The 144,179-nt window shown below is 39.6% G+C and overlaps 1 protein-coding gene and 2 long non-coding RNA genes across 4 annotated transcripts; 2 read left to right on the forward strand and 1 right to left on the reverse strand.

Annotated features, from left to right (window-relative positions):
- The first annotated feature begins 46,248 nt into the window (after positions 1–46,248).
- On the forward strand, positions 46,249–57,261 carry LOC115843367 (uncharacterized). Its single transcript, XM_070043989.1, has 7 exons — positions 46,249–47,023; positions 47,227–47,273; positions 48,208–48,395; positions 50,711–50,876; positions 53,546–53,833; positions 54,617–54,787; positions 55,067–57,261. Exons 1-2 carry the CDS (start codon positions 46,249–46,251, stop codon positions 47,235–47,237), a joined length of 786 nt encoding a protein of 261 aa, XP_069900090.1. The 3' UTR covers positions 47,238–47,273; positions 48,208–48,395; positions 50,711–50,876; positions 53,546–53,833; positions 54,617–54,787; positions 55,067–57,261.
- Positions 57,262–57,501: 240 nt separating this feature from the next.
- On the forward strand, positions 57,502–58,975 carry LOC138842404 (uncharacterized). Its single transcript, XR_011376883.1, has 2 exons — positions 57,502–57,674; positions 58,601–58,975. It is a non-coding gene; the product is annotated as an uncharacterized lncRNA (long non-coding RNA).
- A 13,789-nt stretch (positions 58,976–72,764) lies between these two features.
- Positions 72,765–97,815, reverse strand: LOC132593751 (uncharacterized). 2 transcript variants are annotated; one of them, XR_009559558.1, is made up of 4 exons: positions 97,603–97,815; positions 90,121–90,270; positions 83,505–83,613; positions 72,765–74,111 (listed from the first exon to the last, which is right to left on the reverse strand). It is a non-coding gene; the product is annotated as an uncharacterized lncRNA (long non-coding RNA). The 2 variants fall into 2 exon arrangements; XR_009559559.1 differs by lacking the exon at positions 72,765–74,111 and adding an exon at positions 75,901–76,554.
- Positions 97,816–144,179: the final 46,364 nt, after the last annotated feature.

Genomic DNA, 144,179 nt, shown 5'->3' on the forward strand with positions numbered 1-144,179 from the left:
AAAGAATCACTTCAAGACAGAGATGAACAAAAAACTTGGAGATAGGGGTAGAGAAGGAAAAGAGAGGCAGAAATTGAAAGGGAGAACATAAAAACAGAGAGACAAAAAAAAAAAAAAAAGCAGGGAGAAAGAGACACAAGGAGAGAGACACACAGGAAGAAAGAGAAACAAGAGAACCCATAGTCACGCAGACCCTGAAACTCAATTTCTTCATCCAGAAGCCATCCATCTATACCCAGGGCGGCACGGGAGCCGTGGGGCCGAGGCTGCGGGAGCAGGCCGTGAGAGAGCACTGCAGCACCGCCCACCGCTCAGCGGGCCCGATCCGCCGTCCTCGCATCTTCCGCCGTTGCCCGCCTGCACCCGGAGCTAGAGGACCGCCCGGCCTTGCGCAGCGCACCGTACTGCCTCCCTCCAGGCGCCTTCTTGTCTGGCTCTGAGAATCGTCCTCAAAACCCAGGACTGGGGTTGGGGGCTGCGTTAGGGAGGTCGTGGGAAAGGATGGGCACAGGGTGGGTGCAGAAAAAGCGACTGTGTCTCGCAGTTAGCATGAGCTCACCTCCGGGCTCTGAGCTGGCAGGAGTAGAAAGCTGATCGCCCGGCTCCTGCCAGTGGCCGGATCGCAAAGGCAGTTTAGACGGTGCAAACAACTGCCCAGAGCAAATCACCTGGGGGCACGTCTGCGGGTGGCTTCTCCCCGCTTGAGGACAGTCCCCACACCTTCCGCCCCATGCCCTCGCAGAGATAGGTGACAGGTCGGGAAATCCAACCCGAGCGAAATGGGCAATTCACGTCCAAATGTAGGTGAAGACCTAGCCTTCGGTTTAAGAACTGCCTCCCTAAGCTCTTCTCGAAATTTTCCAAGGCAGCTGCAGCTTGTCGGGCGGCTTGGGGCAGGGAAGCTGGGGAGTTGAGAAATGCCTAGTTTCTAGGCGTCTTCTCATCTTTCATATTCTTTGCGCCTAAGTGGCTCTCACAGGAGCCCGGCACTTTTACAAGCCTGTTTTGGAACCATATTTCACTCGAATGCAAACCCATTTAAATCATCGCCTTGTTTTTCGGAGACTGTTTCTTGTCAATGGGGCCATAAATCCAGAATGTCAAGCCGGATGGAGTGGAGCGCGGACAGGGGAGAGATGGAAGGGAAATGAATCAAGCAGGGCAAGTACCTCCTCGGGTGAGGTGGGAGGGATTCGGCAGGATCTCCAGGGTGGAAATGAGCGAAGGCTGCCCAGACCCCGCACCCCTGGAGTCCAAGCCAGCCTTCAGGATAAAGAGCGCGGGGAGCTACGGCGCGCTCTGCCCCGGAGGGAGCGCCCCCCTACCTGGAAAAGCCTCAGGATGTTGGCTACCATGATGGAGACCGAACTCCCCGAAGCCCCAATCACTCCAACTACTTTCTCGGGCTTGACGAAAACCGGAGGCTCGCCGTTGGTGCAGCGCACTTCGGAGGTGTCCTTCTGGATGAGCGCCTGGACGAAAGTGAGCGACTGTTCGAGCGCATAAGTGTCCCTGGAACAAGTGTCCAGGATCCGCGCTCCCAGCGTCACGTTGGGCAGCAGGTTGGGATCGCTGTTGATCTGGTCCAGGGCGTAGAGCATCGCTTCCAGCCTGTGGATCCCGTTCTCCCTCTTGATGTCGCCGCAGGGCACTCCGCTGGGACCCTTCGCGTGCACCGGGAACAGCCCCCCGAGGGTGACGTCCCCCTCGATCCGAATGGAGTGCGGGGCGTACATCTCCTGGCCGCGCGCCGCCGCCGCCAGCGCGCACAGAAGCACCTCCAGCACGCAGCAGGGAAACTTCATCAAAGTCAGGGCGCGGAGCAGCTTCCCCAACTGGACCATACTGCTCCCGCGGCTGCGGTGGTGGCGGCGGCACTCGAGGGGACGGTGGCGGGCTCGCCGGAGTCCTGGCCCCTTGGGGTGAGCTCCTCCGGGGAAGCCCAGGGTCTCCTGCGGGCGAGGAGGGTAGGGGCGCCCGGGGAAGGGCAGCCGGCGAGGGCTGGGGGTCCCGCGGCGCCTGCCAGCTTGGGGCGCCGTGCGCTCTTGGGTTCCCCGGCCAGCGCGCCGCGCTCGAGCTCGCGCTCGGTGGCTTGCAGCTCGAGCTCTCCAACAGCCCAGCACTGGGGAGAGAGCGAGGATGGCTATCGCTTTAAATGCGCGTTCGGCTCCCTCTCCTCCTCCGCCCACTCCCTCCCACCCTCGCTCGCTCTCAGGCTCTCCCCACCCTTCCCAGCGCCCACCCTCCCCACGGTTTTGCATCATCACGCAGGGAGGGGCTGCGTGCTGAGGTAAGGGGGGAAGGAATGGGTGGGCGGCTGTGGGGGGGGAGTACCTCCGATTCGGAGTTTCGAGGTCCCCAGGGAATCTGGGGATTGCAGGTCGCAGGCGAAGGCTGAGCTCCTGCTTCGGTCTCACTGTAGAAGCCGCTCGCTCGCCCGCCTGCACCCACACGCACATTCTAGGCACAGGGTGGCATCAGCCCCGGACAGGGCGGTTCTAGCTGGGGCTGACTGCTTCCAACCCTGAGGTCCGGAGCCGGGACTGTCAGCGCCGGGAGAATGCGAGGTAGTCGAAGGTGATGCCGCCAAGCATGAAGGGTAGTAGGGAGACCCCAGTCTGTACTGCTAATTCGTCTGTGCCAGTTTTTCCTAAGAAAAACACACATACACACAGGAGGCTGATTGATGACCTAAAGAACCTTTAGGCAGAGACTTCTCCGGGGCCAGGCACTGGGCTAGCCTGTAGGGAAAGACGCCAACAAGAAATGCTGGGAATGGAAATGCATCTTTGGTCTTCAGGGGTTACTGTGGCCGGAGCCGGATGAAGTAACCCTGGTCTCCAGTAAATCTGTGGCGGATTCGCTCCTTTTCTTCCTTTCATCGCAAGAGATGGAACAACTGAGAACTCTGCAGAGCGCACTTTCTTCTCTGGCGCTGACAGGTGTAAGGCTCCCTCCTGCCCATTTCCAGAGATGCTTTTGGGCTGATGTCAGGTTTCCTCGGGCAGGAAATAGCAAGAAAGAGGTGGCAGTAGGAGGAGCAGACAGAAATCTCCCCATCGATCCAGTGATCCAGTGATCCATTCTTCTTTTTTTTTCCTGGCTGAAGATTTGGGGGGTTTGGGGAGTGGAATCAGGATGCCAGAGCAGGTTGTAGTGCAGTTAGGAAACTGTTTTTCAAAGGTGTCCCCTCCTGCAGGTCCAGCCCAAACTTGGCCCATTAAAGCAACAAGTGGCCCTAGTTCCTACACAAGGAAGGGCAATGTATCTGCCCTTGGTGCCCACGTGTACTGCTTATGGTGGTCTCTACTCTTGCTGAGCCTTTCTGTTGGAGTGCAGCGAAACTGTCTTATACAGAATTGAGGGCGCAGAGAAAACCAAAACAAGACTATACTTTCTGTTGTAATGTTAGTGTACTAAAGAAAAATGTCCTTGCACATAAACAAAACAGCACACACACACACACCTAAAAAGTCAGAGGTTGGGAAGTTGGTTGTCTCTTCCACCAACCACCTGTCTGACCTTGGCACTTCTGTTCCTGTGCCTGAGTTTTACTTTGCCCATCTGTAAAATGATGACATTGAATTGAATGTTTTACACGTTAACTTTTAGCTTTCAAATCCTCTGTTGAAATAGGTCATGCACCTTTGGCCATGGTGTTCTTTTTAGACCAATATCCTTTGTTGCTTTATATGTAGGGCACCCATTTTTTGATACCCAAACAACACTTCAAACATTTCCTGGTACAGAGGATTTTATTTTTTTTCTTGTTGACCACCCATTTATCTTCCTTCTAGGGAGAGTCCTGTCCATCACTTTCTTTTCAGACATGCCCCTCCTCCAGGTTTCAATACTTAAGGTTTGAGGAGGAAAAAAACCTTCTGGCTACAGTGTTCAAGGAAGGGAATAGAGGCTAACAAGAGTTATGCAGGGCTAATCCCTGGACTTCTGCTGGAGTAACGAGGTTGATGACATAGGGTTACCACTGTCCAATAGACAATCCGTGCCGGAGTTAAAAGAAAAAGGAGCCTCCTTCCTCTAAATGCTTTATGTATATCTTTTGGACAATGTTACACTATTTGATTTTGTAAAAACATACCATTTTACTGCCATCTTCAAGAAAAGTGATGTAAAAACTATGAGAAGCTACCCCTGTATACAATGTGATCATCCATCACTCATAGATGTGATGCCCTGCTATATAAGTGCACACCTTGTGCAACCTTATGCTGTGATGCACCCGCCCCTTCCAGCCAGCCCTGGAGCTGCGAGCGTATAAGCCCGCAGCTGTGCCAGAAGCTCCCACATAAACAGGGAAATATTTGAATCCCATAATGAGAAATACCAGAGAGGAGAAAAGGCAGAGAGAAGAAGGGGTGGGGAAGAGAGAAAGGGACCTGGTTAGAACATGTGAACTCCTGGATCCACATGTGCCTGAAAGATTGCCTCTTTTTTTTCAATTATATAGTATTTGATTTCTGTTGTTTGAAGTCAAAATATCCTCTTGTAACTTACCTATTCTGCTATTCAATACATTGGATCAAAAAGGCTGGAACAAGTGAAATAGATATCCTGTTAAGGCAGCATTAGCTAATTTGGAAAGGGGGAAAGAAGCAAAGCAATAGAAAGGCATCCTTGGGAACACAAATACTGTGATCCTAGTATTTAGGCATCAGTACCTGAGGCTATATTTGATAGAGACTGTATCCTTATTTAGTTTTTAATTTAAGGCTATTTAGTAGGCATTTGGTGCCAAAAAATATATTTGAAGAGCTGTGTTACAAGTAATAACACTTGATTTTTCACCTGCCCATGTGAAGATCTATGTTCTCCTCTTCCATTTCCAGGTCACAGCTTGCAATTGCTCAACAAATAGTTCTTGGCTGACTGTTGAATGTTGCCTTATTCTGTGTTCTCTCTTTGCTCTCCTTATTCTCCCCAAACATCTGGCAGCAATCATTATCTTCTTTTTGTTGCAGTCATCTGTGTGCATGTTTTATTTCCCTTGCTAAGCTGGAAGATCCTTGAGGGTAAGGGGCTAGGTATTATAAGAGGCTAGGTATTATTTATCTTTTTACCTCGGACAATGTTCAGAATGGTGTTTTGTACCTAAGAAGCACTCATGTGTTGAATGAATCAGAATTGGTTTGCCATTCCCCACTGCCTTTATCTCACAATAACAGAAACATAAAGTGGGCAGAGCAGAAACGACGGCAAATAAATTGTCCTCTTAGTTGCAGAATGCAGTTTCTAGAACTTAAAGAATAATTAGTCGATTTTGAAATAATTTTGTTTTACAAAAATTTCGTAAGATTGAAATACTCTAACCTTAAAGCTCTCGATCAACTCTAAAGGAGGGCTTTAATTGGCTCTTCCTGAGTCGAGTGTTTATTCCTGGGCCGATAACTGGGGCCATTGTCATAATAGAAAGTGTGATTTGTTACCAGAGAAAGAGGAAAGTGACGCTGGGCTTGCAAGATATTTATATCTTCAGCCAGAGTGCATAGGATCTGGAACTTAATTGGTGACGCAGTATTTGTTTGAGATTATATGAATGAAAAATCTTTGTGTAAGAGTGATTAATCTAAAACTTGGCCAGTCATTGTCCTAGTGTCATATTAAATTGCAGGAGAATCTAGTTTTAGGCACAAAGATCATAAATATAAAATGTGTTTCCAGGCTTGGTTCTGTGTAGTCAGTAATCTATACTCACCCACTCATTAATAAAAATGAAAGTTAAGGACTCAGTCCTAACATATGTTTAGCATTGTATTTTGCTAACAATCTCAGTATTATTTTCTTTATTCTCCCCTGTCCATCATCTTCTGCAGAAAATAATGTCTCCACTTTCAATTCCCTGTCTATTTAAATCCAATTTGTAATTTATAAAGTTGTCCTCCTTAAGGGCTGCTGCTTCTGCCACAGTAATGTACTCTGGCCATTATTATACACTTCCATCTTTCATGGAGGTCTCCATCCATAGGTTTTGTTTTCATAGCATTTTTTGTTTTGGCGGTACGCGGGCCTCTCACTGTTGTGGCCCCTCCCAATGCGGAGCACAGGCTCCGGACGCGCAGGCTCAGCGGCCATGGCTCACGGGCCCAGCCGTTCTGCGGCATGTGGCATCTTCCCGGACTGGGGCACGAACCCGTGTCCCCTGCATTGGCAGGGGCACTTTCAACCACTGCACCACCAGGGAAGTCCTATACTTACGATTTTATATTTGCTTATTTACTTTTGTCTCCCCCCTCAGCTCAAGAGAGACTATATTCATCTGTGTTAATCACTGCTGTGTTTCCTGAACATGCCTATACATCATACTGAAGAATGGTGCCTGAACTTTGGTAAGGGATCAATCAATTTTCTTGGCTGGATGAAGAAATGTGTTCATAAATTAATGAACAGATCTTCGGGGCTTCTGACTTGAGGACTAATGGGAAGAGGATGGCAAACGGTTGGGACAGGGTACTGCAAGAAGTAGTATTTGGAGTACTCTGATAGCTATCCTAACAGATAAGATTGTGTTCATTTAAGTAGTTCTAATGAGAGAGCTGGGAACTAGGGACACACAGCATTAAGGTTTTTATAATGCATTCTGTAGAGTTATTTTTAAGTCTGTACAAATATCATTGAAAATATATGCATACATATACACCTCTGTTACTTTACTCAGTGCTTTACGAGAGCCCCTCAAGGAAGGGGTAGTAGCAACTCTCAGTATCCTTCCTTTATGATGAGCTTAATTTATTCAAAGTTACATCATAATTTATTTGTAACTGTGAAACTAGACTTAGTTATTGAATAGACCCTCCCTAGAAACGTATGACATTAATAAAACCAACAAAACTTTGTTCAGTTTCCAATGATAGACACACTACAGACTCAATTATGGGCCATCCAGTTTAATGAAGGGAAGAAGTGATTGAACAAATATAGAGCAAACAGAATATGAAGTTTTATCCTCCATTAACATTAGTAACGGATAGTGTGGGCTCCAATGCCTTCAAGATAGCTTGAGACCATCATCTCTGTGTCATGGGCAGGGGGATGTTCAGCCAGGATGTCTTTCACTGTCACTGAGAAAAATTTCCATAAGATATAATGATACCTACTGAAACTGATATGGGGCATTCGGGTAATAAGGAATCCATTAGCATATTTTTCCGGAAGCCTTGACTACAAAATGAAGACAGTAGATTTGGACACTTTCAGCCATGAAGAAGTTGTTTGGATATTCATCTTTATGCCTAATGAAATAAGCTTATTTCATCTCTGCAGCTTCCCATATACCATTTTCCCACCTCTGTTTTATGTTTGGAAAGACTTTTAGAAATTGAAAGTCAAGTTAAAAAGTGAGTGACAACTTAAATGATATATGGAATATTTTGCTGACTTACAAGAGCATGCAGAATTAAATATGACCCAGTTCAAATGTTTATTTTAACGTGTATGTTGAGGTGGCGTTTTCAAGGTGCCAGAAAATGAGAATTCACCTTCCAGTGTGTGTTACCAGTTCTGTTCATTGCACAGAATCATCTTCATAAAACATAGTGTTTTCTATGTACCTGGAATATATCTCAATTAGTTTGAAGAATTTCTCAGATACCTCTTAATATGTAGTGCTCCAATTCCAATCTTGCTGTGTCCTGTACCAGTGACACAGCACACAGGAGTTTTATTTCTCTGGGTTGTTCAGAACCCAATGAAAGAACAATGGAATGGGATCCAAGAGATCAGGGTTCTTGTCCCAGATTTACCATAAAATAATTGTGTCCTCTTGGGAAAATTATAGTCATTCTAGGTCCCTTTTCTTTACTTTGACAGAGCTGCACTAGATGACCCCAAATAATATAGCACTCTTTCAGTAGGCGCTTAGATGTTATTGGTATTCTGAAACAAATGAAGACAATGACACATGGAGCTGTGCGACATCGCTGTAACTCTGTTGTCTTAGAGTTGCCTCCATTTTACAGATGATAAGATGACTGTGCATAGAAGTAGATGTTTGGAACCAGCGGTTCCAAAGTAAGTGGAGGTAAACCGCAAATTTCCTTCCTTCCTGAAGCTCACTTAGCCAAAACATAGGCTTCTGAATATTAAGCTGTAAAGCATATTATCAGTACATTTTAAAAGAAGCTATTCTTCTAGGATTTCCAATTAATAGCAGGAGGTTTTGAAATTCTTAAAAGATCATCTAATTTTGTGAGATTTACAGTTCTATTTTCCTGTCAAGCAAGTTGTATTAGTGCCAGACAGTCATCTGAGCTTCTGGATGCTTCTCTGAACCTCTTGAAGTTTTCTTCTTGCTATCTGAAATTCATGCCAGATAAGCCTTTTTCTAGAGCGTATGTACAGACTTGTGTATTTTTATATAGGAAAGCGATGCAGTGAGTTCAGTCGGGGGTTAAGCCCTCATTCTCAGAGTGGTATTGAGCTCCTGGTGAAATATAATCATCATTTCCTCAGAATCGAAAAGCAGTTATCTCAGGTGTATAATCCCATTAACTATTTATACATTTACGTATGATACATGGATTTATTGTACCTACGAGGTGTGTTCTCTTTGGGAAGTACAAAGCTCTTAGAGACATAGGTTGTTCATTTTTTGCTTTCCCACAAATACTGTGACCCTTTGAGCAGGAAGGTCTATATTTTACTAACATCTAGAACCAGCAGTTAACACGGTGTCTAAGATGTAGTCAATAAATATGAAATAGATAAATGAACACATTTTTATGTAAGGGCCAGGACATGGACAAATAGAAATTTTTCATTTTCAGTCACAAAGCAACAACAGACATAAAAATGATACAGACAACAAGTGCTATGGTCATTCAAAGAAGGCATAGAATAGATAGAAGGATCTCCTCTATGGCACAGGGAACTATACTCAATATTTTGTAATAACATCTGTATGGGGCACCTGCTCCACACCAGGCCCTATGACAGGTGCTTACATACTTTCCCTCTCCCCCATCCTATGGGGAAAGTACCTCTGCTATAGATTTAACATTTGCCTCCCCCAAAATTCATATGTTGAAATCCTAACCCCCAAAGTGATGGTATCAGGAGGTGTGGCATTTGGGAGGTGATAAGGTCATGAGGGTAAAGCCCTCATGAACAAAATTAGTGCCCTCATAAAAGAGACCCCGCAGAGGTCCCTCGACCTTTCTGCCATGGGAGGTTACAGAGAAAACACGCCAACTGTGACCCAGGAAGAGGATACTCACCGGACTGTGAATCTGCTCGCACCCTGATCTTAGACTTCCAACCTCCAGAACTATAAATAAATTTCTGTTGTTCATAAGCTACCCAGGCTCTGGTATTTTGTTATAGCAGCCCAAATGGATTACGATCACCTCTGTCCTTAGGTTTCAGACCCAGAAACTCAACTTTGTAGAGGTTACGAGGACCCTAAAGCCACTCAACCAGGCAGAGGCAGATTTGAAATTGAAGTCTCCAATTCCACATGTAAGTCTATCAGACCCTGTCTCCAGACATGATGTCATGAACAAGAGCTAATGCAACAAAGAGTTTACATGCAGCAAAACAATTAGCAAACAAAGTAAGAATATAGTAGACCGACTGTTTTGGTCACCCAATAGCCATTCACCACTCTTCCAGTTGAACAGAAGCCATGCCCCGTGGGCACATTCAGCCCTGCTGTTTTCACTTCCCAGATTTGAGGGGTAGGAAATTATTATCCCTCCTGGCCATCAGCACCCTGACCTCTACCACCCACCGGGCCAGCTTCAAGAACAGCTGGATCCACCTGTTCAAATGAAACAGGTCTGCTCTCTGTGGTGTTGGCTTCTAGTTCAAGCAGCTCTCCCCACATGATAGCAAAGCTGGCTCCCAGCAGTTGCAAGCATGAATCCTACCAGCCTAGCAGTCCCAACAGATACCTTTTAAGTATTTGTTCCCCAAAGCTCCAGTTAAAAGTCCTAGGCTGATTCCAATTTGACCTGCTCTGGACAAACATTTTCTTTACAACCAAGAAGGCTGCCAGACAAAATACAGGATGCCCGCCTCGTTAAAGCTGAACTTCAGATAAACAGTAATTTTTTTAGTAGAAGTATGTTGCATGCAATGTTGAAGACACCCCAAAAAGTCGTGGTTTTCATCTGCGGTTCGGCTTTAACTGGGCGCCCCGTGTGGGCTTTGCCGGCTGTGGTGGGCGCCGCGCTGGGTCGGCGGGGACGGTGGGGGACTGTGGCCCGAGCCGGGTTGCACACCCAGCCCACAGCGTGCAGGGAGAGAGGGGCAGCCTCGTCTCCGCTGCAGGAGCTGAGACGGGGAGAAGGGGAGCGCCCCAAAAGGAAACCAGCTGCCCCTCCCAGGAGAGAGGAGATGGCTGTTCAGCAGCCAGAAACAGCAGAGGAGCCAGAGCACAGAAGCGGCGGCCTCTGAGGACGCGGCGCACATATTTCTGGTGGGCGAGGGGCACGCGGGCCGGTCCGTGGGAAAGAGGGAGCCCGCGCCGGCCCCTCCGCCTCCCGAGCCTGTGCGTTTCCCTAGAAGAGCAGCAGCTGTGCAGACTGACGGTTCACAGTTGTGATAAATCGCCTTAGGAAAGCACTTCGATTAAAGTCACATCTAACTAGAACGCAAGAAGTCATCCCTGAACAAATCAATTGCGAGAGGGGCAGCTCTGGGCGCGCACCCACCCCGCTGCTGTTTTGCTTTCCCCGCAGGACGAGGGCCGCTCACTGGGTCTCGGGGACAGCGCGCTGTCTCAGCTGGGGAAGAGGCGCTTGCTCAGGACACATGCAAAACCCAAAGTGTGAAAGGAGGCCTTTATTCCATTCCTTTGGGGGATTTCTTAATGACGTAAAGCCCAACTTGGTTTCAGATCTGCCTGTCGTTTCCGTGACAGAACCTTCCTGGGGGGGGTCCACCAGCAACGGGGTGGCCAGGCGCCACAGGGCTGTGCTCTCCTTCCCAAGCCAGTTCATCTCCATCTGTAGCATTTTCAGAGAAACTCTCGGATAGGTTTTCTCCAACAGGTTCTTTTTCCTTCACTTTATAAAGTCATTCTCCTGCACAAAATGAACGGCCTGAAGACATCACTGAGCCTCTTTTTCTCCCAGGGTCAGGGCCAGCACGGCCCCCAGACCACAGGGGCGCAGGACCTCACAATGGGCTTCAGGCCTTCCCTCCCCTCCCGCCCCTCCCACCCCGCCCTACCCCTCCCCTCTTCCCCTGCAGAAATCACATCCCTTTCTCCAGACTCCCCACTTCAGCTTGACTTCCAGCAGATCTTTACCCTGCCAGTTAGTAATTCAGGACTAATTCGGTGATTGCTTTCATTTATGGTAGCAGTTGTGGGGGGGTGGATGAAATGGCTTTGCCCCTATTCTTGTTGGAAAAATAAATCACACCCACTGTCACTTGAGATCTTATTTTCCCCCCAATCAAGCAAATTAGCAGCGTGGTTCATTTTCCCAGCATTCACTCCTGAACAGACGGCAGTGCCCTGGAACGTGGCTTAGAGCTGTGTGGTCAGTGCAATTGTTTGGGGCTGTTTGTGCCGACAATGAGAGGAGACGCCTGTCTCCGGAAAGAAAAGTGGCCCTTGTCTTGCTTAGGCCAAAGAGCTGCCCGGAGCGCTGCCCGCCTGGCTTCTGAGGAAGATGTACACCGCCATCTAGTGGATATGGGGGCTCACTGCAGTGTGCTCGTTCTCCCGCCTTTCCTTCTGGCCGGTAAGAAGAAGCAATAACGCTTCTTGTAAGTTCCTAAAAATAGGGGAGGCCTTATATCACCAGGAGTGAAATGTTTGCCTCAATGTCTGTAATGAAAGTGCAACCCCATGCTTGCACAACGTCTGTCTTGTCAGTAGCCCTCTGTCATCCCGATGTTTAGGTCCAAGACAGGATCGTCATTGTCTGAGCAATGGGTATCTCTCCGAAGCTGGGTAGTTCTCCCCTGTCCCAAGTAGTGTGGGAGGAGACAGTCAGCACCTTCACAGACGCCTTCATCTCTGCAGCCTCGCCATCACTCCTCATCTCGCCCACAGCAAGCCCGATTCCAAAGTGCACAGGGTAGAGGCGTTCGAAAGTTGGCTTGTTCAACCAGGGGCATTGCCACTTCCCAGAGGGAGCCAGAAACACACCCACATCCTAAGACTCTTTTCAGTCTTGGCGTTGAGGGGGTTCCCACTCTGTCCCCTGACTACACACAAGTCAGTGTCTTTTTCCTTTCCACTCATTCTACCTACATGAAGAGCACGTTGATCTCCCCAGTTTTAACACAGGAACCATGATTTTCTTGGGTTTTGTGTATGGGCGGGGGAGAGAATGGGAGAGAGAGCAAGTACATCCCAATATGGAAGGGCTTGGGGCCGTGGTTCTCCACCAGGGGCAATTTTGCACCCAGGAGACATTTGAAAGTGTCTTGGGACACTTTGGATGGTCACAGCTTACGCGAGGCTAAAAGTCCTTCCATCACAGGACAGGCCCACAGCAAAGAAGCATCCAACCCCACCCAGCAGTCGTGCTGAGGCTGAGAAAGCCTGGTTTAGGCTCACAGATATCGCCCTCCAGCAAGCCGGTTGGAACATTGATTGTCCTCAAATGGGCCACACTGCAGAGGCTGTGGATAGATAATGCATCCTCTCCCAAGTCAGTACTGACCGCCGTTTTTCTTCTTTTAGACGCTTCCATTTTAAACATAATTTAGCTGTCTCTTTTTTTTCCCTCTGCTCTGCTGAGAAGAGAAAGGATTGGAAAGGGGGAGGGGAAGGTGACAGAAAAGGAGGATTAGAGGCCTGACCTCTTTCTCCTGGAGAAGCTGGGCACATTCCTCTCTCACACGTGCTTTGTGACCCAGCAGGGTACAACTAAAAGCACAATAATTTGCTTGTTATTCAAGTCAGGCATTAGTCCGGGTAATGGCGTGCTTGGTGTAGACATGGATTTCCTTGTTCGGAGCTAAGCACAGGACTAGTTGAATTCTCCATGGAGAAATCTTGATTTGTTCAGGTCTTTCATGTTTTCTACAGAGAAGGGATTATGTCTTCCTAAAGAGGGGCGTTGCTTAAAAAGCTACAAAGTGTAAGAAAAGGATTTAGGGCAGAGGGGCCTGTGGTTACGTAGCTCAGGGGTACAGGGAATTTCAGAGCCAAGGATTATTTAAAGCCATAGAGTTAAAAAAATAATTGCTTTAGGGACTTCCCTGGTGGTGCAGTGGTTAAGAATCTTCCTGCCAGTGCAGGGAACACGGGTTCGAGCCCTGGTCCGGGAAGATCCCACATTCCGTGGAGCAACTAAGCCCCTGAGGATAGGTGCCAACTGGCACTCACCAGCCCGAGAGGTTTGTCTGCTCAGCCGCGGGGGCGGGCGGGGCTGCAAGCTGAGGATCGGGCTTTAGTCGGAGCGCAGGGAGAGGACTAGGGTTGGTGGCGTGAACATAGCGTGAAGGGGTTAGTGCACCACGGCTAGCGGGGGGGTGGGGTGGGGTGGGGTGGGGGGTTGGGGTGGGGGGGTGGGGTGGGGTGGGTGTAGTCCGGGAAAAGATCTGGAGCTCCCGAAGAGGCAAGAGACTTTTACTTCCCTCTTTGTTTCCTGCTGGGCGAGGAGAGGGGATTGAGAGCGCTGCTTAAAGGAGCTCCAGAGACGGGCGCGAGTCGTGGCTAAAAGCGCGGACCCCAGAGACGGGCATGAGACGCTAAGGCTGCTGCTGCCGCCGCCACCAAGAAGCCTGTGTGCGAGCACAGGTCACTATCCACACCCCGCCTCCGCGGAGCCTGTGCAGCCCGCCACTGCCAGGTTCCCGGGATCCAGGGACAACTTCCCCGGGAGAACGCATGGTGAGCCTCAGGCTGGTGCAAAGTCACGCCAGCCGCTCGCGCTGCAGGCTCGCCCCGCACTCCGTGCCCCTCCCTCCCCCCGGCCTGAGTGAGCCAGAGCCCCCGAATCAGTGGCTCCTTTAACCCCGTCTTGTCTGAGTGAAAAACAGACGCCCTCCAGCGACCTACACGCAGAGGCGTGGCCAAATCCAAACCTGAGCCCCTGGGAGCTGTGAAAACAAAGAAGAGAAAGGGAAATCTCTCCCAGCAGCCTCAGAAGCAGCGGATTAAAGCTCCACAATCAACTTGATGTACCCTGCATCTGTGGAATACGTGAATAGACAACGAATCATCCCAAATTGAGGAGGTGGACTTTGAGAGCAAGATTTATCATTTTTTCCCCTTTACCTCTTTTTCTGAGCGTGTATGTGTATGCTTCTCTGTGAGATTTTGCCTGTATAGCTTTGCTTCCACCATTTGCCCTAGGGTTCTATCCGTCTGTTTTTTTAAAAAAAATTTTTCTTAATAATTATTTTTATTTTAATAACTTTATTTTATATTACTTTATCTTCTTTCTTTCTTTCTTTCTTTCTTTCTTTCTTTCTTTCCTTCCTTCTTTCCTTCCCTCATTTAGACAAAGAATCATCCCAAATTGAGGAAGTGGACTTTGAGAGCAAGATTTATCATTTTTTCCCCTATTCCTCTTTTTGTGAGTTTCTAAGTGTATGTTTCTGTATGAGATTTTGTCTGTATAGCTTTGCTTCCACGATTTATCCAAAGGTTCTATCCGTTCGTTTTTTTCTTAATTTTTTTATAATAAGTATTTTTTAATTTAATAACTTTATTTTACTTTATCTTCTTTCTTTCTTTCCTTTTTCTTCCTTCCCTCCTCCCTTCCTTCCTTCCTTCCTCCCACCGTCCCTCCCTCCCTCCGTCCTTTCTTTCTTTCTTTCCTTCTTTTCTTCTTTCTTTCTTCCTTCCTTAAATTAAATTCAATATAGATATTTAAATTTAAGGTAAAATTAAATTATAATTTGAAATTATATGTGGAGTTTTATTTCCTAAAGAATATTTTGGAAATTTCAACTCCTATTTTAACTTATATTTTCAGAGAAGGTATTTGGTCCAAATGAAGAATATCTTCAATTATAGTTCTTCTATTGCAAGCAAAAAAGGATTTATACTTCTTTTCATGAAATACGGTTGTTTGACAACAGAAGGATAAATATTTTATATTTTTAGAAACAACAGTCAGGCTACTGATATTCTTAATGAGTTTTAATAAATCTGAATGCTTCTTATCATCTACTCTTTAGCTGGTACCTGAGGAGTTGTATACCTCCGGGAAGATATGTGCTCCAGACCCGTAAATATGCAGTTCACAGAGCCCACCACCAGAGGACAATAATGAAGTAAAATCTTGAAACCAAGTAGTGAAAATAGTGGGAGTTTAAATAAAAGCAACATTTCACAGTATGCTTTTCTGACCAATCTTATATCTAATAACCTAATGGATTATATGTACACGGATTCTGAAAAGTCAGCAGCACACTTCACTGGTCAATTTCTATGATAAGGGGAACGGAATTTGAGTGTAGAAAAACAGTATACTTACATCTTAAAATTCCACCCCTACAGAATCTACTCACTATTGAAAACTGGTAAGAATAATAGCTTTCTGTGTCTCAGTGACCAGATAACATTTTCAAGAGTAGAATTTATCTTCCTATGATGCTCAAAAACACAGGAAAAATGCATATCTAGGACAATGGATAAACTCTATATGACATGAGAAAATATTCAAATGGAAAAAGTATAAGATCTACAAGGCACAGTTTTATATGCATTAGTGTGGATATATACATAAAGAAGCTCTAAGAAACATAGAAATCACTTCCAGGAAGCAATTTTAGGTAGAAGAGAATTAACATGGATGAGGAAGAAAAGAGAGTTGGTTTTAAAATAGTTTCATTTACTTTTTGTTTGTTTATTTATTTGTTTTATTTATTTGGTCTTTGGAATATAAGAAAACAGTGGCTTTCAGATCAGTATCCCAGTGGAACAAAGGGACCGAGGTCTATCCTGGAGCCCAGCCATTGTTTGACTATCTTGTAATAATACTGGTGAAATACAACCAAATCATTTGAACTATAAGCATCCTCTCTGACAATAAATTTAAGACACCAACATATATTAAAGAAAGTAAAGAGAGAATACTGTTTTCTTTAGAGAGAAAATACAGATCCTGGACCAAATCAATAATGTCAGCAAACCTCATGGGTATAAAATATTCTGCTGCCTATCATTTAGAACATGCCTCTAGAAGAGGGAAACTGGGCGATAATTTCCCCAGATTTTATATTTAATTCAAATATTTTAGATAAGAGGCATCTCTAGTAAAACACTGTATTATTGATTCTTTCCAATATGATAGCTCAGAGGAGTTCCTCTTTCCTTCTCAAATACATATGGGGAAATGGAGGTGGGTGTGGGTTATAGGAAGTATCTAAATAGAGCATAATAATCAACAGTTTGTTTTTTAAAAATAGAAATTTCTATTCAAATTGTTTCCAGAGACAGAAACACACAGAGACAATTCCATGTGACAACAGTGAAAGAGACCAGATGCAGCTGCAAATCAAAAAACTGCCAACACCAGTGATTGATGGCCACCACCAGAATCTGGTTAAGACAAAGAAGGATCCTCCCCTTGAGGCGTCAGAAAGAACATGACCCTCTCAACACTTTGAGTTTGAACTTCTGGCCTCTAGAGCTGTGATAAAATAAATTTCTGTTCTTTTAAGCTAACAAGTTTGTGGTATCTTGTTATGGTAGCCCTAGAGATGACAGTATTTGATTCCTGAGCTGGCAACTGTATTTTGACTATGTAATGACTATTCCAAGATAATCAACAGACACAAAGATAAAGGCAAAACTGAGACTAAGCCCAGTTCTTTTTATTCCCAGAATAATAAATGATTTTTTAATTAATTTAGATCTCTTTGTCTAACCCCTCTGCTTTTCAGAAGAGTATGTGGGACCAATCAAGTATTCATATGTTATACTTTCATTTTAATTCATCTCAAATTATTTCTAATTCCCCTTATGAGTTCTTACTTGACCCATGAATTATTTAGGAATATATTCTTTAATTTCCATTTGTGATTTTCAACAAATTTCTTTCTGTTAACGATTTCTTATTGCATTCTGTTGTCATCTGAGAGCACTCTCTGTATTGTTTATGCCCTTTAAAATGTACTGAAATTTGTTTTATGGCCTAGCATATAGTATATCCATGTGCATTTGTAAAGAATGTATATTCTGATGCTGTTGGGTGGAATGTTTTATAGATGGCTGTTACGTCTACTTGATTGATAATGCTGTTCAAGGTTTTTATTTTCTTGTTGATTTTCTGTCTGTTCTGCTATTGAAAGAAGGGTATTAAAGTATCCAACTATTATTGTAAAACTGTCTGTTTCTCTTTTCTGTTGTGCCGATTTTGCTTCATTGTATTTTGAAGTCCTGTTGTTAGGTGCATATAAGTTTATAATTATTATGCATTCTAGATGGAATAATCATTGTATCATGTTAAAATGTCTTTGTCGCTAGTAAAAATTTTCGTCTTAAAATGTAATTTTTTTCTGATATTTTCTTAGCCACTCCAGTTTTGTTGTTGTTGTTTTGTTTTGTTTTTACTGTTATGGTATATCTATTCCAACCCTTTTACCCTTCAGCTATATATTTTCTTTTTTTTTTTTTGGTAACATCTTTATTGGGGTATAATTGCTTTACAAAGGTGTGTTAGTTTCCGCTTTATAACAAAGTGAATCAGTTACACACACACATATGTTCCCATATCTCTTCCCGCTTGCGTCTCCCTCTCTCCCACCCTCCCTATCCCACCCCTCTAGGCGGTCACAAAGCACCGAGCTGATATCCCTGTGCTATGCGGCTGCTTCCCACTAGCTATCTACCTTACATTTGTTAGTGTATATATGTCTATGCCTCTCTCCCGCTTTGTCACAGATCACCCTTCCCCCTCCCCATATCCTCAAGTCCGTTCACCAGTAGGTCTGTGTCTTTATTCCTGTCTTACCCCTAGGTTCTTCATGACATTTCTTTTTCTTAAATTCCATATATATGTGTTAGCATACGGTATTTGTCTTTCTCTTTCTGACTTACTTCACTCTGTATGACAGGCTCTAGGTCTATCCACCTCATTACAAATAGCTCAATTTCGTTTCTTTTTATGGCTGAGTAATATTCCATTGTATATATGTGCCACATCTTCTTTATCCATTCATCCGATGATGGGCACTTAGGTTGTTTCCATCTTCGGCCTATTGAAAATAGGCCTGCAATGAACATTTTGGTACATGATTCTTTTTGAATTTTGGTTTTCTCAGGGCATATGCCCAGTAGTGGGATTGCTGGGTCATATGGTAGTTCTATTTGTAGTTTTTTAAGGAAGCTCCATAGTGTTCTCCATAGTGGCTGAACCAATTCACATTCCCACCAGCAGTGCAAGAGTGTTCCCTTTTCTCCACACCCTCTCCAGCATTTATTGTTTCTAGATTTTTGATGATGGCCATTCTGACTGGTGTGAGATGATATCTCATTGTCGTTTTGATTTGCATTTCTCTAATGATTAATGATGTTGAGCATTCTTTCATGTGTTTGTTGGCAGTCTGTATATTTTCTTTGGAGAAATGTCTATTTAGATCTTCTGCCCATTTTTGGATTGGCTTGTTTTCTTTTTTTGTTATTGAGCTGCATGAGCTGCTTGTAAATTTTGGAAATTAATCCTTTGTCAGTTGCTTCATTTGCAAATATTTTCTCGCATTCTGAGGGTTGTCTTTTGGTCTTGTTTATGGTTTCCTTTGCTGTGCAAAAGCTTTGAAGTTTCATTAGGTCCCATTTGTTTATTTTTATTTCCATTTCTCTAGGAGGTGGGTCAAAAAGGATCTTGCTGTGATTTATGTCATAGAGTGTTCTGCCTATGTTTTCCTCTAAGAGTTTCATAGTTTCTGGGCTTACACGTAGGTCTTTAATCCATTTTGAGCTTATTTTTGTGTATGGTGTTAGGGAGTGATCTAATCTCATACTTTTACATGTACCTGTCCAGTTTTCCCAGCACCACTTACTGAAGAGGCTGTCCTTTCTCCACTGTACATTCCTGCCTCCTTTATCAAAGATAAGGTGACCATATGTGCGTGGGTTTATCTCTGGGCTTTCTATCCTGTTCCATTCATCTATCTTTCTGTTTTTGTGCCAGTACCATACTGTCTTGATTACTGTAGCTGTGTAGTATAGTCTGAAATCAGGGAGCCTGATTCCTCCAGCTCCGTGTTTCATTCTCAAGATTGCTTTGGGTATTCAGGGTCTTTTGTGTTTCCATACAAATTGTGAAATGTTTTGTTCTAGTTCTGTGAAAAATGCCAGTGGTAGTTTGATAGGGATTGCATTGAATCAGTAGATTGCTTTGGGTAGTAGAATCATTTTCACAATGTTGATTTTTCCAATCCAAGAACATGGTATATCTCTCCATCTATTTGTATCATCTCTAATTTCTTTCATCAGTGTCTTATAATTTTATGCATACAGGTCTTTTGTTTCTTTAGGTAGGTTTATTCCTAGATATTTTATTCTTTTTGTTGTAATGGTCAATGGGAGTGTTTTCTTGATTTCACTTTCAGATGTTTCTTCATTAGTGTATAGGAATGCCAGAGATTTCTGTGCATTAATTTTGTATCCTGCAACTTTACCAAATTCATTGATTAGTTCTAGTAGTTTTCTGGCAGCATCTTTAGGATTCTCTATGTATAGTATCATGTCCTCTGCAAACAGTGACAGCTTTACTTCTTCTTTTCCGATTTGGATTCCTTTTATTTCCTTTTCTTCTCTGATTGCTGTGGCTAAAACTTCCAAAACTATATTGAGTAAGAGTGGTGACAGTGCGCAACCTTGTCTTGTTCCTTATCTTAGTGGAAACGGTTTCAATTTTTCACCATTGAGGATGATGTTGGCTGTGGGTTTGTCATATATGGCCTTTATTATGTTGAGGCAAGTTCCCTCTATGCCTACTTTCTGCAGGGTTTTTATCATAAATGGGTGTTGAATTTTGTCAAAAGCTTTCTCTGCATGTATTGAAATGATCATATGGTTTATCTCCTTCAATTTTTTATTATGGTTTATCACATTGATAGATTTGTGTATATTGAAGAATCCTTGCATTCCTGGAATAAACCCCACTTGATCATGGTGTATGATCCTTTGAATGTGCTGTCGGATTGTGTTTGCTAGTATTTTGTTGAGGATTTGTGCATCTATGATCATCAGTGATATTGGCCTGTAGTTTTCTTTCTTTGTGACATCCTTGTCTGGTATTGGAATCAAGGTGATGGTGGCCTCGTAGAATGAATTTGGGAGTGTTCCTCCCTCTGCTATATTTTGGAAGAGTTTGAGAAGGATAGGTGTTAGCTCTTCTCTAAATGTTTGATAGAATTCGCCTGTGAAGCCATCTGGTCCTGGGCTTTGGTTTGTTGGAAGATTGTTAATCACAGTTTCAATTTCAGTGCTTGTGATTGGTCTGTTCATATTTTCTATTTCTTCCTGATTCACTCTTGGCAGGTTGTGCATTTCTAAGAATTTGTCCATGTCTTCCAGGTTGTCCATTTTATTGGCATAGAGTTGCTTGTAGGAATCTCTCATGATCTTTTGTATTGCTGCAGTGTCAGTTGTTACTTCTCCTTTTTCATTTCTAATTCTATTGATTTGAGTCTTCTCCCTTTTTTTCTTGATGAGTCTAGCTAATGGTTTATCAATTTTGTTTATCGTCTCAAAGGACCAGCTTTTAGTTTTATTGATCTTTGCTATCATTTCCTTCATTTCTTTATCATTTATTTCTGATCTGATCTTTATGATTTCTGTCCTTCTGCTAACTTTGGGGTATTTTTTGTCCTTCTTTCTCTAATTGCATTAGGTGCAAGGTTAGGTTGTTTATTCGAGATGTTTCCTGTTTCTTAAGGTAGGATTGTATTGCTATAAACTTCCCTCTCCCTCTTAAAACTGCTTTTGCTGCATCCCATAGGTTTTAGATCACAGTGTCTCCATTGTCATTTGTTTCCGGTATTTTTTGATTTCCTCTTTGATTTCTTCAGTGATCACTTCGTTATTAATTAGTGTATTGTTTAGCCTCCATGTGCTTGTATTTTCTACAGATCTTTTCCTGTAATTGATATCTATTCTCGTAGCGTTGTGGTCGGAAAAGATACTTGACACAATTTCAATTTCCTTAAATTTACCTAGGCTTGATTTGTGACCCAAGATATGATCTATCCTGGAGAACGTTCCATGAGCACTTGAGAAAAATGTGTATTCTGTTGTTTTGGATGGAATGTCCTATAAATATCAATTCAGTCCATCTTGTTTAATGTATCATTTAAAGCTTGTGTTTCCTTATTTATTTTCATTTTGGATGATCTGTCCATTAGTGAAACTGGGGTGTTGAAGTCCCCTACTATCAATGTGTTACTGTCGATTTCCCCTTTTATGGCTGTTAGTATTTGCCTTATGTATTGAGGTGCTCCTATGTTGGGTGCATAAATATTTACAATTGTTGTATCTTCTTCTTGGATCGATCCCTTGATCATTATGTAGTGTCCTTCTTTGTCTCTTCTAATAGTCTTTATTTTAAAGTCTATTTTGTCTGATATGACAATTGCTACTCCAGCTTTTTTTGGATTTCCATTTGCATGGAATATCTTTTTTCATCCGTTCACTTTCAGTCTGTGTGAGTCTCTAGGTCTGAAGCGGGTCTCTTGTAGACAGCATATATATGGGTCTTATTTTTGTATCCATTCATCCAGTCTGTGTCTTTTGGTTGGAGGATTTAATCCGTTTACATTTAAGGTAGTTATCGATATGTATGTTCCTATTCCCATTTACTTGTTTTGCGTTGGGTATTATAGGTGTTTTCCTTCTCTTGTGTTTCTTGTCTAGAGAAGTTCCTGTAGCATTTGCTGTAAAGCTGGTTTGGTAGTGCTGAACTCTCTCAGCTTTTGCTTGTCTGTAAATGTTTTCATTTCTCCATCAAACCTGAATGAAATCCTTGCAGGGTAGAGTAATCTTGGTTGCAGGTTTTTTTCCTTCATCACTTTAAATATGTCCTGCCAGTCCCTTCTGGCTTGCAAAGTTTCTGCTGAAAGATCAGCTGTTAACCTTATTGGGATCCCCTTGTATGTTATTTTTGCTTTTCCCTTGCTGCTTTCAATAATTTTTCTTTATATTTAATTTTTGGCAGTTTGATTAATACGTGTCTTGGCGTATTTCTCCTTGGATTTATCCTGTATGAGACTCTCTGTGCTTCCTAGAGTTGATTAACTATTTCCTTTCCCACATTAGGGAAGTTTTCAACTATAATCTCTTCAAATACTTTCTCAGTCCCTTTCTTTTTCTCTTCTACTTCTGGAACCCCTATAATTTGAATGTTAGTGAATTTAATGTTGTCCCAGAGGTCTCTGAGACTGTCCTAAGTTATTTTCATTGTTTTTTCTTTATTCTGCTCTGTAGTAGTTATTTCCACTACTTTATCTTCCAGGTCACTTATCCATTCTTCTGCCTCAGTTATTCTGCTATTCATCCATTCTAGTGTTTTTTGTTTTGTTTTTTTTTTTTTTGCAGTACGTGGGCCTCTCACTGTTGTGACCTCTCCCATTGTGGAGCACAGGCACCGAATGCGCAGGCTCAGTGGCCATGCCTCACAGGACCAGCCACTCCACGGCATGTGGGATCTACCCAGACCGGGGCACGAACCCGTGTCCCCTGCATCAGCAGGAGGACTCTCAGCCACTGCGCCAACAGGGAAGTCCCATTTTTTCCTTTTGTGTTCAACCGCAGTTGTCTTTTTCACTTTTAAAAGTTGCCAAAGGGCTTCCGGGAATATGGTGGAATGGTAAGATGGGGAGATCACCTTCCTCCCCACAGATACACCAGAAATACATCTACACGTGGAACAACTCCTACAGAACACCTACTGAACGCTGGCAGAAGACCTCAGACCTCCCAAAAGGCAAGAAACCCCCCACGTACCTGGGTAGGGCACAAGAAAAAAGAATAAACAGAGACAAAAGGATAGGAACGGGACCTGCACCAGTGGGAGGGAGCTGTGAAGGAGGAGAGGTTTCCACACACTAGGAAGCCCCTTCGAGGGCAGAGACTGTGGGCGGTGGAGGGGGAAACCTTCGGAGCCACGGAGGAGAGCACAGCAACAGGGGTGCGCGGGGCAAAGTGGAGAGATTCCCGCACAGATCGGTGCCGACTGGCACTAACCAGCCCGAGAGGTTTGTCTTCTCCCCCACCGGGGTGGGTGGGGCTGGGAGCTGAGGCTCGGGCTTTGGTCGGAGCGCAGGAAGAGGACTGGGTTTGGCTGCGTGAACACAGCCTGCAAGGATTTAGTGCGCCACGGCTGGCCTGGAGGGAGTCTGGGGAAAAGTCTGGAGCTGCCGAAGAGGCAAGAGATTTTTTTCTTCCCTCTTTGTTTCCTGGTGCGAGGATTAAGAGTGCTGCTTAAAGGAGCTCCAGAGACGGGCGCGAACCGCGGATGAAAGCGCAGAACCCAGAGACGGGCATGAGACGCTAAGGCTGTTGCTGCCGCCACCAAGAAGCCTGTGTGTGAGCACAGGTCACTATCCACACCCCTCTTCCAGGGAGCCTGTGCAGCCCGCCACTGCCAGGTTCCCGGGATCCAGGGACAACTTCCCGGGAGAACGCACGGCGCGCCTCAGGCTGGTGCAACGTCACGTCGGCCTGTGGCGCCACAGGCTCGCCCTGCCCTCAGTGCCCCTCCCTCCCCCCGGCCTGAGAGAGCCAGAGCCCCCGAATCAGCTCCTCCTTTAACCCCGTCCTGTCTGAGCGAAGAACAGATGCCCTCCGGCGACCTACATGTAGAGGCGGGGCCAAATCCAAACCTGAGCCCCTGGGAGCTGTGAGAACAAAGAAGAGAAAGGGATATCTCTCCCAGCAGCCTCAGAAGCAGCGGATTAAAGCTCCACAATCAACTTGATGTACCCTGCATCTGTGGAATACATGAATAGAAAACGAATCATTCCAAATTGAGGAGGTGGACTTTGAGAGCAAGATTTATCATTTTTCCCCTTTACCTCTTTTTCTGAGTGTGTATGTGTATGCTTCTCTGTGAGATTTTGCCTGTATAGCTTTGCTTCCACCATTTGTCCTAGGGTTCTATCCGTCTGTTTTTTTTTTTAAATTTTATTCTTAATAATTACTTTTTATTTTAATAACTTTATTTTATTTTACTTTATCTTCATTCTTTGTTTCCTTCCTTCCCTCCTTTAGACAACCAATCATCCCAAATTCAGGAGGTGGACTTTGAGAGCATGATTTATGATTTTTTCCACTTTTCCTCTTTTTGTGAGTGTGTATGTGTATGCTTCTGTGTGAGATTTTGTCTGTATAGCTTTGCTTCCACCATTTCTCCTAGGGTTCTATCCGTCCGTTTTTTTCTCTCTTAATAATTTTTTTTATTTTAATAACTTTATTATATTTTATCTTATTTTATTTCATTTTTATCTTCTTTCTTTTTTCTTCCTTTCTTCCTTCCTTCCTCCCTCCCTCCCTCCTTTTTTTGTACTGCTACTAATTCTTTCTTTCTAATTTTTCTCCCTTTTCTTGTGAGCCGTGAGGATGAAAGGCTCTTGGTGCTGCAGCCAGGAGTCAGTGCTGTGCCTCTGAGGTGGGAGAGCCAACTTCAGGACACTGGTCCACAAGAGACCTCCCAGCTCCACATAATATCACATGGCAAAAATCTCCCAGAGATCTCCATCTGAACACCAGCACCCAGCTTCACTCAATGACTACCAAGCTACAGTGCTGGACATTCTATGCCAAACAACTAGCAAGACACGAACACAACCCCACCCATTAGCACAGAGGCTGCCTCAAATAATAATGAGTCCACAGACACCCCAAAACACACCACCAGACGTGGACCTGCCCACCAGAAAGACAAGATCCAGCCTCATCCACCAGAACACAGGCACTAGTCCCCATACAACCATACAACTAAGCAATTCCACTCAGGTAGTTACCTGAGAGAAATGAAAACATATATGTTCACACACAGACTTGCACATGAACAGTCATAGCAGCATGATTCATAATAGCCAATGAGTAGAAACAATCATAATTACCACTATTACTACAATAATATATGGACCTGTTGCTTAATGGAGAGGCCAGGGCTCTAGATATAAAACTGAGCATCACTAACATATACATGGTATAAAAGCCATGATCTGGTCTGGATCATCTAGGGGGAAAGTACAGATGGCAAACAGTAAAGGACCCATATTAGAGCTCTGAGGCATTCCAACAGTTAGAAATTGAGCAGAGGAAGAAAAAAAGAGGTAGAGGAAGAGAGGATAATAGGGAGTATGGTCTCTTGTGTCTTGGAAGGTATCAGAGGGAACGTTTCAAGGAGGGAAGAGTCAGCCATATCTAATCTGCTGAGAGGCCAAGTAAGATAAGCAGTATTTTCCAAAATTGCCATCCTTGGTAACTTGAACAAATGCAGCTTTAGTGGAGATATGAAAACAGAAGACTGATGGAAGTTTGTTAAAAATTGAATTAGAGGTAAAGAAGTAGAGACAATAAGTATGGACAATTCCTACAAGGTGTTTAGATCTAAATGGGAGTAGAAAAATGAGGTGGTAGCTGAAGGACGATATGGGGTCAAGAATTTTTTTCCTATATAAAGACAGGATATAATAATAGCATAGATCTGTATGACAGATGAACGATCCAGTAGACAGGCAGAGATTGGCAATGCAAGAGCAGAGAGAGAATATAAAGAACAGAATGCTGGAGAGAGTAAGGGAATGGCATCCAGAGCACAAGTAATACTGTTTACAATTGTATAAGAACACTTTTTTCCCACTGTAAAAGAGATAAAGCAGGAAAGACAGGTCAAGTACAACTAAGTTTATAGATCTGGTAGTGGAACTACAAGGGAGTTCTCTCTCATGGTTTCTACTTTCTCAATGCTCAAAAGAAATACAGAACATAGGGTGTAGGAGGTTTAAGAAGGGAAGATAAGGTACAATATGCATTACCCCTGTCTTGTCTTCCTAAGTTCAGAATCTATTAAGAAAAGCCACACAATAATGAGAGATGATGATCAAAACATCACCTTTGTTACTGATAAAGCTAATTGGAATCTGTCCCTTTTTAGATCTGTAGCATATGGGCTTAGTAACACTTTGTCCCTTCAGTTGACAGTTTTACTCACTCAGCTACAGGCCTCACCTGCTTCCATATGGGGAAGCATAAAATGTGTGCATCCTTTAGACAAGCTTACTTCTAAAAGGAGGAGAAAACTGAGAAGGGACTAGATAAGTACGCTTGCTTTTTCTCTAAAACTAACAAATGAGGAGGAGGAGTGCTGAGGGGCAGATAGGACTAGAAATGTTCCTCCCATGCTTTCCTTCTTAGGGATTGAAATGGAATTTCATCTTCACTTTGGAAACATGAAGTATGGGACTTACGCATCTCCTACAGTAGTACAAGATGATCATCTAAGTCTGTAATTCGCAAACTTTTGGGTCTCAGAACTCTTCAAAATTATTAAGAGCTTTTGTATATGTTGGTCGTATCTATTGATATTTACTACATTAGATTAAAACAGAAAATTTTAACACATCAGAGTATATGAAAACACATTCCATTATCCGTTGGAGCAATATCATCATACTTAATTTAGTCTCTGGAAAGATTTTCCCAGAGGATGAGAGTAAAAAGGGAAAATAATACCTTAATATTTATTATTTTGAAAAGTTTTGATTTTGTGAACCACTTAGAAAAGTCTCAGGAACCAACCCCACCTCCAGAGGTCCCTGCACCACAACTTAAGAACAGGTGATATATGAGAATGGAATAGTAGATGTATTTGAGAAACATAACAGAATTGCTAAGTAGAGTTTAGTGCCTAGTTTTAGCCATTAATTTAAAGAGAAACCAATGAATTCCATTTCTGGCCAAGATGAAGAAACAAGGACCAATTCACCCTCCTGCCTTAAGCAACCATTAGCCAGACAAAATGCATGAAACAGTGGTTTTCAAGACACTAGATATCAGGCAACAAAGGACAGTGATCTCTAAGTGATAGGAAACAACTGAGGTCAGCCTTATGACAGCCTGACTACCCAAGCTAACTGCCTTGGGAGAGTTTCCAGCTATACTACAGGGTAGAGAAGTAAGGCGGGGCCGAGAGGAAGCTCAGAGTTGAAGAGACAGGGCTGGGAGTTAGGGTAGACGGAGGCAGATAGAGTTTATAGGACAGAGCACCAAAGAGGAGAAGTACACAGAGAACTCCAGAGATCCGCAGAGCACTCCTCTCAAATATTCAGCAGCACTGATCAATGCAGGATGTAGAAGTAAGTAAGCCAAAAGCCATTGTTCTGCAATGAACAATAGGGAAAAACCAGGAAGTTTGTAGAGAAGTACTGCCTAATGGCATGATCTTCAGAAGAGCTAGAGTCTTTAGGGAATGGAGAAGAAATTATAGTTTGGAAGTGGCACTGGGGACAAAGGAGATATGTATTGGGATGGCCAAAAAGTTCGTACAGGTTTTTGTAAGATCTTATAGAAGAAGCCAAACAAACTTTTTGGCCAAGCCAATACATACACACATATATGTACATATATATACACATACATACACACACACACACACACACACACACACACCCTATTACATGGTTCTGGGAGATAAGAGATAAGATGTTAATCCATTATTATAGCAACTTTTGATTTTTTTAAAATACAATGCTGATGAGCACTAGACATAAGTTTTGAATGGAAAATATATTTGGTTTTCTTTTTTTAGTTGGAAAGATGATTCCCAGTCTACAGCTTGTCTTTTCATTTTCTATAGCATCTTCTGAAGTGTAAAATTTTTCAATTTTTTTGAAGTTCAATTATCAAAGAATTTTTTTAATAGGTCTTGTTTCTGATGTCATATATAAGAGCTCTTTGCTTAACCCAAGATCATGAAGATTTTCTTCTATGTTTACATTTAGGTGATGATTCATTCTACTTCTGAAATAAATCTTAATTCTATCTGATTTTTCGATCTCCAGGATTGGTCTGGAAATTCTACTCTTGCCCTTCTCCAATCAATTTTATACATAGCAGTGAGTGATATCTCCTAAACTTAAATTTAATCATGTTATTTCCCTGAAAAACTCACTTTAATGGCTTTCCATTGTACTTGGAATAAATTTCTAACCTTTTTATGATAATAGTCAACAGCCTCTCCTTACCACTTCAATCTCATCTCATAAAATAAAAACAACTTTGAATTAGAAAAAAAAAAACTTTGAGCTTGTCAGCTAACTTTCGTAGTTGTTCAAGGAATATTTTATTTACAGCGTATTTGTTATTTTTGTAATTCAAAAGGCCCAGATTAAAACTGTACACTAACTTAAGAAAGACGGTCTTTCATCTGGATTTTGTGCCCATCCACTTTCTATTAGAGAGATCATAAGTGCTCAATGAGGTATATCAAATGGCAAACTTTCTTCATTAGTGTCAGGTCGATGTCCTTGTGACACACTATACATAATCTGCAAAGGATTGGTGACTTCTGTCAAAACAAATATATTTCATTCATTAGAAATATATTATGATTTAATATATTAAATACATTCTAAAGCCAACCAAATGAACATGAGGGAATCTTAAAATCTTAGGAATAATTCATTACTTCCCTTTCTGTCAAAGGAATGTTTAGATCCCAGCTATTGCCAGACTTGCTGCCTCTCGTGGGAGGAGTTTATATCTTCACCTCTTTAATTCTGGGCTTGGCCATGTGATTTGATTTGGCCAATGGAGTATGAAGAGAGCAGAGTAAAACAGAGCTCAGCAGAGCTCAGCAGAACCTAGCAGAGCCAAGAAGGGCCATAGCAACTAATAACCCAACGTGAATGAAAAATAAATATTTAGTTTGTAAACTACTGAGATTCTGAGGTTGTTACACAGCAAACTGACCTAAATGAACCTCAAAATAAAGAAAGAGACAATATTATCAGAAAATTTTAAAAGTATTCTTCAGTATTTGCTGGTCTTTAGAAGAAGCACTACTGAAATTTTCATACAAACGATTTTATAGCTGGAATGAATCTTAGAAATAAGAATTCAAAATTCTTATTTTGCAGATAAAAAAAATGAGGACTTAAGAGATTTAGTGGCTTATAATAGAGTTAATTACTATCAGAACAAGAAGAATCTACACATTTTTCTGATCCTTAATCCAGTACTTTCCATCATACAGTGGATTCACAATGACAAATTGTTGTTTTTCTAGTGTGTTTTCCACAAAATGACTGTTAGGCAGATTTAAAATAAGTGATCTTTATTCAGATAGTTCTGAGTATGACTTACCAATACGATGTCACCTAGAATAAGGAAGTCAAAGTACACTTACCTTCAAAAGGCTGTTTTCTAGATAAGACTTCCCATGTGATAACTGCATAGCTCTTTAAGATAGAAATATACATATAGTACTTTATAAACTATTCATAATAAACTAAAATGGTACTGATTTTAAAAGCTGACTGTGAGATACCATTTTTAAAAGTAATCATGTAGTGAAATGCTGCTTAAAGAATCACTATATAGAACCAAGATGATGAATATTCATATACAGTTTTGTTTTGAAAGGGAATTAATTCAATTTGAAAAATTAGGAAATTACTGTAATAAGAACTTGAAGTTATAGGCAAGGATAACTTGTGGATGATTCTTTAACACCTAGATAAGCTATGCCCTTTAATTACATGATTCTATTATTCACACAAAATAAAGAGCAATAAAAAAGGCTGTCTCATGTAGCCCTATTCTATTGACTCTTTTTCTGGTGTAAGTACTGTCTCTTTTGGTAGTGTTAAATGTTAACTGCACTGTTTCCCTCCTCCTATCAAGGTCACATATGATAAAAACCCTTGAATATTATAAATTGATAGGACAACAAGATATGCTTTAATAATTTTTAAGGATGTAAAAGTAGCTTAAGGCGAGGCATCAGGACTTCCCTGGTGGCACAGTGGTTAAGACTCCATGCTCCCAATGCAGGGGGTACGAGTTTGATCCCTGGTCAGAGAACCAGATCCCACATGCATTCTGCAACTGAGGAGCCTGCATGCTGCAACCCAGGAGCCCACGTGCCGCAACTAAGGAGCCCACCGCCGCAACCAAATAAATAAGTAAATAAATATTAAAAAAAAAAAGTAAGGCATCTTTATTTTCACATTTTTAATTTTTAATTTTTTTTTTTTGGCTGCACCACACAGCTTGTGGGATCTCAGTTCCCTGACCAGGGACTGAACCTGGGCCACGGCAGTGAAAACCGGGATCCTAACCACTAGGCCACCAGGGAACTCCCAAAGCAAGGCATCTTTAATATGAAAAACATTAACCACTGTCTCTAATTTATTTTCACCACACTTATGAGAGAAGCATAAAAATCATACTTTTAAAATGTAGCTTCAAAATTCGGATTGATTAATCTTGTTTTTTAGACAAGGTTAACTCTGAGCAAAAGTAACATGCTGTACCTGTATATATCATGCTTGATAGTAGCCCTTGATTTTTGTCCAGGTTCGTAGTTTTCAGGTGGCATATAGATAATTGTCCCTCCTTCTGGTGCAGATTTACTACTTCGTGATTGTGAGAAGGACATCATGCGCCATTTTGATAAGCCAAGATCTGCAATCTGGAAGGGAAAAGAGTAATTGAATTTTTAAATTTTCTCTTTAAAAAAATTCAAGAATTGTTTTTGTTTATATTTATTATATGTAGACATGAGACCAGAGTAAATGCTATATGTATTAATATTTTATTTCTATAATAGTCTATTAGTTTCTTAACAAATTGGATTCCATAGTGCTGAACCCAACAACTCTAAAAGCAATATAAACTGACTTGAAGTTCAGCATAATATTATAAATTTTAAAAGAGACTAAGTTTTGAAAACTTAAACAGGAGTATTTTTGCCTTTTATTCTGAATGAGTATATACACTGCACTTTTTGTGACAAGTAGCTTTATATCATGTGCTTTCAAAATTTACCTATACCTCACAAAACTGCTAAACTAGTCACATCTAATACGATTGTCACTGGGTATTGTTTACAACTCAGGTTTATATGTTCTTATTTATAATGTGCTAAAAATAGTATCCTTAAAGTTTGAAATAAGTAAAATTCCAATATAGTATAACTCATTATTATATGATTTATGCCTACCACTAAAAGAATATCTGTTAACAATAGTATAATTAGCATATAAAACATATTTATGTCCATGACAAGGACTGCCTAAAGCATTATCACTGACAAACATTCTGTACTTTTGATATGTCCTTTACAGTTTTACTTCACTTGTAAATTTTGTGCAGATACTATCAATACATAATATCTTATAACTAAGTATCTAAAACGTTCCAATGTTTTTTTTTAAAAGGGAGACAAAAATGTAAGAACAGAAACAATATTTAGTGAACAAAAGAGTATAGGAAAACTCTGAAGACATTTAATTTAAATCACTTAGGTCTTCACAAGGCACAATTTAGGAGTCAACAGAGTGGAATGAGCTCTATCCAGCACACCATTTGTGGTTCAATCATTTAACTCTTAAAATGTTCACTAGCTTTAAGAGAAGAAATAAGTTATTTAGTGTTTAGATGAATTTGAGATTAAAAAAAATTATGGCCCCACTCCAAAAAGGGAGGGGGTAGCCTATATGAATCTTTCATACAGTATCATAATAAAAGGGTAAGTCTAAGAAAAATAATTAGAAGAGACCAAGAGGAAACATGGTGCCACTACATGAAGATAAGCTGGATTGATTTCTAAAGGCAATATAATATGTGTTCTGGAACATGGGTTCTAGAGCCTTGATTACTTAGATTTACATTCCACTTCTACCCCTTAATTAGCTGTGCAACCTTGGACAAGTTTTCTAATTTCTCTGTGCCTCAGATTACCCATCTTTAAACTGGGGATAATAACATAACACAGGGTTGTACTGAGGATATTAAACTAGTTATTCTAAGTGAAGCACTCAGAACAGTATCTGACACATAGTAAATGACCCCTGTGTGTTAGTATTATTAATGTCTTGTACATGGGAATAAGCCTCTAAAGATTGCTCTCATTCATACAATACTAATAAGCACAGTACATAGTTTCAGGGCCTTTAATACACTTTGAGGTGGTATTAAGACTCTGGGGAAGCGAATATCCTACTTACTTCTACTTGCCACTACAAACTCTTATTCCTCCCACTCAGTCTCTAAAAGCAAAAAAAGTACTCCAGCTGCACATCTGCTAGGATAATAAGCATTACTATGAGAAGCAAAGTTTACTTCTGTGCCACAGTGAGAAATGTTAAAAAAAAAAACAAAAACTGGGATGTGGTCCATCTTATACCTGACCCACAAATTGCAAACTACTGGGCTAAATACTGGTTTGAATACAGTGCTGGAGAAAATGTATTCTGAGCTTGCTTCCTTATGTGCTCCTTTCACTTCACCTAAGGTCTTCATCTATGTTCTTAAATCTCACGTAGAAAACTTAATCAGAATTCCCTTTATCAGCTAATTTACTTTGGCTTTCACATGGAACCATATTTGTCCCCCTTCTCTATTGCAAACACCATATACCAAGGACACGATTCATTAAATCTGGATCTTCCAGAGAAGAAAAAAAAGTGAAGAATATGATGAGAGGAATACAAGTTCCATGATTTCTTGAGGGTCCTGGTATCATTCAGCAATGAAGACAGAGGATAGGAACTTTTCTATTCTATACAAGATCTTAACATGCATTTCAAAGGTAAAGGTTCTTTTTAGCTAAAAAAGATGATAAAAGCAACAAGAATTTACTGTATTAGCACAGGAAACTATATTTAGTATCTCAAAATAACCTATAAAGGAAAATAATCTGAAAAATATATAAAACTGAATCACTTTGCTGTACACCTGAAACTAACATAATATTGTAAATCAACTATACTTCAATTTAAAAAAAGATTAAAAAACTAGAGGAAATTAAAACACACTATTCATAAAAATCATCCATAATCTTATTACCCTACCAGAATAGCTATTTTCATTTATATAATACTATCCATGTCTGTAAATTTATAAAGTTATCAGTAAGAAGCTATGAGGAATAACTTTAAGTATTCTTAGAAGTTCCACACATGATGGACAGAATAGCTGAGAAATCAAACATGGTACATATAAACATTTATTTCAAATAAGCCTACCACAGGTTCATTTGTATTTAAGGTGCACTAATTGATACTGACCAGCAGATAAACAAATTGAATGTATTCTTTTTAAAGTAGAAAAGTCCTGGTTGATCTTAATTGGTAGTATATGTTTTTCTTTTAGATACTATGTTTCTGGTTAGCATTCCAGTATAAAAATTTACTTCAAAAAACTGTAGCAAGGTGTGTTTCCATTTAATTTCATTAAGTATTTTAAAAGATTTTTTGCACTTCATTTAAAGGCCCTTCCAAGAAGATAGGTAGATCAGGTAACTGTTACTTTTTCATGAGTCACTGATAAACTTTGACTTTTAAGGGACATTTATAAAATAAAAAGTAGAGACACACAGGATGCATATAAAAGAGTATCATAATTTATAAGAATAGTATTAGAAAGGTCACAGTTTTGTATGTGTTAAAGCTAATAAAAGTTAAAAAAAACACACAAAGCCAAACTATTTTAAATTCTATTTATTTCAAAGAAAGACCATGGCTACCCTACTGATCAATGAAAAAGAGAAAGTAGGGATCATCATCACCTATTACTTTGCTTCTGTTTTCTGTATCAAGAATAGTTTCTGGACTGAGATGAAGAAAATAAAGTCCAAGGAGGTTGAAAAGTTTATAAAGGACAAATCTCAGGTCATTTTACATATACTTCAGGTTTAGTTAGAATACTCGCGAATACCTCCATGGTGATGGAGAGGTATTACAGGATACGAGAAAAGCAAATGTCATTCTGATTTTTAAGAAGGGAAAATAATATTGATTTTGCAAATCTATATATTGGCAGAGACTACCCTTAATCCCAGGTTTAAAAATTTAATGAAAGGGTTACTTTATGAGTAATTGATAAAAGAGCCAGAAAGAACTAATGAAAAATTATATTAGCCCAGTGATCAATTTCAGACCTCATGTGACATATCCCAAGTACTTGGGATGTCTAGCACAACACTGTTGCTCCACAAATACTTAATAAAGGAATGACAGACTTCATTTCCTTTTTTGTCAGTAGGACTACTGTCAAAGAGTAAACGTTAAAACAGTTTGTATATTATAAAACAGTCTGAGGTACTTTAATAATATCCTTGACTATTAAATTATCAGACCTATCGGGTATATATAGAAGATCTGGAATTCATTCATTTGTTCATTCAACAACTACTTATTGAATGCTTCTATACGGCATACGCTAAGCAGGTGGCAGTGAATAAAACAGACTACATTTTAGTCTTTGTGAAGCTTATTATATTATAATTGGGGAAGACGGTCAATAAACATATTAATAAAAAATGTTTTGTAAGATGGTGAAAAATACTATGGAGAAGCATTAATCAAGGTATGAGGATACAGAGGAACTAGGCGGGTTGTCAGGGAAAGCCACTCTGATAATGAGGAAGAAAAGGAAAGGGAGTAAGTCATGAGTATGTAACAAGGAAGAATAAATCTGACTCCATATTGGATCTGTTTCTTTTACTGTAACCTTCGTATTCTATTGCTTTTGCTACAAGTTAAGAATGTTGCCTATAGCCTGAAATATACAAGACAGCCCATTCTCAAGGCTCTGACCTTTAAGGGTATAACACTTTTCTATTCATACAGAGATAAAAAGTTACAGAACAGACAATTACATTTGTCTTGTTGGACGTTTACAGGAACATCAAGATCTGACCTACATGGACTGCTGCAAGAACAAAGGAGTCCAAGAAATTTGCAACAAGCAACCACACCCTCTCCCCTTTTAGTCTGAATTCTAGCTGGGGTAAGGTGGTTCTTTGGGACACTAGTCCACCATCTTCTTGGTCTACCGGCTTTCTGAATAAAGTTGCTATTCCTTGCCCCAACACCTCATCTGTTGATTTACTGGCCCTGTCCTACAGTGAGCAGTATGAACTTGGACTTGGTAACAATGACACCTGGGAAAGCAGTCAAGCAAGGACTTTTGTAATATTCTAATGGAAAAAAATGGAGAAATATGGGCTGTATAACAGCTCTTTTAGGAGTATTCCAAACAAAATGAATGCTTATTCTCCAAAAGCCCTAATTAATAAAAGGATTGATATTGACTTGAAAGGAGGTTTTCAGACCATGTTGTGTAGCTCTGATTTGAGCTCTGTACTGCTTAATAGTTAATCATGACTTGAAGATACAAAAAAGCAGCTAATTAAATTTGAAGATGACACAAAGCTGGAGGACAAAGTTAAAAATCCTTGGGCTACAGAAAAAACATTCAAAAAGGTCTTAAGAGCTGAAGTTATCACCCAAATCTAACAAGATAAACTTTGATGATGTCCAGAAAATATCCTGTGAAGTACATGACAAGGAGACATGACTTAAGTAACAATACATTAAAAAAAAAAGAAAGAAAGAAAACCTCTCAGTGTTTTTTGTTGACACTGAGCCCAACTTGAATGTTGTTATAGGACTGCCCCCCAAAAGACGAATTAGTAAGGAACTATGAATACGAAGTAAAGTATTTAAGGACGATTCTACATTTATCACACCACATCAAGGGTGTAACTGACCAGGACCCTATGAGGCCTTCCTGGGACAGACCTCCCTCCACATATCTACTGCTTTAGCTCCTCTCTAAAGTACCTAGATAATAGTATCTGATGCATATTTCCTGAGTTTTTCAGATGCTAAAACCACCAACAAATGGAAGAAATTAACTACTTGATGATCATGGGCACGTAATCCCCAGACCTTCTAGCACCTAAGGATTGACCACCATCAACCAATCAGAGAATTTGTGCAAGAGCTGACCACATACCCAAGGTGTGTCCCTTCCTCACCTTGCCTTTAAAAATGCTTTGCTGAAACCCTTTGGGTAGTTAGGGTTTTTTCAGCATGAGCTACCTCTTCTCCTTGCTTGGCCCTGCAATAAACCTTTCTCTGCTCCAAACTCTGACATTTTGGTTTGTTTGACCTCCCTAATGTATTGGCCACACAAACTTGTGTTAGGTATATATGGGTATTTTGATTAGTTTTGAGGATCAAAATTTAAGAGAGATTTAAACACAGATGCATCTAGATAGCACCTGGGATTAAAACCTATGTAATAAGGAAATTGGCTGAAGAAACTAAAGATGTGTATAAGGGAAAAGTGTACGTGAGAAGTAAGGGGATTATAGCTAACTTCAAATCTCAGAAGGACTGTCAGGTGGAAATAAAATTGGACTTTGAACTCACTTTATCACTAGGACCGATGAGTGGAAGCAACAGAGAAGGAGTTTTGACTGATCGTATAAAAAAATGTCACAGTCATTCAGTTACGGAGCTTAAACACTCTCTTGTCACAGGGTAACTGCCTTGGGAGATGAGGGATTGTTGTAGTGAGGATTCAGAGGACCAGCTGATTAGGGGACTAGAATAGGTCACTTCTACCTGTATGGTTCTATAACTGATGGAATAGATTTGCCTCTTTTTTTTAAGTAGTATTGAGGCAGCAGCTTGCTTCTCTCTTCCTTTTCCTTCCATTTTATTCTAGGCAGAGGGAGTGCCTTCAATAAAGGTTTATTTTTTCACTTAACTTTTCTCACACTTTTTATATTTATTTTTCTATTGTTCCAACTTCCTTATTACTTATTTGAACATTTTTGGATACTTATAATAATCTTCAATTATGTACATTATTTGAAGTGTAGCAAAATACTATGTAAAAATAAAGTGAGTTACATTTAGTATTAATTTCTCAGCAACTACTTTTTATTTGCTGTCTTCAGTTACATATAGGGTAACTGAAATCACTACTGCTCTGGTGCCTTTAGGTATCTAAATCTTATGCTTTATGCAAAAAATTAATTCAAAACAGATCACAGATTTAAATGTAAAACATAAATCTATGGAACTTTTAGAAGATAACATAGAAGTAAATCTGCAATACCTGTGGCTTCGTGAAGAGTGCTTAGACATGACAGCAAAAGCATGATCATAAAAGAAATAGATTACAACTTTTGCTCTGTGAAAGACCCTGTTAAAAGGATGAAAAGAACAAACTTTGGATTGGCAGAAAATTTTTGCAAACTACATATCTGATTAAGGACTTATATCTAAAAAATATACAGAACTCTTAAAACCCAATAGTATAAAAGCAAAGAATCCAAGTAGAAAATGGTCTTAAGATATGAAGAGATGTTTCACTGAAAAGGATATAGAGATGGCAAATAAATAAATAACAATATTCAACATTATAGGAAAATGAAAATTAAGACCATGGTGCTATATCACTATACATCTATTAGAATGCTAGAATAAAAAACTATGATAATACCAAATGCTGGTGAGGGTGCAGAAAAGCTGGGTTTTTCATACATTGCTGGTGGAATATACGACGGTACAGCCACTGTGGCAAGTAGCTAGGTAGTTTCTTAAAAAGCTAAACATATGCTTACCATATGACCAAGCAGTTACACTCTTGGGCATTCATCTAGGAGGAATGAAAACTTACGTTTGTTCAAAAAGTTGCACAGGACTGTTCATAGGAGCTTTATTGTAATTGCCAAAGACTAAAAATAACCAAAATATCTCTCAACAGCTGAATGGTTAAACAACTTTTGTACACCCATACCATGGAATACTATTCACCAGTGAAAAAGGAACCAACTGTTGACACAAGCAACAACTTAAATGGATCTCAAAGGCATTATGCTAAGTGAACAAAGCAGTCTCACAATATCACACACTGTATGATTCCATTCATATAGTATTCTCGAAATGACAAAATTATAGAGATGGAAGACAGGTTAGTGGTTGACAGTAGTTAGGTATGATGGAGGGGAGAAGGTATGACTATAAAGGGGTAGCATAAGTGATATCTTTCTTGTGACAGAGTAGTGCTATATCTTGATTGCTGTGGTGGTTACACAAATTTACACATGATAAAGTGATACAGAACTATATACATGCATTGTACCAATGCCAAATTCCTGGTCCTGAAATAGTACTATAATTATATGTGATGTAACCACTGGCAGAAATTGGGTGAAGGGTACATGGGACTCCTTTGTATTATCTTTGCAACCATCTATGAATCTATAATAATTTCAAAATGAAAAGTTAACAAAGGTATAATCGACAATTTAAATTAAGAACAGAATGACTGTATTTTGAACCATAATTTTACCAATGTCTGTAGTCTAGGAATAACTAACTCACTGCAGCAGGAAGAAGTGGCACTGAATTAGGGGCTATGGAAAAGGCAGAGGTATTAAATTGGTAAGATAGAAGAAATAACTAAAAAGTCTTTAAAACTATTAAACACAAGGATGCAGATAAGCTTTTTTTTTAAAAAAAAGTAACTACCTTAACGTGAAATTCATTATCCAATAAGATATTCTGAGTCTTCAGGTCATGATGAAGTAGAGGAGGATTCATATTGTGCAGGTAATTTACACTGAGTGCAATTTCATGCAGAATACGAAATCCTAATGGCCAAGGAACATCAGGATATTCATTTTTCTTCATATATGTGGAAAGAAACAAAACTAAAATTAGTGGCCAAATTTATTTCCACTTAGAAAATGAAATATTCCATGAGGAAATATAGTATTAAACTAAATATCTGGTATAACTAAATTCAGGGCAAAAAATACTCATTTTGTTATATTATCAATTTGACGTTATTTAACATCCTTGTATCTTACTTTCCTCAATTATTAGAGAAAATAATGACTTTACAGTACTGATATTTCCTTTTAGTTTATATTGGTAATGCAACTACATGGTATGGGGGCTTTCTTCAGTTGAGACAGTTTTAAATTATTTTTTATCTGTATAATACCCAGACATGTATTTATACTCATACCCATCTTCCCATTCTATGGCTTCTTATCAAATAACTTGTGCCCATGAATGTGTACACACACACACACACACACACACACACACACAATTTGTTTCTATTCAAAATTTATATTTTAAATTTCCTATTAATATAAAACCATACTTGATTACGATGATAACCACTGCATCAATTAAAATTATGACCATAATATATTTACTTACTAAGCATTAATACTTCATATTTTTAAATCATATATTTACTTGCATTTCAGCTTGAAAAATTAGCATTTGGGAGTTTTGCTTTTGTGAAGGAGACAAAAATCATCTTCATTTCTAAGTATATATAACATAGAAACATTAAAAATGTAATGTTTTCTATTTCCTGGTACTTACAAGTGACAGTCATCTGAACTTTCTTAAATGTTTTCTGAACATAAAAGTTTTAATACAGCTTCCCAGGAGAATGAACATACTCAGAAAAATTAGATAATTTGGGAATATCCAACTATGAATCATCAGGGACCATGCCACTGGGTACATTTTACTAAATAATATGAAAAAGTATGCTTCCACTGAGCTCAACACTGTTCTTAAGAATTTTTTTTCTGCAGATGGGTCAGCTTATAGTTCATTGATTAACTAACTTGGCAGGGGAGCGGCTCAAAATACTTGTCTTTACATAGTATTTTGATTTTTTTCATCAATCTTTTGTGAGGTTGGGGGAACGTGCTTCAAGATAAATCCTGACCTAATAATACAGGACACCAAAAGAAACACAAAACACAAATGTTCAACATTACTTCCTCTTGTATACACAGATTCCCATCCCCTTGAGTAACTGAATCTTTTAATCTTTAAAAAGGTAACTTTTTCTGAAAATTATATAGTTTAAAGAAGTAACAAGGCCTCTCTGCAGTATAGTGCTATATGGAAGCTTTTGATCATGGAGAGGAAGGTAGATGAGTGCTCACTATGTATTTTATGATTCCTTCCAGGAGTCAGCAATCCCCCTGTAGGAGGCTCTAGAATTTCTAATGGGCTCCAAATTTGGGTACCAGAGCATCTACTGTGGTGCTGGGGTATGGGAAGACAACATTAGAATTTATGCTTATACTCATTTAACAAAAGGAAACTGTGTTTAATTAGTATTTGTATCTTACTTGCTGTGTTGGTTACACAAATCTTATACACTGACACTAGTTACTTTACTCTGCCCTTGTTTCAGATGGTCCTGTCACAAACAGAATGTGTTGTATTCCGAAATAAAGAGGAAGTCACTCCATGAGTGGTGACAGTGGCACCCATTCTCTCTTGTTTGCTTATAGATCACTGTGATGTATCAGAATTTAGGAGTGTTCAGTGACTAGATTTTACAGATTATGTTACTACTCAGTTTTAACTAAAGCACCCCTCACAAAAGAGACCGAGTTCTTTAAAAATATTTCTTGACAGAAACTGCAGGCTAGAGATAATCTTAGTAACATGAGAGCAAGCAAACAACAATAGATGGATACACATATTTTGAGAATGAGGACACCCCCCACAACCGGGCCATATTTGTTTACTGATGGGATTCACAATTAAAGCCAGATAACTGATACCTTGGGGAAAAGGTACATGGCTCATGCCATTGTCTATTATTGGAAAAGCTCATGTATTTGATACTCAGATTTATTTGGTCTATTAATTCAGAACTTTATGAACTGGTATTATTAACATTTAATTTGAACCCTACATTGTCTTTAACATAAAATGAAATCTGGCTTAAACTAACAATAAATTGTATGGTGTGCAGAGTTTATCTTTTCTCTCTCCTGTTCCTCTCTTACATATATATACATGTGGATATTCGAATTCAATGTAAACCTCAGGAACAGTAACCTAAGCAAAATAATCTAGGTCACTTAGAATGCAGGGTCTGACTCCACAGTATTTTTTTTTTTTTTTTTTTTGCGGTACCCGGGCCTTTCACCGTTGCGGCTCTCCCGTTGCGGAGCACAGGCTCCCGACGCGCAGGCTCAGCCGCCATGGCTCACGGGCCCAGCCGCTCCGCGGCATGTGGGATCCTCCCGGACCGGGGCACGAACCCATGTCCCCTGCATCTGCAGGCGGACTCTCAACCACTGTGCCACCAGGGAAGCCCCACAGTAGTTTTAACAACACAAAAGAAGCCATAAATGGTGAAGTTTTTCATTATTCTTATTTTGATTCATCTATATATCCCCAAATAATCTGATCATTTGTAAAACGAAAGTACTATATAGGTTGAATAACAGAATTATAACGACTGAAAATGTATAATACTTACCCTATGTAGGAGTTCATTTAATGACCCATTTGGCATGTATTCAGTAACTATTCCCCAAAATTCAGGCTCATTGCAAACTCCCAAAATTGGAAGACTGTAACTAAATCTAGCTTTGTGTAAAATTTCAGCTTCTCTTAAGACATCATTTCTTTCACTAAAGAAAGAAAATGTATAATTATTTCAAAGTAAGGAAAAATACACAATTATCAAGCCCATAAATATTAATTAATCCTGGATTTTTTCATTCATTAGCTTTTGACCTCATGTAAATTATGCAGCTTCTCTTAGTTTCTTCGTCTTTAAAGTTGGGATGATATCTACCCTATATATTCCATAGGTCTGTTTAGAGACCAAAATACCTGTATAAGCCACTGACAGAAAAAAGTGCTACATACAGATTATTATTGTACTCTTCTCAGGAAAGGGAAAGAATACCATGTTTAAGTTTATAAAGTCTATATTAGAATGATAGGTGCTTGAACTAATTACATTAAGTTTATGTTGTATTAAAATGATCAAATTTGATTAGACTATTATATTAAATTTTATGGTTGCATACCATGTAAAAATTTTCTAAATATCCTGAATATTAAAACACTTAAATGTTGTAGATTTTAATGACTAGATGATAATAGTTGCATAAGGGTCAATAATGCTTAGAAATTATATACTGGAACACAGGAAAAGGACACTGAGAACAGGTAAATGCTTAGAATGGATCCCTGGGCTAACTCTGGATCCCAGGTTCATTTGATTTTTCATTCATAAAACAAATAAATATTGAACATTTATTATGAATAAAGAACTGTGCTCAGCATTATGGAGACTAGTAAGTTTAAAAAAACCAAAAAACAAAACACATAGTCTGTGACCTCAAACTGTCCAGAAATCTTTTTAAGAAAAATAAGTACTCACTGTGGTCTTGATTTACACTTCTCCAATGATTAGTGATGTTGAGCACCTTTTCATATACCTATTGGTCACTCGTATGTCTTTGGATGTGTTAATTATATTGATATTGGTAATTATTCCATGATGATGTATATGTATAGCAAATAATCATGTTTTGCACTTTAAATATATACGATTATATTTGTCAATTATTCCTCAATAAAGTTAAAAAATAAGAAAAGCAAAAAAAGAAAACCAAATACTTAAAATATAAGGCAGAATATGATAAGCGCCATCAAAAACAAGTAAATAAGCAAGCAAATAAATAAATAAATATAGGGAGCTCAGAGAACTAGTAAATCTGGGCTAAGGGAGTTGCTACAGCCTTTAGAGAGAGATGTCAACAGTACCTTAAGGATGGATAGAATTTCAACCACTGGAAAAAGGGCATCCAAGATATGTGGTCCCTCCCCAAGATGGGAGAGATTTTGCCTTTCTTTTTCATCTGTGTCTCTGGATCTGGAACAGTACCTGGCACACAGAATTTGTCTAATAGATGTGTATCAAATGAACTCAAGGAAGTTAAAGTACAGGCTATATCTGGAAAATGACAAATTGTTTAATATGAATCAGGATGTGTAACAGCGTGTGTAAAGGGAGTGAAGGTGAATAGGGTAGGGTAGGGCCTCATCGCAGAGCCTTAAAGCCAGGTGAGAGCATTTACACTTGATTTGGTAGTCACTGAGTTGTGACTACAGGTTATTGAGCACAGGAGTGACAGGAGTGGAACAAACTTTTAGGATGATTAACTTGGCAGCAAGGTGTAGGATCAGCAGAAGGAGGTAGAGTTTGAAAGCCAGGTATTAGAAGATTATAATACTAGTTAAGATGTGAAGCAATGAGAGTCTGAAACTATAAAGGTTGCAGTGTAAATAGAAAGAAAAACACTAGCTGAATAGAATACCCAGGCTCTGGTGGCTGACTGATTGACCTGATTGACTAAGGGAGGTATATACATATATATATGTGTATATGTGTGTGTATGTATGTGTGTGTATACGTATGTGTGTGTGTACATATATATGAAGGGAACTGCATTTGTCACCAATTTTTTTCCATGGACGATTTGGTATTGGTAGCAGCAGTAATAGAAAGAGAACTGTCTCTAGGAGAAGCTTATTAGGTAAACAATGATGATTAGTTGGTGCTTAAACCACCCAAACTCTTGATGAATGGCTGCCGAAATAAGAAAAGCAACAGACATTCCAGACCAGACTATGAAGCCTCCTTTAAAAACAAACAATAAGCAAAATAAAGCAAAAACATCTTAGTCATCTATGTTTTGAAGAGGTAATATACTTACATGTTTCAAAATTCAAGAATTACAAGAATGCATAAAAGAGTTTCTCTTCTTCTCCCTGCTCTTCAGCCACTTAATATCCCAACTGTGAGGCAACCCATTTTACCAGTTTGTGAGACCTGCTTTAATTAAATTTATATTTCCTAAGCTGAAACAGGTCTGTATTTGCCTCATGAAATGTAGGTCAACAAGACAGTTATTGAGTAGCACCTTTGCTGGGAAGGTTCCTGGATACTCTGAGAAAGAATTATAGAGAGGGCATGCTAGGGGATATCTTATTGATACTTAATGTACTAATTCCCCCTCCCATGAAGAGTATGATGCATTCTTCCTTCTCTTGTGATCCTATTATTTGTTGGCCACTTTACTACAGTTGGTTTCATTATCCCTACTTTATATATGAGAGCACGAAGGCTCACATAAATTAATAATTTCTATTGGTCATGCCAACAATAAGTGGCAGATTTGGAGTCAGATTTGAATTGCAATTGTGGGACGCTAAAGCCTTTGTTTTTTCCATTCACTGCTTAATCAGAGAAGAAAAATTCTTGAAGTCAGATTTCAGGAAGAATGAGTGGGAAAACAGAAAAAGCCAACACAGTTTAAAACTAGGTTTTTATATTAAAAAAATAAAAATGTAAAACAGCTTTTACAGACATATTACCAAAATTACCCATAACAAATTTCAGTTACAAAACAGTTACACTGTTTACACAAGGTATTTGAACAACCTATCAGACTCACCTATTCATAAGGCGTTGGGAGATTGCTGGGGAAGGTCCTCTCATGGGCAGAAGTCAGGTTACAGAGAATAATTCACCAATCACTAAAATAAGAACATGTTACAGCACATAAACTTAGTTTTCTTTTGTGATCTCAAAGAACAATGCAAACATTATCCACACCAGAGCCCAAGAAGTACATGTATCTGTTATTCCCACTTCATAAGTGAGGACATAAGGCACCCTGTGAGTCAACTGCAGAGCCCAGTCCTATGCTCAGACTACATAAATACAGCTAATGTTAACATTCTAGGAAACAAGTGGAAGAAAAAATGTGATGCAGTAATGCCAGAGTGTTGCACTGGTCCTTATGGCGTCTTTGACGGCAGAATTAATTTCCTACCCGATTTAGTGAAGAATTTTAGATTATGAAATTGTTAATGAGCACGAGAGGGAACTCCCTTCATTTCTTGGCCCCAAATGGCACAAAACTTAGATAAATTAAAATCTTGAGAAACAGCATCCAAAATGGGAGGATCAATCTCCTTTAAAATACCTAAGGAGTCCATCAGTGCTAGATTTCCACATATTTTAATAGTTGATTCTAAAATACATCTACCCTCTCTAATCAACCACCACCCTTCAAAGTTGACTACATACACATAATTTCCCAGTAATCGCTCCACAGAATTCAAGACCCAGGGTAAATATACCCTGTATATCACTAAATCAGGATTATGGTACACAAGAAGCGGGAACAATTTCTAGAGGTGTCTCAAACTTACTGTGAGATCTAGCCCATCCAAGCCTGATAGCAAGAGAGCAAGTAAAAGCCACAGGCAGATGAAAGTCAATACCATTAGCAGGGCTGAAGCTGAGGAATTTATCTGCTGTTGGATACTGACAGCCTCTAGCTAATCAGGCATCTAGCATGATGTATTTTCACTTTAGATATAGGGGGAGGAGAGGAGAATGTTGCAGTCATGGATGTTAACTCACTAAGAATTGAATGCAGGGCCTAGTTAAATTCCTATTGGAAGGAAAATACACAAGACTAGTGACTAGACTCACTGATTAATATATACGGTTGAAAGGTTTTTCTGGAAACAGGAACTAATCTAGCCTTCCCTTGAAATCTGGACATTGCACTAAACTTGGTCCAGGATGGGAGAGACATTCAAAAGTTTGGGTCATTTAACAGCTTTCTGATTTCAGTTTATTGTTAGCAAAAATAATACAAGTTTCCTCTAGAGACAGGCTTCCTTCCCTGTGACGGTAAGAGGAGAAACTAAATTGAGTTTGATATCTAAACTTTCATGCCTACATGTGTAAACCAAAAACAACAAAAAGCCCAAACCAAAACGTCCCAGACTCTACAGCAGTGCTGTTCAATAAAAATATAATGTGAACCACATATACAATTTGAAATTTTCTAATAGCCACTTTTAAAAAAAGTTAATAGCCACCTATGGCTAAGAGCTACCTATTGGGCAGTGCAGCCCTAGAATTCGACTTCAAAAAAGAAAAAAAAAAAGGGAAAAACAAAGCAAACAGAACCCAACTTCAATAAAGAGGACGTTTAGAGTTGGGCTGTGATTGCTGATTTTTGGTGTCTGGAGAAAGGAGGCCCAGGAGTAAGAAAAAAAGGAGAGGGCAGTGAAAAGAAGCGTGATTGCTGCATCTCCAGAGAAGCCTGCTCTCCCCACCATGTTAGCCCAAGCGTTGAACGGCTGCCTAGAGGTGACGAGGTGTGCGGCCGATCCCAAGTGGTCACCGTCGCTTGGGCTTCAGAGCCCGCTTGCCGGGGGTTAGAGCCAGTGGGGTGGGGAACGCAGATTTCGGGGCTCCGCGGTGGAGCCGCCAGGGCGCCCTACCTGTCGAGCAGCGGGCTGTGAATGTGCAGGTGTTTCACGGCCACCCGAACGCGCCAGTCTGCGTGGCGGGCAGAAGACACGGTGCCGGACGCGCCGCGGCTCAGGTAGCGCAAGTCGGCGAGCTTGTGGTACGGGATGGTGGGCAGGGCGCTGCAGATGGCCTCCTCGTTCATGGTAGCGGGTGGCGCGGGCACTCAAGCAGCCGATCGATTCCGGAAGTGCCAGCCGCTCCCGCGGCTCCACCCCCTGCGCGAGCCGGCTCGGCAGGCACTACAGCCTGCCGGACATGAGGTCACGAGGCCGTCCATTCTCCGCGCAGCGCACGCCAAGCCGCTGCTTATCCGGAGCCGGAGCGGACTCTTCTCTTCTAGAGACTGGTCAACTCTGCGGCGGCGGGGCGCACAGGGGAGGAGCTTCCTCTCTCCAACCTGGCCCTCCCAGGCGCTGCCAGCCACCCGAGCCCGCCTTTCGGAGCTCCTCCCTCCCCAGACTTCTCACGCGACGTCAGCGGCGGATGCCGAGGCGGGGATGAGGGCCACTGGCCCGCGATCCTCCCAGCGAGGCTCCGGCCTCGGCCTCAGGCCCGAGATCTCCGCCTTGTGGCGACCAGACGACGTGTGCCACACCGGCGGGGCTCGGGCGGGGGCTTGGGAGTGGGGAAGTGAGCCAGGGGCGCTCAATTTGTCTTCTCTCCCCGCAACCCACAAGGTTGGAAAGGTTTTCTTGTGGGGAAATTTCCTCTCCGCAGCTTCACACTCAGTCAGCGGACCCTCCCACCCAGGAGGAATCTCCCCTGGTCCCATCGGCGCGTCTTCCGGGAGTCGCCAAACACCAGACAGAGGTAGCGGGGTGGGTGTGGCAGCTGCCATTTCCTGCGCGGAAAGCCCTTTGAGGACGTGCGGTGGTGACTTACTAGGGCTCCGCGCTTCTCAGCCCGGTGAATCAGGTAGGGGTGTAGATTCACTTGCTTATCTGGACTCCAGTCTAACCTCACTTGCAACTACTTCAGTCGTGTGGGGGTGGCTGATAAGCCCTGTCAGAGTTTAATCCTGTCTAAACGTTCAGATGTTTAGTTCCCGTTGAGTGCTTCTCTACTAGGGACCTATTTTTCTGACTTTTTTTTTTCTCTCCTGACGTCCATAATTACAGACAGAGATTGAAAAGTAACCTTGAGAGAGTCCCTCCCTTGATTCCAGGTAAGACTGCAAACATTTCTTTCTTATAGATCTGGGAAGAATGCGGTGTTTAATGCCAACCAAAAAAGACTGCAAAGATCTTTTTACCTTAAACAAACACTTTTCTACACCTGAAATGGCTATTTTGCAAAGTGTGGTGCAAATACTATACACAATACCAAGTCCATGCTAGGCATTTAATGAATTCTAAAGCAAAAGTAATAGGGAATGCCTGACTTCAATCAGGGATTTCTGCCTACAGAAAATCAGTGCTTCCTGTATTTTTGTATTGCCTGAAATGAGAGTAGCAGTGTTACATTTTACAATAAATGGAAGCTGTAATGAAAGAGTGTGTTTTAAAATTTGATAATTTAAAATGAAATACTTAGCTTTAAAGATATGGTCTGATAATCTGTGGTTCATTCCTTAATAAGCTTTTTGCTACAAAGAGTGCTCAGAAAACTTTTCCCATTCATTCATTCATTCATCCAGTCAGTTTACAAACAGAATTCTAGAGAAAGAGAACAAAAATTAAGAAGGGAGGAAATGATCAAAATAATAATTCAAGAATTTCTTCCAGGACCAAAAGACAAAGATGTTCATATTTAAAGGACCCACCAGCTACCCACAGTGACTGAAAAAGGACCTATGTTAAAGCACACCATTAAAAAGATCAGAACACTAAGAATAAAGAGAAGATTCTAAAAGTTTTCAGATGGAAGGAGCAGGAATAAACGGATGAGAATTAGAATGGCATTGGGTTTCTCAACAATAACACTTTTATGCTAAAACACTACAGTGAAATTTCAAGTTTTGTAAGACAATAACTTCCAACCTAGAATCCTATAGTCAAACTATCCATCAAGAGTAAGAGTAGAATAAAAACATTTTCACATATACAAGGATGAAAACATTTATTTTCCATCCATCCATCCACCTTTTTTTTTTTTTTAAGGGAAAGTTACTAGAGGATGTGCTCCAACGAAACATGAGAGCAAGACAAGAAAGAGAAAGATGTGGGATCCAGAAAAAAGGACCAGGAGAATGTGACGGGAAATTCCAGGGTGAAAGATATGTGGCAGAATTAGAGAGCAGTCGTTTTCACCAGAGAAGGAAGATGGCAGACTCCAAGAAGAAAGACTGGTTAGTGTAATTGAATTTATTTAGATTACTAATTTTGACTATTTGGGTAGTTATATTGTTAGATGTTTGATAGATCTAATGAAATACGTGATAAAATTCGAGAGAGAACTTAAAAATATAAGCAAGTAGAAAAAGGAAGCAATTATTAATTCCATGAAAGCTAAAAATTAGACAAGAATGGAAACAGCATTTCTCCGACTGTTCTGTGGTGAAAATTTTAAGACTTTTTAGAGCTTCTGAAATACTAGTATATTATAAATCTCGAAGGAGAGAACATGCAGCATAGAGCACTATAAAATTTATGTATATTTTTAATTACATTACTTTAAAATTTTTAAAAATTAGTATTCACACGGTTCAAAATTTAAAAGTGTAACAGACAGATAATTCAATAGAAAATTAGGCAAAACACCTAGATACTTCACACAAGGGTATATCTAAATAGCAAATAGTAAATGCATGTGAAAAGGTGCTCGACCTCATCAGTCATTAGAGAACTGCAAGTTAAAACCACAGTGCAATATCACTACACAAATACAAGAATAATTAAAATTAAAAAGACAGAATATAGCAAGTGTGGGTGAGGTTTTGTAACAATTGGAGCTCTTGCACATTGCTGGTGGGAGTGTCAATTGGTACAATCAATTTTGCAAACTGTATGGCAGTACTATTAAAATTGCAGATATGCAGATCCTCAGCAATTCCTTGCCTAGGTATATGGACATGCATATGCATATACTAGAAAGTTCATAGTAGTGCTATTTATAATAGCTTCAAACTGGAAATTACCCAAATATCCATAAATAGTGGAATGGGTAAATGATTTGTGGCCCATTTTTTTACACAGTGGGATACTAAACAGCAATGATATTGAGCAGTGTGCAATATTGATGAATTGCACAAATACAATACTGAATGAAAAAGCTAGACACAGAAGAGTATACATTTTATGAGTCAATTCCTATTAAGTACAGAAACAAGCAAAACTAGCCTATGCTTTTAGAAATCAGGGTAATGTCTACTCTTGTAGAGTGGTCATAGTGACTAGAAGGGACAGGATGAGGCCTCTGGGGTGATAGAAATGTTCTGTTTCTTGATCTAGGACCTAGACTCTTGGTGCCAGTTGCACGGGTATGTTCAGTTATGAAAATTCTTTGAGGTTACACAATGTGCACTTTTCTGTATATATATATGTTACACTTCAATAAAAGGTTAATAGGTTTAAATACAAAATAAATAATACATGTGGGTGTATATTATGTCTCTTACTTTTATTTAATTAGTATTACAGTATATACCTGTTCACCTTGCTTGTCTTTCACTTAGTAATCTATTTCAGATATCTTTCCATACAAATGCATAAAAAGCTTTCTCAACTTTTTTTTTTTTAAATGATGGATATGCCATAATTTACCCCTCATTGGTGGACACTTAGCTGGTTTCCACATATTTACTGTTACAAATTATGCTGCAATAAGTAATCATTACGTATGTCATTTCATACATGTGTAAGTGTATCCATATATATGCCCTAGAAACTGAACTGCTGGACAAAAGAGTTATGTTCATTTGTAATTTTGGTTTGTATTGTTGAATTGACCTTCACTGAGGTTGTTCCAGTTTTCTTTTTCTGCAGACAAATGAGAGTACTGTTTTTCCACACACCTTCTTTCATTTCTTTTCGAGATAGATAGTATAATATTGATCTGCTGATTCCTGTATTTCAGTGCTTCTAAACTCATTTAAATGCTAAGATTCTTTTTATTGCAGACCTTCTAAATATCTGGCTTCAATTTTTTTATCACAACCTCAAACTTTAGCTTTCATGATAGTTTCACCATTATACAGCTTAAAAAATATGTATTCTTAGTGATATGTACAGTGTTTAATTAATGCCCATAATGAATGGCTGATGACAGGAAACCTAAAGAATACGGATGCTAAACTACATCAACTAAATGAGAAACAAAAAACATGAGAATAATTATGCAAATTAGGCTAAAAAACAAGCCTCACACCTATATGTTGAATTCATCTATTCAAAATTCTATAGAATCATATTAAGTCATATTTTCCATTTACTGAGAATAAAGGTTATTTATATCTGCATGTGCTATTTTAGGGACATGGTAGCTTGAAATGGCATGCTTGAAATCTCTCATAGCCTGTTTTTTTGTTTTGCTTGTTTTTTTTAACTTCAATGCCTTTTATTCCTGTAAGTTCTTTTTATTTATTTATTTTTCTAATTTTTTAAAAAATTAATTTTTATTGGAGTATAGTTGCTTTACAATGTTGTGTTAATTTCTACTGTACAGCAAAGTGAATCAGCTATATGTATACATATAATGTCCATGGACAGAGGAATGGATAAAAAAGATGTGGTATATATATACAATGGAATGTTATTCAGCCATAAAAAGGAATGAAATTGGGTCATTTGTAGAGACGTGGATGGAGCCAGAGACTGTCATAAAGAGTGAAGTAAGTCAGAAAGAGAAAAACAGATATCATATATTAACGTTTATATGTGGAATCTAGAAAAATGGTATAGATGATCTTATTTGCAAAGCAGAAATAGAGACACAGATGTAGAGGACAAACGTATTGACACCAAGGGAGGAAGTGGGGGCGGGTGGGATGAATTGGGAGATTGGGATCGACATATATACACTATTGCTACTATGTATAAAATAGATAACTAATGAGAACCTACTGTATATAGCTCAAGGAACTCTACTCAATGCTCTGTGGTGACCTAAATGGGAAGGAAATCCAAAAAAAGAGGGGATATATCTCATAGTCTTTTAAATTAGAAACAAGACAGAAAAGTTGAAAAATAAACCACTTAAAAAAGTACAAATGCAAGAATTTAAAACATCTCATATTCTAATTTTTTCTATTCTTTGGTCTGAAAGCATCTGGTAACCATTGGGGGAAAATGGGTGAAGGATATGTGGGACCTCTCTGTATTATTTTTACAACTTCCTGTGAGTCTGTTATTATCTCCAAATAAAAAGTTTTAAAAAGTTGTACCTGGGTGTATTAGTTTCCAGGGACTGCCATAACAAAGAACCACAAGAATTATAAAAAGGTATGTAAATGAGAAGTAAGGCTTCCTGATTCTTCAGATCTCCAGTTCACCTTCCCTAAGACAACAAATAAATTTAACAAATATTATGTGCCATAATGCTAGGTGCTGGAAATAGAGGGATAACAAAAGACACGTGGTCTCTGTCCTTAAAATGCTTTTAGTGTTCTAAGGGAGAGAGAACCTAAGCATACAATTACAGTACACACTACATGTGTAACACTGGGTAGGCCCCTTAACCTCTTGGTTTTTTGAAGCCCTCAGTTGTAAAAATGTGAGGGTGCTATGAATTTATATTTGGGGCACGACAAGGTCGAGAAGAGTGTGTCTTTTCCTTTATTCTTCCAAACTGGAATGTCTTCCCTCTCTTGCGCATGGGTCCAAATCTCACTTGTCCTTCAGGCCGACTGCCAAGGAGCCTTCCCTGATTCCCCAGGCCACACAAATCTCTGCCTCTTAGGGTCAGTGCCATACAACCTAGCTGTCTCTTACGTTAATCTTGTCTCTCAAGCCAAACTCAGGATATGGGTCTCTCTTGCCCTCCTGTGGCCCCTGCGGCTGTGCCAGCCCACCGGCACACCCCACGTGGGGTGTCTACTACACTAGGGCATGGGTGGGGAGGCCCAGGGGTGAGGGGCGAGGCAGAGTACCTTTGCCTCTACCCTGTTCTCCTCCACAAAACTGTCCCTCCTCCTCAAGCCTGCCCCTCAAGTCAAAGGTTCCATATATGACCTCACTGGGTAGTGATGCCCTCACAGGCATTCTCAGAGTTTCCATGGCAGCATAACTGTGCAAACGGGCTGCACTCAGAGAAACTTCTCTACCAGTTCTCCACCAGATACCAATCTTTTTGGCTGTCTGTGTGAGAATGTGTGACCGGATAGTGTATGTGTACTCTAACCTGTGCTCTGTTCCCTGGGTGGGCAGTGCAGCAGGTACACCCAGACAGGGCAACTCTACAGGAGGTATGATACACACACAACCTCACCTGGCTGGCACATGTTCCTGTGGGGGTTGCCAACTACGTACAGCTGAGCACTTTCCCAGATGTAAGTAATACCGGTGACCTGGGACGCCTTCAGGGACGCACAGTTCTCACTGCTGAGGACAAGTGAAAGGTCATCCCTGGACAAGTGTGCAGGACGGTTCTGAGCTTTATAAATGTAGCCTTACCCTTTGGGCTACAGGATGCTTCCATTCAGACCCTTTCCTGATTGGCCTCTTAACAAAAGACAAGTGCATTTTTGTTGGCAAATTGTTAATGGAGCGGTTTGAGGAACAGGGCCACTCTTGAACCACACCTTCAAACCCAGGCACCACTGTACTATCATGGAGACATCTATATCGGTCCCCTCAGACACATCCCTTACTGAGTTGCTGAGTACTAGGGGAGAGGGTGTTGCCATATTGATGGGAAGACCGTAAGAACGAAGGGGGGGTGATGAAGTGCTAATGAGGCTGGAGGGCTGAGGAGATGGTGTCCCAGGAGGCTGGGTTGATGTGAGCCTAGACTTGTACCCAGAACCCGGTTCTGAGTCTCCTGATCACTCTGCCTCAGTATTTGTCCTTGTTCTAATCGACATAAAAGTATTAGACAGCTAGAGTTCAGTGTGGTTGAAATAGGCAGTATAAATGGGGCCAAGAAGGGTTGCCAAGGTGGGCAGGGTTCTTAACAAATTTATATTAGATTATTTTTTTCCAAAACTTGAAAGACATTTCCATGAAAGCCTCAGAAGTGACAGACTGCAAGAAATGTTTTCTCTGTTGCGGAAGGGAGAGATGGAGAGGATCATGATTGCAATTACTTTCGGGTTCTACTGTTTTCCCTGGGAACGGTGAAGAGACTTCCTCATCTGCTGCAGCCCTAGGCTCTAGGGATTGCTTTTGCAGCCAGTGTCCCTTCTCTAGGGACTCATAGAGATGATGGGCCAAGGCTGTGTTTTGGACGTCAAGTAGGTTAAAAGGTCTTCAGCCAGAAACTGGGAGAGACATGAGAGAGGGAAATTCTGGCAGGAGACTGTGCACAGCAGAAGTGACTGATCAGTTCTGATTTTCTTTGCAGCAGCAGTGCCTCCCGTTTCTTGTCCTACACCTGGTCACTACCATGTCCTGTACCGCGGGTGTGGAGAAACGCAGTTGGGCTGGCACGGGGAGACATACTGCCTGGTTGGTGGCTACCGGCTCTACGGGGATGTTCCTTTGGCCACGCCAGCTAAGGTAGAAGCAGAGAAGCCAGTCCCCAGACGTGCTCCGAAGAGAAAGCACTCTCTGGAATGGTCGGACGAAGACCTGGGTTGCCCCAGACCCAAAATCCGGCGATTGGAGCTTTCAAGCAGCACAGGAATACAAGGTGCTTTGATTGTCAAGCAGGGTGGCCCAACCTCTGGGCACATCGCCTCTGCAAGAGCCACAGTAAACGAATGTCCCATATTTGCTCTTTCAAGGTCGGCAGCAGGGAGTCCCCTCCTAAAGAAGGTTTTCTCTCATTGCCACACTATCCAAGGTTGCCACAAATGTTCCTTCCTGTGGGCCTCATCAGGCTAAGGGCAGAGTTGTCTCTTTGCTTCTCTGAGTTGCACCATATGGTCTTAGTAACACCTCTTCACCCTGTTGACCATGTTTTTCATGGGGGCTGCTGCTGAGACTTTATCTCATCCTTTCATGGTAGAGAGAGAGAGGATTCTAATGAATTTTACTTCCACGGGAGAGGGGAGTGTTATGATTATGTTGTCATTTTCTATTATGTCCTTTTGTCATGAATTTCTTTTCAATTTCATGTTAAAATGGGCCCACCATTCCCACTTTGTGAGGTCATTCAGCACCCTCGTTTTGCACCTTTAACATCTCTCTCAGTATCACTTGGAAATGTTTGAAATGGCATGAGCTTGTCCTCACATTCCTATCAGCTGTAAATCCGGAGCCCCAACATGAACCTAACCATTGAACAGAACACCTCTCCACTACCTGTGTAACACTGGGTAGGCCCCTTACCCTCTTGGTCTTTTTAAGTCCATAGTTGTAAAAATGTGAAGGTGCTATGAATTTATATTTGGGGCAGCACAAGGTAGAGAAGAGTGTGTCTTTGCTTTTATTCTTCCAAACTGGAATGTCTTCCCTCTCTTCCCCTTGGAAGATGCTCCTTTGGCCACGCCAGCCAAGGTGGAAGCAGAGAAGCCAGTCCCCAGACGTGCTCCGAAGAGAAAGCACTCTCCGGAAATGCCGGACGAAGACCTGGGTTGCTCCAGACCCAAAATCCGGCAATTGTAGCATGGTGCCAGGAGGCGGACCCCACAGAATCTTGCAGGTGAGCCATCCTGAAGAGAAGGCAATGGTTTAAATGCCTAAGGCAGGGAATGCCTCTTCCTGCACTGACACCCCCGCCCCCCGCCCACTGCCCACTGCCACAGATTAGAACCTGCATCTTTTTGTCTGAGCCTTCCCCAGCCAGGATCCTCCTTCTATACTAAATGGCCATAAGCCAGGAGCCTCAGAAACTGAGGTTTGTAATGAGAGTCTGCCCTGAACATCCCAGGGCTGAAGCTGGCCTGGAAGAAACCCTGACGTTCCTCTGCTTAATCCTCAGGGGCCCCTTTGTGAGCTGAAGAAAGAAAAGTCTAGAAAAAACGGATAGCTGCGAGGGGAAGATGGCAGAAGAGTAAGACACGGAGATCACCTTCCTCTCCACAAATACACCAGAAATACATCTACACGTGGAACAACTCCTACAGAACACCTACTGAATGCTGGCAGAAGACCTCAGACCTCCCAAAAGGCAAGAAACTCCCCCACATACCTGGGTAGGGCAAAAGAAAAAAAGAAAAAACAGAGACAAAAGAATAGGGACGGGACCTGCACCAGTGGGAGGGAGCTGTGAAGGAGAAGAGGTTTCCACACACTAGGAAGCCCCTTCGCGGGAGGAGAGTGCGCGTGGCGGAGGGGGGAAGCTTTGGAGCCGTGGAGGAGAGCACAGCCACAGGGGTGCGGAGGGCAAAGCGGAGAGATTCCCGCACAGAGGATAGGTGCCAACTGGCACTCACCAGCCCGAGAGGTTTGTCTGCTCAGCTGCGGGGGTGGGCGGGGCTGCAAGCTGAGGCTCGGGCTTTAGTCAGAGCGCAGGGAGAGGACTGGGGTTGGTGGAGTGAACATAGCCTGAAGGGGTTAGTGCAGCACGGCTAGCCGGGAGGGAGTCCGGGAAAAGATCTGGAGCTGCCGAAGAGGCAAGAGACTTTTTCTTCCCTCTTTGTTTCCTGCTGCGCGAGGAGAGGGGATTGAGAGCGCTGCTTAAAGGAGCTCCAGAGACGGGCGCGAGTCGTGGCTAAAAGCGCGGACCCCAGAGACGGGCATGAGACGCTAAGGCTGCTGCTGCCGCCGCCACCAAGAAGCCTGTGTGCGAGCACAGGTCACTATCCACACCCCGCCTCCGGGGAGCCTGTGCAGCCCGCCACAGCCAGGTTCCCGGGATCCAGGGACAACTTCTCCGGGAGAACGCACGGTGAGCCTCAGGCTGGTGCAAAGTCACGCCAGCCTCTCGCGCCGCAGGCTCGCCCCGCACTCTGTGCCCCTCCCTCCCCCCGGCCTGAGAGAGCCAGAGCCCCCGAATCAGCGGCTCCTTTAACCCCGTCTTGTCTGAGTGAAAAACAGACGCCCTCCAGCGACCTACACGCAGAGGCGGGGCCAAATCCAAACCTGAGCCCCTGGGAGCTGTGAGAACAAAGAAGAAAAAGGGATATCTCTCCCAGCAGCCTCAGAAGCAGCGGATTAAAGCTCCACAATCAACTTGATGTACCCTGCATCTGTGGAATACATGAATAGACAACGAATCATCCCAAATTGAGGAGGTGGACTTTGAGAGCAAGATTTATCATTTTTTCTCCTTTATCTCCTTTTCTGAGTGTGTATGTGTATGCTTCTCTGTGAGATTTTGCCTGTATAGCTTTGCTTCCACCATTTGTCCTAGGGTTCTGTCTGTTTTTTTTCAAAATTTTTTTCTTAATAATTATTTTTATTTTAATAACTTTATTTTATACTACTTTATCGTCTTTCTTTCTTTCTTTCTTTCTTTCTTTCTTTCTTTCTTTCTTTCCTTCCTTCCTTCCTTCGTTCCTTCCCTCATTTAGACAAAGAATCATCCCAAATTGAGGAGGTGGACTTTGAAAGCAAGATTTATGATTTTTTCCCCAGTCCTCTTTTTGTGAGTTTGTAAGTGTACGCTTCTGTATGAGATTTTGTCTGTATAGCTCTGTTTCCGCCATTTATCCAAAGGTTCTATGCGTTCGTTTTTTTTTCTTAATAAGTAGTTTTTAATTTAATAACTTTATTATATTTTACTTTACTTTATTTTACTTTATCTTCTTTCTTTCTTTCCTTCTTCCTTCCCTCCTCCCTTCCTTCCCTCCTCTCTTCCTTCCTTCCTTCCTCCCACCATCCCTCCCTCCCTCCATTCTTTTTTCTTTTTTTTCTTTCTTTCTTTCTTTCCTTCTTTCCTTCTTTTCTTCTTTCTTTCTTCCTTCCTTAAATTAAATTCAATATAGATATTTAAATTTAAGGTAAAATTAAATTATAATTTGAAATTATATGTGGAGTTTTATTTCCTTAAGAATATTTTGGAAATTTCTACTCCTATTTTAACTTATATTTTCAGAGAAGGTATTTGGTCCAAATGAAGAATATCTTCAATTATTGTTCTTCTATTGCAAGCAAAAAAGGATTTATACTTCTTTTCATGAAATATGGTTGTTTGACAACAGAAGAATAAATATTTTATATTTTTAGAAACAACAGTCAGGCTACTGATATTCTTAATGAGTTTTAATAAATCTGAATGCTTCTTATCATCTACTCTTTAGCTGGTACCTGAGGAGTTGTATACCTCCAGGAAGATATGTGCTCCAGACCCGTAAATATGCAGTTCACAGAGCGCACCACCAGAGGACAATAATGAAGTAAAATCTTGAAACCATGTAGTGAAAATAGTGGGAGTTTAAATAAAAGCAACATTTCACAGTATGCTTTTCTGACCAATGTTATATCTAATACCCTAATGGATTATATGTACATGGATACTGAAAAGTCAGCAGCACACTTCACTGGTCAATTTCTATGATAAGGGGAACGGAATTTGAGTGTAGAAAAACAGTATACTTACATCTTAAAATTCCACCCCTACAGAATCTACTCACTATTGAAAACTGGTAAGAATAATAGCTTTCTGTGTCTCAGTGACCAGTTAACATTTTCAAGAGTAGAATTTATCTTCCTATGATGCTCAAATACACAGGAAAAATGCATATCTAGGACAATGGATAAACTCTATATGACATGAAAAAATAGTTATTCAAATGGAAAAAGTATAAGATCTACAAGGCACAGTTTTATATGCATTAGTGTGGATATATACATAAAGAAGCTCTAAGAAACATAAAAATCACTTCCAGGAAGTAATTTTAGGTAGAAGAGAATTAACATGGATGAGGAAGAAAAGAGAGTTGGTTTTAAAATAGTTTCATTGACTTGTTTTTTTTGTTTGTTTATTTATTTGTTTTATTTATTTGGTCTTTGGAATATAAGAAAACAGTGGCTTTCAGATCAGTATCCCAGTGGAACAAAGGGACCGAGGTCTATCCTGGAGCCCAGCCATTGTTTGACTATCTTGTAATAATACTGGTGAAATACAACCAAACCATTTGAACTATAAGCATCCTCTCTGACAATAAACTTAAGACACCAACATTATATATTAAAGAAAGTAAAGAGAGAATACTGTTTTCTTTAGAGAGAAAATACAGATCCTGGATCAAATCAATAATGTCAGCAAACCTCATGGGTATAAAATATTCTGCTGTCTATCATTTAGAACATGCCTCTAGAGGAGGGAAACTGGGTGATAATTTCCCCAGATTTTATATTTAATTCAAATATTTTAGATAAGAGGCATCTCTAGTAAAACATTGTATTATTGATTCTTTCCAATATGATAGCTCAGAGGAGTTCCTCTTTCCTTCTCAAATACATATGGGGAAATGGAGGTGGGTGTGGGTTATAGGAAGTATCTAAATAGAGCATAATAATCAACAGTTTGTTTTTTAAAAATAGAAATTTCTATTCAAATTGTTTCCAGAGACAGAAACACACAGAGACAATTCCATGTGACAACAGTGAAAGAGACCAGAGTGATGCAGCTGCAAATCAAACAACTGCCAACACCAGTGATTGATGGCCACCACCAGAATCTGGTTAAGACAAAGAAGGATCCTCCCCTTGAGGCATCAGAAAGAACATGGCCCTCTCAACATTTTGAGTTTGAACTTCTGGCCTCTAGAGCTGTGATAAAATAAATTTCTGTTCTTTTAAGCTAACAAGTTTGTGGTATCTTGTTATGGTAGCCCTAGAGATGACAGTATTTGATTCCTGAGCTGGCAACTGTATTTTGACTATGTAATGACTATTCCAAGATAATCAACAGACACAAAGATAAAGGCAAAACTGAGACTAAGCCCAGTTCTTTTTATTCCCAGAATAATAAATGATTTTTTAATTAATTTAGATCTCTTTGTCTAACCCCTCTGCTTTTCAGAAGAGTATGTGGGACCAATCAAGTATTCATATGTTATACTTTCATTTTAATTCATCTCAAATTATTTCTAATTCCCCTTATGAGTTCTTACTTGACCCATGAATTATTTAGGAATATATTCTTTAATTTCCATTTGTGATTTTCAACAAATTTCTTTCTGTTAACGATTTCTTATTGCATTCTGTTGTCATCTGAGAGCACTCTTTGTATTGTTTATGTCCTTTAAAATGTACTGAAATTTGTTTTATGGCCTAGCATATAGTATATCCATGTGCATTTGAAAAGAATGTATATTCTGATGCTGTTGGGTGGAATGTTTTATAGATGGCTGTTACGTCTACTTGATTGATAATGCTGTTCAAGGTTTTTATTTTCTTGTTGATTTTCTGTCTGTTCTGCTATTGAAAGAAGGGTATTAAAGTATCCAACTATTATTGTAGAACTGTCTGTTTCACTTTTCTGTTGTGTCGATTTTGCTTCATTGTATGTTGAAGTCCTGTTGTTAGGAGCATATAAGTTTATAATTATTATGCATTCTAGATGGAATAATCACTTTATCATTTTAAAATGTCTTTGTCTCTAGTAAAAATTTTCGTCTTAAAATATAATTTTTTTTCTGATATTTTCTTAGCCACTCCAGTTTTGTTGTTGTTGTTTTGTTTTGTTTTTACTGTTATGGTATATCTATTCCAACCCTTTTACCCTTCAGCTATATATTTTCTTTTTTTTTTTTTGTAACATCTTTATTGGGGTATAATTGCTTTACAAAGGTGTGTTAGTTTCCGCTTTATAACAAAGTGAATCAGTTACACACATACATATGTTCCCATATCTCTTCCCGCTTGCGTCTCCCTCCCTCCCACCCTCCCTATCCCACCACTCCAGGCGGTCACAAAGCACCGAGCTGATATCCCCTGTGCTATGTGGCTGCTTCCCACTAGCTATCTACCTTACGTTTGTTAGTGTATATATGTCTATGCCTCTCTCCTGCTTTGTCACAGATCACCCTTCCCCCTCCCCATATCCTCAAGTCCGTTCTCCAGTAGATCTGTATCTTTATTCCTGTCTTACCCATAGGTTCTTCATGACATTTTTTTTCTTAAATTCCATATATATGTGTTAGCATATGGTATTTGTCTTTCTCTTTCTGACTTACTTCACTCTGTATGACAGGCTCTAGGTCTATCCACCTCATTACAAATAGCTCAATTTCGTTTCTTTTTATGGCTGAGTAATGTTCCATTGTATATATGTGCCACATCTTCTTTATCCATTCTTTCGATGATGGGCACTTAGGCTATTTCCATCTTCGGCCTATTGTAAATAGGCCTGCAATGAACATTTTGGTACATGACTCTTTTTGAATTTTGGTTTTCTCAGGGTATATGCCCAGTAGTGGGATTGCTGGGTCATATGGTAGTTCTATTTGTAGTTTTTTAAGGAACCTCCATACTGTTCTCCGTAGTGGCTGAACCAATTCACATTCCCACCAGCAGTGCAAGAGTGTTCCCTTTTCTCCACACCCTCTCCAGCATTTATTGTTTCTAGATTTTTGATGATGGCCATTCTGACTGGTGTGAGATGATATCTCATTGTCGTTTTGATTTGCATTTCTCTAATGATTAATGATGTTGAGCATTCTTTCATGTGTTTGTTGGCAGTCTGTATATTTTCTTTGGAGAAATGTCTATTTAGATCTTCTGCCCATTTTTGGATTGGCTTGTTTTCTTTTTTTGTTATTGAGCTGCATGTGCTGCTTGTAAATTTTGGAAATTAATCCTTTGTCAGTTGCTTCATTTGCAAATATTTTCTCCCATTCTGAAGGTTGTCTTATGGTCTTTTTTATAGTTTCCTTTGCTGTGCAAAAGCTTTGAAGTTTCATTAGGTCCCATTTGTTTTTTTTTGTTTGTTTGTTTTTATTTCCATTTCTCTAGGAGGTGGGTCAAAAAGGATCTTGCTGTGATTTATGTCATAGAGTGTTCTGCCTATGTTTTCCTCTAAGAGTTTCATAGTTTCTGGGCTTACATGTAGGTCTTTAATCCATTTTGAGCCTATTTTTGTGTATGCTGTTAGGGAGTGACCTAATCTCATACTTCTACATGTACCTGTCCAGTTTTCCCAGCACCACTTATTGAAGAGGCTGTCCTTTCTCCACTGTACATTCCTGCCTCCTTTATCAAAGGTAATGTGACCATATGTGCTTGTGTTTATCTCTGGACTTTCTATCCTGTTCCATTGATCTATCTTTCTGTTTTTGTGCCAGTACCATACTGTCTTGATTACTGTAGCTGTGTTGTATAGTCTGAAGTCAGGGAGCCTGATTCCTCCAGCTCCGTGTTTCGTTCTCAAGATTGCTTTGGGTATTCGGGGTCTTTTGTGTTTCCATACAAATTGTGAAATTTTTTGTTCTAGTTCTGTGAAAAATACCAGTGGTAGTTTGATAGGGATTGCATTGAATCTGTAGATTTCTTTGGGTAGTAGTAGAGTCATTTTCACAATGTTGATTCTTCCAATCCATGAACATGGTATATTTCTCCATCTATTTGTATCATCTTTAATTTCTTTCCTCAGTGTCTTATAATTTTCTCCATACAGGTATTATGTCTCCTTAGGTAGGTTTATTCCTAGATATTTTATTCTTTTTGTTGTAATGGTCAATGGGAGTGTTTTCTTGATTTCACTTTCAGATGTTTCTTCATTAGTGTATAGGAATGCCAGAGATTTCTGTGCATTAATTTTGTATCCTGCAACTTTACCAAATTCATTGATTAGTTCTAGTAGTTTTCTGGTAGCATCTTTAGGATTCTCTATGTACAGTATCATGTCATCTACAAACAGTGATAGCTTTATTTCTTCTTTTCCGATTTGGATTCCTTTTATTTCCTTTTCTTCTCTGATTGCTGTGGCTAAAACTTCCAAAACTATATTGAGTAAGAGTGGTGACAGTGTGCAACCTTGTCTTGTTTCTGATCTTAGTGGAAATGGTTTCAGTTTTTCACCATTGAGGATGATGTTGGCTGTGGGTTTGTCATGTATGGCCTTTATTATGTTGAGGCAAGTTCCCTCTATGCCTACTTTCTGCAGAGTTTTTATTATAAATGGGTGTTGAATTTTTTCAAAAGCTTTCTCTGCATGTATTGAAATGATCATATGGTTTTTCTCCTTCAATTTGTTATTATGGTTTATCACATTGATAGATTTGCATATATTGAAGAATCCTTGCATTCCTGGAATAAACCCCACTTGATCATGGTGTATGATCCTTTGAATGTGTTGTCGGATTGTGTTTGCTAGTATTTTGTTGAGGATTTGTGCATCTATGATCATCAGTGATATTGGCCTGTAGTTTTCTTTCTTTGTGACATCCTTGTCTGGTATTGGAATCAAGGTGATGGTGGCCTCGTAGAATGAATTTGGGAGTGTTCCTCCCTCTGCTATATTTTGGAAGAGTTTGAGAAGGATAGGTGTTAGCTCTTCTCTAAATGTTTGATAGAATTCGCCTGTGAAGCCGTGTGGTCCTGGGCTTTTGTTTGTTGGAAGGTTTTTTTTTTTTTTTTTTTTTGTGGTACGCAGGCCTCTCACTGTTGTGGCCTCTCCCGTTGCAGAGAACAGGCTCTGGACATGCAGGCTCAGCGGCCATGGCTCATGGGCACAGCCGCTCCGCACCATGTGGGATTCTCCCGTATCGGGGCACGAACCCGTGTCCCGTGCAGTGGCAGGTGGACTCTCAACCACTGCGCCACCTGGGAAGCCCCGTTGGAAGATTTTTAATCACAGTTTCAATATCAGTGCTTGTGATTTGTCTGTTCATATTTTCTATTTCTTCCTGATTCAGTCTTGGCAGGTTGTGCATTCCTAAGAATTTGTCCATTTCTTCCAGATTGTCCATTTTGTAGATTACTACTTGCTTGTAGTAATCTCTCATGATCTTTTTTATTTCTGCCGTGTCAGTTGTTACTTCTCCTTTTTCATTTTTAATTGTATTGATTTGAGTCTTCTCCCTTTTTTTCTTGATGAGTCTGGTTAATGGTTTATCAATTTTGTTTATCTTCTCAAAGAACCCGCTTTTAGTTTTATTGATCTTTGCTATCGTTTCCTTCATTTCTTTTTCATTTATTTCTGATCTGATTTTTATTATTTCTTTCCTTCTGCTAACTTTGTTAGTTTTTTGTTCTTCTTTCTCTAATTGCTTTAGGTGCAAGTTTAGGTTGTTTATTCGAGACGTTTCCTGTTTCTTAAGGTGGGCTTGTATTGCTATAAACTTCCCTCTTAGAAGTGCTTTTGCTGCATCCCATAGGTTTTGGGACATCGTGTCTGCATTGGCAGTTTTCTCTAGGTATTTTTTGATTTCCTCTTTGATTTCTTCAGTGACCACTTCGTAATTAAGTCATGTATTGTTTAGCCTCCATGTGTTTGTGTCTTTTACAGATATTTTCCTGTAATTGATATCTAGTCTCATGGTGTTGTGGTCGGAAAAGATACTTGATACAACTTCAATTTCCTTAAATTTACCAAGGCTTGATTTGTGACCTAAGATATGATCTATCTTGGAGAATGTTCCATGAGTACTTGAGAAAAATGTGTATTCTGTTGGTTTTGGATTGAATGTCCTATAAATATCAATTAAGTCCATCTTGTTTAATGTATCATTTAAAGCTTGTGTTTCCTTATTTATTTTTATTTTGGATGATCTGTCCATTGGTGAAAGTGGGGTGTTAAAGTCCCCTACTCTGAATGTGTTACTGTCGATTTCCCCTTTTATGGCTGTTAGTATTTGCCTTATGTATTGAGGTGCTCCTATGTTGGATGCATAAATATTTACAATTGTTATATCTTCTTCTTGGATCGATCTTGATCATTATGTAGTGTCCTTCTTTTTCTCTTCTAATAGTCTTTATTTTAAAGTCTATTTTGTCTGATATGAGAATTGCTACTCCAGCTTTCTTTTGGTTTCCATTTGCATGGAATATCTTTTTCCATCCCCTTACTTTCAGTCTGTATGTGTCTCTAGGTCTGAAGTTGGTATATTGTAGACAGCATATATATGGGTCTTGTTTTTGTATCCATTCAGCCAATCTGTGTCGTTTGGTGGGAGCATTTAGTCCATGTTAATTTAAGGCAATTATCGATATGTATGTTCCTATTCCCATTTTCTAAATTGTTTTGGGTTCGTTATTATAGGTCTTTTCCTTCTCCTCTGCTTCTTGCCTAGAGAAGTTCCTTTAGCATTTGTTGTAAAGTTGGTTTGGTGGTGCTGAACTCTCTCAGCTTTTGCTTGTCTGTAAAGGTTTTAATTTCTCCATCAAATCTGAATGAGATCCTTGCTGGGTAGAGTAATCTTGGTTGCAGGTTTTTCTCCTTCATCACTTTCATTATGTCCTGCCACTCCCTTCTGTCTTGTAGAGTTTCTGCTGAGAGATCAGCTTTTAACCTTATGGGGATTCCCTTGTGTGTTATTTGTTGTTTTTCCCTTGCTGCTTTTAATATGTTTTCTTTGAATTTAATTTTTGACAGTTTGATTAATATGTGTCCTGCCGTACTTCTCCTTGGATTTATCCTGTATGGGACCCTCTGATTATGGGACTTGATTAACTATTTCCTTTCCTATATTAGGGAAGTTTTCAACTATAATCTCTTCAAATATTTTCTCAGTCCCATTCTTTTTCTCTTCTTCTTCTGGAACCCCTATAATTCGAGTGTTGGTGCGTTTAATATTGTCCCAGGGGTGTCTGAGACTGTCCTCAGTTCTTTTCATTCTTTTCTCTTTATTCTGCTCTGCAGTAGTTATTTCCACTATTTTATCTTCCAGGTCACTTATCCGTTCTTCTGCCTCAGTTATTCTGCTATTGATCCTATCTAGAGTGTTTTTCATTTCATTTATTGTGTTGTTCATTTTTGTTTGTTTCATGTTTAGTTCCTCTAGGTCCTTGTTAAATATTTCTTGCATTTTGTCTATTCTATTTCCAAGGTTTTGGATCATCTTTACTGTCATTATTCTGAATACATTTTCAGGTAGACTGCCTACTTCCTCTTCATTTGTTAACTCTGGTGGGTTTTTGTCTTGCTCCTTCATCTGCTGTGTGTTTTTCTGTCTTCTCATTCTGCTTATCTTATTGTGTTTCGGGTCTTCTTTTTGCAGGCTGCATGTTCTTAGTTCCCGTTGTTTTTGGTGTCTGTCCCCAGTGGCTAAAGTAGTTTCAGTGGGTTGTGTAGGTTTCCTAGTGGAGGGGACTAGTGCCTGTGTTCTGGTGGATGAGGCTGGATCTTGTCTTTCTGGTGGGCAGGTCCACATCTGGTGGTGTGTTTTGGCGTGTCTGTGGACTCATTATTATTTGAGGCAGCCTCTGTGCTAATGGGTGGGGTTGTGTTCCTGTCTTGCTAGTTGTTTGGCATAGAATGTCCAGCACTATAGCTTGGTAGTCATTGAGTGAAGCTGGGTGCTGGTGTTCAGATGGAGATCTCTGGGAGATTTTTGCCATGTGATATTATGTGGAGCTGGGAGGTCTCTTGTGGACCAGTGTCCTGAAGTTGGCTCTCCCACCTCAGAGGCACAGCACTGACTCCTGGCTGCAGCTCCAAGAGCCTTTCATCCACACAGCTCACAAGAAAAGGGAGAAAAATTAGAAAGAAAGAATTAGTAGCAGTACAAAGAAAGGAGGGAAGGAGGGAGGGAGGAAGGAAGGAAGGAAGGAAGGAAGAAAAAAGAAAGGAAAAGATAAGGTAAAATGAAATAAAATAACATAAAATATAATAAAGTTATTAAAATAAAAAAAATTATTAAGAGAGAAAAAAAACGGACGGATAGAACCCTAGGAGAAATGGTGGAAGCAAAGCTATACAGACAAAATCTCACACGGAAGCATACACATACAAACTCACAAAAAGAGGAAAAGTGGAAAAAATCATAAATCATGCTCTCAAAGTCCACCTCCTGAATTTGGGATGATTGGTTGTCTAAAGGAGGGAAGGAAGGAAACAAAGAATGAAGATAAAGTAAAGTAAAATAAAGTTATTAAAATAAAAAGTTATTATTAAGAAAAAAATTTTTTAAAAACGCAGACTTATAGAACCCTAGGACAAATGGTGGAAGCAAAGCTATACAGGCAAAATCTCACAGAGAAGCATACACATCCACACTCAGAAAAAGAGGTAAAGGAGAAAAAATGATAAATCTTGCTCTCAAAGTCCACCTCCTCAATTTGGGATGATTCGTTGTCTATTCATATATTCCACAGATGCAGGGTACATCAAGTTGATTGTGGAGCTTTAATCCGCTGCTTCTGAGGCTGCTGGGAGAGATATCCCTTTCTCTTCTTTGTTCTCACAGCTCCCAGGGGCTCAGGTTTGGATTTGGCCCCGCCTCTGCGTGTAGGTCGCTGGAGGGCGTCTGTTTTTCACTCAGACAAGACGGGGTTAAAGAAGCCGCTGATTCGGGGGCTCTGGCTCTCTCAGGCCGGGGGGAGGGAGGGGCACGGAGTGCGGGGCGAGCCTGCGGCGCGAGAGGCTGGCGTGACTTTGCACCAGCCTGAGGCTCACCGTGCGTTCTCCCGGGGAAGTTGTCCCTGGATCCCGGGAACCTGGCAGTGGCGGGCTGCACAGGCTCCGCGGAGGCGGGGTGTGGATAGTGACCTGTGCTCGCACACAGGCTTCTTGGTGGCGGCAGCAGCAGCCTTAGCGTCTCATGCCCGTCTCTGGGGTCCGCGCTTTTAGCCACGACTCACGCCCGTCTCTGGAGCTCCTTTAAGCAGCGCTCTTAATCCCCTCTCCTCGCGCAGCAGGAAACAAAGAGGGAAGAAAAAGTCTCTTGCCTCTTCGGCAGCTCCAGATCTTTCCCCGGACTCCCTCCCGGCTAGCCGTGGTGCACTAACCCCTTCAGGCTACGTTCACGCCACCAACCCCAGTCCTCTCCCTGCGCTCCGACTAAAGCCCGATCCTCAGCTTGCAGCCCCGCCCGCCCCCGCGGCTGAGCAGACAAACCTCTCGGGCTGGTGAGTGCCAGTTGGCACCTATCCTCAGGGGCTTAGTTACTCCACGGCATGTGGGATCTTCCCGGACCAGGGCTCGAACCCGTGTTCCCTGCACTGGCAGGAAGATTCTTAACCACTGCACCACCAGGGAAGTCCCTAAAGCAATTATTTTTTTAACTCTATGGCTTTAAATAATCCTTGGCTCTGAAATTCCCTGTACCCCTGAGCTACGTAACCACAGGCCCCTCTGCCCTAAATCCTTTTCTTACACTTTGTAGCTTTTTAAGCAACGCCCCTCTTTAGGAAGACATAATCCCTTCTCTGTAGAAAACATGAAAGACCTGAACAAATCAAGATCTCTCCATGGAGAATTCAGCTAGTCCTGTGCTTAGCTCCGAACAAGGAAATCCATGTCTACACCAAGCACGCCATTACCCGGACTAATGCCTGACTTGAATAACAAGCAAATTATTGTGCTTTTAATTGTACCCCGCTCGGTCACAAAGCACGTGTGAGAGAGGAATGTGCCCAGCTTCTCCAGGAGAAACAGGTCAGGCCTCTAATCCTCCTTTTCTGTCACCTTCCCCTCCCCCTTTCCAATCCTTTCTCTTCTCAGCAGAGCAGAGGGAAAAAAAAGAGACAGCTAAATTATGTTTAAAATGGAAGCGTCTAAAAGAAGAAAAACGGCGGTCAGTACTGACTTGGGAGAGGATGCATTATCTATCCACAGCCTCTGCAGTGTGGCCCATTTGAGGACAATCAGTGTTCCAACCGGCTTGCTGGAGGGCGATATCTGCGAGCCTAAACCAGGCTTTCTCAGCCTCAGCACGACTGCTGGGTGGGGTTGGATGCTTCTTTGCTGTGGGCCTGTCCTGTGATGGAAGGACTTTTAGCCTCGCGTAAGCTGTGACCATCCAAAGTGTCCCAAGACACTTTCAAATGTCTCCTGGGTGCAAAATTGCCCCTGGTGGAGAACCACAGCCCCAAGCCCTTCCATATTGGGATGTACTTGCTCTCTCTCCCATTCTCTCCCCCGCCCATACACAAAACCCAAGAAAATCATGGTTCCTGTGTTAAAACTGGGGAGATCAACGTGCTCTTCATGTAGGTAGAATGAGTGGAAAGGAAAAAGACACTGACTTGTGTGTAGTCAGGGGACAGAGTGGGAACCCCCTCAACGCCAAGACTGAAAAGAGTCTTAGGATGTGGGTGTGTTTCTGGCTCCCTCTGGGAAGTGGCAATGCCCCTGGTTGAACAAGCCAACTTTCGAACGCCTCTACCCTGTGCACTTTGGAATCGGGCTTGCTGTGGGCGAGATGAGGAGTGATGGCGAGGCTGCAGAGATGAAGGCGTCTATGAAGGTGCTGACTGTCTCCTCCCACACTACCTGGGACAGGGGAGAACTACCCAGCTTCGGAGAGATACCCATTGCTCAGACAATGACGATCCTGTCTTGGACCTAAACATCGGGATGAAAGAGGGCTACTGACAAGACAGACGTTGTGCAAGCATGGGGTTGCACTTTCATTACAGACATTGAGGCAAACATTTCACTCCTGGTGATATAAGGCCTCCCCTATTTTTAGGAACTTACAAGAAGCATTATTGCTTGTTCTTACCGGCCAGAGGGAAAGGTGGGAGAACGAGCACACTGCAGTGAGCCCCCATATCCACTAGATGGCGGTGTACATCTTCCTCAGAAGCCAGGCGGGCAGCGCTTTGGGCAGCTCGTCGGCCTAAGCAAGACAAGGGCCACTTTTCTTTCCGGAGACAGGCGTCTCTTCTCATTGTGGGCACAAACAGCCCCAAACAATTGCACTGACCACACAGCTCTAAGTCACGTTCCAGGGCACTGCCATCTGTTCAGGAGTGGATGCTGGGAAAATGAACCACGCTGCTAATTTGCTTGATTGGGGGGAAAATAAGATCTCAAGTGACAGTGGGTGTAATTTATTTTTCCAACAAGAATAGGGGCAAAGCCATTTCATCCACCCCCCCACAACTGCTACCATAAATGAAAGCAATCACCTAATTAGTCCTGAATTACTAACTGGCAGGGTAAAGATCTGCGGGAAGTCAAGCTGAAGTGGGGAGTCTGGAGAAAGGGATGTGATTTCTGCAGGGGAAGAGGGGAGGGGTAGGGCGGGGTGGGAGGGGCGGGAGGGGAGGGGAAGGCCTGAAGCCCATTGTGAGGTCCTGCGCCCCTGTGGTCTGGGGGCCGTGCTGGCCCTGACCCTGGGAGAAAAAGAGGCTCAGTGATGTCTTCAGGCCGTTCATTTTGTGCAGGAGAATGACTTTTATAAAGTGAAGGAAAAAGAACCTGTTGGAGAAAACCTATCCGAGAGTTTCTCTGAAAATGCTACAGATGGAGATGAACTGGCTTGGGAAGGAGAGCACAGCCCTGTGGCGCCTGGCCACCCCGCTGCTGGTGGACCCCCCCCCCCCCGGAAGGTTCTGTCACGGAAACGACAGGCAGATCTGAAACGAAGTTGGGCTTTACGTCATTAAGAAATCCCCCAAAGGAATGGAATAAAGGCCTCCTTTCACACTTTGGGTTTTGCATGTGTCCTGAGCAAGCGCCTCTTCCCCAGCTGAGACAGCGCGCTGTCCCCGAGACCCAGTGAGCGGCCCTCGTCTTGCGGGGAAAGCAAAACAGCAGCGGGGTGGGTGCGCGCCCAGAGCTGCCCCTCTCGCAATTGATTTGTTCAGGGATGACTTCTTGCGTTCTAGTTAGATGTGACTTTAATCGAAGTGCTTTCCTAAGGCGATTTATCACAACTGTGAACCGTCAGTCTGCACAGCTGCTGCTCTTTTAGGGAAACGCACAGGCTCGGGAGGCGGAGGGGCCGGCGCGGGCTCCCCTCTTTCCCACGGACCGGCCCGCGTGCCCCTCGCCCACCAGAAATATGTGCGCCGCGTCCTCAGAGGCCGCCGCTTCTGTGCTCTGGCTCCTCTGCTGTTTCTGGCTGCTGAACAGCCATCTCCTCTCTCCTGGGAGGGGCAGCTGGTTTCCTTTTGGGGCGCTCCCCTTCTCCCCGTCTCAGCTCCTGCAGCGGAGACGAGGCTGCCCCTCTCTCCCTGCACGCTGTGGGCTGGGTGTGCAACCCGGCTCGGGCCACAGTCCCCCACCGTCCCCGCCGACCCAGCGCGGCGCCCACCACAGCCGGCAAAGCCCACACGGGGCTCCCAGTTAAAGCTGAACCGCAGATGAAAACCACGACTTTTTGGGGTGTCTTCAACATTGCATGCAACATACTTCTACTAAAAAAATTACTGTTTATCTGAAGTTCAGCTTTAACGAGGCGGGCATCCTGTATTGTGTCTGGCAGCCTTCTTGGTTCTAAAGAAAATGTTTGTCCAGAGCAGGTCAAATTGGAATCAGCCTAGGACTTTTAACTGGAGCTTTGGGGAACAAATACTTAAAAGGTATCTGTTGGGACTGCTAGGCTGGTAGGATTCATGCTTGCAACTGCTGGGAGCCAGCTTTGCTATCGTGGGGAGAGCTGCTTGAACTAGAAGCCAACACCACAGAGAGCAGACCTGTTTCATTTGAACAGGTGGATCCAGCTGTTCTTGAAGCTGGCCCGGTGGGTGATAGAGGTCAGGGTGCTGATGGCCAGGAGGGATAATAATTTCCTACCCCTCAAATCTGGGAAGTGAAAACAGCAGGGCTGAATGTGCCCACGGGGCATGGCTTCTGTTCAACTGGAAGAGTGGTGAATGGCTATTGGGTGACAAAAACCGTCGGTCTACTATATTCTTACTTTATTTGCTAATTGTTTTGCTGCATGTAAACTCTTTGTTGCATTAGCTCTTGTTCATGACATCATGTCTGGAGACAGGGTCTGATAGACTTACATGTGGAATTGGAGACTTCAATTTCAAATCTACCTCTACCTGGTTGAGTGGCTTTAGGGTTCTCGTAACCTCTACAAAGTTGAGTTTCTGGGTTTGAAACCTAAGGACAGAGGTGATCGTAATCCATTTGGGCTGCTATAACAAAATACCAGAGGCTGGGTAGCTTATGAACAACAGAAATCTATTTCTCATAGTTCTGGAGGTTGGAAGTCTAAGATCAGGGTGCGAGCAGATTCACAGTCCGGTGAGTATCTTCTTCCTGGGTCACAGTTGGCGTGTTTTCTCTGTAACCTCCCATGGCAGAAAGGTCGAGGGACCTCTGCGGGGTCTCTTTTATGAGGGCACTAATTTTGTTCATGAGGGCTCTACCCTCATGACTTTATCACCTCCCAAATGCCACACCTCCTGATACCATCACTTTGGGGGTTAGGATTTCAACATATGAATTTTGGGGGAGGCAAATGTTAAATCTATAGCAGAGGTACTTTCCCCATAGGATGGGGGAGAGGGAAAGTATGTAAGCACCTGTCATAGGGCCTGGTGTGGAGCAGGTGCCCCATACAGATGTTATTACAAAATATTGAGTATAGTTCCCTGTGCCATAGAGGAGATCCTTCTATCTATTCTATGCCTTCTTTGAATGACCGTAGCACTTGTTGTCTGTATCATTTTTATGTCTGTTGTTGCTTTGTGACTGAAAATGAAAAATTTCTATTTGTCCATGTCCTGGCCCTTACATAAAAATGTGTTCATTTATCTATTTCATATTTATTGACTACATCTTAGACACCATGTTAACTGCTGGTTCTAGATGTTAGTAAAATATAGACCTTCCTGCTCAAAGGGTCACAGTATTTGTGGGAAAGCAAAAAATGAACAACCTATGTCTCTAAGAGCTTTGTACTTCCCAAAGAGAACACACCTCATAGGTACAATAAATCCATGTATCATACGTAAATGTATAAATAGTTAATGGGATTATACACCTGAGATAACTGCTTTTCGATTCTGAGGAAATGATGATTATATTTCACCAGGAGCTCAATACCACTCTGAGAATGAGGGCTTAACCCCCGACTTGACTCACTGCCTCGCTTTCCTATATAAAAATACACAAGTCTGTACATACGCTCTAGAAAAAGGCTTATCTGGCATGAATTTCAGATAGCAAGAAGAAAACTTCAAGAGGTTCAGAGAAGCATCCAGAAGCTCAGATGACTCTCTGGCACTAATACAACTTGCTTGACAGGAAAATACAGCTGTAAATCTCACAAAATTAGATGATCTTTTAAGAATTTCAAAACCTCCTGCTATTAATTGGAAATCCTAGAAGAATAGCTTCTTTTAAAATGTACTGATAATATGCTTTACAGCTTAATATTCAGAAGCCTATGTTTTGGCTAAGTGAGCTTCAGGAAGGAAGGAAATTTGCGGTTTACCTCCACTTACTTTGGAACCGCTGGTTCCAAACATCTACTTCTATGCACAGTCATCTTATCATCTGTAAAATGGAGGCAACTCTAAGACAACAGAGTTACAGAGATGTTGCACAGCTCCATGTGTCATTGTCTTCATTTGTTTCAGAAAACCAATAACATCTAAGCGACTACTGAAAGAGGGCTATATTATTTGGGGTCATTAGTGCAGCTCTGTCAAAGTAAAGAAAAGGGACCTAGAATGACTATGATTTTCCCAAGAGGACACAATTATTTTATGGTAAATCTGGGAGAAGAACCCTGATCTCTTTGATTCCATTCCATTGTTCTTTCATTGGGTTCTGAACAACCCAGAGAAATAAAGAGAAATAAAACTCCTGTGTGCTGTGTCACTGGTACAGGACACGGCAAGATTGGAATTGGAGCACTACATATTAAGAGGTATCTGAGAAATTCTTCAAACTAATTGAGATATATACCAGGTACATAGAAAACACTATGTTTTATGAAGATGATTCTGTGCAATGAACAGAACTGGTAACACACACTGGAAGGTGAATTCTCATTTTCTGGCACCTTGAAAACGCCACCTCAACATACACGTTAAAATAAACATTTGAACTGGGTCATATTTAATTCTGCATGCTTTTGTAAGTCAGCAAAATATTCCATATATCATTTAAGTTGTCACTAACTTTTTAACTTGACTTTCAATTTCTAAAAGTCTTTCCAAACATAAAACAGAGGTGGGAAAATGGTATATGGGAAGCTGCAGAGATGAAATAAGCTTATTTCATTAGGCATAAAGATGAATATCCAAACAACTTCTTCATGGCTGAAAGTGTCCAAATCTACTGTCTTCGTTTTGTAGTCAAGGTTTCCGGAAAAATATGCTAATGGATTCCTTATTACCCAAATGCCCCATATCAGTTTCAGTAGGTATCATTATATATTATGGAAATTTTTCTCAGTGACAGTGAAAGACATCCTGGCTGAACATCCCCCTGCCCATGACACAGAGATGATGGTCTCAAGCTATCTTGAAGGCATTGGAGCCCACACTATCCGTTACTAATGTTAATGGAGGATAAAACTTCATATTCTGTTTGCTCTATATTTGTTCAATCACTTCTTCCCTTCATTAAACTGGATGGCCCATAATTGAGTCTGTAGTGTGTCTATCATTGGAAACTGAACAAAGTTTTGTTGGTTTTATTAATGTCATACGTTTCTAGGGAGGGTCTATTCAATAACTAAGTCTAGTTTCACAGTTACAAATAAATTATGATGTAACTTTGAATAAATTAAGCTCATCATAAAGGAAGGATATTGAGAGTTGCTACTACCCCTTCCTTGAGGGACTCTCGTAAAGCGCTAAGTAAAGTAACAGAGGTGTATATGTATGCATACATTTTCAGTGATATTTGTACAGACTTAAAAAGAACTCTACAGAATGCATTATAAAAACCTTAATGCTGTGTGTCCCTAGTTCCCAGCTCTCTCATTAGAACTACTTAAATGAACACAATCTTATCTTTTAGGATAGCTATCAGAGTACTCCAAATATTACTTCTTGCAGTACCCTGTCCCAACCGTTTGCCATCCTCTTCCCATTAGTCCTCAAGTCAGAAGCCCCGAAGATCTGTTCATTAATTTATGAACACATTTCTTCATCCAGCCAAGAAAATTGATTGATCCCTTACCAAATTTCAGGCACCATTCTTCAGTATGATGTATAGGCATGTTCAGGAAACACAGCAGTGATTAACACAGATGAATATAGTCTCTCTTGAGCTGAGGGGGGAGACAAAAGTAAATAAGCAAATATAAAATCGTAAGTATAGGGCTTCCCTGGCGGCGCAGTGGTTGAAAGTCCCCCTGCCGATGCAGGGGACACGGGTTCGTGCCCCAGTCCGTGAAGATGCCACATGCCGCAGAGCGGCTGGGCCCGTGAGCCATGGCCGCTGAGCCTGCGCGTCCGGAGCCTGTGCTCCGCATTGGGAGAGGCCACAACAGTGAGAGGCCCGCGTACAGCCAAAAAAAAAAAAAAGCTATGAAAACAAAACCTATGGATGGAGACCTCCATGAAAGATGGAAGAGTATAATAATGGCCAGAGTACATTACTGTGGCAGAAGCAGCAGCCCTTAAGGAGGACAACTTTATAAATTACAAATTGGATTTAAATAGACAGGGAATTGAAAGTGGAGACATTATTTTCTGCAGAAGATGATGGACAGGGGAGAACAAAGAAAATAAAACTGAGATTGTTAGCGAAATACAATGCTAAGCATATAAGTTAGGACTGAGTCCTTAACTTTCATTTTTATTAATGAGTGGGTGAGTATAGATTACTGACTACACAGAACCAAACCTGGGAACACATTTTATATTTATGATCTTTGTGCCTAAAACTAGATTCTCCTGCAATTTAATATGACACTAGGACAATGACTGGCCAAGTTTTAGATTAATCACTCTTACACAAAGATTTTTCATTCATATAATCTCAAACAAATACTGCGTCACCAATTAAGTTCCAGATCCTATGCACTCTGGCTGAAGATATAAATATCTTGCAAGCCCAGCGTCACTTTCCTCTTTCTCTGGTAACAAATCACACTTTCTATTATGACAATGGCCCCAGTTATCGGCCCAGGAATAAACACTCGACTCAGGAAGAGCCAATTAAAGCCCTCCTTTAGAGTTGATCGAGAGCTTTAAGGTTAGAGTATTTCAATCTTACGAAATTTTTGTAAAACAAAATTATTTCAAAATCGACTAATTATTCTTTAAGTTCTAGAAACTGCATTCTGTGACTAAGAGGACAATTTATTTGCCGTCGTTTCTGCTCTGCCCACTTTATGTTTCTGTTATTGTGAGATAAAGGCAGTGGGGAATGGCAAACCGATTCTGATTCATTCAACACATGAGTGCTTCTTAGGTACAAAACACCATTCTGAACATTGTCCGAGGTAAAAAGATAAATAATACCTAGCCCCTTATAATACCTAGCCCCTTACCCTCAAGTTACCTCCACGTGTATGTTATGTATGTGTACCCATAAAATTAAGAAGTTTTTAGGTGTTTTACCTTCAAGAATAATTCAGATAATGGATTATGGATATCATAAACATTTAGGATTTAACAGATTTGTTACATATAGACGTTGTATCATGGATTTAAAAGACCATAGCAAGCGGGCAGCGGCGGGCGGAGCGACCGAGGGGGCGGGGCGGGCTGCGCGGCGGACGCGGGGGTCCGTGCTTCCTCGCGGTGGAGGGCTGGGGTTCGCCGGGGACGCCGGGTCGCTCCGCGTTGCCAGCTTACCGAGCGCGTGCCCCGCGCCCGCTCGTCCGCCCGGGCCGCCCTCGGCGCCGCCTGAGCCGCGGTGCGGGCTGCGCGGGGCGCCGGGTCCGCGGAAGCCTGGGTCGGGCGCTGCGTGCGGAACTCTCGTCGCTCGTGGACGGGGCGCGAGCGCGCGGGGGACGTAGGGCGCCGACCTGGGCCTCCCCGGCGCTCCGGCTCCGCTCAGGGCGCCCGCTCAGGGGCCTCCGGCGCGAGGCCCCCTTCGTGGTCAAGATGGCGGCGCCCAGGCGGGCCGCGCCGCGGTGAGCTGGAGCCGGGCCCGGAGAGGGGCGAGTCGGCCACTCCCAGGACTTGGACCCCGGGCTGGTCTCCCGTCTCCCGGGGAGCGGCGGGTGAGTGGGCGCGGCCGCGCGTAGGTCCGTCTCGTGGGGTGGTCAGCTTTTCGTGCGTCCGCAGACTTCTGTCGTCTGATAGTCAGATCTGGGGTGGCCCAGATTGGAGGCGAGGGTGCTTGATTGGGGAAACCTGAGGGGTTTAAGGACTCTATTGGGATCGTTTCAGACCCCAGCAAGAAGCTGAGGAAGTTTCCTCCTGACTCTCTTGCCGGCTAAGTTTTCTCCCTTCTCTGAAGGCGCCAGCTTTTCTGAATCACCTTGTTACCCGGGGAGATACAGTTGGTGGTTCTGACCGTGGAACGTAGGACCCGGCGCGGGGAAGCCTGAGCTGGTTCTAGTTACTTTGTTTGCAAAGCACTTGTCTTGTCTTTGGAATCTTTGTGTATGTAACCAACGTTGGGAAGAGCCAGCGTTTTCTCCTCCAAAACACTGCGAGGGGTAACTTTATACGTAAGAAACAAGTGGGCGTTCACATCCATCTCTTTTCCAACCACTGAGTTTTGGTTGTGTTTCCTTTCCTTAAGTTTGTCTCGTTCTGAAGTGATAACAACAACAACAAAAAAAAAACAAAAAAAAGACCATAGCCAATTACACAAAGTATACTCTAGTCTCAGTCCTGCCATTAATTAGCTTAAGTCATTTAATTTTTCTAGGCCTCATTTTTCTCATGTGATGTTTTTTCTTTGAAAAAGTATAGTTTCTAGAAGTCTCTAATCTCTGTGTCATAGTTCAGCTTGGAGAAAACCTGCTCTTATCCAAACTCCATGACATTGTATTTCCAGATCCAACTTTGGACTTTGAGTGAGTTGGGGGCAACTTTTTAAGGATATTTTCACACAGCTTTTTTTAGTTAATATCAGTCTAGCTGACTTGTCATACTCAGACTTTCTCCCATATTCTTTTACCAGTGTGTTCCTTAGTCATATATATAAAGACTGTTGTGGGAAAAATGACCTCCTGGGTCAGCTTACTGCATGGTCATCGACACAGGGCAGGGAGTAAGATTCTGTGGATTTTACAGAAGCAGATACAGGTTTCATTATCCATGTCCTCTCCCCTTTCATCTTACAAAAACAGCAGGCTTTTCTTGGAGAACTGCCAGATAATGCCATCCTGCCTCCTCACGGGCCCTGGGGATGAGTCGCCCAGAGACTGAACTCCAGTAAAGCAGGTGATTGGCTCATGGGTAGGCATCTGACCTCGGCTAAGTCTATCAGACTGCTCCCCAGGACTTTTGTCTCAGAGCAAAATGGAAGAATTGCCTTTTCTCTCTGGAATTTCTAAGCTGGGGAGATATGACTCTGGGACTCCCAGTGACCATCCAGCACAAGAAGAGACTTTCTGTAAAATAAAGTCTTGCAGAGGTAAGCAGGGCTGAGCGATGGAGAGAGAGCTGGAACCCTGCTGATACTCTGGAACTTCCAGATCCAACTGTCTGAATATGGCTGCATCCCTGAATTTCTAGTACTTGTTTGTTGAGGTTGTTGTTGTTTGGTTTTTGTTTTTAAATTTCCTTTGACTATTTTGAATTTGTTTTCAGCCATGTGCATTTGAAAGCATCATAGCTAAAAGAGCTAATTTCCTACATTAATGTCAGGTTTGCTTCCTTAAGTGAAAAATAATATCCGCTATTTTCTTTAAATAAAATCCTTCTAGCTCAGGTTTGAGATATTCAAAACTCTGCCTCCTACCCAACTCTTTTCCAACATTTACTATATCACCTTGAAGCATTTGTGACCACATCTTTCCCATCTAGACGCAGTTGAGGAGAGAGCAAAGACTCCTGATAAAAACTGCAACCTATACGCCTCCTACCTGGAAGCTTTAGAACATACTTGATTCTTGTCATTAAAGCAAATCTTTTGTTGTTGTCTCCAGGGCACAGAAGCATTTTCATGGCATAATGGAGTACAAAGTACATTAAGCCTAATTCTACTTCTCATCCTCTTTTACTTTAAATAGGCAGAAAAGAACCATCTCAAACACATTTTCCCAACAAATAAAATACATATACGATTATGTTTAGAAGATGTTTATGCAACATATAGTTAGACTGATGAATTAATGGACCTTTTGCCAATTGGCACAGTAAATATATATGTTCAATGTGCTCAATTAAAAAGAAGACAATAACATATTTTTACAGGTTAATTATCTGAGAAGAGTATTGTGCCAGCACACTTGATACTACAGTATTTCATGTTTGACAGGTAATCTTCTTTCAATTATATTTACTGCTAAATGTTTCTTGGATCAAGCTATTAAATTATAAGGTCAAAAGTAAAATGATATGAAATTACAATGGTAAAGGGACACATATCCCACTTTATGAGAATAGAAGTTCTAATTTCTTTTCAGTACTACTAGTAGTGACCACAGTACTAATTTGAGCCCTTACTATGAGCCACTGTGCCCATATACATTTAGTTCTTACAGTAGTTCTGCAAAGGGCATATAATAATCCACAGTGTAAAGCTGAAGAAAGTGATTCTCATAGCTGAAAGTCACATAGCTGGTGAGTGGCAAAGTCTAGATTCAAACTTAGAGTCGTCTGACAATGCCCAGGTTGTTGACCACTATGTACACTGCTCAATTGTTGCACCAATAAAGAAGTGCTTGAAATAATTATAGATTTGCCTACCCTGAAACTGCAGTGATTTAAAGACATCAAAGTTGCCAGTTGCTTAACCACATCTACTTACAGAAAGAAATTACATTTTATTTCATTTCTAAAACAAGATTAATTCTGCAGGCCCATCGAAACTTGAGCACACAAATCCTACCTCCAAATGAAAGATGCTTGTTTTCCATTATTCAACAGATGGCCCTGTACAGAGGCAATAAATATATAGTAGAATTTTCATTCAAATAAATGAGAAGAGAGGTTTCTTCTTGTCCTGATTCAGTGCCCATCATTATGGATTATGATGGCTCTTCCCAAACTTTACTTCATTCACTCCACTCTTTCTACAAAACTCCAGTAATGGAATTCATCATTCAGATATATGTGCAAAGCGAAAGGACTGTATTAATACAGTTGCTGAAAGTCAAGTTGATAGAGCACAGGAAATACATCCTAATAAATGCAACATTAACGTTTGTGTGGGCCTTGGAGTGAGGGGTAGAAGAATTTTCAGTTTAATGGAATATTTTGCCTCTTGCTATGAAAGTGTGGCTTAATAGTCTTGTAATTGGTCATTTACAGAATCCTCCATCTCTGGGTTTCATGCTTTCTTTACTCTGCAGCTGTTGATTCCTTCTCTTGTTCTGGATGGCAGATAGCAACGAAGCCACTTCAAAGGGCTCAGCCTGCCGTCTGTGTTATTGTTTAGATGAAGATATTTCCATTTATTAAAGCACACTATTTAAACATTTTTATCATGTTTCAAACTTGACTGTGTCCTGAAGGTATGAGCACAGGCAGACATAATGGGGGATGTTTTCCAGGAGAGAACATACCCTTATCAAAGGAATTATCAGAATTTTCATGTATGGATTGAGAATCAAATTCTGGAGTTAGACCTGAATTTAAATTCATACTCACAACTTATTACCAGTCTCATCTTGATCAAACGGTTACCACACTTCTCATCAATTTCCTTATCTTTGAAAGCGGAATAAGAGAAGTATGCCTGGTGGAGTTACACATAAAGCTCATCTGATAGAATATTCATAAGGATTTTGCACAAAATATACATGGAAATATTTTAGCACCGAGTTTAGCATGCGATTCATCTTCAATACATTTAAGAGCTATTATTTTATTATTATTATGCTATCATTAAATATCACTATTACTTAAATTTCATTACTGCTAAAATTGCTGTAAAACTACCGCAATAACCCATGATGAATTCCCCTCTTCTGTTTCCTTTGTTTAAATGGAAAATATATATATAAATCTAGACAGAGAACACTTTAGTGATCCTATTCAGTGGAGTGAGAATTTCCATGGCACTGATTAAAACAAATCCTGAATTGCATGGACTTAAGATAGCAGAGAGGGGCTTCCCTGGTGGCGCAGTGGTTGAGAGTTCGTGACCCGATCCGGGAAGATCCCACATGCTGCGGAGCGGCTGGGCCTGTGAGCCATGGCTGCTGAGCCTGCGTGTCCGGAGCCTGTGCTCCGCAACGGGAGAGGCTGCAACAGTGAGAAGCCCGCGTACCGCAAAGAAGAAAAAAAAAAAAAAAAAGATAGCAGAGAGGCTAAGAGATTTGAAGTTTGACATCCCCAAGTGTGAATTCTACTGTGACCCTCTTCTAGCTCTAGAACCTTGAGGAAGTTACTTAAACTTTCTGAGCTTTACTACTAGTTTCCTCATCTGTATCTTTTTCAGGACTATTTATCAAGCATCTTCCTGTTCTCTGTGCTTGGACGTATCAATGAATAAATTAGACAAGAGCCTTTGCCTGCGTGCTCCTTCTTGCATGCTTTCTCCCTCCTTACACTCTCGTGTGGAAACGGATGTTATAAATAAACTCTATGCTTTGTCACAGGTTGATGGGCGCTACGGGATAAGGAAAAGGATGTGACGCTCACTGAAGAGGCTTGGGTTGGGAGTGCTGGAGGAGTGTACAGGTAGGTTCTGATTTTAAATAGGGTAGTCAGGGTGGATTTTATAAGTTGACATTTGAGCAAAGACTTGAAGTGAGGGAGTTGTCAGAATGTATGATGGGGAGACCACTCCCTGGGAGCAAGAATAACCAGTCCCAAAACTCTAAGGCAGAAATATGCCGGGCAGCTTGGAGGAATATCAAGGAGGCCACCCTGGCTGACTTAGTCAGTGGGGAGGAAGAGACAGCAGGAGGGCTGGAGGTCGGATATGTGATGGGATGGATTGGGTAAGTCCTGGGAGGCCATCACATGCATTGTGTCTTTTACTCTAAATGTAGGCAGCTAGGGGCAGGATTTTAGCCGAGGTATGGCATGAACTGTCTCTTGTTTGAAAAGCATAACTCTATCTGTGGTCTTGAGGATGTGGGGAGAGAGTGGAGTCAGGGAGAATCTCGGGAGGTGACTACAGGATCCTCGAGGTCTATGTTGGTGGCCTGCACCAGGCTGCTAGCGGCTGGTAATTCTCAGAAGTGGAACATTGGGAAGGAAGGTTGTGACAGCATTTCGTGGTAGATTGAATGCAAGAATGGAAAGGAAGAGGGGGTCAAGGGTGAATTCGAGATGTAGGGCCTGGGGAACTGGAAAGGTGTGGTTACTGTCACCTAAGATGGAAAAAGTTTGGGGTAGAGCATGTTTGGGGGATTAAAGACCAGTTTTGGAGGTATAAGATTTGAGATGTTTTCGTGACATCCAAGTAGAGATGCTGAGTACACAGTTGGATACACAAGTCTGCAGTTCTGAAGAAAGGTCTAAACTAGAGATACACTTTAATACAATGGAGATATTAAGAATAATTACATGGAAGTGCTATTTTAAAGGTAAAATGAAGTAATGCAATTAGCACTTTGTCTTCTCAAAACATTTAATAACTGTTAGCTAAAATAATTACCTGAAATGAAAAAATACCTATAGTTTGTTTTGTTGTTTGCAGTAAAAGTGAATAAAATGTCACAATTATTTTAATAGTATTTGTGACACAGTAGTTTTAGTTAAGACACCATGACTATAAACATTTACACTAAACCTTTCAGTCTCCTGCTTTTCACTCTGATAGGGTACTTGGAACCATATTTTGTAAGGTTTAAGTTAGTTGTCATAGGGTACCTCTTTAATTAGAAGTAATTCTGAACTGTCTAGTTCCATGCAGTTTTATATACATATATGTATAATTATTATTTTATGATTTATCAAACTCAGTTGAAAATTTGCATCACTGATATACATTAGAATTTAAGCATTTACCCAGGTACTCAAGGAAAAAAATGTACTTGTCTTGTAATTTCCATAGGGGTACTTGCTTTCACATCTTCCCTTCACTTTGCAATTGCAAACATGGCAGGGGAAATATTATCTTACTGGTCTTTGAGTTCCCCTTAGCTATCTGCAAGTCCTTAAACAGCCTTTGTGGCTTAACCAAAATTCTCTTCCACCTTCATTCCGCTAACAGATATTGGTCTAAGCATGTACTTATACTAAAAAATGCATGACCACGTTGTCTCTACACATCTATAATTTTATGTTAACACTATCATTATGTAAGCGATACTTGAATTGTAATTATAACAGATTTTATGTCAACACACATCCATTTCTAGTGTTCATCTGGTGTTCAAGGGGAGAGCAGCATGTTGTAAATTTTATCAAAATATAACATCTGAAGAATAGAACAGAGGGTAATTGTGTAATTCTGTATTCACTCTAATTAAGTTCAGTGGAGTTGGCATAATAGAATTAAGATGAAAAAAAAAAAGACATCGAGGTACCATGGCTCCCTCTCCTAACACACCCTTTTCGTATCCGAGAGCAGAGACTCAGCACCTTTCTGTACAGAAATGGAGACAGGAAGAGGCCAGAGGATGAATGACAGGCACGAATGAGGTGGAACTTTGAAGAGCAACATGGAAATGAAATACTTCTTTTGTATTTGGTAGGTGGGGAAAATGTACCAGCGTGTATGCCTACTGGGACCACGTTTTCCAGAACAGTTAAGCCCAGTGTCAACTGTGCTGTCCCACCTTCCTCGTAAGTAGGAACATACTGTTACTTGAATCTTTGCTTCCTGTTTCTTGATAGCTGGTTGAGAAGATTATCACAGGAAGTGCATCTTGTTAGCAAATAGACTGTTTTGAAATGATTGACACTCACTGAAGAGTGGCAACTCCAAGCTTGCTCTCTCTTGATCTTGGACTATTTAAGTCTGGAGTGCAGGAGTGGGTTATGGGGAAAGACCATTGGAATTCTTATGTCTTCAGCATAATGGTTATAGCATAATGGTTAGGAGTGTAGGTGCTGGTTCAAATCTCTGCTTTCCACTTGCTAACCATATGAGCTTGGGCAATTTACCTGATTACCTGAACCTCAATACTCCTGCCTATAAAATGATGTTAATAATATTTCATCCCCATAGACTTTTCAATGTTAAATGTTTTCAATGTTAAAATGAAGTCACTTACACCAAGCACTTAATACAATGCCTAGAGCATAGTGAAGTCTATTATTATTACTATTACTACTACTACTACTATTATTATTATTACTGTCACGATGCCAGGTGCTATTTTTCCTATGCCTTATTCCATTATCTTCTGCCCTGTCCCCCCATTTCTGTCTTGTTTCTGTATAAGGGTAGGTTTGTCACAGAGCATTTTCTTTCCGTAATGTCTGACTCTTAGTCATCAAGGTGACTGGTCCACGACCCGGCATTCATTGCTGCTCGTTGAAGCAACCCATTTTGAGAAGGGGAGTTGGGTATTGATGCCAAGTTGGGCCAAGGAGAGAGAATTTTCTCTCTTCTGCACTCAGAGAGCTAAGTGAAATATTCAGGCCTCAGAAGGAGAATCAGGCAAAGGGCAACATGCTTAATTTCATACCTTAGTGATTAAGAACAAGTCAGACAGGCTGGATTTGAACTGATTTCCGTCATGTACTGATAAAGGGATCTTAGGTGCTTTTGTAACCCCTCTGAGGCTCAGTCAACATCTGAAAGAGATGAATAACATTATCAGGACCTAGCATATAGCCTTGTTGTAGTAAGTGAGTAAATCCTTTTAAAACGTTCAGCACGTTGTTTGGCATATAAACACTTAATAAAATTTAGCTTCTTTGACTACTACCGCTGCTAATATTATTAAGTAGCTGAGCAGATCCGAGGCCTATTTTTTTCTTAGATTGCACATAATCATTTGGACAGCCAGCTCACATTGATCAACCGTTGCTTATATATAAACCCCCATGAACCCAAAGGTGCTTTAACTCTCTCCCAGTCAGAGCCTGTTCTGGGGGCAGAAGCAACACCGGCACTACCCCTGTCATCTTTGCCTTTATTGTCACTACACTCGCCTGCCGTACTGAGCACTTTCTGTTTGCCAGGCACCAAATTTAGCCCTGCGTATGCACTGTATCATATAGTTCTCACACTCAGGTGGGAGACATTATCATCGTCCCCAATTTTCAGATAAAGACGCCGAGGTGTTGGAAACGTAACAAACTTGACCCACAGCAAGAGGTGGAGCCGGAGTATTCAAACCCTTCTCTCTGACCTCAAGAACCCTTAAATATTAGCATACTACTACATCCTGGTAAGAAAATCTGCTTCCAGCCACTCTGGTGAGAGTAGAAATGATTCTCAGTCCCCACATTCCTCTATTGCCCATGCCACCGTAGCCTCAGGACTAGCGGGGAAAGGAAGTGATCTCTTCAAAGAGCAGCCAAAAGGAACCTACTCCCTTCTGCCTTTTCGTAATCAACTAACCAATATTTTATTTCCTTCTTAAGAGTCCCCACGTGTTCCTTTTGGTACTTAGCTTGGCCTTTTAGAATTCTGACATTCTGTACATGACTCATCCACTGTATTTCATGTTAATTTATTGAGCTCAAGTATAGGGTCTTACTCATCCTGAAGTCCAGTTATCCCCTGTCACATCTAACTCTGTTCTTTTCTTCTTGTAGGACATCTGCAGATATTTATTTGAATTTTGTTGAATTGTTCTCATCAGTAGTACATTAAAAGTTATACAGAAAGTGCTTTCTTATAAGGAAAACCATCTAAATAGATTTCTAGCTCTTTACTTTTTATAGCACTATTGTAGAGATTATAGATCTCCAGGTAATATTTTTTAGATTGAGTTCTTCATATCATCTTATTTTTACATATAATGATAAATCTGAATTTTCTCTATCAAAGCTCCGAGACTTCACTGGCTTGTAACTTAGCTTGTTGATTATGTGTGGTTGACTTTTCCATTTACAATGATATTTGATCCTGGTAAGGATGGGGCTGGGTGGGAAGGTACATCTTAGGGCCATCAATTGGTTTTGTAGAGAACTAACATAAAGATCTAAAGTCTCATCATATTTCTGCAGAACTCATGAATCATTTTATTATAATTCCATTCATCCAGGGAGTATAAAACCATTTTCAAATTGTTATTCCTAATTTGTTCATCTTCTCTTCCTTAGTCTTAGTGAGAAGAGAGCAGGCTGAATGGAAGAAAGTCATTATGACCACTGGGGCCACTAGGGTAGGCATCAGTCCCAGAGTTTTGTTTTCATCTCTCTGCTATGAATATTGGCTAATGTCTTGAGTGCTTACTTGGGGCAAATTACTTAGCCGACCATGGCAAATGGATTGTGTCATTTCATCCCCTGATAGTCATACAATTAATGTATGTATTATTATGATGTCCCATAATGCATACATGGAACAGAGCCTCAGAAGTAGTTATTTGCTCACCAAAATATGGTAGATGTGGAATTTGGACTCAGGTCTGATAGACTCGTAAATCACTCCTAGTGATTTTTACCACGAAATTAAAGTTGTATACCTCTGGAGAGTAGATAGTTTCTAAAATTTCCTCAGCTCTAACGTTTTATAATTAAATTTTTGTCTGATGGCAAGCTTAACAGTTAAGATGGGTAGGAAGGAATGCCAGCCTGTTGAATGGAATTTCCCTGAAATGAGCCAGTTCACTCATTCATTCACTCAGCATGTATTGAATGTTTGCTCTGTGCAAAGGCATTTTAGGCATCACAGTGGAGTGAGCGCCCCTTCCATAGACTCTCCTGCAGCACTCAGAGAAGTCTTGGACTGGTTTGCCTGTTATGGAATGGGGCTTGGTGATAGAAGCCTGGTTTGTCCTCCACTGGTAAAACTAAGACATACTCATATGAGTTTAGAGGCATCTTGAAGCCGTGGGATAGTAACATACATGAATCTTACCATTTTTGCCTGGGATTAATGATATAAAGGCTTTGGATTTGGGTATGGAAATTGGGTGCAATTATGGGTGTGTTGGTTCTACATATATATGGACATCACGTGTCATCAGCCTGCAGCTACCTGCCATTCCTCACTACTCCTTCTTTTCACAAACCAAACAAGTACCTTCTTATCTCTCCTGTGGATAAGGTCTTGACAGTGGCACTAGGGCCTCCCTCAATAAGTACATCATTGGCTAAACCAGTGGTTTCTCAGATATGCTCATTGAACAACCCTTAAGGTGGATTGATAGTCCACTGCCTAGAATAGAATATGGTGTTCTTTAGAAATCGGGGGGAAAAAATAGGCCACCAGATGTACTTTCTTTAATTTAAATTGTTTATATATATGAACAATTGTTATATATGTGTATGTATACTTGTTCATATATATGAATGATTTAAAATTGAAGAGATAGATATATACACACACATATATATATATGTATATTTAAATTTTGGCTTCTGTTAGCAAGTAGTAAATTAAATTATTAGCAGATCCATACTGCAGGGAAATAACCAATCAGATTTCATTCAATAGCTTGCTTTTTTGTAGATTTATGGTTGTGATTTTATATCTGCAGGTATGTTTGCTGAAGAAAATATTTCTGCCACTTTACACAAAATTAAATTCATTTAATACCAATGCGGCATGTCTCAAATGTCTTAATACAGTTTTAATCTTGAATCGCATCAGAAGTATGAAATTAGAAACATACCCCAAAATCATTTGAAGATATAATTACTTTCATTTCCCTTATACTTTTGAGACTTTTGAAAAACAAGTATTTAGTTGTACTTATCTGTTTTTGTCTCTCTAAGGATAGCAAACACTGAAACACAATTCTTTTTAAAAGTCAGTATTGAAAATATATTGTCCAAGATGATCAAAACTAAGGAAGTGGCAAAGAAATTCAAAAATTTAAACTTTCAAAGGGTGCTTTTTTTGTGAATGTGTAGTACTTGTTCTTCTGAAGGAATTAATCTTTTTAAAAATTTAATTAACTTATTTTTTATTGAAGTATACTTGGTTTACAGCGTTGTGTTAATTACTGCTGTACAGCAAAGTGACTCTGTTATACATATGTATATACATTCTTTTTCATACTCTTTTCCATTATGGTTTATCACAGGATATTGAATATAGTTCCCTGTGCTATATAGTAGGATCTTGTTGTTTAGCCAATCTATATATACCAGTTTGCATCTGCTAATCCCAAACTCCCAGTTCATCCCTCTCCCACCTGCTTCCCCCTTGGCAGCCACCAGTCTATTCTCTATGTCTCTGATTCTGTTTCTGTTTCATAGATAGGTTCATTTGTGTCATATTTTAGATTCCACATATAAGTGGTATCATGGTATTTGTCTTTCTCTTTCTGACTTACTTTGCTTAGTATGATAATCTCTAGTTGCATCCATGTTGCTGCTGCAAATGGCATTATTTCATTCTTCTTTTTATGGCTGAGTAGTATTTCATTGTATATATGTACCACATCGTCTTTATCCATTCATCTGTTGATGGACATTTAGGTTGTTTCCATGTCTTGGCTATTGTGAATATTGCTGCTGTGAAGATCAGGGTGAATGTGTCTTTTTGAATTATAGTTTGGTCTGGATATACACCCAGGAGTGGGATTGCTGGATCATGTGGTAGGTCTATTTTTAGTTTTCTGAGGAACTTCCATACTGTTTTCCACAGTGGCTGCACCAACTTACATTCCCACCAACAGTGTTGTAGGAGGGTTCCCTTTTCTCCACACCCTCTCCAGCATATGTTATTTGTAGACTTTTTAATGATGGCCATTCTGACTGGTGTGAGGTGGTACCTCATGGTAGTTTTGATTTGCATTTCTTTAATAATTGGCAGTTTTGAGCATCTTTTCATGTGCCTATTGGCCATCTGTATTTCTTCTTTGGAGAAATGTCTCTTTAAGTCTTCTGCCTATGTTTTTGATTGGGTTGTTTGCTTTTATTGTCATCAAGTTGTATGAGCTGTTTGTATATTTTGGAAATTAAGCCCTTGCTGGTCGCATCATTTGCAAATATTTTCTCCCATTCTGTAGGTTGTCTTTTCATTTTGTTTATGGTTTCCTTTGCTGTGCAAAAGCTTGTAAGTTTGATTCGGTCCCCTTTGTTTATTTTCGTTTTTATTTCTATTGTCTTGGGAGACTGACCTAAGAAAACATTGGTATGATTTATGTCAGAGACTATTTTGCCTGTGTTCTCTTCTAGAAGTTTTATGGTGTCATGTCTTATGTTTAAGTCTTTAAGACATTTTGAGTTTATTTTCGTGTATGGTGAAAGGATGTGTTCTAACTTCACTGGTTTATATAAGGCTGTCCAACTTTACCAACACCACTTGCGGAAGAGACTGTCTCTTTCCCATTATATATTCTTGCCTCCTTTGTCAAAGATTAATTGTCAAAGATTAACTGAGGTGTGTGTGTTTATTTCTGGGCTCTGTATTCTGATCCATTGATCCATATGTCTGTTTTTGTGCCAATACCACGCTGTTTTGATTACTGTGACTTTGGAGTACTGTCTGAGTCTGGGGTGGCTATGCCTCCAACGTTGTTCTTTTTCTTCAGGATTGCTTTGGCAATTCTGGGTCTTTTATGGTTCTGTATGAATTTTAGGATTATTTGTTCTAATTGCGTGAAAAATGTCATGGATAATTTGATAGGGATCGCATTAAATCTGTAGATTGCTTTGGGTAGTATGAGCATTTTAACAATGTTAATTCCTCCAACCCAAGAACATGAGATGTCTTTCCATTTCTTTGAATCATCTTCACTTTCCTTTATTAATGTCTTACAGTTCTCCGCGTATAAGTCTTTTGCCTTCTTGGTGAGGTTTATTCCTAAGTATTTTATTTTTGGGGTTGTGATTTTAAAAGGCATTGTTTTTTTACATTCCCTTTCCGATATTTCATTGTTGGTATAAAGAAATGCAACCAATTTCTGTATGTTAATCTTGTATTCTGCTACCTTGCTGAATTCGTTTATCAGTTGTAGTAGTTTTCATGTAGAGTCTTTAGGGTTTTCTCTATATAGTATCATATCATCTGCATCTAATGACAATTTTACCTCTTCCTGAAGGAATTAATCTTGAAGTTCTACCAAGACTTTTGGAATACCTGTTTTAATGAGCCACTACTTCCTGCCTGAGATTGCACTATGCACCAGAGATTCTAGAATTAGCATAATAAAACTAATAATGCAAACAACAGCAACAAATCCTCACAAACCTCCCTGGCAAGGAAGTAAAGTCCACTGGAAAAACAGACAAGTGAAACACACATTCAAAATGGCAGTGATTCTCAAACATTTATGTGCTGAAAAATCATGACAAGCATGATAATCAGGGCAATTACTAGACCCCTTCTCCAGCTGGTCAGGTGTAAGGTCCTGTAACTCTATTTTTGGTGAATGCCTCCAGGAGAGTCTGAGACAGATGTTCTCAGTTGTCGTCAACCTTTAGTGTGCATCAGATTTGCCTGAGAATATTGTTAAAACACAGATTGCTGGGCTCCAGTGCCAGAGTTCTAACCAGTTCCCAGGTGTGGCTGATATTGCTGGCCCAGGGACCACATTTTGAGAACCACCTTTCAAAACTCTGCAGTATGCGGTTGTGTGTGTTGTGAATGAGACGGGCCCAGAGAACCTAAGAAGGGCAAAGGGATTCTGCCCTAAATTAGCCAAAGGTAACAATAGCAGCTAGAATTGATTGACCCAAGAAAAAATTATAAGAACTTTACCTGCATTTGCTCATTTAATCCTTTCAGTAAGGTACATAGGTGCTACTTAGTGTTCCTCTTTTACAGGGGTGTCCAGAGAAGGTAACTACTTTGCCCACGTCCTAAACTGGTAAGTAACAGATTAAGAATTCAAGTCTCGGAAGTCTGATTCCAGAGCCCACACCTCTACCCTTTCTGCATGTAGAGAGGAGTAAAGGGTTGTCAGTGAAGCCTTCCTGGGGGCCCTGGCCTCTGAGTGTAGATAGAAGGATGAGTGGACATAAAGATCATTATTTGTGTGTGGTGGGGGTAGGGGAGGAAGTATGAGGGCTTCCAGAAGAGCCCGCCCTCCCCATACATCTGCTATAAGCAAGTCTGATGATCAGGAGTCCGGAACATGAGTATGACTATGGGATACTGAGAAGGGTTCTAGAACCCTGAGGTTAGAGTTCTGGATCAGTTAGTAGGTAACAGAAAGTGAATGAGTGATTTACCTTACTTTCCATGGGTAGCAGGAAGTTTGGAGATAGTCCCTCTAGCGTTAGTCCAGCTGCTGAAGGGCATCACTAGGGGACTGGGTTGCTTCGCTTTTCCAGCTTCCACATCTCTAGCACGTCCACATAGCTTCAAAGTGACCCCAGAATCTCCAATAGTGTTCCAACAATTTGGGCAGGAAGAAAGAAAAGGAAAAAAAAAAAGAAATTAAGTAAGAAAAAAAAGGCAATGTCTAACTCAGAGAGCAAATTTTTTACCACAGTTGGTCAGCAGACTTGCACTTAGATCTCAGCAGACTTGCACTTAGAGCTCAGATTTTAAACTGGCCACCTTAGCCTTAAGGATAATGGGGTCTCCTAAACTAGGGCTCTGATAGTAAGGCATAAGGAGAGAGTGGTACTGATTAGCAGTGCCTGCTGTCCCAAACAAATATTATCCCCAAACTATTTGTTTTTATCCTATATTTTACTTTAAAGAATGGAGGGGAAACATTATGTATCTGTAAATAGCCTTTTAGAAAGGGTACAATTATATAGTTATACAACCCCCTGGAGGGCTCCTTTCTTCTAAAATCTCTTTAAAAACTGTTCAAGGTTAAGGACATTTTTATCTTAATTTAGTAACTTGCAGTCGATTATCTTGGAATGACATCCTCTCTCTGCAGATGTTCTGTCAGGCTTTAGAAAATTCTAGAAGTGAACAGAGAAGTGTTATGGTACATGTATTTGCAATATGCACGTCTTTGAAATGAAATCCATTTAGGGACCAAAAGGCATTTCATGTCTTTGCTATACATTTTCACATATTTGCCTTTCCAGAATTCCTTTGAGCAAATCTGTTAGATGTAACCCATCCGTTTCTCCCATCTGAATTCTTTATTACTAAACATTCTTCAGTATGCTCTCACTCCCCTCTGTCAAAGGCGTTTCTCTGGGTCCTCACCCTTCTCATCTCATATGTGAATGCATATCTTAAACTGGAGCAACAGTCTGCTATGACTTCTCCATAACTTGAAGAACCCGTCTTTGTGGGAAGAAAAGTAGACTTACTAACTTAAAAGGTAAAATGCGCGCAATGTTTCTGAGAATTAAAAACTAAGATAAAAACATAAGCAATGGAAAAAACTTACAATGGATCCTTTTCAAAGACTTTATTTTACAGAGAAGGCAACTGAGGTTTAAAGAAAAAATGCGTTAAACACTAAATAATAAACCTTAAACCTCAGTGGAGCAACACATGGACAGTTCATTTCTCACTCACTCAGGAGTGTAGTATGGACTTTGGTGGTCTGCGGGTCAGTTTTCTGCTCAGTTATTCAGGGACCCACCACCTTCATCAAGTGGCTCTACGTTTGTCCTAAAAAGGAAAGGAGAGAGGAAGCTGCAAGCTACAATTATCAACTCGTTATCCTTCAGACATAAACTCTTCAGGTCACCTCTGGTCACATTCTTTGGGATAGAACCATACCCAGATGCAAGTGGAGATGGAGAATGTTGTTCCTATCTTGGTCCTAGTGATGCCTCTACAGGCTGGAGGAGCTAATTAAAGTGTAGTCAACAGCTCATTGTTTCTGCCACAATGAGTGATTAGCCTAAGGCTGTGGATTAATTATGTGTGTGTCACATATACATATAATACACACAAACATATATATGTGTGTGTGTATATATACATTTTTTAGCATGAGTAGACACATGGGGCTTCTGCCGTATCAAAAGAGTACAAACTGCCTCTTGTTGCTTTTTCTTAATTGAAGTTGACTACTACTATCTATTTCCCTTCATTTTGCTACCTCCCCCCCGCCTTTCAGTATTATATGAAAATTCTGAAAGAAATAATTTCAAAGTTTCCAGTGCTTTTAAAGGTAATAGAATACTCAGACCTTAACAATTTTCCTGTGTGAAACTTTTGCCAGACTAAAATGTTAACTTATGAAAAGTAAATTTAGAGTGATACAAAAGAGAAAATAAGCTGATTTTTTTTCTTTTTTAAACAAATACCCTGAGCCAGGGTGGAAAATACATGGAAAACTGGAGGAATTTAGATCCTTTTGTTGTAAATTTAAATATTTTTAATTGTAAAAATAATACAGGCTTATTGCAGAAACTCCAAAATTGAAAGGATTTAAAGAAAAAAGGAAAAATAACTCAAAATCCCATTTCTGATAAATCATCTCTGTAACATTTTTGAGGGTATCTTTTGAAACTTTTTTGTGACGGGGTGCATATAAATACAATACAAGTATAAAATACCTTTAATTATTATATCAAACTACAAAACAGTTCTATAACATTTTTATTTAGTAATATAAGTATGATTACTCATCACCTAATAAAAATCTGCAGCATCATTTTTAATGGTTGAACAGCATTCTATTATTTATTTAACCAGTCCCTACTGTTCAACATTTAGATTATTCCTGTTTTGCTCTGCTGAACAATGAGACAAGCATCCTTGTTCATATGTCTTTGAGCATTTGTTTATTTCCTTAGAATGGACTTCTAGAACTTGAATGGCTGGTTGTCAGTTCTGGTACATACTGACATATTGTCTTCCAGAAAGGTTACCGTGCTTTTTATTTCTACCAAGAATTTAACATCCAGTGTGGTTTCTTACACACACTCATCAGTACCAGTATTATCAATATCAATACCAGTATTATCAAGTTTTTTAAAACTTTGTCATTCTAGTCAGTAAAATATGACACCTGAATTATTTTATTTGTATTTCTTTGATTAATAATAGCAAGGTTGAACATATTTTCATATCTTTATTGGCTGTTAATACTTTTTAGTTTGTGACTTTAGACATCCATTTTTCATCGATGTATAACAACCTTTTATATATCTGTGTTTATTTTGTTGTTTGTTGTAAATGCAATTTTTTTCTCTTCATTTATTAATTTTTATTTTGTGTGTGTTGAACTTCTTTAATACTGTCAAGTCTATTCAAAAACCCTTTAGTGAACACAACAAATGTGGAAAATCAGTCATTCTCCTGCATTTTGTAATCAATGTATTTCCTTTTGGGCAGTATGGAAATGTAAGTTCTTATTTCATCTTATGGTTGGAAAGAATCTATTCCCTCGGAAAGGGATTATAGTCTCCATGATGCAGTAATGGGAGATTTTATAGGGTAGGCAGGGTCTACAGAAGAAAACACCCTAAATCACACTCCATTGGTGGTTGCCTTATTTATAAAAATGGCATTTGAGGTTGTGTGACTGCCATCAGGTAAGCAAAATTAATTTTTAGCATGAAGTACTCCTATCAGCAAGAATAGCCTAGGATAGGCTAGCAGTAAGAAGTGAGGGGTTATGGGATTGGGGCATAGCCTCTGTTTCCTCTAATGCAGCTGGAAATTTAAACTCTGGGGCTCCTGCTTGATCCAATCAGCCCAGCTAGTATGTGTTGCCAGGTAGGGTGAATAGACTCAGAAGTACAAGAGCTCATCCTTGGTCCCCTCTGGAAATGAGCAGAGAATACTGTGTCAAGCAGAGGTGATCGATCAGTCCATGGTCTGGAGACTTGGATCTCCTCACATAGTCCTTAAAGTCAGGGTGAGACAAAATGCCAATACAAGTTATATTGATGACAGTATCAATGAGGTGACATTGAGTCCTTTGACCCAACGTGTGTCTGCAGTGTGCCATCCATTAGTAAATGGGCAAAGCCATTTGACAGATCTATCTGATACAATGAATGAATCTGACACTCACATTTTGAAAAACTGAAACTGTATCCATTTGTCAAGAACAGTGGCTACTTGTTCTGCTTTATTCCCCCTGGTAGAACTAGGTAACATTGCAGGCAGTAAGACGTTCCGGCATTTCACCCTGGAGTAGCCCCCAAACTGAAGAAGCTGTCTTATCAGTAGTTAGCTCCTTGTCGCCAAGAATATTAAAGTAGATTTGTATGATTAGCAAATTAAAGAGACTGTAGTGCCTACCACTACTGTATTCACTAAGGCACCCAAGTTATTCTAAAGAAATCCTAATAATACATTAGGACCATTTTGAATATTTTTATTTGATTAGCCATAATCTTCTAGTTATAACATCCATCACCATTTTGGCCTTCTTTTCTTACAGCCTAGCCCTGTGGTCTTGGGCTAATCACTAACCTGCTTAGATACAATTTTCTTCTCTATGAAATAGAAACAATATTATATGCTTTGAAGGACTGCAGGAAGATGAGCTGTAATGTTTATCAAGTGCCTAGTAAGTAGCCTGGCCCATAATAAATACTTGGCTAATTGTAGATGTTAGTTTCATTTTTAGTTTTATTTCCAAACATTGCTCTTTACTTTTGGAACTCTAAAATTTGTTTTGAGAGTGGAGGACTTGTTGTTTGGATTCCTCCAACACTCTCTGTATATTCTGTACTTCTATCCCTACATCATTTATATTAATGGAATAAATGATCTTTGGTCTGGTGATTCCAAGGTGACGAGGAGCTAAGTGGAGGTTCAGTATACACCTGGAAGTATGGATTTTCATGCCCAGTGCAAATGTGGGAAAGGCATTATTCCCACATTATAAAGGGGGTAAAGACCTCCAACTTGAGGAGACTCTGGGTTGAGAGATGAGAGATTTACAGGTACCGTGTTTATCGTACAGGGTACCACAGGGGCTTTTATGTTCTGTAGCAAGAATTTGCACCTTATACCCTTGTAGTTAGAAGTAAAGCATACCACATAACTAATATCTAGTAAGCATTAGAGTTAGAATAAATACCGTTTCCTTTGTGTTAAGCATTTTACAGTTACAACATATGGATGGATACTATATTGTAATGGTTAAGAGTGTAGTTTTTTGAGCTGGATAATCCTGGATTGGAGTCTCATCTTTATTAGCTCTTTTTTTTCTGTTTTATTGAGGTATAATTGACAAAACTGTAAGATAGTCAAAGAGTATATCATGATGATTTGATATACATATCTGTTGTAAAAGGATCCTTCCCATCACGTTAATTAATACATCTAACAGCTCATGACACCTTTTTCCTTTTTTTCTTTTTTTGGTGAGAACACTTAAGTTCTATTCTCTCAGAAAATGTTAGTTATACAATACAGTATTATTGACTGTAGTAACTATGTTATACAGTAGATCCTCAGACCTTATTCATCCTGCAGCTGAAAGTTTGTACCCTTTTACCAGTCTTCCCCTCTTTTCCCCACCCACACCCCAGCCCCTGGCAACCAGATTTCTACTCTGTTTCTATGAGTGTGGCTTTTTTTCTTTTTAGATTCCATATATAAATGATATCATTCGTATTTATCCTGTCTGGCTTATTTCATCAGCATAATGCACTCCTGTTTCATCTATATTGTCACAAATGAAAGGATCTCCTTCATTTTTTAAGGCTGAATTATATTCCATTACCTCTTAAATGAGTGACTTTTGGTACATTGTTTACACTTTCTAAGCCTCAGGGTTTCTTTTCTTCTGAAAAAAAAATATATATATATATACTAACAGGTTATTTTCTGATATGTGGAATGTTTGTTGAATCAACAAATATTTAGCTGAGATCATAAATGTGACACTTAGCACTGTATTAACATTTATTAATACTCTCCCTGTTAATTTCTACAGTAAATTGTATAATAAGTAACAATAATAATAGTACTACTAGTAGTTTTAGAAAATGCATAGGATGTGCCAGGCATCATATACTGTACTACCCTCCTTCATGTGTACCACAAGTTACATGTGGACATCACCTTCCACGTTGTTTCCTTTAAAGAAAATTGAAGCTCAGCAACATTGAGTAGCTTGCTCCAGATGTGAACTCAGGTCTGAATCACTCCACATATAGGTTCTGAATGACTCCATGTCTTTAATTCCACATCTGCATTTGTTTGTTGTTGTTGTTTTTAACTTTCCAAGCATCTGATCTGAAATTCCTTTCTCTTTGGGGAATTTTCCACTTTGTGGGTCTTGGTGAGAAACAGAGCCTTCCTCTCGTTATACAAGCTGAACATGTCAGATACACTGTTTACTCACATGCTCAGTCTCCCTTACAGATGGAAAACCGTCGGGCGACCTCGGGTTGGCCAACTGCACCCCTCTCTTGGATTTTGAATTACAAATAAATGATGTAAAGAAGCAAGGCCAGCAGTGCTGGGTCAACCTCCTGTTTCCTGTTCCTGCTTGGTAGCAAGGCCAGCTAGGACTTATAACATCACTTTGGCCTGATCCTATAATTGCAATAGCATAGCTTTGGCTTTCGGTTGTTTAGTCTGCTTCTAGTTACTGAGACCTAGCCGTAAACTTCCAAAAGTTTCCTTTTCTGCTCAAATTAGCCGTATCTGGTTCCTGATAATTACAAATAAGACCTTTCCTGATATACAATGGTGACCTACTTATCCAGGCAGATGTAACATCGTCCTGGCAGGGACAGAGGGCAGGCAAGTTCCTTGAACAGCTGAACAAGAAGAAAAAGACCTAAGAAGGAAGAATTGAAGCCAGTTCTGTTTGTGTTATAATTCTAGCCTCAGCTGCCTCTGTTTCACAGAGCACATGCTAAGGACCATGTCCCTTCCCCTGTAACAGAGGAGCAAAGTAGACCCAGGCCTTCCAACCCAGAGACCAGCTGAGCTGTACCATGGACAATCTAGGATGTGAAAGACTTCACTCAATGTCTTTCTCACTTGACACATTGTTCCTCTCTTTGGGAAGTAGCTTCTTTGTGTGACAAGAATATGCTAAACCAACACTTAAGTGGACAGAGGTGAAAGATGCCAAAATTAGCTACAGAAAAAAAGGCGTAAAGACTTGTATTTTCTGTTATTTGAAGCTGTTAAGACCCCACATGGAATATGAGTCCTTTAAAGGAAAGTTGTGAATGGCCCAGGGAATGTTGAATTTCCATGTGGCAATATGTTCGTGATCGGTCATGATGATGATGGTAGCATCAGTAGCATTTATCAATGTTTCCTGGGTGAGAGGTACTTTATCCTAATGACCTTTTAACCCCATGACGACCCTGTGAAGTAGGAAATACTGTTTCAGCATCTTCAGGGTTTTTCTTTTTCTTTTTGTTTTCATCAGGAATTTACCCTAGATCACATTTGGGTGGTAGAACGACCAGAACTGGACACTAGCCTTTCCTGAATTCCCAGAGTGTGATCTTAGTAGTTGTATTGCCTGATGCAGAGCCATGTAAATGTTGCCAAAGCAATGAAACGTGTACCTATTTCTAACAGATTCTAACTCAGAAGCTCTGGGGTTAAGTGCAGAGGAGTTGAGTGTGATTGTCTTTACAGACAGTAGATAACTTAAGAGAAGTTGTTTAAAAGTATATTTGCATATTGCACTACACTGTCATATCTGTGATTGGTTAGCTATTGTGTAACTAACACAAATCCCAATCCCATCTCTAATCTCATTCATCTCTTGTATGATATTGGACCTAACTGAGGCAGTTTTTTTTTGTTCTTTCCCACAAACACACATCGAACATCCAAAACATGCTTACCATTTGTGAGCATATTCTCTTAGTTATTTAGGAGTTGAGTAAGAGTGAGGGAGAAAGGCTTCCCTGGTGGCGCAGTGGTTGAGTGTTCTGCCTGCCGATGCAGGGGACGCAGGTTCGTGTCCCGGTCCGGGAAGATCCCACATGCCGCGGAGCGGCTGGGCCCGTGAGCCATGGCCACTGAGCTTGCGTGTCCGGAACCTGTGCTCCGCAACGGGAGAGGCCACAACAGTGAGAGGCCCGCGTACCGCCAAAAAAAAAAAAAAAAAACTGAGAGAGAAAAAGACACATAATATGAAATACGGTCATCATTTTTTTAATATCCTTTATGTTGTTAATCCCTCTTAGCATTTACTGCCATTCACTCATTTGTATTATTTGGGGTATAGCAGTTTACTTACACAGCATTTTTACATATGGCTTATCATTTGTATTCTATTTTAATAACACTAATAATTATAGACTATTGACAAACTCATCAGACCCTACATATTCATTTCAAAATCATGAAAATAAGGTGGAAAATGAGGTGTAAAGTGGAAAATCTATGTGTATGTTTTCATTGGTGGAATGAAGAGCTACCTGAATATCACTCCTTTAGCTTTTCCTTCAAATGGTGCACTTTTTCCTCCATGCATAGGAGTCCCTTCCATTAGGTAAACAGTAGTCTTGAGGGCAAACTTCAGAAGTAGAAACAGGAGAACTTTTCAGTTATGGTAAAATCAAACATATTTTTATTCAGTAGTGAAAAAAAATTCTTCATGAGAAGTTCAACTACCGTGAGTTCCATGGTGAAAAACTTTCTACTTATAGATGCAACTTCCCCCAGAATTCTGAGAAATGTCGGTAGTAGAGAGGGGTGTTGCATACACCTGTTTCATTTCCCTCTGACTTTTCCTTCTCCTTTCTCTATTGACATTAAAATCTATAGTGAAAGCACATAGTAAGCAGTCTAGGACAATTGATATGACATTTGATCTAAATCACCAAAGTCTATTTTAGATGGGGATGCTATGAGAGTCACAGGAGGGGAAAAAATCTAGAATTATTCTTATGTGATCAAATGTACTAAAATAACAAAAGCAAATCTTATTTCTAGCTAATAAAATAGCATTGCTTATATGATGTCATATTATGGCAGAAAAGAAATATATGCGTCTATTTTCTTCTATATTAAAACTGCTAAGGAGTGGGGACCAATGAACTAAATCAATTGTTTTGGGTTCAAGTTGTAGTTTTTAGTAGCCATCCTTCTTAGCAAGTTTTCCGAAGCAAATGTAGTTCGTTTACTATCACCACTAAATGTGCAATTGTGTATTTGTGGAAAAAAGTATTATCAAATATATATACTTTAAAATGATTTGTGTAAATTTATCTATTCATATTATTATTCTCCCCAAGTAAATCAAAATCTACTATATACTGTGTTTTTCTACTATAGCTTAAAAGGGGAATGTATGTTGAAACTTATTCAGATATTTATTAGGTGTCTACTAAGTGCCAGGCACTCTACTAGGCAGTAGAGATGTTGTATTAGAGGTGGAAAATGTCCTTGACCTCCAGAACTGATACTCTTGTAAGAGAAATACTGGGTCAAACTAAGTCAACAGTTTCTTTGCTACAGAGCTTTTTACGAGTCTTGTGAATTATGAGTCTCTGATAAGGAGATGTAGTGGACAACAGATCCCAAATTTATTTGAAATCTTTTCCTTCATGGACTGTCTCATAGGATTTATGATCCACTGAACACCCCTTGAGAGACACTAGTATTCTGCAGTGGTTAGTTAATTGTTTTCTATTAAACAACTATATACTGAATCCATGATATTATTATCTGGATTTTTTGGAGGATACAATGATGTACATGGCCACTGTGATGATAAGGGGGTCCAGTTTAGTTAAGAAGAGAAACCACAGGAGTTATAACTTAATGTAACAAAGAAATACACACACACATATATATATATTTATATGTAAATTACTATTTATATAGTATACAGTGTCTTCTGAAGAAGATAGAGTTGTTTGTAACTTGGGATCTCACAGGAGGTTTCACAGAGAAGGTAGACCCTGAGCTGGGCAGAATTTCAGTAAGTTAATTTGGTTCTGACCGTACAATAAAATCAGGTATTTGCACTGGTCAATCTGACCTTGATGGAACAGCATTCCATTTGCAGGGAATGGTGTGATCAAACATGCAGTGGTGGAGATTGCCAGATGGTAATATTCCAGTACCTGGAAAGTGTTGGAACACGTGCTTTCTCCACGGTCTAGAAAAGTGAATCTCAAGTGAAATGCAAGTATAATGGAGGCCAGTGCTCTTTGCTTTGTACACTGCTTTGATTCTACAACATGCAACAATGTAGTGATCTGTTTCAGATTGTCATTATTCGAGAGGGTTCTTAGTAACAGGAGTGGAAAAGGAAGACCTCTCTTCCTGTGTTTCTGCCCTATGCTCTTAAGCCAGAAAAGGTACCAACATCACTGACCTGACCTTGTCTCAGGTATCTATCAGGATCTACTAGAATCATTCTAGTGAAAGGTAACTAGACGTCCAAAGGACTTAAAAGATACACTATAACCTTTGTATACTTTATATACCTGGTGAAACAAAAATGTCACCTGAGTGGTCCCCTTCCCTAGAAATACCAGTATGTTTTTCCAGTGCATGGCAGAACTTTGCAGGTAAAACTGGGATAAAGGTGAAGAACAGTCTTAAAATTCTAGTCCTTGAACAGCACCTAACACACAACAGGTTTTCAATAATCTTAGCAACAGTATTCACAAATAATGACCATCGGCGTAACTGCTCTTTTGTGCCAAAATACATTACCATATTACTTTTTTTCCCTTCGCTTTACAACTTGGGTTCTATTATTGTTTCCATTTTACAGATTAGGAAAGTGAGGCTCAGAGATGCTAAGTCACTTGGGCAAGGTCACAGAGCTTGTAGGAGATAAACCTGCACCCTTACTGTTGGATCCTACAAAGCAGACCATAATTTAAGTCCTTCAAAATATACCTCAGAACATTTGAGTAAATTAATGAATAAATCCTCCTAGTCAGACTGACCAGATCATTATATTAGGTTCAGCTGTAAGTGGAGGAAAGTCATAATCATAGTTGGACAGTTAATACAGTAATTTACTTGCTTTGAATTTTCTAAATGATGTTTAGCTGGTAGTTTCAAGATGATAACCATCGAATAAAAACAGGCATATTTTGGTGTTTGGAATAAGATCTCATATTGAGTAAAATACATATTGATTCCTAGACCTATATGATGTGAGTAACAGATGACATTGAGATGTCATCTAGAAGTACTCCTGTGCAGTTCATCATGTCAACCCAGCTAATAATTTTAGAATGTTCAGAGTGAATAATATATGCAGCCATAAAGCATATTTCTAATCAATGCAAATAATATTTTTCCTATGCTAAACCCATAGTTCAGTTATAACACACATCATAAGATTAATTATTAAGATTATTAAGATATTAATAATTAATAAGATTAATGGGCCATTTTTTCTTCATCACTTTGCTAAATGACTTAGTCTGGAAACCATTCAGAAGGTTGCAAATTGGAGCTGAGCAGTAGTAGTGAGACTGTGCCTCTGATGATGAAACTATTTCCACCCCGACCCCTACCGCTCCCTTCTTGGGAAAGAAGGCAACATTTCTCCTAGAAAAAGTCACAGGTTCATAAGCTGGCTTGTATAATACGTTTGGAGGAATAGTGTGTCTTTTAAGCAGAGCCTATCTCGGCATATAAAATAATTTTTGCCTACCATTTAATGAAATTAACACTCACTTTGAGGCTAGGTCTTTTGCCATTTGACTCCTGGATCACGTCTATGGATATATTTTTTTCTTGAGACGAAGTGTGAACCCAATATAGTATCCATCATTCAGTTTATCTAGCTGATGTACATCCTCTGAAGCACAAGCTCCGTGAGGCCAGGCACTTTATCTGCTCTATCAGTGTAGCCCTGATGCCTAGTGTCTAGCTTTTGGAAATTCTTAATAAACATTTGTACTGAATAAGGTATGTATATGGTGAGCAAAAGTTGGCTTCCCATTTTACAGTCAAGAGTATCCCACTCATGTTCTGTGAACACTGGATAGCAGAACCTTACTATGTTGTTTTTCTGTTCCCTTTGCAAGTTTCCTGAAAGGGCATTTCTGTCCTTAGAATGTCCATCTCCTCCCATCTTCCTGGAGAATAACTCTTCTTTCTTAAATACTTAGCCCCATTATTGACTCTTTAAGATTGAATGTATTACCTCCTTACAAACAGGAAAATGCAGTGCTTTTTTTTTTTGACAATTTATCACCAGAAAATTATTCTAACACCTGAAATTCTGGACCTAAAATGCCTGGACTAGTGGTTCTCAAAGTCTGGTACCCAGACCAGCACATCAGCTGCACGTAGGAATTTTTAGAAGTGAAAGTCTTGGGCCCTGCTCCAGACCTACAGACTCGGACACTCTGGGTGTGGGGCCCACTACCTGTTTCAGCAAGCTCTCTTGGTGATGCTGATGCATACTCAAGTTTGAGAGCCACTGCTTAGACCTAGAACTTAAGGTTTAGGCTTTGGACAGATCTGAGTCCTAAACACTACTGAGACACTGGAGTGACCATGAGCAAGTTACTTCTGGGAACCTCTTAGCATCTGTGTGCCTTGCTTAGCTAATAGTGATTTAAATTAACTAGAATAATGCACACGGTGTACTCAAGAGAGTAACCAAAGCATACTTTATGTTCCATAAATTCTAGCTGTTTACCATTATCATCAATCAGAGCTTACTGACATATCCTGAAGACATTCTTCTAATAAGTGTAATAATGTGGTTTGTAAAATTAACAGCTTAGAAGAGCATATTACAAAGTTCATCAGACAGGGTCTCAGCAGGAAATCAGGGGTACATCAATAAGGATAAATTGAGCCCAATGTAGAGAATCAAGAGATAGTGTAGTACCCTGGGTTCAGTAAAAGTGTGGCTACTTTATAGGAGATGAAAGAGAAAGGAAGCCTTGCTGGAGAGAGAGTCCTCCTCAAAGATGCTGTGATGCCCCACAGAGAAGCACTATACGTTAGTTGGGGGATGCAGCCAACTCCCAGCAATTTGGCAAGAATTAATACCCTAACTTCACTCCCCTCCTTCGTTCCCTACAATCTTCTATTGGTACTCTTCATTGGTGAGCCAAACGGAAGCCAGAGCAAGGACACTTACTAAGATAGGCCATGCAAGCCATCCATATAGAGTTGGGTGGAGAAAGGATGTGGAAGGGCAAATAGGACATATTTCCCACAGGTGGTGAGCGAGCTGTAAAATCACTCGCCCTTCTAACAACATTGCCATTGCAGGAGCACGGAGGAGCAAGTGGTTAGTTCTGACTTGGCAGATCCAGGAGACTGCAGGACAGAACTGGTATCTGAGTTGGGCTTTAAAGGTAGATTTGAATTTTAATGGAGAGTATGGAGTAAGAAATGGTGAAGAACCAAGGGAAAGGGAGATTCATTGCAAATGGAGAAAAGAAAAGTGGCATAAAGACAAGAAAAGTCAAGACTTATGGAAGAGATAGCAAATACTCTGCGTGTGACTGGAGCAGAGAATGGGTAGACGAAGGCTGGAAGTTAAGATGAAGTCATCCTTGAATAACATTAAAGTTTCCTCCTTTAACCTCAATTTCCACCTTCTACTCCCTTCACTAACATTGGAAAATTAAAAGTGAATTTGACTGGGTTGGTGGCAATGGCAGTATGAGGCAAAGAGAGGAGAATAAGAGTAAAAAAATTAGTAGTACCGTGGTGAAGCTGGGTAAATGATGGGTGGTGGTGTCACGTCAAAGCATGGGCAAGTGATTGTGACAAATATAGGCTTATTTCTTGACTATATGACTTCAGTTAAGGTACTTAAGCCCTCTAGGCTGCAGTCTCCCAACCTGTAAAATGGGGATAAAACCTCGCTTCCTTCAAGGTTTCTGTGAGGATCTAATGAGCAATGGAAGTAAGAGTTGAGTCCACTAATCAGTTTTTAATACATATAAACTAATGTGAGGATAAGGGTAAGAATACTTGCTATCATTTATTGAATACTTATTATGTGTCCAATATTGTGCTAGTCTATTTACATATCTTTTCTCACTTAGCTTTCTTTTCTCTTATCTGCCTTTCTATAGGCAAGCGATAACTGATGGCTCAGTTATGAGGAAACGCAGTTGTGAGGAAAATGTCAGAGGGAAAATGTACCAGAAAGTTAATTCCTAATGGATCTGTCAGCCTTAAACAGAGCATGTCTGTGCTAAAATGTGTAAAATATCTGTGCTAAAATTACTCAATTGGACAAGTTTTGATAAAGTATTAACTTAATGAATAGGCATAAACAGCTTGGAGCTTTTTGGAGGGTATGTGGTAATATTAGTATTGGTGTGATGACTTTTGAAAGTTCTATGGCGTATAGAAGTCAAAAAGAAGACCCGGAAAGGGGGAAAACTCTCTCTGAAAGTTATTGGGGAAGTCTGGCTAGTAAGACTCCAAAAGGGAGAATCAGTAAGAGGCCAGGTTATTCATAGGCCTTCTAAGAATGTGTCCATGAGAAATATTTACAATGATTGGATGCCGGAATAAAGGAGAACACTGGCTCCACAAATGGTAACTTATTTTACACAAACAGGCTAATGATAAAAATAATGAAAATCTGATGGATTTTTGAGAGTTTCATTGACCAAACTGAGACAAAAGTGCATAACAGCTAGATGCTCATAGTTTTAATCAGTTCCCTTTGGAGTCAAGCAAAGATAGCACCTGAAATGGTAAGGGACGTTTATGCAAGGTCACAAAGATTTTTGGTGGTGCATTTGGGATATAAACCCATTTCCGTAAGAATTCTTTCAGAAGTCAAATGTTTGCTTGTAAGCATGAACTTACTTCCAGGAAAAGTTCCTAAGAAAAAATAATTTGAGTAATGAAGAACACTGATGTAAGAGTTAATTTAAGAACCCAGAAATAGAGGTAAAGAGTAAAGCAATTATGGGTTAAGAGTCTGCATAAATTCCCCTGGAAGGGGGATATGGTCAGAGATGGCAATTTGAAAACAGTGAGTCACCAAAAGTAAAAGTTTAAATTACAAGCTGTTTTGGGGGTCTTCAAGAGAGATTTTATAGATTGAACAACAACAGCAGCAAGGATAAAATATAACGCTGTCATGTAGACTGCAGCCTGAAAAGAAAGCATTGCAGAAAAGCCACATCATCCTGAATTTATATTTCCGTGCATTTGAACAGATTGGAGAGCAGTAAAGTTGTTTTAAGAGCGAGTGATTTAAGTCAGCCAGCTTGTGAATAATACGAGATATTTTTGCATTTACATTAACTTATGTCCATAAATAACAAACTTTAACAATGAACAAAATCTATAATCCTGATAATGCTAAGAAAACTGGAAAGATACCTTTACCTTGAAAAGACAGGATAAAGAAGACAGCATAGAAATTTAGGGAGATTGCAGTTTTGGAAAAATCATATTAACATTTATTAGCTGCTACAGCTTTGAAATGTGATGATTTAAAGAAAGAAGTAGACTGTTGATTTCTAAAAGGTAATGTGTTGGCTGAAAGAGAAGAGAATCTTGTTGAGACCTAAAGTGTTCTTTTAAGGATATATTTCAATGTCATTTCAAAAAATAAACGCATTTCCCATAACAAAACAGTGAGGTTAATGGAATAATGCAGGTGAAAGCTTTTTGGCCCGAAGGAGTTCCATCCTTTGGAACAAAGTTTTATTGAACACACCATGACCCGGGCCTGTGAGTGCCAGCACAGTGGCTGTTTTTACAAGATCTGGTACAATATGCACAGTAGTTCTGGCCTTAGCACTAGGCAAGGATCATTCTTTTTGTATCTTCCTGATTGCTTCCTCTACAGAAATGGGATAATCCCTCCTCTTCTAAACTGGAAAGTAGTTTTTTCCCTCAATAAAACTAGTTTCTTCTCCAGGTTGAGCTTTTCCAACTCTTAGAGGTCTAAAATGAATGATATGAAACATAGTATATTTGCATCTATTTTTATTTAAGAGTTATCTAAGATTTATCTAATAGGAATTTCCTAAGAGATGCCAAAATAAACAATCAACAAGTTTTCTTTAAAGATCATATATATTATATAACAAGATCCACCTAAGAGTTAAAATATAAGTAGGTATACAATTTAACTATTTGAAGATAATTTTTCTTCTTACCACTGAAGCAATAAGCAGGTAGTAGTACAATTTGGGGAAAACAATATTTCTGGCTTTTGTTTTATTTTAATTTGTGATATTCATGAGATCTTTTGTGAATCTTTTGGGTATACAGTAAAATTCATGGGTTTTTAACTTTGTATTGACTCTTATTTGTGTAGGTTTAAAATTTTTCTTCTGGCTTTAATTTATACTATCTCCTTTTACTTTTTCATTTAGAAATAATGTATTTTTCTCAGGATTGCAATCTCAGTACAGTCCTCTACTTTTCTATTTGTTGGACATTCTCTTAGACGTCTACATTTTTGTCTAGTTAGTACATTTCTAGTTTTTTATACAATTGATAAGAACTCTTTAATCTTATGAATTCTTTATATTTTCTCTTTGGAGACAAGATTTATAGGGATTTCCTTGGGCTTAAACTACGAATTTGCATATGAAATGTTGAAGACTTTGTTACAAAGTGGGTTAGCATTATGTGTATGTTTGAAATAAACTACTTCAACCAGAGCATCTAGCTGTTAACCTCCAGATTAATATCTCTCATAAAATATGTGCATGCTTCCAACACATGGCATTGCCTCCTATTACTGCATGTCCAGGAGAAATGGTTTTGTCTTGTAGCAAAAGGCATTAGCTCTTTGCACATTTTTTTTTTTTTTAATGACAGCTATCCAAAAATCAAGCTGAACCCTTGTATATGAGGACAGAAAAGGACAATTTTTAGACAGGTCTAATATCCAGTTGTACCTTTCAGTCACTTAGAGAGAAGGCTTAGACCCCTGAAGCCCAAAGTCACAGGTTTTTTAGGATTATGGTGGTATATACCTCCAGTTTATAGGAAGAAAATGCGTTGTAGAAAATCCAAGTTAAATTAGGACTAAAATCCAAGTTAAATCTAGAACTAAAGTTTTACTGCCCCAAATACTTGTAAACTCTAGGTTACTGCTCTATTGTCCATTTCATCAGTTGCAGAATATTCAAGTTAGTCTTTCAATGCTAACAAGAACATAAAAATGCATTATGTCTAAAAGCAGAACATGATTGCCAAGCCAGATCTGCGTATTACCTGAGAGTTTGGGGGGCAACCCAAGCGGCATCTACTTGTTTGCTACTGACCTTCAGTTAGACTTGCTCAAGAATTGTTACAATGTAATAACATACACCCTTATGTACTCTTGAGTTTATTGAAAACACACAGCAAATGTGCACACACACACACATACACACCAGCACACCAGCACGCACCTACTCTAGAGCCTAGAATTTTAAGAGTCAGAACTGTTTATTTGCTTCTGGATTAAGATGGACCCTGTATTTCCTCAGCATGCTAATTAGAAACTCTATAAACAATTCAAAACCAGCTTCTTAAAATTCTGTTTTACAAAAATTGATGTTAAATATTATCCTCAGAGAGTTCTACTCTGACTTTTCAAATTGTTTTTTTCTCCCTTCATGGGATAAACAGTTAGGGTTTCTTTTTGTTTGTTTTTTATCTCTCATTGTAAAAAATTCTATCTTAAAAGCTGATTTATTATTTCTTCCTTAGCATGGATGACATGGGAACAAAGATGATATTTCATCAGTCTTGTTTTTATTTAAGTTGGAAGGTTATATATTTCTACTATCTACTACAATAATGCTAAATATTTTTATAGTGCTTGTAAATCTTATGACATTATTGTTTTAGTTTGTATTTAAGGCATTTACTCAAAAGGGACCATATGCCTCAGTTCATGTCTCTCTATCATCAGTGTGTACGGTCACTCTATTTTCTAATACTTTTAAGATTGGTTTTGGCCCCGACATTCCTCTGCCAGATTTATTTCCTTTATTTTCCCCTATATAGCACCATTTGGGCCATTTAATAAATAATTTCCCAACTCACCTTTCATAGTTATTTTAAACATGTGTATATATTTGAAATACCGAATTGTTTTGTATTTTCTAATTTTTGCAAAAGTAGTATCGACTAAAAATCACATCCTATTCTTTTATTTTTTCTACACAAAATTATTGTTTTAAAATTTGTCTGTGTTGCTGCATAGAAATTATTGCTTCTGGCCACTGTCTAATATTCCACCATATGTTAATACCATGTTTTGCTTATCCATTACCCTGGTGATACATACTTAGGCTATTTTCAACACTTTATGTCCACCATAAAGCATTAATACACTCTTTCTACATGTCCCCTTGAGTAACAGTGCAGAGTAACAGTGCAGCCGTGGAATGGGTGAGGTAGAAGTTATATATATGCCTTATTTCACAGATTCCTCCCCAGAATAGCTGTACCATTTTCCCCTCACCAGCAATACTTGGAATTTCTCTCTTGCCATATCCTTTGTCACCACATGCTGTTAATCTGCATAAAAAATTAATTTATTTATTTTTGGCTGCATTGGGTCTTCGTTGCTACCCTCAGGCTCTCTCTAGTTGCAGCGAGCGGGGTCTACTCTTCGTTGCGGTGCGCAGGCTTCTCATTGCAGTGGCTTCTCTTGTTGCGGAGCACAGGCTCTAGGCGCGCGGGCTCAGTAGTTGTGGCTCCCAGGCTCTAGAGCGCAGGCTCAGTAGTTGTGGTGCGCAGGCGTAGTTGCTCCACAGCATAATTTGCATTTTAACTTCTGGAAATTTGGCATGTGTGGATTCATATGAAGTAAGGTGTTTTAATTCTGCATTGCTCTGATTCTAGAAAAGTTAGGTCTTCATATACTTTCTTGCTATTCATGTTTTCCATTCTATGAATTGCCTATCATGACCTTCGCTCATTTTTCTATTGAGTACTCTGTGTCTTTAGAGATGTAGAAGTTTTTGTATTCAGATGTTGAGTCCTTTATTGGGTTTTAGATATGTATATGTCTTCTACCCATCAACTGTTTTTCAGTCTGACTTTGGTATCCTTTATTGTACATAAAATTCTAATTTTTTATTAAAGTATAATTGATTTACAATATTATGTTAATTTCAGGTGTACAACATGGTGATTCAATATTTTTATAGATTATGCTCCATTGAAAGTTACTATAAAATATTGGCTATATTCCCCATGCCCTACAATATATCCTTGTATCTCATTTATTTTATACATAAGTTGTCTGCACTTCCTAATTCCCAGTCTGTATCTTGTCCCTCTCGCTTCCCTCTCCCCACTGGTAACCACTAAATTGTTTTCTATATCTGTGAATCTCTTTCTGTTTTGTTGTATTCATTCGTCTTATTTTTTAGATTCTACTTATAAGTGATATCATTACAGTATTTGTCTTTGTCTGACTTATTTCACTAAGCATAATACCCTCCAGGTCCATCTATGTTGTTGCAAATGGCACAGTTTACTCATTTTTTATGGCTGAGCAGTGTTCCATTGTGTATATATGGCACGTATTCTTTGTTCATTCATCTGTTGATGGACACTTAGGTTGCTTCCATATCTTGGCTATTGTAAACAATGCTGTTATAAACACTGGATGTGGGTGCATGCATCTTTTCAAATCAGTGTTTCTGTTTTCTTCAGATATATACCCAGGAGTGGAATTACTGGATTATATGGTTGTTCTGTTTTGTTTTTGTTTTTATTAACATCTTTATTGGAGTATAGTTGCTTTACAATGGTGTGTTAGTTTCTGCTTTATAACAAAGTGAGTCAGCTATACATATACATATGTCCCCATATCTTCTTCCTCTTGTGTCTCCCTCCCACCCTCCCTATCCCACCCCTCTAGTGGCTACATCAGTTAACATTCTCACCAACAGTGTACCAGGGTTCCCTTTTCTCCACATCCTCACCAAGGCTTGTTTGTTTTGTTCTTTTTTATGATAGCCATTCTGACATGTGTGAGGTGATCTCTCATTGTGGTTTTGATTTGCATTTCCCTGATGGCTAGTGATGTTGAGCATCTTTTCATGTGCCTGTTGGCCATCTGTATGTTTTCTTTGGAAAAATGTCTATTCAGCTCTTCTGCCCATTTTTTTAAATCAGATTTTTTATATTAATAAATTTATAATTTTAATATAGTTAAATTCATCACTTTTGCTTCATACAATGTATGCTTTATTTTTCAAAGATCTATTTCATCTCTTACCGTGAAATCACAAATATATTACCTTGTAATTTCTTTTATTCTCTCTAGATTTTATTTTTCACATTTAGATATTAAAACTATTGTATTTTAGTTTTGTACATTAGGTGGAATTATATAACATAATGGTTAATAGAATGATTTCTGTGGGGTTTAAGTTCCAGCTCCACCATGTACTTCTTAGGCTAGTCATTTTATCTCTCATACCTCAGTTTTTCCACCTGTAAAATGAGGATAATAGTTTATGCCTTGTGGATTTTTTTGTGAAGATTAGGTGAGCTATATAGGACTGGGTACAACATAAGTGATATCACTAGGTTAAGATCCAGTCTCATCTCTCTTTTGAAAATGAGACTGTTTCCCCAAAAGCTGTAATTCAACTTCCTCCATTGGACTATGATTCCATCTCTTTCATGTGCCAACTTCCTCTCTGTATATAGCTCTATTTCTAGGCCACCTGTTTGATTTGTTTTCTTGTTTGCCGTTTCTTCCAAGGGCATCACACAGTTCTTATCTATCATGACTTCCCAATATATCTTAATGTATAGGGCACATTCTCCATTTTGAGCTTATTTTTCAAAACTACCTTAGCTGTATGGAGAACTTTATTCTTCCAGGTACATTTTATTTTATTTTATTTTAATTTTTTTATAGGAGATAGAGCAATCTGCTCTTTTTTTTTTCTTTTGGCTGCATTGGGTCTTCATTGCTGCGTGTGAGCTTTGTCTAGTTGCAGCGAGGGGTGGGGCAGGAGGCTACTCTTTGTTGTGGTGCACAGGCTTCTCATTGCAGTGGCTTCCCTTGTTGTGGAGCACAGGCTCCAGGCTCGTGGGCTTCAGCAGTTGTGGCTCGTGGGCTCTAGAGTGCAGGCTCAGCAGTTGTGGTGCACCAGCTTAGTTGCTCCGTGGCATGTGGGATCTTCCTGGACCAGGGATTGAACCCGTGTTCCCTCCATTGGCAGGCGGATTCTCAACCCCTGCGCCACCAGGGAAGTCCCCCAGATACATTTTAGAATCACTTTTTTATGCTGTCCCTCAAAAAAAAAAAAAAAAAAAAAAGAGCTTGGCCTTTTATTACAGTTGCATTTAATTTTATAGATTAATGTAAGGACATTTATATTATTATAGTAAGTCATCTCATCCATACTTGTGATATAAATTTCTTTTACTCATGTGTCCTCTAATAAAGTTTTCATTATGAAGATTTTCTGCATAATTTATTAGGTGAAACCCCATACTCTTTATAGGTTTTGTTACTATGGTAAATTCATCTTGTATTGTATCTAGATATTGATACTATGGAGGAACACAATTGATTTTGGTGCATTAATTTTTTTCCAGTCCCTGTGTTGAGCTCTTTTCTTAGATTTAATAGCTTATTGATTTTCCTGTGTTTCCAATTAAATACATAATCAAAACAATCTCTAAATATGACATTTTTATCTATATTCTTCTAAACCTTCTCTCTCTTTCTATTTCTCTCAATACACAGCTCCAAAAAGGTCAGTTCCAATAGACCAGTAATGTTAGAAATCTTTATCTCAATTCTCTCCTTAAAGGAAATGCTAATTTTTAAAAAAAATTAGTACTATAATAATTTTTGTTAGTGTATACATGTGCCATGTATTTTTGGTATATAGCCTTTATCAAGGAAAGATAGTTATTATTTGGATCTAGTTTTATAAAATTTACCCTACCCAATAGATTTTGAACCTCATGGGATGCTTTTTATCTCTTCTATCTAAAAAGAATGATGATATGATTTTCTCCTTTTATTTAACTAATACAGTGAATCACATGATTTGACTGGCTGATACTGAACCAACCTTGCATTCTCAAGGATAAACCCACTTGACCAAATTGTATTATAGTATAGATTAGCTTTTACTGTATTACAAACCACCTCAAAACTTAGTGGCTTAGGGAGATCAGCTTGGTGCTTTGTGACCACCTAGAGGGGTGGGATAGGGAGGGTGGGAGGGAGGGAGACACAAGAGGGAAGAGATATGGAAACATATGTATATGTATAACTGATTCACTTTGTTATAAAGCAGAAACTAACACACCATTGTAAAGAAATTATACTCCAATAAAGATATAAAAAACAAAACAACAGGGGCTTCCCTGGTGGCGCAGTGGTTGAGAATCTGCCTGCCAATGCAGGGGATGCGGGTTCATGCCCCGGTCCGGGAAGATCCCACATGCCGCGGAGCAGCTGGACCCGTGAGCCATGGCCGCTGGGCCTGCGCATCCGGAGCCTGTGCTTCGCAACGGGAGAGGCCATAACAGTGAGAGGCCCGCGTACCGAAAAAAAAAAAAAAAAACAACAAAAATCTTAGTGGCTTAAAATAGCAATTACTTGGCCATTTGGGACTGGATTCATCTGGGTAGTGTTTTACTTTTGGTTTTATCTGGGCTCCTTCATGCAGTTTTAGTCAACTGATGGATCAGCTGAGTGAGAGCTGGTCTGAGACAGCCTCACTCACAGGTTTGGTGGTTGGCATGGACAGTGGGAGCACCTGGTCCACTTGTCTTCAGAACCTAGTGGGCTAGTCCTCGGCAACTGAGCCATCAAGCTCTTTTGCTATTGTCTCATCATGTGGGTTGAGTATGCCAAAGCCCAGTCCTGCTGAAGTGGTGACTTAGGAATGAGGGTGTCAGAAGGGGATTGTACCATAATTTTTGAAACATCCTATCACAATGTTTTTTAATATACCTTAAAAGTCTGTGGAATAATATTGTATTTAGGTTTTTGACTTATATTTTTAATTGGAAAATTTGATTGTAATTTTTTTTATATTGCCCCTGTTTGGTATAATATTCTTCTTGCACCTCTAGCCCCATTATTCTAGCTTGGGGTACTTAAAATGTATTGAAGGGGATAGAAATGAGTATTGCATCTTAAATAAAATAGTCTTAGACAAGTGGTTCCCACTTATCACTGAGGTTGTTCAAAAGGCTGCACTCTCACAGTGGACTATTGAAGCCTTATGCACACCAAGCATTACATCTCACTCATACCTTACTAGCATTCTTGTGCTGGTTCCTTGATTTTAATTTAAAACGTAATAAGTCCTTGAAAAACTACAAAGTAAGAAGCAAAAACCCTCCATCACCCTAATCTCTTTCCCTCACAGGGGAAGCAACTATAAAGTTAAGATGTCAATTAAAAAATATTTACAAGATGAAAATGATTCTTAAAAGTCCCTGGGGGCATTTAATCATTGAAGGGTATGCTGAAGAAGGTAAGTAACAGTTTGACCTCCAATCCAGAGACTATTGGCAATAAGTGTAAACAGTGCTCTAACAACATGGCCTAATAGAACTATAGAACTAAAGAAAAAGCTAGGATTAGGATTATTGGGCCCAAATTCACATTGTTCCTAATGAAGAACCTTAAAATCATGAAATATTGACTGATCTCTAATTCTAAGTCATTCCAGAATGCTATTTTCTATGTCGAGGAGTGGAGTTTGAGAGAGAAATAAGGAATAAAGTCCAATTTGGTTTTAAAGAATCATGGAGAAATGAAGATTATTTCTTTCATAATTTCCCTGTAGATAGAGCTCTTCTATGACTGACTGTTTCACTAAGCAGGGAAATACAGGGTGTTATCCAGCAAATCATATCAATTTACTTCAAGTCAGTCCTCTTCTGGGCAAACACATCTTTAACTTCATTTGTATTATATAGTATTTTAAATTATGAATTGTTTTGTCTTCTCTGGTCAGTTTCTTCTAGCCACGTGGGTTTGTTCTCTATTTATTCCTTCCTCCTTCCCTCTCTTCCTTCTTCTCTCCTGTACTCCCTTTTTTATTAGTGAATTGGAAAGACGATTTCCTTATATATGCTAAACTATGCAATAGCAAAACCCCAAAATATAACTAACATTTTATGAAGAAGACAATAACGAAAAAAAAATATAGTGGAAAAATCTTAGGAAACTGGAAGGAATTTGGGGGTCTTTCTGTCTCGAAGTAGATTTGGAATGTGAATTTCAGGTTCTCTTTTTTAATGCAAGGTTGCTAGGTGAGCCTTTATTTTGTTTCCAGAAAAACAATCAGCTTACATGTTTTTTTTAAACAAGGTTTTCTTCACCTTTGGAAATTAGTAATGATTAAAAAGAATATTATATAGTTAAGTGATGTCTAACTTTTTTCCTCATGGGTTCACCGTAGTTCAGGTTATAGCCCTGATCTGTTTAATCCTCCAACAATCCTGAGAGGGAGCAAAGGGGCAGATGTTCTTTCCTCATTTCACAGATGAGAAAACTGAGGTTCAAAGATTAAAAGTGAGGTTAAGTGCTTCTGCCAAGGTCATTCTCTGAGGTGAAGCCGGAGCCAGGAATAGCACCTCATTCTCTTGTTTTCTCTCATGTGATTCTCCATCCGCTGACCCACTCTCACTATAAAAACACACTGTACCAGGCCTCACACAATCCCTGAAACGTCCTTTTAGTAGGACACTATGGTAGTGACAAGATTGAACAGATATAAAGAATGCTGTAAAAAAGGACCTGTCTTTTTTGTTGACTCCGTCCCGTAAACTTCCACAGCCACACTGCATGAGAAACATGAGACATCCATTAAGATCATGTTCCCATTAGTTCCCAAAATCTAGCTAGAACTCGATTTTGCAGAAATTGAAGACACATCTTGTGGCCTGACTGCTGAAAATGAGTGTCTCAGGAGTCAGAGAGGCATTGCTGCTCAACGAAGTCAAGAATGCCCTTTGCTAATTGTTTCTCCTCCATTTCTGAGGGAAGTTAAATTCATGATCGGCACCATATATTATACTTCAATACTATTCATCATCCATCTTGTACGTATTTGCAGGAAAGAATGTTGCCCAAGTCATTATATCCCGCCATGATTCACAGTCGTATGACCTTAGGTGGCAGCTCAGCAGGAGCTTACCGGTGCCTTAAATCATCCCTGTTGTGGACATACAAGAGCGTGACCTCCGACTTCCCAAGCTGTCTCTTCATGAAATGAAAATGGAACTGAGAGTTTAGGGGAACGTTTTGAAAGTGTCTGGCTCTTGTAGTCATCTAATGAGGTCCTCATTTCTAGCTGCTAAGCATGCCCTTTAATTGGTGGTCACTCGAAAATCAATGATAATATAACTGTCCAACTCTTTGGAGCTATTTTTCTCTCTGCTTTCTATCCTGCAAGTGCACGATAAAAGAAACCACCCATTCAGCCATTATCTTGTGTCACTTACTATTCAGAGATCAGTCTTCCTTTATGTGCTCCTTCAGGAAAGACCTGGGTTGTATTTTTCACTTGCCTTTCAGTCAGAGAGTAGAGTCCTTGGCACAGATTAAGTCCTCAGAAATGTTAGATGGGTGGATGGGTGGGCAGTGGATTGCAGCACATGAGCAACTACAGTAACATTGTGATTTTTTACTGTACATGACAAGGAAATGACCTCAGTTGGGGAAATAAATGCCTAGCACATATGCCACCACTTTCCCCTTCCATCTTCATTACAGTCCTTACTAATCTATTATGACATTTTTTCCCATTGGGTCTAGACATGACCTCAGGATGCTTGTAGAATATAAACAGTCCTGTGCAATGTAAACCTGGTATAATGTAAACAATGCTTTACTGTTTGATTTGAGTTGGGACACGAGAAGAATCCTGTTTTCGTCCATAACATAGACGTTGGGAATAATAGCTAATGCTTATGTAAACATATAGATTCATAGGATAGAAAAAATAATTTTTAAGAAATGACCTAGTACAGACTCAGGGGGAAAATATATGTTAACTTGATTATAGAAATTTGGTTCAGCCACTCAGCTTCAACCTTCAAAAATCATGTCACTTTTTATTTTAAACCAACATATGAATCCAAGGTATAGCAAAATAAACCATAAACCTTGCAGAACAGGGCCCTTCTAGATACGATCTCGTTAGGACCTGATCCTCCATGGTTGTATCTACACAGAGGGGTAATGCCAGGTCCCCTACTGGGAAGTTGAATTGGAGGAAGAGATAGACATAGAGGTACTATGGGTAATTCTAGACTGACATGGTCATCAAGAAGTCCTATGAAAAATAATTTCTGGTGAGTATAGAGTAAATCAGCAATGAGAAATGGAGAGGATTGGAATTAAGTAGACTCATCACTAGTCCGTGGTTATTACCAGTGTACCAGTTTAGCAATGAATTACTCAAGGTAATTGAACGCTAGGTAGTCTAACAAACACTCCTGAAAGCCAAGTGTCTTAACTTAATAAATGTTTATTTCTCTTGTCAGAGACCAGTGTGAATTAGGTGGTTCATTCTTAGCAGATTGCTTTCAAGTAGTGAATCAGGAACCCATGCCCCCTCCACCTTGAGGTGTTGTCTTAAATGCATGACTACCTAAACTACAGCAGAAGGGAACATGGGCAATCATGCATAATATCTCCTGGCCAGGCCTGAAAGTGGTAGACCCATACCCTTTCAACAAGAATGCAAAAACTTGACCTCTGCCTGGCTCCAAGGGAGGTTAGAAAAGGTCATTGTTCTGTGTGTCCAGGAAGAGGAGAATGAAATGCATCTCACTGTCTCATCCATAGCTAAAGGCAGGTAATCTGTGACAGAGAGCAGTGTTTGCAGATGGTGATACATGAAGGTTGAGGAAGATTGATTTCTCAATCATTGAGGAGTACTGTTCCATCTAACAGAGTTCGGAATGGTAATAAAGTCATCCACTGAAAACTTACCAATCTAGTTTGTGTGCAAGATATTATGAATTATAGTCTTACCGTTAATTTAGCAGACCCACAAATATTTACATCTACCAAGCACCGTGCTGGCAACTGCAGCTTACCAGTACTTCCTTCCTGGGCCCTGGATAATTTCCAGTAGTTGGTATCGGGATCTAAGCTATCCACTTGATGTGGACACTAGTCCCCTTGTAGCCCTCTCACAGGAGCCTTTAACCATTCGTTGCCAAAAACAAAGGAAATGGGAAGAGTTACTGCTATGCTTATCAGAAAGTGTCTCCTAAAGTCTTGTCTCCTAAATCATTTTTCTGGCCCCTTTATAGTAATTCTTTCTTTATTCACATTTCCTGGCCTACTGAACACTATAATCAAATCCTCCCTCAATTTTCTTTTTTCTGAAGTATGTAAAACTACATTTTCTTCAGCCTTTTTTTAAAAAAATGATAATCTTGTTTATTTGTATTTGGAAAATCTAATGAGATCACATATTTAAAAATCACATACTATCAAAAGATAAATAGTAGTAGTAATTCCTTCTGGAATATTTTTCCCCCTCATCCAACCAACGTTAGGTCCCTTACCCCCTTTCTTAGCAACTTTTATTAATTTCTTTTGTGTCTATCAGAAGTTTTTTGTGGCAAAGGTACACGTGTATGTTTCAGAGGTTACTGTTGTCATGAATTCACAGAAGCCAGAGCCTGGAAAGCATTAAGTGGTCCTGAGCACCCCATTTCCAATGAGAGAGCATAGCAGTGCTCAAACGGCTGGGTGTCCTATAATTCAACTCAATTCTGGCACTTTCTACCTGTAAATAGCATCAGATCTCACATGTGAAGGGCTCAGTCCAGCAGGAATGCACACACACACTTCAGGTGCCAGTCACCAAGTATATGCTGTCACCTGTGCTTCTGACCCTTGTACCACAGATCAGAGGTTCCAACGACCCCCTTCTTAGCTTTAATTAATTTGCTCAAGTGACTCATAGAACTCACAGAAATATTCTATTAACTAGATTAACCGGTGTATTATAAAATGATAAAACTCAGCAACAGCCAGATAGAAAACATGTATAGGACGAGGTATGGGGAGAAAGCATGGAGCCCACTCTCCCCAAATCTCCATGTGCTCACCAACTGGGAAGCTCCCTGAACCCTGTAGTTGGGGGTTTATGGAGGCTTCAGTACACAGGCGTGACTGAATGACTCATTGGCCATGGGCGATTGAGCTCAATCTTGAGTGGCTCTTCCCTGCCCTGAGGTCAAGGGGGTGGGACTGAAAGTTCCAACCTCTAATCACAAATTTGGCTCCACAGGCTGCCTGCTCCCATCCTTAGGTGCTTTCCAAAGATCACCTTGTTAACATATAACAAAAGACACCATTATCATCTCATCACTTAGGAAATCCCAAGGGTTTTAGAAACTGTGGCAGAAACTGGGACAGAGACCAAAAATATAAATCTTATTACTCCTAAAGCACAGTTATCTAGGTAAATGTTTGTATCACCCCAAACAGGCAGTAGTCACCAGGGAAAATAAGTTAATTGCCAGTCTTTTCTATTAATTTTTAAAAATCAGATTTAAGAAGAGAATTTTTTGAATGGCCAGTGAAAATGTCTCTTACTTTAGCTCTTACCTTTTTCTACTTATTATTTATTTTTTCAATTTTTCGTTTAGTTTTGAAAAGTGTCTTTAAGTTATTTTAAGGTTAGAACCGAACCTTCCAGGGTTAAAAAAATATTGCGTCTCTTGAAAGAGATTATTTTAGACTTAGTGAAATGGATTTGATGCTAGAGAACATGTGACATCATACATTTGACCTTATTGAAATGATTTACATTATATCAGCTACATTTTAAGTCCAGCAACTGTAACCCAAAAAAAGAAAAAAAAAACCCTACTAATTAAGGCAACTTTGCAGATTGATGGCAGTAGATTATCAATTAAGATCTCAGTTTTAAACCAGATTTTTCCTCTAAATAGTGATCCAAGGAACACTAGTTTTATGGTCAGTCTAATTAGTCAGACAGCCTTCTGATTGTTTAGTGCCTTCACTTGAAGTTTGTTAAATATTTTTGAATAGCACCTATGCTCCCTTGGGACATTAGTGAATGTGAAGTCAACAAAAAAGAAAAAAAAAGTAAGAAAAAGGATTTTGTAGTAAAATAAACTTGAGAAATCCTGGGTTCAGGAAATTTAAACATGTTTCGTGACTGGAGGACTTTTGAGATGTGGAATGAGCTATAATGTGCTCTGTGAATTTCACTGTTAAGTAGAGTTTGGTCTGAAGTGTTTTTAAACTTTATTTGGCTCTACAACCCTTTGTCAGTGGAACATTTTAAAGGACTCTTTGTTTCTAGCAACTTTGGAAAATGCTGTTCTGGTCTCAGTTAAGCCCTTGAAATCTTAGCATTTGGAAGGAGATCCACACACAAGCTTATCCAATTTCTGGTACAGAAATCTACCATGTATCCATGCTATAGGCTCACTCAGCTGTGGATGAGTATTTTGATAACAAAATGCTCACTACACATAAATCAGCTGATTCTGTAGTCGGAATGCTGGTCTGTTAGGAGGTTTTAACCTTTTAAGTGCCTTTTACTCTTAGAAAATTTTAAGTTTTTTTTTTTTTTTTTTTTTTTTTTGCGGTACGCGGGCCTCTCACTGTTGTGGCCTCTCCCGTTGCGGAGCACAGGCTCCAGACGCGCAAGCCCAGCGGCCATGGCTCACGGCCCAGCCGCTCTGTGGCATGTGGGATCTTCCCGGACCGGGGCACGAACCCGTGTCGCCTAGCATCGGCAGGCGGACTCTCAACCACTGTGCCACCAGGGAAGCCCCAGAAAATTTTAAGTTTTAAAATATTGTCTATTGGACCTAGATCTGATCTCTGGATTAAGATAAGTCCTACTCAAGTAAAAGAATCCTTATTTTTCAAGGATGATTTGTACATGAAAAAAAAAATCCATATACTTCAAATCATCTGTAAATAGTGACTGAAGAGTAATTGAAAATACATTTGAAAATAATTTTCATTTGAAATTTATGTCAAAATATGTTATTATATAAACGAATCCAGTATACTTTCTCTTATAGCCAGTAAAATTTAGGTTAAATTTTAATTAAGCACAAGTGCTACAATTAAAAAAAAAGAATTACATTTTGTTTTGAGTGATTATTTCAGCAAAACTGGTTTATGGGACAGTAAACTGTCCTTCCCTGCATGTTCAATGTTAGCAGCTCAAGCAGGCTAATTCTGGTAAAAATTTAAGTTTTCCAAGGCCTTCTCTTAATTATTTGATACTCAATTGTTTTTTCTTTTACTTCTATTGTATCTCTTTTTTAAATTGTTAACTACACATCCTCATTTATCAGTGGCTTTGTATGTTTAACCCTGCAGATCTCTGGTATTATTTACAATGGCTTCATGATATTATATCTTTAAAATTCAGAATTTCACTTTAAAGTTGATTTGAATTTTATTTCTATTATACGGTATTATGTTTATGTTATGAATCCATCAGTGAGTAATTTTCTGAAACAGGATGAGCAGTTTGCTGACTTAGAAGGGCTGGAATCTATAGACACCTTAAAATTAGGATGTAGATAACGAATAGTTGGATGACAAGAAACTCTGTTATATGAAAACAGGAATAATAATGAGTGTTCCAAATCTTATCTTTTCTGTTCTTACTTTTCTCCAAAGGTTAGTTCTAGAGTACTTAATTCTCCATTCAGTATTAAATGATTGACTATTTGCAGCCTTCCCACCATTCTCCCCACTTTTAGGTCTGAGTTGGATAAACCTTTTGGTTTCATCCTTTCTTTGTGAAGTAGTGTTCCTAGTCAAGCCAGAAGGCTGTTCCATTAAAGGTTTAGCATTTTAGTGATTTTAGTAGTAATGGTAAGGATAAGTGGTCTTCAACCCGTCACAGTCTTCCACCCAACCTTTCTTCAGATGAATTTCCTGCAGTAGAAAAATCAGACAACCAGGCTGAATGATTGAGTCCCTGACTATGACTAGCAATGAACTACTCAGCCCTGGCTTCCTGGGCATGCCATCCTTCAAAAACAGCCTGCCAGATGGAATCTCAATCCCCTAGCTTGGCATTCAAGATACTCATACTCTAATCCACCAAAATCCAGTTCCAGTAGTTCTCCCCACTTCTTTCATACAGCAAATATCCATTCACCCAACTGCATTCACTTATCTGGAGTACAAGTTCTTTTCCTTATATTCCAATATATTCCTATTTCATCTGCCTAGGAAGTCTTTCAAATTCTTCACAATCCTAAATCCTACATGGTCTTTACTTTCCTACCTTTACAACTTGACCTTAAGAAAATTTTTGCTTTCCAAGATCTATGAGTCAATCAATCAATAAACCATTAATAAGTTCATAGGCTGCTTCAATACAGTTCTCCTCAATACAAATATAGTTGTCAATCTTTAATAATAACAGCTTATATTTGATCACATAGAAATGTATTTTAACTCACATATTTGTTATCTAAAATGATAGTATAGCACTCTTCATTTTGTTGGTTATTTTCACATGTTTTAATGTCAGTATCACCTCTTTGAAGACTTAAAGTATATGTTGTCCATTTTTTCAGTATTTTAGTATCCTGCCCTGTTTTACACTTAGTGGGTGTTCAATAAATGACGTTGACACTTCACAGAATGGAGAAGATTTTCCCTAATCCTACCTAATCCTACAAGCGTTGACCCTCTCTGACTTTGCACATCACTTGTTAATGGCAGCTGGGTAGTTGTGTTTGATAGAAATTCAAGAAAAAATTTCTACATGTTTCAAGACCAAAGCCACAGTCATATGAGGACCTTAGTCAGCATCATGAATATATTCTTAAACATATACAATGGAGAATTGCACTTTTATGATTTTGGGATGAATCACATGTAAAACAGTCATTCACATTTTATTTACTTATTTATTATTTTTAAATATCTTTATTGGAGTATAATTGCTTTACAATGGTGTGTTAGTTTCTGCTTTATAACAAAGTGAATCAGCTATACATATACATATATCCCCACATCTCCTCCCTCTTGCGTCTCCCTCCCACCCTCCCTATCCCACCCCTCTAGGTGGTCACAAAGCACTGAGCTGATCTCCCTGTGCTATGTGGCTACTTCCCACTAGCTGTCTGTTTTACATTTGGTAGTGTATATATGTCCATGCCACTCTCTCTCTTTGTCCCAGCTTACCCTTCCCCCTCCGCATGTCCTCAAGTCCATTCTCTATGTCTGCGTATTTATTCCTGTCCTGCACCTAGGTTCTTCAGAACCATTTTTTCTTTCTTTCTTTTTTTTTCTTAGATTCCATATATATGTGTTAGCATATGGGATTTGTTTTTCTCTTTCTGACTTACTTCACTTTGTATGACAGACTCTAGGTCCATCCACCTCACCATGAATAACTCAATTTCGTTTCTTTTTACAGCTGAGTAATATTCCATTGTATATATGTGCCACATCTTCATTATCCATTCATCTGTCGCTGGACACTTAGGATGCTTCCATGTCCTGGCTATTGTAAATAGAGCTTCAAAGAACATTCTGGTACATGTCTCTTTTTGAATGATGATTTTTCAGGGTATATGCCCAGCAGTGGGATTGCTGGGTCGTATGGTAGTCCTATTTTTAGTTTTTTAAGGACCCGACATACGGTTCTCCATAGTGACTGTATCAATTTACATTTCCACCAACAGTACAAGAGTGTTCCCTTTTCTCCACACCCTCTCCAGCATTTATTGTTTGTAGATTTTTTTGATGATGGCCATTCTGACCGGTGTGAGGTGATACCTCATTGCACTTTTGATTTGCATTTCTCTAATGATTAGTGATGTTGAACATCCTTTCACGGGTTTGTTGTCAATCTGTATATTTTCTTTGGAGAAATGGCTGTTTAGGGCTTCTGCCCATTTTGGGATTGGCTTGTTTGTTTTTTTGATGTTGAGCTGCATGAGCTGCTTGTATATTTTGAGATTAATACTTTGTCAGTTTCTTCATTTGCAAATATTTTCTCCCATTCTCAGGATTGTCTTTTCATCTTGTTTATGGTTTCCTTTGCTGTGCAAAAGCTTTGAAGTTTCATTAGGTCCCATTTGTTTATTTTTGTTTTTATTTCCATTTTTCTAGGAGGTGGGTCAAAAAGGATCTTGCTGTGATTTATGTCATAGAGTATTCTGCCTATGTTTTCCTCTAAGAGTTTTATAGCGTCTGGTCTTACATTTAGGTCTTTAATCCATTTGGAGTTTATTTTTGTGTATGGTGTTAGGGAGTGTTCTAATTTCATTCTTTTAAATGTAGCTGTCCAGTTTTCCCAGCACCATTATTGAAGAGGCTGTCTTTTCTCCATTGTATATTCTTGCCTCCTTTATGAAAAATAAGGTGACCATATGTGCGTGGGTTTCTCTCTGGGCTTTCTATCCTGTTCCATTGATGTATATTTCTGTCTTTGTGCCAGTACCATACTGTCTTGGTTAGTGTACCTTTGTAATATAGTCTGAGGCCTGGGAGCGTAATTCCTCTAGCTCTGTTTTTCTTTCTCAAGATTGCTTTGGGTATTCAGGGTCTTTTGTGTTTCCATACAAATTGTGAAATTTTTTGTTCTAATTCTGTGAAAAATGCCGTTGGTAGTTGGATAGGTATTGCATTGAATCTGTAGATTGCTGTGGGTAGTATTGCCATTTTCACAATGTTGATTCTTCCAATCCAAGAACATGGTATATCTCTCCATCTGTTTGTATCATGTTTAATTTCTTTCCTCAGTGTCTTACCGTTTTCTGCATAAAGGTCTTTTGTCTCCTTAGGTAGGTTTATTCCTAGGTATTTTATTCTTTTTGTTGCAGTGTTAAGTGGGAGTGTTTCCTTAATTTGCGTTTCAGATTTTTCATTATTAGTGTATAGGAATGCAAGAGATTTCTGTTCATTTATTTTGTATCCTGCTATATAACCAAATTCATTGATTAGCTCTAGTAGTGTTCTGGTAGCATCTTTAGGATTCTCTATGTATAGTGTCATGTCATCTGCAAACAGTGACAGCTTTACTTCTTCTTTTCCAATTCGGATTCCTTTTATTTCTTTTTCTTCTCTGATTTCTGTGGCTAGAACTTCCAAAACTATGTTGAATAATAGTGGTGAGAGTGAACAACCTTGTCTTGTTCCTCATCTTAGAGGAAATGGTTTCAGTTTTTCACCATTGAAAACGGTGTTGGCTCTGGGTTTGTCATATATGGCCTTTATTATGTTGAGGCAAGTTCCCTCTATGCCTACTTTCTGGAGGGTTTTTATCGTAAATGGGTGTTGAATTTTGTGGAAAGCTTTTCCTGCATCTATTCAGATGATCATATGGTTTTTCTCCTTCTATTTGTTAATATGGTTTATCACATTGATTGATTTGCATATATTGAAGAATGCTTTCATTCCTGGGATAAACCCCACTTGATCATGGTGTAGGATCCTTTTAATGTGCTGTTGGATTCTGTTTGCTGGTATTTTGTTGAGGATTTTTGCATCTATGTTCATCAGTGATATTGGTCTGTAGTTTTCTTTCTTTGTGACATCTTTGTCTGGTTTTGGTATCAGGGTGATGGTGGCCTCATAGAATGAGTTTGGGAATGTTTCTCCCTCTGCTATATTTTGGAAGAGTTTGAGAAGGATAGGTGTTAGCTCTTCTCTAAATGTTTGCTAGAACTCGCCTGTGAAACCATCTGGTCCTGGGCTTTTGTTTGTTGGAAGATTTTTAATCACAGTCTCTATTTCAGTGCTTCTGATTGGTGTCTTTCTATTTTCTATTTCTTCCTGGTTCAGTCTCAGAAGGTTGTGCATTTCTAAGAATTTGTGTGTTTCTTCCAGGTTGTCCATTTTATTGGCATAGCGTTGCTTGTAGTGATCTCTCATGATCCGTTGTATTTCTGCAGTGTCTGTTGTTACTTCTCCTTTTTCATTTCTAATTCTATTGATTTGAGTCTTCTTCCTTTTTTTCTTAATGAGTCTGGCTAATGGTTTATCAATTTTGTTTATCTTCTCAAAGAACCAGCTTTTAGTTTTATTGATTTTTGCTCTCGTTTCCTTCATTTGTTTTTCATTTATTTCTGATATGATTTTTATGATTTCTTTCCTTCTGCTAACTTTGGGGTTTTTTTTGTTCTTCTTTCCCTATTTGCTTTAAGTGTAAGGTTAGATTGTTTATTTGAGTTGTTTCTTCCTTCTTGAGGTAGGCTTGTATTGCTATAAACTGCCCTCTTACAACTGCTTTTGCAGCATCCCGTAGGTTTTGCGTCATCGTGTTTTCATTGTCATTCGTTTCTAGGTATTTTTTGATTTCTTCAGTGATCTCTTTGTAATTTAGTAACATATTGTTTAGCCTCCATGTTTTTGTATTTTTTACAGTTTTTTTCCTGTAATTGATATCTAGTCTTGTAGCATTATGGTCAGAATAGGTACTTGATACGATTTTAATTTTCGTACATTTACCAGGGCTTGACTTGTGACAAGTCAGTATATGATCTATCCTGGAGAATGTTCCATGAGCACTTGAGAAGAAACTGTATTCTGTTCTTTATGGATGGAATGTTCTATAAATATCAATTAAGTCCATCTTGTTTAATGTGTCATTTAAAGCTTGTGTTTCCTTATTTATTTTCATTTTGGATGATCTGTCCTTTGGTGAAAGTGGGGTGTTAAAGTCCCCTCCTATGATTGTGTTACTGTTGATTTCCCCTTCTATGGCTGTTAGCATTTGCCTTATGTATTGAGGTGCTCCTGTTTTAGGTGCGTAAATATTTACAATTGTTATATCTTCTTCTTGGATCAATCCCTTGATCATTATGTAGTGTCCTTCTTTGTCTCTTGTAATAGTCTTTATTTTAAAGTCTATTTTGTCTGATATGAGAATTGCTATTCCAGCTTTCTTTTGATATCCATTTGCATGGAATATCTTTTTCCATCCCCTCACTTTCAGTCTGTATGTGTCCCTAGTATGTGTCTGAAGTGGTTCCTTTGTAGACAGCATATATAGGGGTCTTGTTTTTCTGTCCATTCAGCCAGTCTATGTCCTTTGGTTGGAGCATTTAATTCATTTACATTAAGGTAGTTATTGATATGTATGTTCCTATTCCCATTTTCTTAATTCTTTTGGGTTTGTTATTGGAGGTTTTTTCCTTCTCTTGTGTTTCCTATCTAGAGAATTTCCTTTAGCATTTGTAGTAAAGCTGGTTTTGTGGTGCTGAATTCTCTTAGCCTTGGCTTGTCTGTAAAGGTTTTAATTTCTCCGTCGAATCTGAATGAGATCCTTGCTGGGTAGAATTATCTTGGTTGTAGGTTTTTCCCTTTCATCACTTTGAATATGTCTTGCCACTCCCTTCTGGCTTGCAGAGTTTCTGCTGAAAGGTCAGTTGTTAACCTTATGGGGATTCCCTTGTATGTTATTTGTTGTTTTCCCTTGCTGCTTTTAATATTTTTTCTTTGTATTTAATTTTTGATAGTTTGATTAATATGTGTCTTGGCATGTTTCTCCTTGGATGTTTCCTGTATGGCACTGTCTGCACTTCCTGGACTTGATTGCCTATTTCCTTTCCCATATAAGGGAAGTTTCCAACTGTATTCTCCTCAAATATTTTCTCAGTCCCTTTCTTTTTCTCTTCGTCTTCTGCGACCCCTATAATTCTACTGTTGGTGTGTTTAGTGTTGTCCCAGAGGTCTCTGAGACTGTCCTCAATTCTTTTTATTCTTTTTTCTTTATTCTGCTCTGCAGTAGTTATTTCTACTATTTTATCTTCCAGGTCACTTTTCTGTTCTTCTGCCTCAGTTATTCTGCTATTGATTCCTTACAGAGAATTTTTAATTTCATTTATTGTGTTCTTCATCGTTATTTGTTTGCTCCTTAGTTCTTCTAGGTCCTTGTTAAGTGTTTATTGTATTTTCTCCATTCTGTTTCCAAGCTTTTGGCTCATCTTTACTATGATTACTCTGAGTTCTTTTTCAGGTGGACTGCCTATTTCCTCCTCATTTGTTTGGTCTGGTGGGTTTTTTCCTTGTTCCTTCATCTGCTGTGTATTTCTCTGTATTCTCATTTTACTTAACTTACTGTGTTTGGGGTCTCCTTTTTGCAGGCTGCAGGTTCGTAGTTCCTGCTGTTTTTGGTGTCTGCCCCCAATGGCTAAGGTAGGTTCAGTGGGTTGTGTAGGCTTCCTGGTGGATGGGAGTGGTGCCTGTGTTCTGGTGGATGAGGCTGCATCTTGTCTTTCAGGTGGGCAGGACCGCATCCTGTGGTGTGTTTTGGGGTGTCTGTGACCTTATTATGATTTTAGGCAGCCTGTGTGCTAATGGATGGAGTTATGTTCCTCTCTTGCTAGTTGTTTGGCATAGGGTTTCCAGCACTGTAGCTTGCTGGTCGTTGAGTGGAGCTGGGTGTTAGCGTTTAGATGGAGATCTCTGGGAGAGCTTTCGCCTTTTGATATTACGTGGTGCCGGGGGGGTCTCTCGTGGACCAATGTCCTGAACTTGGCTCTCCTGCCTCAGAGGCACAGTCCTGACACCCTTCAGAGCACCCAGACCCTGTCAGCCACACGGCTCAGAACAAAAGGGAGAAAAAAAGAAAGAAAGTAAAAAATAAATAAAGTTATTAAAATAAAAAATAAAAAAATATTAAAAATTTTTAAAAATTAAAAAGTAATTTAAAAAAGAAAGAAAGAAGAGAGCAACCAAACCAAAAAAGAAGTCCACCAATGATAACAAGCCCTATAAACTATACTAAAAAGCAAAAAAACAAAAGACGTACAGACAGGACCATAGGACAAATGGTATAAGCAAAGCTATACAGACAAAAATCACAGAACGTCCACCGCCTCAATTTTGGGATGATTCATTGTCTATTCAGGTATTCCACTGCTGGGATAGATTTCCCTTTTTCTTCTTTGTTCGCACAGCTCCTGGGGCTCAGCTTTGGATTTGGCCCCGCCTCTGCGTGTAGGTCACCTGAGGGCGTCTTTTCTTCACCCAGACAGTACAGGGTTAAAGGAGCAGCTGCTTCGGGGGCTCTGGCTCACTCAGGCCGGGGGCAGGGTGGGGTACGGAGTGCGGGGCGAGCCTGCCGCAGCAGAGGCCAGCGTGATGTTGCACCAGCCTGAGGCACGCCGTGCGTTCTCCCGCGGAAGTTGTCGCTGGAATTCGGGACCCTGGCAATGGCGGGCTGCAAAGGCTCCCGGGAGGGGAAGTGTGGACAGTGGCTTGTGCTTTCACACAGGATTCTTGGTGGCTGCAGCAGCAGCCTTAGCATCTTATGCCTGTTTCTGGGGTCCGCGCTGATAGCCGCGGCTCGCGCCCATCTCTGGAGCTCATTTCGGCAGTGCTTTATTAATCCCCTCTTCTTGTGCACCCCGAAACAGTGGTGTCTTGCCTCTTAGGCAGATCCAGACATTTTCCTGGACTCCCTCCCAGATAGCTGTGGCACACTAGCCCCCTTCAGGCTGTGTTCACGCAGCCAACCCCAGTCCTCTACCTGGGATCTCACCTCTGAAGCCCGAGCCTCAGCTCCCAGCCCCCACCTGCCCTGGCAGGTGAGCAGAGAAGCCTCTGAGGCTGGTGAGTGCTGGTCAGCACCGATCTGTGCGGGATGCTCTCCGCTTTGCCTTTCGCACCTCTGTTGCTGTGCTCTCCTCCGTGTCTCCAAAGCTTCCCCCCACCCACTGCTCCCTGTCCCTACCAGTGAAGGGTCTTCATAGTGTGTGTAAACTTTTCCTCCTTCACAGCTCCCTCCCAAAGGTGCAGGTCCCATCCCTATTCTTTTGTCTGTTTTTTCTTTTTTCTTTTGCCCTACCCAAGTACGTGGGGAGTTTCTTGCCTTTTGGGAAGTCTGAGGTCTTCTGCCAGTGTTCAGTAGGTGTTCTGTAGTTGTTCCACATGTAGATGTATTTCTGATGTATTTGTGGAGAGGAAGGTGATCTCCACGTCTTACTCCTCTGCCACCTTGAAGGTTCATTCATATTTTAAATACTCTTCAGAGCACAATTTTTAAACTTCTATTTCTCGAAACATAATTATTTAATAATTAAGAGGTGTCAAAATATTACAGTTGGTTTTTCTTGTCATTCTGTTTGTTTGTTTGATTCCATATTGTATCTTGGAGATTTTGGGGCAACTTATATTCTGTAGCAGTATACAGTATATATGCACAATGTTTTAAAAATCTGATGTATAAATATTGAGTTTTACTGTCACCTAGATGGCAGATATGCAAAAAAATAAATTCATTAAAATATTTCTAATGTCCTGGTTTTAAAATAGGGAGCACTTTGTCAATGTTCATCTCCTCACATAGTCATAAAGTTTCCTACTTTAACAAAAGTCACTTGGTTCTCTGCGCACCAATGAACTTGAATGTTAAATTTACAAGTTCATGCTAATGTGTTCTCTGCTAAATTTGGGAAATTTTCTTTCTGTGTGTCCATTGATATTTCACTATTTATCATGGTGGTGTAAATGCTTGGGTTAGCTTGACCTAAAGGCATCCAAATTCATGGAAATGAATGTGGAAATGGGACGATATAATTAAATATCACAATTAATGGGCTTGATGCTCCTATTTCATTCTTCACACATATTAAAAGTAGATTTTTTTTTTATTATGTAAGACTTGGTTCTATATATAGTTCAGCCAGAAGTAAAATTATTCCTAAATCACCCTGTCTCTCAACCTAATGCATCAGCTTCAGCCTGTACACATAATGACAGTCAGACCTTGATTGGCTTTTTTCTCTTCCAACTGGCGGTGTAGACAGCAAACAGGAACCCTGTCTGAGAAGAGTTTGTGTATAGACCCAGAGAAAAATTTTAACATGGCACTGTTGTTTATGTTATGATCAACCAAATTTATTGATCCAGTCATTTATTTATTTGTTCTTACAAAGTCCTGTATTCATCCATCCAGCACATTTCCTGAATACTTACCATGCACCAAATACTGAAAGTACAGTAATAAGCAAAACAGACATAGCCCACGTAGTCCCGGATTTCCTAATTTGGAAAGCACAGCTGGACTAGAGTTACCCTTAGGAAAAATACGTTCAAATATAATTAGATAATCACACAAATATGTGAAATGAATAATAAACATATGATGCTGTAAAAGCAACGAGACCCAGTATTTTCAGGAGGTCAAAGAAAGGCTTCTTTGTGTCAGTGGCATTTGAACTGAGATGGGAAGGACGCATTAACTAAACAGTGGCGGTGATGGGGAAAGTAATCACTAGCTATCTGACCTCAGAGAGGTTACTTAACCAGTTTATGCATCAGTTTTCTCATCTATCAAATGACAAGGTTAATAGTACCTACTTTATAGGGTCTGGTGAGGATTTGGTAAGAGTTTAGGACTATGTTCACTACATGGGCTCTATGTAAATATTACATATTGTTGTTACATGGCATTTTTACCCATAGTTTGCTAAGTTAGAAACATACTGAAGAAAATAAAAATACTTAAATAGTACTGAATGTTGATTTCAGATTTATTCAAAGTAAGATGCAAGTGATAAATAAAACTTTCCATACAAAAAGTCACAATTCAGGTAGGGAGACAACATGGAAAATGTTGAAAGCGATGAAAATGATGATGTGAACTGCTTACAATATATGCATTATGAAATGACACCTAGGAAAACTGGAAATCAATGAAGTTGTGTTAATTGCTAGTTTTTCTGGAAAGGGAAGATGGATGCTTGCAATAAACTTAAATGAAATGTTTTTAAAAATGGTGCCCTGGGAACAGAGAGGCACAAAAGCATGCTCATAATTTTGTGGCTTGGGCTGAAGCATTTCTCAAATGTCCTTGAAAGTTTCCAAAGACAGTCTTTCCTCAGGAAAGTATTTCTCCTGTGAGTAAATAATGTTCTTGCCTAGAAATGAAATGCAGTAATATATTACATTGCAAGTGAACGGTTAGCAAGACTGGCAGCAGAAGTTCAGAAACAAATGTCGCATTCCAATCTAGAGTTTGAGGCTCTGTATCTGAACTTCCATAACTTCTAAAGGGATGCCCTTTGTATGAAATCAAAATAGTCCAGAGAGGAATTTTGACTTCTCTTTACTTAACTATTAGAAGGATTTATTTGGAATTATTATTGTGTCATGCATGTTCTGCCTTAAATTTTCTGTGGTTGAGTTGCACAATTGATAAGCTAAGGTTTCTTTCCACCATAAAAAGGCTCCTTTTAAGGAGTCCTATAATAATGACATTTAAAATACTTGCTTGCTTTTGAAGAAAGCTTCATGCTTTCCAAAGTGCTTTATAAACGCATTTCTATGAGGCAGGTGGAACATGTCCTGTCAACAGTATTTTACAGAAAAGAAAATGGAGGCTGTAAAGGAAAGCTGCTTGGTCGAGGTCATTCAGTGTGTTAGGCGAGTTTTCATCACAGGAGTACTCACAGTTGAGCAGGGAATCCAGCAGGGAAAGCTTAAGGCTTTAGTCTATCTTTACACACGTATTTTTGCATAAATGAAAAATTTACCCAAAATGAAGTGCATTAGGTACCTAGTACTGCCTTCTTGTTCCTTAGAGTCTAGTGAGGGATATAGACTGAGCATATTCTATCCCAATGAAGATAACTTAGATTTTTCTGAGGATGATCACTTGGGCTTCAGAATCTGAATTCCAGCTTGACCCCTTACATGAAGGAAGTTACTTAATCTTTCAGATCCTGTTTCTCCATCCCTTAAATGGCAATTTGAATGCTCTCTTATATGTTTATTAACTCATTCACTTAACAAAGCACCTGCTAGATCTCAAGTACTCTGCTAAGAATGGTGAAGCTTTTCTAGGAAGCCAGAAGGCATCCTTCAGTGGATAGCGGAGGTCAAGAGAGGTTAGAGTTAACATTTGAATTTGACAGTGGGAGAAGATGAAAGGTTCACACGGCAAGGAAAAGAGAAAAAGACTATTATACAGGTTAAAGAGCTAGACCTGGAGATATTTGGAGTGACAAAATTTCTGAATTTTGATGTACCATACTTCCTGCCTCAGTTTCCACATCTTGGAAATGGGAATAATGATTAAACATGTTTCACAGTATTCATTTGGTAGAGATTAAATGAGGATTAAATAAGCATGGAAAGTGGCATAGGACAAATTTGATAAATTATTATGTATGGAAGTGTGTATAAATAAAATCAATTGCCATGACCCCTCTTCGTACCAAGTGATCACAGCACGCTTTAATTTTCTAGCTGAGTCTGGATGTGGATTCGTAACTTTATTCAAACAGTGTATCAGGCACCACTTAACCTTTGGATTGGCTGGAAATTTTTGCTCCTCTGCTCTACTACAATTTAATTTTAATTTTGGTTTTTAAGGTACATACATGGGTATAAATAAGAAGAGTGTTAAAGAAATGTATTTCAGATTTTAAATTCAAAAATGTAGAAAAACTTTCTTTTACTATTTTTCATTTTACCTTTGGGTGCACTGATCAGCTACTTTTTCTTCTGCACCCAGGCAAAAGGGATTCTGAAGAAAACACTTTAAAATTTTGATTTCATTTATAAGATAGTGGGAGCCTCTGCCTGCTTGATTTACATTTGTGCTCACCTTCCACTTTATGTGGGAGGGGGCATACGAGTAAAGGAAATTTTTATATGATTTCAAGTTATTTAATTCCTGATTTTATATTTAGCCATGATAGAGTGTTATGATTTGCCTACAACATCCATCCTTTTCTTGTACCTTACCTTGTTCAGAGAGGACTTGTGCCTGTTCTGCTTTGAATTTCTCAACCAGTTCAGCTGCTAAAATCACAGGTGAAGCTTAGTTTCTGCTGATTTAATCCACCCAATCGAGATAGAGTTTCTCATTTTATTCAGCAAATATTTACGATGCCTTAAAAAAATATTTTTAAAAAAATGCATGGTCTTATTTGCTAATGCTGCTGGGAATTAATTAAGTTTTAGGTTCACAGTAAAATTGAGCACAAGGTACAGAGATTTCCCACACATTCCTCTGGTGGGAATGTAATAAATTGGTACAGCCACTGTGGCAAACAGTACGGAGGTCCCTCAAAAGCTAAAAATAGAATTACCATATGATCCAGCAATCCCACTCCTGGGCATATATCCAGACAAAACTATAATTCAAAAAGATACATGCACCCCAATGTTCGCAGCATCATAGAGGCGTTATTTACGATTGCCAAGACGTGGAAACAACCTGAGTGTCCATCAACAGATCAATGGATAAAGAAAATTATATATATATATATATAATTTAAATTTATATATTTGCATACATATATATATAAATACTACTCAGCCATAAAAAAGAATGAAATTAATTTTGCCATTTGCAGCAACATGGATGGACTTGGAGGGCATTATTCTAAGAGAAACAAGTCAGACAGAGAAAGATAAATACTGTATGATATCGCTTATATGTGGAATCTAAGAAATAAAACAAACTAGTGAATATAACATAAAAGAAGCAGACTCACAGATATAGAGAACAAACTAGTAATTGCCAGTGGGGGAGGGGGGAAAGGCAATTTAAGAGTTGGAATTGGGAAGTGGGAAGTACAAACTATTTGGTGTAAAGTAGGCTCCAGGATGTATTATACAACAGGGGGAATATAGCCAATATTTTGTAATAAATGGAAAGTAGTCTTTAAAATTGTATAAAAATATTTTCTTTTTTAAAAAAGATACTTCTTAGCTGATAGAAGCTTTAGAAGTCTACAGAGGCAGATAATTTTTAAATTGCAGCATATAACTTCTGGAGCCTGGCTGACATTCTCATAGGAAGCCGCATGAAAATTACTTTCAAAGGCAGTCATCACCTTAGCTTGCAGGAGCCTGTTCCTTCAGTGTGTATTAGTCCATGGTGCATCCTTACTTTGACTTATCTGTGAGGTTCACTTCTCGCCCCCAGGAACAAAGCCTGCAGAGGGGCAACTTGTTTGGCTTGGGAGCCTGCCCAATATGAAAAGTTTGCAGGCAAAATCAGAAAGAACAGCTGCAGGAGGAGAGATGAGGTTTGCCGACAGCTAACGATTCAGAAAGCAATTTGCATGAGAGCCTTCTGCTTAACAGGAGGCAGCATGTGCAGGGCAATGGTTTACCATCCACTGCCAAGCTGGTTTCTACACCCTGAGTCCTCTTTCCATCAAAACACATGTCCTGAGGGAACGCCCAGCCACCAGCTTCCACTTACCTGAGTTAGCAGGACCTGCCATCTAGAATTTCAGAGAGCTTTTCATTTATTAACTCACATGAATCTACTTTATCCTGAGGCTCTGGATACTAGTCCCATGCAAACTGACTTAATAACAAACATTTAAGTGCAAATCCAAGGTCATCTAGATAATATTCTTTGACAGCTTATTGCATATGAGGCACTGCACTGTGCACTTTTTATACCATATCGGACTTCATAACAGACCTCTGAAGTGGGTGGTTAAGTTTCCTGCCAAGGGATCCATACACAAGAAACGATCATCAGAAAAGACCAAAGTATTATTTATTACTAGTGAGCTAGTCGCTGTTACTTCATTTTGGAATTCTAATTGAGGCTTTCCTTCTCTCACTCTCTTGCCCCCAAATCACAGATGACTAGGTCATGGGACAAGCTTAAGCTAACATGCCTTATTCTGTGAATCATAAGCTGAGCTACTGGGACAGAACCATGTGACACGTTTGTCCCTTTCAAATGTAATAATTCTACCCATTGCTCCATAGATGTTCTGGTGACTGACCAATAACGTTAACAATTCCTCTTCCAAGAATAGGATGGAGGGGAAAGGCACTGGATCTCCTATGCCTCCCAAACATGTGAAGGCCAAAGCATGGTGGGAGGAGAAGCATATCTCTTTGTAATATGTTTTATTCCCTGTTTTATAGATGTGCATATGGAAGATTAGAAAGGCTGAGTAACTTGTCCATGTCATGTAGCCCATGCTTTTAACTTTTTTATTATACCACTTATCCTTCTCACCTATCAATTTGCCTTTTATACTGATGTCCTGAGAAACAGACCACTGTATGGTATAGAAATGAACAACCATAAATAAGCTGGAAATGCATTTCTATTTACATTAACTAAGATAGTCACTTGTTTCTTTTAAGTGAGGTCCTCCACCTTTTTAGGGACCTGAGTAAACTAACGATGTGCTTCCATTGATTAAACAAGAATTCTCCAATATTCCATAGAAGAATCATACATTTCTTTAAGCCCTGTGTATGCTTCTAGGGTTTAGATTCTAAATCAAATAGGTTTCTGTTTTTCATTAAAAAAAACGAACACAGGATTTCACTTGTAAATTTATTAACTTTTTTTTTCTGTCTAGCAGCAAGCAGTGACTATTGTTGGGTTGGTGGACATAGTAGAGATGGCCATTCAGAAAATCACAAATTTTAGGAACTCTAGCATTCATGTAGCTCAGAACTGTAAGAAGAGACCAGAGGAAGATCAACATGCTTTAAAGTATATTACAAATCAATATTGAAATAGAGCTTAACATATAATTCATCTGGAAAGAAGCTCAGAACATAATTGCCAGTTATTTAATATTCTGGTCAAAGACAATGGAAGCACTATTAAAGTATGGCATTTTGACTGCCATTGGAAAGGTCAGGTTTCAAACAGCAGTGCACTAGTTGTGCTCAAAATGACTAAAGAATGATGAATAATTAAGTGAAGAGGAAATGGGAGACCTGCACTCTAATCTTGTTTTAGCCATTGATGGGAATCATGTGGACTTTAAGCCCATCACACAGTCATTTACGACCTTGGCTTTCTCACCTGTAAAATGAGGGAGTGACTATAGTTCTTTAAGAATCCTTGATGATCTTTAGTGCTATGATTCTAGAAGCATCTTGATTTAATACAGTTTGAGGATTTATGTCTAAACTCTAGCAAGCAGAAAAACGTTCTTTTATTTCTAAAATGGACTTGACATTGCGTTAACAGAGCAAATGAAATCTTTTGAAGATTGTTCAAAGAATCACCAACTTAAAATTCATCTCCATTGTTGGTTTTTATTGTCTGTTTAACTTTTACTAGATCTATAATAGTTCTATTTATTTTCCTTTGCACCTGGACTGGCAGCCTGTGTGGTTGGAGAAACACACCACCACTTCTTTTAGATACTTTGTTATCAGAGCCAACTCTGTAATCTTTGCTCTGCCCGTGAATTATTTATTTAATTTGATGTGTTTTTTCCTGGATTCATAGAATTTCCATTTGTCATGATGCTTCTTTCCATTTATGGGACTGTAAATACAGCTGACTAAACCTCTCTAGTGGCCGATACATATCAGGTCTTTTGTGTGAAGGATGCTAGCTAATCTTCCCGTTCATAGGCTGACTACATTTTTATTCATTTGCTTTTTTTCTACTCACCCCTGACAGTAGTATCTGTGGAATAAATAAAATAATGATACCTACTACTTATTTAACTCGGATCAGAAAACTTGACCTTTTCCTAATTTTTTACATTTGCTAGCTTTGTGGCAATATGCACCCCTATTTTTCTCTGAATCTCAGTTCACCCTCTACATGGGAATAATTGCGCCTACCATACAACGTGGTGATCATAAAAGAAATTCTGCCCATCTACTACCATATTGGGGAAAAATATTTGGATTGACTTTGACCAGACTTGGAGGCACATGTTTGCAGTGGCCTGTTTGAAAATACTGACTACATGGGGTACAGTGGGATACTCTGAAGCCACCTTACAGAGGTAGATAATATCTCTCCCAGGGCATCAACGCTAAAAGTGAGAAGCATTTTGATTTCTCATCAAGAAAGAAATGTTCTATGATGTTAATGGTTCTTAACTTTTGGTGATTCATTGAAATCTCCTGGGGAGCTTTTGATAATCTTAAAGCCCAGCCTGTAATTTATACCAATTAAATATGAATTTCTGGGGGTTGGACTGAGGCATTGGTATATTTTAAGGTTTGCAGGATGTAATGGTTAATTTTAAGTGTCAACTCTCAACTATATCCTGAGATACACAGATATTTTGCTAAACATTATTTCTGGGTGGGTCTGTGAGGGTGTTCCCAGATGAGATTAGCATTTGAATTGGTAGATGGAGTAAAGCAGATTTCCCTCTCCAGTGTAGGTGGGCCTCATCCAATCTCTTGAGGGCCCCAAAAGAATAAAAAGTCAGAGGAAAGGAGAATTTGCTCTCTCTGCCTGAGTGTTTGATCTGATCCCCTGCCCTCTGACTGTGGCTTACGTCAGTTCTGAAAACTACACCCCTGGATTTCCTAGTTTCCAGCTTATATTTCATATACAATATATTTAATATTTAATATGTTTAATACCTATTACATATGTTAAAGCAATTACATACATTACATTATATTTATTATATATCTCCTATTGGTTCTGTTTCTCTGGAGTACCCTGACTAATATGGTGCTTCCAATACACTGTAAATATTGAGAACTACTATATATGTTAAAATACTATGGCTAAGGTATTACAAAAGTGGATGCTCTGACAGTGTAGTTCTGCTTCTTAAATAGGCAACTCAGTGAGGATAAGTAGCAATGTAAATTATTTTTTTCATTTTAAATGGTGGCCAGTCATATATATATAAACACTTCGGGAGGCTATAAGACACTAATTAAAAGAACTTATAGGATATAAGCACTAAAACCACATCGACTCACCACTCAGTAGAAGGAATTCTAGGCCCAACATATAGAAACCTCCATACCTGAATCATTGGAAAAGATGTAGAAAAGACTCTAAAACGATTGAAATTTTCAGAGATCCCTTGTGACCCTTTTGGAGGTCATGATATCAGGACTCACTGTCCCCTGAGTCTAGTTTTGTAATACAGAGAGGGACCCACAGTTACATAGTAAATTGACACCCGAGACTTGTTTTTTTTTCAGCTAGAAGTGGAAAGGAGAAATATCTTTCACTGAAGCAGAGAGTAGAGGTATAAGTGGGGAAGACAAGGTAAAGAAAGAGAAAAGAATCCATTTAGAGAAGACTTTCTCTTGGGGCAAGCCCTGGACATATAGTCATTTATATATCCTATTTCAGGATACATTGCATGCTTTACTGTAAGTAAGCATTTAATGATTTGTCTTCCACATACTTTGCTTCATTAAAGAGATTCACTTCTGCTGGCATTTTGTTTCATGGGATCCCAGGCCCTTAGCATAGTCCCTTAGTAAAGTATTTGTGGAATGAATCAGTCAATATGTCCTCAAACTCAGTACCCTTCTCAAATCAGTTACCTGCTTTATACCATAACTGAGATTATATTATCATAGTGTTAGGACTCAAAGGGAAATATGATCTCGATTTTAGAAGTTGACGTCATCTGTTTTATCACCTCATCCAATGTAAGAATTCATGCTATAAAAGTACTGGTAATCTGGCCTCTGTTTGAGCACTCCTCGTATCTTGAATGCTCTACTTGGTGAGTTAAGTCGTCCAGCATACGAACAGCTATAATTTCTACGAAGTACTTCCTTATAGTTGCCTTCCTGAAGCATGTCACCCATTGGTCTTAGCTTGACCTGATGGAACTACAGAGAAAAATATTTGAGTTTCAAATACCTATGTTTGCACGTCACATCTTTGTAGTCCATTATCACACAACTGAAGTCTACTTTTCTTCAGGAAAACATCTGTTTTTTTCCTAAAAATCCTGTGAAAGTATGTCTAGGCCTTTCCCCATCTTGTTTATTGATGTTTGTAATAAATAAAACTATTTCATGTGGCCATCTGAAACATCAGTGATTTACATGTGTTTCTTTTTTTTTTTTTAACAGATTTGTGTGTGTGTGTGTGCCCATGATGAAAACATCATTAAAGTAAAATATCATGAATAGACTCTTAAGAAGCAGAGTCTACTGAAAGTCCTGGAAAATATGAAAGCACTAATATTCATGGACAGCTCTACACTCTGAAAGTTACTCCAAATGTTGTTGATCTCTCTTTTGTCTAGGAGTTTTTCAAATTTTCTACCATGATCATTTGTTAGTTTTATAATTACATAATAAAGGCATTACATCATACAATCTTTTGTTATCCATTGCAGTTTTAAAACTATTCCTTTCCTTGTCCTCAGCAGATATGTCATAGATTATTAGTACACAAGCAAAGACGTTCAACGTAACAGTACTTTATAGTGAGAAGAACTATACTGAGCTATCTCTATCCTAAGACAATGCACTACGAAAGCACTAGGAATTCTTAAGCACTAGGAATACAGAGACGATCAAGGGGCAAGTTCCTTGCCTTCGAGTATACATGATCATTACAGCAAATGCTTAAATAGCACTTAGTATGTAACTTACCACAGCAGTCTTATTATCCTACTTTTTAATAGGTGAGCAGAGGAAGCCACAGGGAAGTCATAGGGTAAAGCCAGAATTTGAACCTAGGTAGACTAGTACACTCTCCACGGCTTTAACTACTACATTAAAATATATATATATATATATATATGTTATATATATATATATATATATAAAACTCCAAGTATTCCAAAGTTACAAAACACTTATCTACCAAAACTCAAAAAGGAGCACACAAACTTGCACAGAAAATAAACATGTAAAAGTTCATAAATAAACCACAATATAACCTGCTCCACATAATATACTGACTGCAGTGTCCTGGGCCTCTCCCATCCTTAGGTAGCTGGAAATTACAACAAAATAATACTTTTCACCTTTGGAAGCCACACCATCTCTCATACCAAGCAACCAATTACTTCCTTAGAGAGAATAGGAAATTAACCTGAATATCATAAAAAAAATATATATATATAGCATTACTGATGTAGAATCTTTGTTTAAAGACAATAATTTCAATAGCAGAGGGAACGTTACCATTGCAGGCTTCAGATAACATGTATATTTCTCAGATTTCATGCTAAATCATATAATGCCATATTGTGTCTGAAGCTATTTTTTCAATAGTCCATTTTCTTAAATGGACTAGCAATGCCGTAAATACTGAGGAATATTTTGGCTCCCAAATCCTAAAGCCATTCTGATTATGCCTGGGTGATCATGGGGACGTCATCGGAACTACCAGAGGACTGGCTGAAATACCAGTGTTCTGGCCAGCTTACAAATTAGAAATTATACAGAATCCAATTTTATTTTTTTGTTAAGTAATTCCTGTGAGGCTTTTGGGAGGTCAATGTAAAGTCCTTTCATGTGTAATCTTTATCCATTAGATAGGGAACAATGCCAATCCCCGTCATAAATACTTTCACAACCTGACACTGAAAATCCACTGTAGGGCATAGGACCTGCAAATAGGATGTGAATCACACACATCCACTCATTCAGACAATCCACAAATACTCATTTTTAAGTCTACTATATGCCAATAATGTACCGGCCTCTCAGATGCTAGACCATGCTAAATGCTGAAACAGACATACTCAGTTCGGGCCCTCTTGGAACTTGTTACCTACAGAAGTGCCTTCATTGTAAATGGTCAGGTCTCAGCCAATGCTATTATCATCAGCAGGTGACCAAAGGATAGAGCTTGCTTTCTAAACAAGCTCCACACTCTTTGCTTTCAACATTTTTGCTTTCCTTCAAGGCACAAAATCCAGTGGTCAGTTTCTCCCAGTTAGTGAGGTTTGGGGAAAAGGTACCCAGTGAACAATTCCTTGTGGCCTCACTCTTTCCTCACACTCTCCTCTGTGGTTTTGAGCTAAAGAGACCTGGATTAAAGTCACTTGCTCTAACCTTATTATTTTAAAATACGGCTGCTCCTGCTTTGAGGATTTCCACTGGACCAACACAGCAGCAAAGCAGCACTGAATCAGAAGCAGGTAAATTTCAAAATGACAGCTCTAAACATATCCACTCTCCTTTTGTTCTCCTCCTATCCCTTTGCTCTGAACACCTCTGCCCTGAGGTTTTGCCTTTACCCTTCTCTGATTACTGCTCCAAAAGGGTTTCCAAGAGCGGGGAGTATTTATGGTTTCATTTGCTCCCAAGTCCTTGGTGGAAAAGGATGCTTGCTTCCTGATTCTTACTAATTCCACACTCACATCATCAACACAAAAATCATCATTAAAAAAAAAATTTCCTCAGCTTCATATTTCTTCTGGGCCAACACTGAAAGAATATTTTCAAAGAAACAATATCCTCTCTCCTTTGCTCTTCTGAGTTTCACGTTCTTACCTCCAGTCTCATTTTCAACCCTTATTACAGGATGCATCACAAAAACAGAAGAAAGTTCTTTGTGCTGTCCTGTACCAGCTAATTATTCTAATTTGTTCTGTCTCTACCAAACAGAATGCGAAATCAACACAAAGGCTGATTATGCGACCTCTTGCAAGGGAATGGTCTGAGAGTTGTCTATTTACTAATGAAGCTCAGTGTGTATTAAGGGTTGACTGAAACAATCATCAGGAATTTTCATCCCTTAAATTAGTCTTTTCTACCAGATGCACATCTTTCATTTCGGATAATATAACTTTTAAGTTCAGGATACAACTGGACAAAAGAAAAGAAAAAAAGGTAACCAACACAACATTTGCAGTAATAACACAGTAACAGTTATCATCCTTCCCTGAGGAATTCAGCCTACTTTATGGACACAATTTAGTACACACTCATAAGAAAGCTAACAAAGCCCCAAACCACTTCACAAGAGCATAGAGAGGTAAAGGTCAGAAATTATTACTGCCAGACCCAGCAGACAATGGCACCTACCGGAAAGAGCACAGGACAGGAAAACCTGGAAGCCTGTGTTCCAGTTTCGGTTATTCCTGTAAGCATTAGTACGATCTGAGTGAACTCAGCCTGCCCTGCTTTTTCCGTTTATAAAAACCTACATCATCCTCTCAGTAGAATGAAATGCCACATCTGAAAAGTTGCAGATCTCTTTAGGAAAGAAAAAAGCTCATGCTTTCCAACCAAAATGGAATAATTCAGTCAATGGAGACTTAATAAAAATCTGCCATAAAGCAATTGTTTACTTGAAATCTATCTTTTGTGGTATATTTATTGGGGTAAGGAGTGTAAGCAAATCGTAATTAGAGTTACCGATTATTCCAGAAATCAAGGTCATTGAGTTCAGATTCCAACTTTGACCCTGACCCAGGCTTACAGAGATGTAAGATGTCCCAATACCTCATATCCAGCATACATGGGAGAAACAAGGTATGCAGACAGATCCTCTTATAAATATCCCATATGTCGTGGTTTTAATGCAGGGTCTCAGATTCATTGCCATTCTTCGCATCCAGATGTGGGCATTTTCCCTTGAATTTAGGCAGGCTTTCCATGGCTTCAAACAATAGAGCAGGGGTCAGTAAATTATGGCTGGTGGGCCAAGTCTAGGCCTCTACCAGCTTTTATAAATGAAGCTTTATTGGAACACAGCCATGTTCCTTAGTATATGTATTGTTTGTGTCTGTTTTCACATCACAGCAGCAGAGCTAAGTAGTTGCAAAAGAGACTGTATGGCTTGTAAAGCCTAAAATATTGACTGTCTGACACTTTATGGAAAAAGGTCTCCAACGCCTGCAATAGTATATAATGAAAGTGATGCTATGTAACATCTAAGACTAGGTCATAAAAGGTCATGCAGCTTTTGCATGATTCTCGTGGAATGCTTCAACCCTGGACACTCATTCTCTTGGAATACTCTATCTTGAATCCTAACTACCACGTTATGAGAAGTCCAAGCCACCTGGGCAGCCATCTATAGGCACTCCAGTCAACAGTCCTTGTTGGGCCCAGTCTTCAAGGGCCAGACATGTGAATTAAAATTATCTAGATGATTCCAGCCCCAGCCATCTGAATCCTCATGAGCTGAGGTTCCAGACATCAGTCATGGAGCAGAGACAAGCCATCTCCTCTGTGTACTGTTTGAATTGCTGACCCACAGAATCTGGGCACATATTAAAATTTTTGTTTATTTCACCACTAAGTTTGGACTTCTTTATTATGTAGCAATAGATAACTATAGCACTGTGTCTGTACACAGGATATCTACATTTCACAGAGCACAGATTTTTAGATGTGAATGTTGACTGCTCACTTTCTAAGAAGAACGTATACACACACATAGGTACAAAATGTTTATGCATATGTAAATATTAGACCTATATAAACTAATCTATATTATCCATAAAATGAGGGGGCCTTGATAATGGCTAACATTATTTTTCGGTATTTATTGTGTTCCAAGAACTGATAAATTCTTGCATTGTATGAATTTTCTCTTTCACCCTCATAGCAACTCCCTGAGAGAAGTAATGGTATCTCTATTTTATAGATGAGAAAACTGAGGCAAAAACAGATAACATGCTCAAGAGTACTCAACAAGTAAATTTTAGAGTCAAGATTTGAACCCAGGTTCTCAAGTTTTAGATCCCTTACTCATACTCACCAAGCTATATACTGAGGAAGGGGATGAAAGCTGACGCCATTACCTCATGCTCAAGAAGTTAGACAGAAACTTAGCAGGTATGGTTGAAAGAAGACAGGACTTGGAGTCGTAAGTCCAGAGCCTGAGTTATGAGATGAATTCTCCTCTCATCTAGATATAGGTTTGTTTTTAGAAAATGAAGAAGATCACTGCATATTTTGATTGTTAATTTCTGTACTTAATGATTACCAAAGAATGGAATTTTACCAGGGAGGTATTTTGCAATGACATAAATTATTGATTCAAACTCAAACCTTTATTATAAATTATTGATTCAAAATCAAATCTTTATTAAGTCTCCCTTGCATCAGAAGTTTTTCCCACTCTTCATTTCTTTGAAACCCTTTCCTGTCTACTCTTGGCCAAAGCTTGAAGCCTAATTTAACACTTGGAAATAAAATAATGAAATAGTCATAACACAGCAATTCCAATGCCTACTGAAATGGAAGCTCTAAATAATTTTTCAGATAATTTAGGAAATTAAAAATATTTACATCATAGATGCAAAGACAGAAGTTACTTGTGTAATGGTGAGACAAAAAGTTTCTGGTCAAGTAGATTTGTTTAAATATGATCACTAATCTGAGTTCTACCCCTGTGCTAAAACCCAGTGACAGGTTGCATACAGCTTCTAAAGGGATAGTTCAGTGCATTGGGTCAAATTCATGCCATAAAATGTGGTATTAGTACTAGAAGACAGAGTGACTGTCTTCTTTGGGACATAGATGAAGACCCCAAGATAGACAATATCAAGGACAAATTATGTAGAATAAGATATTATCTCAGTCCTTGGAACATGTCATCCAGGATAGAACAAGAAGTAGATTTATTATCAAGTACATGAAGCCAGAGACGGTAAGCAATGAGTGGTAGTTGGTTAAAATAGACAGGTTTTAGAAGCAGAGGCACGGATGTAGAAAACAAACTTAGGGTTACCAGGGGATTGTGGCAGGGAGGCTAAATTGGGAGATTGGGACTGAAATATACACACTACTATACATAAAATAGATAACTAATAAGAACCTGCTCTTCTTATTAGCCCAGGGAACTCCATTCAGTACTCTGTAATGGGCTATTTGGAAAAGACTCCAAAAAAA

Source organism: Globicephala melas, chromosome 17 (assembly GCF_963455315.2).
Source record: "Globicephala melas chromosome 17, mGloMel1.2, whole genome shotgun sequence".
In the NCBI taxonomy this organism is placed as follows: Eukaryota; Metazoa; Chordata; class Mammalia; order Artiodactyla; family Delphinidae; genus Globicephala; species Globicephala melas.

What these genes read in the sequence shown, in the direction of transcription:
- LOC115843367 (XM_070043989.1), top strand. Translation starts at nt 46,249, where the DNA reads ATGGTAGCGGGTGGCGCGGGCACTCAAGCAGCCGATCGATTCCGGAAG.